Consider the following 130227-nt stretch of genomic DNA (forward strand, 5'->3'; position numbering starts at 1 on the left):
AATCAACTGGTTTAAGATCCCAAGTCTTAATTTCTTTGCCTACGACTTTCAGATAATAGGCTAATCCAAACTATATGTATGTACAAGGAACTCAGCCTAAGTAAGCAGGGGATGATACATCTTTTTACTAGATATTTTGATGATGGTCATGGATCCATGAGTTTTCCGAAGCAAGAAACTTGAGCTGAACAGCAAAATTTTCAGTATGGCGAAAATTTTGGTTTTAAAGGTTCAAGATTTCTTATAAATTTGCCACCAGAAAATAAAGAGAATTCAACGGGTTCAGGAATATCATAACTGTTTGCGTGTGCGTGTGCGTGTGTTTTTGTTTACTTTTTACAATTTGACTTCATTTAAATACGATAACAGAAGCATGCATTATTTAATATAAAATATTAGATGTGCCTTAACTCATGCTCTTAGAAGTTAATTCAGTTGCTATCAGAGGGAAGTTGCTTTCTACAAAAGAAGAGGGTTTGTTACTGGGTGCTTTGGTGGTAAAAGAAGCAAGGCTTGAATTGAACGGCCCTAATTGGCACATCATGGTGTTTTCCAAATAAGACATTCAAGGTTGAAATTGCCCTGCTATCAAATTATCAGAGAGAGAGAGAGTTTGGATTGAACCGGTTTCAGCATCCAAGGGGAAGCAAACCAATCAGCAAACACTTTAGCTAGGTATGCTCAGAATATTAAGAAATTTGTAGCTTGTATAGAGAACCTTCCTGAATTCCTACCGGAACAATTGAAAAATAATGTAGCTCGAGTGTTTTAATGGGAATGGAAGTCATCTGATTTTCAAAAAATAAAAAAGTTGAACACTCCAGCTTACAAAAATCCTAAAATTTATAATTCCCTATGGCCAGTCCCTGAATGTGCTTTTCACCTTCGAACACAACTATTGTCAAAAGCTGAGCAGACACACTTGAGATGGAATTTGAGCCGGGTATATTTGAAACTTGAAAACTTATAAAGCCAAGTTGGAACAGTACCTATAACGCAAATAAATTTCAGATTTAACAATATTAAGCCAAAAGACTCGCGCCATGGTGTTCAAATTTCAAATCTTTTGGCCTTAAAAATAAAAAGTAATGAATGATACGGGAACAGTAAAGGGGACTGGGCCTATTAAAGAATAAAAAATAAATAAAGGGGACTGGGGAGAGATGACTATAAGGCAAAGTGGACCCTGAAGAGAGTCAAAATGCCCATTGTTTATTGGTAAGAATAATAATACATAAACCCAGCCCATATGAAAGCCTCAACTTTAGCCCCAAAGAGAAAGAATTAAAAGCAAAAACCTTCATCATAAATACTAAAAAATTCAACCAAAACAAAAACAAAAAACAACCAACTCAGATTAATAATGTCACTCCAAGCTAAGTACTTCATAATTCATAATGTAACAAATAACTAGAAATAGATCAATAATAATCCCAATCTAGTCTTCTATATACCAAGCATCCTAAGACTTTCCATCCAAGAGAGTATAACTTGAAAATAAAAGGACCCTTAACCATTCCAAAATCATTTTTAACAAGTTTACCATACGGGACCTGTGCTTTATAGGTTTTTTTTTTTTAACTTGTAGACTCCACCAAGGTTCAGTCCTTAAGCAAATCTAAATCCAACTATGTAAACTTGCTATACACACCCCTAAGTGAGCAAATAATATAATCTAAGTCAAGAAACACAAGGATGGGATTCAGAGTAAAATGCAGGGAAAGTGAAGCATAAACAATTTCATAAAAATTTGTTGAAATATATAAAATAAAATAGCAAACTTTCTTGCAACCTAAAAAATGGTATTTAGCATTCATAGTATAGATGGCTGATTGAACATTCTTCAATCTTAGAACAAGAAACCAGTTACGGCCAGAAAAGAAAACTCAACCTGCTGTTTTACAGTCATGGAAAAATTGTGTAAGAGTTTAAAGACAATCAAAATTCAGCTAAGGGGGGTATAAATCTACTTTTCCTTTCGTTTCTCTTTGTGTGCTTTATGGTCCACATAAGGATATTCAGATGGGGCAGACCATAGACCCCATAGTATAACAAGATGGAGACAGAGAAGCAGTGCAGATGAATAAGCGTTTGAAGGATAGATATTCCAGCAAATTTCAACCCCTATAAACAAAAATATACTGCACAACGCAAAGATGGACAATAAGTGAATATGATTGAAGAAATAATCAATAAATAACTATAGCAGTAAGGCATGGATAATGTGAGCAACCTACCGTAGCAATGTGGGAAAGGGAGTTCGCCACAATAGGTAAGGTAAACTATAGAAATACCTGCAGCAGACACATAAAATGGGAGTTGAGACTTTTTTACTTCTAATAAAATGATATGTTTCGACTATCAATAGTTAATTTTATGAACACTATATTTTAAAACCATAATTGTAAACCATGATATCAGTATGCACTAATTATATGGGCTTTTACTCAGACTTATCCTAGCAGTTTCAACACAAAAGTGAAAGTGTATAGAATTATAGATTACTTCCTCCATTAAATGAAAGGCTCAACGAACCTCAGTAAAATCTAAAAAAGAAGGCAGACAGCTACTGCTTCAAGTGGCAAGAGAAGCAGCTCAGCAAGGAAGAAATTAAATTGTCAAGGTTGGCTTCATTGTCAGTAGACAAAAGGTTAAAAGGCACTAGTGATTCTGAACCAGCCTAGATTTCCAATTCTTCGGGAAATTGGTCAAGATAGATGACAGCACCTTTTAACTATTTTCTTTTTCCCAGAGAGAGCAACCTCCTCTTAGGGCCTCACATCCTAAAAACATACTTTCATTGATAAAAGTGTTAGTCTATAAATGAAAAACCTCATATTAATGCAAGGATAGATGTGGAATGCAAGGTTCCTGTTTTCAGTGCAACTGACTTGAAGCAAGTGTTCTATGCTATAATTCTGATCCTTGAGCACTTTAAAACTGGAAGTCGAATTTTCTCCAAATAGGGCAGGATGATGCAAGTATAGGTCCTAGTAGTTTTCTCAAAAAGAAAACTATTTTAATTTAGTCTTATTTTATTTTACAAGTCGAGGTCCTATTAGTTTATTAGGTTATTAATATTATAATTTCTATAAGGAAGGTTATTTTTGTAATAAGGCAATTAGGGCTTCCTACACCAATTAGAATTAGGGCTTAGTGTTCCTTTATAAGCAAATTATTGTACTCCTATCAAAGGGAAACTATTTTGATGAATTAAGTTTTTGTTGAATTTGTCTCTATAGTTTGATGCTGACTCCAACCAACCCTAGGTGCTAACCTCAAGCAGTTTTTCATCATTTGGTGTTGACTCCTAGGTTCTGTCTTTCTTTTTCCTGTTGAATTGTTCTGGTTTGTCCAGCATCATGCTGCCTGATAAGACAGTAATAATTTGGACCTTTGCTTAATACTTAGGGTGAGGACCTTTGGGGGAGGTTTTATCCAAAGGGAGTGATGCTAGGTAATTTTATAACAGAGGATCTCAAAGAAGCTTGCTGAACAGAAATTAAAATAGTAACCTCTACATGGTATAAAGCTACATGTACAGAAGACATTTATATAAAAACAGGTTATTGATAGAAAGAGTTTCCCCAGAAATCAGTCAACTTCATATCTCTTGACTTCTCCATCCTATACAGAGAGGTTTTGAGGGCCCATTAACAACTCACATGTCCTGACAGTGGCACCACAAACCAATCTTGGCAAATTTAAATGGATACACACCAGCAGCATTGATATCCTAAAACATAGTATAGATTATGACTTCCCTTCAAGACGGCCCCTTACTCAAATAAGCATATATTATTTAACGATGGAAAAAATTATGCAAAGAAATGCAGAGGAAGAAAGACCAGATGTTCAACGGGAAAAAATAATAATAATAATAATAATCTTGATATTGTAAAAACTAAACATAATAGCCATAAAAGGGGAGATGACCACTTGGTCAAATAGATGGTTCACAGCCCAGATAAGAAGCATCCACCCATTCAAGAGTAATGGAGGGACCAAGCAAATTAGTCTAGAGTAGGATATGAGAAAATTCCACAACCTATATCATGTCAGAATCAAAGAATATAAACAAAATCATTCACACAAAGCTTCATAATCATTTACCCTCTAATTTGAGATTACAACTTGATATATCTTGCTATAAAAAACAAATTAGATAAAAGTTAAGCAACTGCTTCAGCAACTAGCACTGCTGCTCAGCTACCAAATCAATGATATATAGAAAAGGTTTTCCTCCAGCAAAACTTACCATGAGTAGAACTGATAATGCAATGAACGGGCACATACAATGCCAATGAAGTTCCCAACAAACATAGTTGTCACAATATCTGATCCAATCAGGAAGAAATTTAGTATCCAATTGGAGGAAAAGAAGAAAGAGAGAAGGAAAGGGCAATGGGTTAGTGTCTGGGCAACAGAGATCAATATACAGAGACTGAAATCTAATATAAAGAGAGAATAATCAAAGATACAGAGTCAGACATCCTCCTAGATTCATTTGGGAGCGTCCACCACTTACGTTCTTTATTGAGTATCTTGAAGGATGAACCGCTACTGTCAGAGTTCTTCAAAGAGACAAATCTAGAATGCAAAAAGTTGAGAAGCCCCCCTTCATGCCTACAATCAATCATTAACCAAACACAATAATTCAGATGCCAATCTTCTATTGGGGGAAAAAAAACCCGCCTACATATTACTACTGCTTGACAAGAGGGTGTTCAGAACCTCAGATTTATAACTTCTCACTGAACTTTTACTACGTTGAAAGAAACAAAGTTTTTCCACAAATTTCATATCCACATCATCGTTGCAACTTCCAATTTATTACTTGAAATGGAAAATGTAAGCCCATGTACTTACTTGCACCATCTATAGTGAGTGAAAGCTGCAAGTAGTACAAGATGAGCAATCAGCAAAGAGACTGCAAGTTCCTTTGAAACAAAAAGTGGTTCAGGAATGAACTTGAAGTTAACAGACCTGGAAAAATTGAGGGCAGGTTATTCTTCAACAGAATGACAAATTTATCTTTGCTAATTCAAATAACAACTATAACAACAAAAATAGAATACTGGTCATGTAATCATAATGTTACATCAAAACAACGCTAACAAAAACCATGTTACAATGTAGGACAATTTCACTTCAAAAGGACTTCAGCAAATAGACCACTAGGCATGGTATCTACCCTTTTTTGATGCACTACAACTCATCCAGTTACTAATTCGATATGTATTGTATTATGATTCAGAATTCTTAGATTGAATAATTGTCACACTGGCCCATGATCCTTGAGAGTGTATCTGGTACCAACTTCAATAAAATTGACCTCTACTGGGCCCTAGAATGATTTCTAACAGCCTATTTGGGGCACGGATATATTCAAATACACAAAAGTATGAAAATAGACTTTCTTCATATATATATATATATATACATATAACAACAAATTTATTTTCCTTTGTCCATTTATTGCAGAACAAGCTAATAAGTTTGCATGGAGAAAAGTTGTCAGGAATCTGAAACACATGAAGTCAAAATCAAAGTACCAAAAGTGGATGAAGACACGCCCAAGATTGAAGGCTCTGGATATGTAAGCAATTGGATGTGATATGAGAAAAGGTAGCCCCAACAGGATCTGTAGAACCATTCACCAAGTAGGTGCAACAAATGAACACTGTACACAATGCCCTCTCTTATAACATAATGATAGTTGAACTCCAACTCACCTATGCACATTGGAAAAATAATCAAAAGAATAATACAAAACTTCCAGATTTAAAAGACTTGTAACCTCTGCAAAGAATTTAACATGAAAAAAATAATAAAGCATTTCTTATTAATCAAAGAAAAAATTCAAGCCTATGCTGACAACCCTAAGAATGAAGAAGACAGAGCAAGCACCTGCACCAATGCTGCACCAGCTAAAGCCGATATCACCCCAATAATATCCATACCCTATACAAGAAGTGTTTCAGGAACAAAAATCGTTACTTGAGCAAATTTAATGAAGAATTGAGAATAAAATTGAATAAATATACTCAAACAGAGATTAACATACTTTTAGCATGAGAAGAAATAGAGATGGAGCGTATAGTAGCACATTCATCTTTATTGAAACGGCACCACTGTAGAGATAAAAAAGATATCATCAACCAATTTCTTTTACCATTAAAAAAAAAAAAAAAAATATATATATATATATATATATATATATATACAAATATAAAAGGAAGAACAGAAGTGCAGTAAGAAAGCCAAGATGCTACCTGAATATGATCAACCCTAGATGCCACCTTTGGTAAAGAAGTGAAGCCATTGCAGCATGAAGGAGCGTCGTGGCAAAACAGTCATTAAAGAGACGGAGCACAAAAATAGAGTGCATTCTTTTTGACAGACAAAGCAAGCTAAGAGCCCACCATGGAAGCTACAACACATTTCAAGAACGGAAGCTTATTAAAGCATGGATAGAAGGAGAAAGGAGAGAGGAAGAAGCCCAGATTGAGACAAAGTTAAGAGATATGTAAACAGTAGAGGATAATTCTAAAGACTATACTTCTTAGAAAATTTAATTTCTCGTTAATTCCCAGAGAACACTTTCAATATAATATATAACATGGTCTTAAATTAAGTGAAATCGGTTTCAAAATTCACATATCAGACACTTGACTCTATTTCAAAGTTAATGTTGCGCACATATCATCAAAGATCAAGGCCAGTGGAGCAAGCACATGACACATTAGTTGATCTTGAAAATCTACTAACTTTCTAAGTGGCAGCAATAGCAATATCCAGGGTCTAAACTTATAAATGCTGACAGCTATAACACCTCAGTAACAGAATATTAGTAGATTTACTGCTGAAGGTGGATAAAGCTCATGATGCAATTTGATCGTATCATTGGATCCACCTAGGAGGCCTTAAACTAAATGTCAACAAAGATAAAGAAAGAAATTCAGGAAAACAAAAAACAAAAAAATAAATGCCCAATTCAGTGAACAAAGCAACTTTCGTATCAACAGTGGAAATAAGCACATGTTCATGCATAGGCTCAAGCAGAACACAAACTTTACCACTGCTCTAACTGAACATCACTGCCCATACTGACATGCAAACAGACCACTAGAAGCCAATTCAAGTCAAGAATAATAAAGTTCACCACACACATCTATGCAGAACCATCAACATGAAAGCCAAAAAATGATTAACAGAAGATAAAATAGAAACTGAATTTAGGCTTCATAGCAGCAGTGCCTGAAGAAACCTGAGAATCTCATCGACATTGAATTACTTGGTCATCCTATAAAAGCATCATTGAGGACAAAGGAGGAAGAATCTAATTATCCCGAAAGCTTTACCAGTACAAGCGTCATGCTAAATCAACCTAGGAGGAGAGCAGGTAAGCTTAAGGTCCATGGCAATGTCCTGACAAAAGACTACCTATCCTGCAATTAAAAGGTTGCCTGTATCTATGCATGCAAGATACTCTCTTATACTAAACCAAGGACATGTTCCACAAAAACTTTAGTCTTTAGACATCTAAAGGATTTCTGGAAAATCTGTGAAAAACCAGAAGTATGGAAGGACTTTAAAATTCTCTCACTTTCTTTCCATGCTCCAGAATCTCCATTCAATGGCCTAATAAAAGCAAGAACACTGCAAACAATCGACTAGGCTTAAATGAAGTCAATCATATTTTTCTCTACAGTGCACCTCTTGTATTTCTTCAGTGCCTCTTAACTCCATTTAGATCTCTCACCCTTTCACTCCCAGTCCATCTCCCTTCTAATTTGCAGATGTAATGAATACCCAGTAAGTACACAGCTAGGGCTCATGATACTACCTAGAACTTAATATCCTAGACCAGAAATGTTGCCAGTTGTAGCGAATTGATAGCCCAATCAGCAAAGCGTATAGTTGGTGTCAACTCATACTAGCCTTATAATACATTCACTAGTTTGACAATGAATATGAGATCTAACTACTGAATCTTTCAATAATACTCCACATATCAACTAAGATGTACCACACGTTTATGTAAAAATACTACCATGCACACATCAGTGACATACACATCTCTTAAAGCCAAAACTAGCAATTTATCTTCAACTAACTAAAGCACATTTCATACCGCATCAGTCTTCATGTAGATAAATAATACGATTCCCAGATTTATGATGTACAAAAGGCCGAACAAAATCTGCACCAACAAACCAGAATATAAACCATGAGGCAATCTGGAATCATGTATTAGTGTAAGCATATATAGAGTTCAGTAGTCAACAATAAAAGGGTATTGGCTTACAGCTACATAATACAACCAAAATAACTCCCCTTAACTTCAATGTCCATGGAAATCCACAATGCGTGACCATTCATTTTAATTTAGTATACATCAGCACTAGTCGTTTGTGCCAACTGAACCAACTAGGCAGTCAACATTCATTCAATGAAGCAAATACCAATAACTTGTTCCCAATTCAATATCACAAACAAGAACTTGTTCCACTAAGATAATTCCAACCAAGTTAAATCAAAATAATCTTCTAACTAAACCCATCAATCATATATACTAGTTATTTATCAAATTTTATAAGAAACCCCCCAAAAAAAATAGAAACAAGAGTGAAGTAAATTACCTGAGCTGGATAGACCTCTCCTCCTGTAACATACTGAATTGCAGAATAAACATAAAGAAAGCCAGCTGGATAGACCAAAGGCCCAGTGTCCCCTTTCAAGTTACTGTAATCTCTTTCTCCTCCAACAAACCCACTTACCTGTTTCACAATTATCAGACCAAATTGCACCAACCCATTTATCTAAACTAAAAATTACACCAACCCAGATAGCAAAAACACTTAATAAACTCATTTGGTAGCTTAGAGAATCCAAAGACAAAGAAAACAAACTGAAAATTCAACCCAACATTTTCATTTTTTTTTTTTTTATCTCTCTTTATTTAAACCAATTCAAACTAATATATGTAAAAAATTGAAAATTTAATATAGACTATTCATTTATTTCATTCAAAGAATGAGACTTTTTTGTTTCGTTTTCTTTATGAACACATACCTGAGACATGTAAGCGTCCCAGTCAATCTTCGTATCTGAAAACCAAAACGATCACATTGTAAACAAAACGACGTCGTTTTAAAACATAGCCCAAACAACAAACAGAGACAAACTTATTCAAAAATAAATGGAATTTACAAGGGACATAGGCGATGATGAGAGCGACGAGGATGGCATCGGCGAAAATCAAAGCGAGAGCGAAGGGTACTTTTGGGTTTCTAAAAATTTCGGAGGTCAGATCCGAGGTTTTGGGTTTGGGTTTTGCAGCACGAGGTGGTGCTGATCGGAGCGCCATGGTGGCTGTTGACCTTTGACCGATCTCAGTTGTGAGTCTGGTTCGTTCGTTGTAATCAAAGAGCAAACAATGTCGTAAGAAGTCATACGGCGTCGTTTTTCTTTTTGGTAGGGCTTCGAATTGGGGTAGAGTTTGGATTCAATTTCAAGCCCAAAATCTTAATTAGTTTAGGGCTTTTGATATCCGGGCCTAGGTCTTATTTGGAAAACCCTTTATCGTCAAATAAAGTATTAGGTTCAAGATGCAAAAAAAAAAAAAAAAAGTATTAAGTTCAAATTCTAAAGACAATTATTGATGTATTTGATCTTATGATTAAAAAAAAATTTAAACAAAATTTTATGTAGATTTTTTTTTTTTTTTGGATTAAACATAAGAGTACATTATTAGGGTGTTGTCTTTTTATCCATTTATAAGATCTAACGGCACTTAGAAGGGACAAAACTTCTTACATCTCCAAAAACATCACAAAACTTTTGAGGAAGCCTAAGTATTAGAGAAAAATAAAAACATCAGAGAATTAGGAGCAAAAGAGGAAATAATTAATAAGGCCTTACCAACATATTGTATTCATTATTATATAATAATCACCATTGCGTTACGTTAAAACATGTGTGGCAAATGAATTCTAGACCAGGGTGTAGGGATAAATATTAAGAATTTAAGACCTAAAACACTAACATTATTTTCTAACCGATTTATCTATTCTCACTTCTCAGTATATAATTATGGTCTTGATGAAGTAAGGAAAAACTAGTAATATTTGAAGAAGTACAATAAAATATTGCTCTGCATTTGGAATCAACTAGTGTTGGTATTGTTAGAAATAGTGTTGGTATTGTATATATAAAGGGGCAACGATCTCAAAACCATAAGAATATATATATTTGTGTATGGATAGAGGAACTAACCCCTGAATCCTTGCATGGCTATCTTACTGATGATGTAGTACATGAAAACAATCAATTAAATTTATCCATTTTCCCCTTTTTTATATAATAATAATAATAATAATAAAAACCTCAAAAATCCATTTCATTTGAATGATCACATATTCATAATAATTTTCAGAATATCCAAATCCTTAAACATGCAAGTGCAATACAATTTATTAAAAAATAAATAAAAAGTACCATATATTAAAGACAGCGACCATAGTGTGATCATAATATCATATACCAATACCCAATCAATTAACGTGTGAAAGTTCTCCTTTTTCTCATGTAAGCTGGTGAACCCCACTACAAAAAAAGGGGTTATCCCAACTGTGCACACCAAAGACAGGGTTACTGGGCTGAACCCCACTTGGGCTCACAACTTATTTGTATAGTGGGTTTGGGTATCCTACTTTGGGTTGTTCTAGATTTTGAGACTCAATGAGATCACTTTTCTCTCTTTCTCTGTGTTTCTTTTTCTTAGACTCTCTTTCTCTCTCTCTTTCTCTCCTCAAAATTCCATCCCCCATCCAGTCTTTAGCTCCTCCTATTTATAGCCAACTATTAGTGGGGGGATTATCATTACTTTTAAGCTAGTGCAATGAGAGGTCCAATGTTGTTAATCGTAAGTGGGTGTTTAGGTGTGAGTGGTTTTGGAAATGGTTCCCAGTGTAGCAAATGTGTTCGGCGACGAAGTTTCCCAAGGCACTGCCAGGCACACACAAGGCAGTGTGACTGAACATTCGCATATTGTTCGGGGACGTCTTGCTGAGCAATATGCGAGCTGGAATTGGCAATCTGCTTCTCCGGCATTTGAACAACACCCAGCTTGGCCTCATGGCTTTTGTGGGCTTGGGCCGAGATCCCGAGCAGAGTAAAGGTTGGGTCCCTGGGCCATACTATTGATCCATGGCCCAAGGCCCAAATGGACTTGGATATGGGGGGCCATACATTAGCCCCCCCTTGATTTGTTCTCGGCTTTCGGGGACGAATCAAGGAGCCAGAAGGGCAGTATTTGCTCGAGAAACTCAACGGGTGTGCTTTGGGCGGTTACAGAGATCCATTAATGAATTTCTCAAAAGGCGCGTTGCGTCTAACCTTCTGGTTCAGCCGCCATTATTACCTGTCGGTTCACAAACCGAGGTGCGCGTGTCGATTGCCCTGGGTATCTCTAAGGTCTCTCCTTTTGCTTCATTATTGCTAATTAACACTTATTGTTGCTCATTAACCGATGCTCACTTTCCCTGGTTCCTATAATAGTCCATCTCAATTCATTTTCTCACTTTTTCATTCATCATCCTCTGAAATTTCTCTTGGCCGAGCATTCACCTGTGTACTTGTTCACAAACCCAGAATCCTTCTCTCCCTTAGAGCCAAAAGTAAGTCTCTTTCCCCTTTCCTCTGCTTTAATTTCTTTTCCCCAAGCTATTTCTGATTCTTAGTCTTTAAGATGGGTTTTGCTTATCTTTTGAATGTCAGGGTGCCCTTAGCCACTTTTAGGCAAAACTATAGCGTTCTTGATGATGTGAAGGTGATGTATTGCCATGAAAGTGAAATTGCTCTCCACAGAGTGGCAAGCACTGCCTTTTTCTCGTTGATGTCTATTCTAGAGGGTGGGGTTAGGTTTCCTATAGACCCTATTTTGCTTAATGCCCTTAGATACTATGGATTGTGTTCCGATCAACTTCCCCCCAATTTTTACCAGGTAGTGAGTTATGTGAGTAGGTTAAATCAAACATTTGGTTTGCAATTAGATCATCATGACATAAACTACATGTACAGCCTGTGTGGAAAAAAGAAATCCAATTACTATTTAAAGGTAAGAGACATGAGGGTATGGCTAATTTCATGCCTGCCGGACTCTAATAGGAATTCTACCGGGGAATACGTTCGAGTGCGCGGCAATTGGTTTGCCGATGGTATCCCTCCCCCTTTATCACGGCGTGAAGGGGGTTCGTTCTAATCTTTAATTTGTTTTATCCCTTCTGTTCATAGCTATTTTATTTACCCTAACTCTGACTCACTATCTTTTGCTGCAAACGGTTCGATGTTTACCTAAGATATTAGAACAGTTCACGTACGAGACCTGAACTTTGTACTTAAGTCCAAGATTTTTGTTCATCGGGATGGGCAGCTCCGGGCGTCCCATCTCATTCTTGATGTGGACTCCATGTACTCCACTTGGCAACCCTTTGGCCAAGCTCTCATTGTGGACAGCCCTCTCCTCTCCTATATAGACGTTCGACATACGAACTTCCTGCCCCCAAATTTTACTGTAGGTGAAGCTCGGGATATCGGCCCGCGATATACCTGCTCGGATGAGCTCGCACCTATAAGGGACGAATCAGCCGAAGAAGCATCTCAATATCTCCGGGAACGTGCTCACGAGGCCGTCCAACGCGAAGTTGTACCTGTAGAGCCAAAGGCTCCTGCTCAGGAAGCCGAACAAGAAGTTGTAGAATCCAGTGACTCCTCCAGGATGCACTCTGTCCTTGAAGAGATGGTGACCCACAAGGCTTTAACAGTTAGCCATTTTATCCCCGACGCAAGTTAGACCATGCAGCAACAGTCGCCCCAGGGACATGGCCCAGCTCCTCCTGCTCATCCTCCACCTCCTCCTCCTTCCGAACGAACTCGTAAAAGACAACGGGTCGCTGAATTAACCTCCACCAGCTCAGGAGATGCTCAGATCCAAACTCCCCCCCAACCGTCGAGGGGTGTTACTATTCGGGAGCCCCCGACCTAGGTGTGGCTTCCTCCTCCCGACCAGCACAGTTGTGGCAGCCCACCTTCGAGCTGGATGACACGCCTCTCCCAGCTAGTGCTAGCATACGGGCGTGGGAGAAAGGAGAAGGGGGCCGCATTGCCCAAAGCTTGGTGCACGGTCTCCTTCTGACCGAGAACGTAAGCGCCTTTGCAGATGGGACTGATGAGTCCATGGGGAGGAGACTTCATTGGCACACTATCGCGGTAACCTTTCTTTCCTTGTATACTTGTCTTTTACACACATTCTCGTTATTGCCATATATGCTGTTTCTTTAAATTGTCGTGCATGATTAATGTCGTCTCAACAGGCCACTCAGCTAGTTCATATCCTGAACAAGAGGGTGAAGGATCTTTCTGAGGAGGTTGACTGGGAAAAGGCCAGTAAGGAGGAGGCTGTCAAAACAGCCAAGGAGAAAACAAAAACTGCTGATGCCGCCGAGAAGAGAACCGCTGCCACAGAAAAATCCCGAGCGTCGGCTGAGAAAAGGTAGGCGGAGCTAGTATCGAAACAAAATGAAACACACTTGAAGCTGGCCAAAGCAGCGAGCCTAAACGTCACCTTATCTAAGGAAGTAGCTGATTTACGAGCGGCCGTGGAAGCTTGTGAGAATAAATGGTATAACGAAGTATTTGCTAATGCGGAGAAGGGCGTGGAACCGGTTGTAATGCAAGCTCGGCAGCTGTCTTTTCAAGAAGGCTAGATGGCTACCCTACACGCCTTAGGAGTGCCTAAGGACTCCCCTCCAAGGGATCCTAGCCGGATTCCCTTTCCGGACTCTTCCCCAGCTACGCAGAACCCGGCGGGACCTACTGATGAGGAGGAGACAGACAGTTTAAGGGAGTTGGTGGAGCAGATTAATGCTCATGTGGAACTGATCGGGACAGAAGCCACCAGCAACCCCCCCACTGACGACCCTTCCGATGAAAATGTTCACCCCCAACCTTCTGAATCTAAGCATCAGTCTACCGAGATAGCATCCGAGACGTAGCCTGTGGATCTTACCGCTTAATTGCCGAACCTATTTTACATCATTTCTCATTTGCTTTACTTAAGTAACTTTTATTTTGAGTTGGTTTGCCTACGTCGTCGGGCTATGGCAACTAAACAATTATTTAATTTCTGGGTTTTTACTAAACAGTTATTTAATTTCTAGGTTTAAACTTAATGTCATCGGGTTTTGGTGATGAAGTAATTGATTTTTCATGTTTGATTTTGACAAAGGCTTATTTGCCAACCAGTTGCCTTAATTGTATTTATGATTATCCAGCTATATTCTAATCTCTTTGTAATACTTCTGCTTTTCCGTGCATGTATGATTTCCTAATGAACAGGGCATGTTTGCGCCCTAGAATATTTTTTGAATAAGGTTTTCACTTGCTCGGTGATAGGGATCTAACCGAGAAGCAGGCTTCAGCCCTTAGAATATTTTTTGAATAAGGTTTCCATCTGCTCGGTGATAGGGATCGAACCGAGAAGCAGGCTTCAGTCCTTAGAATGTTTTTTGAATAAGGTTTCCACCTGCTCAGTGATAGGGATCGAATCGAGAAACAGGCTTCTGTCCTTAGAATTTTTTTTTTGAACAAGGTTTCCACCTGCTCAGTGAAAGGGATCGAACTGAAAAGCAGGCTTCCGTCCTAAAAATATTTTTTTTTGAATAAGATTTCCACCTGCTCAGCGATAGGGATCAAACCGAGAAGCAGGCTTCTGTCCTTAGAATTTTTTTTTTTAATAAGGTTTCCATCTGCTCGGTGATAGGAATCGAACCGAGAAGCAGGCTTTTTTCCTTAGAATATATATATATATATATATATTTTTTTTAATAAGGTTTCCACCTGCTCAGTGATAGGGATCAAACCGAGAAGCAGGCTTCTGTCCTTAGAATATAACTGACTGCTTGAATCTCCTCACCTTCCTTCGTGTTTAACGACCGGATGTGCTAAATAAATAGAGTTGATTGAGCCTGCACAAACAAGTTACATTGTTATCATATTAGTTAGTACAAGGTACATTTTTCCGTGTATGGACGATCATTGATAAAACTTCTTGAGATTATAAAAATTCCATGGTCGAGGCAGCGGTATCTCGTCCATGTGTTCTAGATAATACACTCCTACGCCTGCAATGGCTGTAACTCTGTACGGTCCTTCCCAAGTCTGGGCCAGCTTCTCGACATTTGTATCTCGCATGCTTCCTACGGCTTTCCTCAGTACCAGATCTCCGACACTGAATTCCCTCACCCTTATATCTTGGTTATAGCGCTGGGCAAGCTTTTGCTGATATTCGACTAGTCGTATAGTCGTTGTATCCCGATATTCTTCAAGTAAATCAAGACGCTCTACTAGCAAACTATCATTCTAGGATATGTTGAATTCTGAAACTCACGCGCTACACAAATTGACCTCGGTTGGTATCACGGCTTCCGCCCCATACGTGAGAGAGAATAAGGTCTCCCCCGTATACCTCCGAGGAGTTATCCGGTATGCCCAAAACACATTGGGTAGTTCCTCGGCCCAATTACCCTCTGCACCTTCCAACCTCCTCTTCAGGCCATTCACGATTACCTTGTTCACGGCCTCAGCCTGGCCATTACTTTGGGGATACGCTGGAGAGGAATATCTGTTCTTGATGCCGAGGTTGCTGCAAAATTCACAAAAAGCTCGGCTGTCGAATTGCAGTCCATTATCCGATATAAGGGAGTCTGGCACCCCAAATCTAGTGATTATATTCTTTCATACGAATTTCTTCACATTTACGTCCCGGATATTAGCCAGAGCTTTCGCCTCCGCCCATTTGGTAAAGTAATCGACAGCCACCAAAACGAATCTTCGATTGCCCGTTGCTCGGGGAAATGGACCGAGGATATCCAGCCCCCATTATGCGAAGGGCCAAGGGCTACTGATCGGGTTCAAATGGCCTGCTAGTTGATGAATCAAGGGGGCATGTTTCTGACATTGCTCACACTTGCGAACGTATTCCGCGGCGTCCTTCTGCATTTGAGGCCACCAGAATCCCTGAGTCATTGCTCGGTGCGCCACTGATCATCCTCCCACATGGTTGCCGCACACCCCTTCATGCAGTTCGGCCAAGAGTTAGCCCACTTTTTCTGGGTGCAGGCATAAAAGGTACGGTCCCCCGAAGGACCTGCGATAGAGCTTCCGGTCTTTCAACAACCAATACCGAGCAGCTACCCTGCGGATCTTGTTGGCCTCCTTCTCATCGTCCGGGATTCGATCCTCGGCTAAGAAGTCAATGATGGGATTCATCCAACATGGTCCAAGTGTTGCGATCGCTGTGATTTCGACCCTTGCAGCCCCCGCATCTCCTGCCACCTTAATTCTAGGTTCTGGGACAAGCTCTACTTTGATTAGTCGGGGAATTTTCTCGGCTATTGATGATGCCAGCGTAGCGAGGGAGTCGACATGTCTGTTCTTCGCCCGAGCCACTTGGATCACCTTCACCGTACAAAAGTTACTCATGGCCTGCTTTGCCAACTATAAGTATGCTTTCATCCAGGGATCTCGAGTCTCAAAACTTCCCTGCACCTGATTAACTATCAGCCGTGAATCCAAATAAATTTCCACGTCCTGAGTTTCCAATCTTAAGACTGCCCTCAATCCGGCAAGCAAAGCTTCGTATTCTGCCTCGTTGTTGGAGGCATTAAACCCTAACCTGAATGAATGCTCCAACAATATACCTTCCGGAGTAATTATAATGATCCCGGCTCTGGCCCCTTTGGCGCTAGAAGCACCGTCCACATGCACCTTCCACGAACGATGCTCCAACTGATAGACCATTCCCCTTGGTTCTTAAGAGAGAATTCCGCCACAAAATCAGCTAATACCTGCCCTTTTATTGAACTTCTCGGCTTATACCTTACATCGAATGCCCCGAGCCGTGTCCCCCACTTAGCTATTCACCTCGTGAAGTTAGATCTTTTTAATAATGACTGTAGGGGGTATTCGGTCAACACATACACGGTATGAGCTTGAAAATACTGAGGCAACTTCCTGGTGGCATATACTAAGGCCAACACTAATTTTTCTAAAGGAAAATATATGGTCTCTACGTCGACTAGGGTCTTGCTGATATAATACACGGGTTGTTGTACTCCCCGGTCTCTTAAAAGTACGGCACTTACAGCATGGTCGCATACCGAGAGGTACATAAACAGCTCCTTTCCGGGCTCTGGTGCTGTCAATATCGATGCTTGCGTCAAGTATTCCTTGAGATCCTGGAAAGCCTTTTCATATTTATCATCCCACTGAAATCCCTTCCACTTCTTTAAAAGCTGATAAAATGGACGGTAGCGATCTGAAAATTTTGAGATGAATCGGTTAAGAGTGGCTAACATCCCAGTCAACACCTGTACTTCTTTCGGATTGCTCGGCGACCTGAGACGCTTCACAGCCTCGATCTAGTCGGGATTAACTTCTATCCCGCGGCTGGTGATTAAGTATCCCGAAAATTTGCCAACCCCCACTCCAAAGGCACATTTTTCTGCGTTAAGCCGCAACCTATGTTTCTGCAATATCTCAAACACCCCTTAAAGATCCTTTACATGTCGCGCTTCTTGCTTGCTCTTTACCACCATGTCGTCAATATACACTTCAGCTGTATGCCCAATTTTGTCCCGAAACATCCTCGTCATAATCCGCTGATATGTCGCCCCGGCATTCTTTAGCCCAAAGGGCATCACAGTGTAATGATAATTAGCGTTGGGAGATATGAATGTCGTCTTCTCCTGGTCTTTGGCAGCTAGAGCGATCTGATGGTACCCTTGAAAGGTATCCAGGAAACTCATCCTCGGGTGCCTGTAAGTGGCGTCCACCAATTGATCAATTTTTGGCATAGGAAACGGGTCATTTAGGCATGCTCGGTTTAAATCCGTGAAATCTACACAGACCCTCCATTTGTCGTTCTTCTTCCCGATAACCACGGTATTCGCCAGCGACTCCGGGAAAAAGATCTCCTTTATCGCTCCGGCCTCCTTCAGCCTCTTAACCTCCTGCCTTATCGCCTCAACATGGTCTTTGGCTGATCTCCTCGGCTTCTGCTTCTTCGAGGGATATGAAGGGTTTACATTAAACTTGTGAACGATAAACCTGGGATCAACCCTGAGAACTTCATAGGGGCTCCAAGCGAAGACATCTATGTTTTGAGTCAGAAACAACAACATTTGCACTCTACCCTCATCTTTCATACTTGCTCCAACCTGAAAATACTTATTAGTATCCGGTAATATCTTTACCTTTATTAACTCCTCAGCGCAGCCAACCTCCATTCCTTCTCGGGGCTCCTATGATTGCTATAAAGGGACCTTTCGGGATGGATCTTCCCGTCCAACCTGCTCTTGTTCGGACTGCCCTTTCCCCTTGTCTTTCACTAGTTGTTCGGTTGTTTCTCCTTGATTGACTTGATTCCCCCGCTTCCAATTAACTACTGCAATAAGGCACTGTCTTGCCACTTGCTGGTCTCCCCTTATCACGGCAATACCCTGCTCGGTTGGGAACTTGATCTTTATATGCAGGGTAGATGGGATAGCCCCCATTGAATGGATCCACGGTTTTCCCAGAATCGTCGTATACGAGAAAATGAAGTTACTATTGTAAATGTTACTACCACCTCCTTCCCCCCCATAATTACCAGAAGTGAAATTTACCCTTCAGGAATTACTACCTTACCGTCGAACCCAACCAAAGGCGAAGTGTGCTTCACAAGGTCCTCCTTCTTTAGTCAGAGGCCCCTGAATAGATCCAGGTACATTACGTCGGCCCCGCTTCCTTGGTCTACCATTACCCTTTTTACCAAGAAGCCACTTATCCGGGCCGTGACCACTAATGCATCATTATGTAGTTGGATTGTTCCCTCCAAATCGTCATCGTCGAATGCGATAGGCTTCCGTGCAAACTTCATTTTCTTTTCCAGCGGCTGTACGTCCAAGCAACTCTCTACTGGTACTACAGTTAGCACCCCTTTCCTTCTTCCTGCAATAAGCCCTTCCATGGCAGCATGGATAACTTCAATCACCCCTACAGGGGGTGGAAGAGGGTTCCCCCTGCCGAGTATCTTGCCCCGCAACTCTGTCCCCCGAGTCCAGCACAAATTCCTTTAAATGCCCGGCCTGGACCAATTGCCCGAGGTGATCTTTCAACACCCGGCACTCTTCAGTAGTGTGACCTTTGTCCCGGTGATAGGTGCAGTACAAATTCTGATTCCTCCTAGATGGGTCCCCTTCTATCTTTTTCGACCATCGAAAATACGGCTCGTGTTTGATCCGATCAAGAATCCTATGTACCGGTTCCTTAAATGTCACATTTACTTCTCCCATCTATGTTGTCGGTTCTTGAATCGTCAAGCCCCCCTCCCCCCCGAGATCTGAACGGAAAACCACTTTGCCGAGGACGATTCATCATCGGTGCTTTGCCTTTACTTTGCAGCCGGTCATCCTCTAGTCATTTATATTCCTCAATGCGTCTCATAAGCTGCCTCATGCCTTCGGGAGGCTTCTTAGTCAATGACTACCATAGTTCGAAGTCCTCGGGCAACCCCATCCTAAAAGTGCTTGCTGCGACCCTTTCATTATCCCCGCCTATCTCATTGTATAGTTCCTAGTACCGATTGGCATAACTACGGAAGGTCTCTCCTGCCCTCATTTTCATGGATAAAAGTGCATCTACCGGCTGTGGTACTTGACTGCAGGTCACAAACCGAACGCCAAACTCTTGAATTAGTTCGGAAAAACTATGTATGGATCCCTTCCGTAGCCCGTTAAACTACCTCAAAGCAGTTGGTCCTAGACTCGAAGGAAACACCTTCCACATCAACGCATCGTTATGAGTATGCAGAGACATCATCTGAATATAATGACTGACGTGCTTTACTGGGTCAGTTTTCCCGTCGTAGCAATTGAACGGTGGGTAGGTAAACCTGCTCGACATTTCGGCCCGTTCGATATCGTCTGAAAATGGTGACCGAGCCACTTTTCACAAAGCGCGACTCATAGCATCCATGGCAACATTACGAGGCTGCCTTTCCTTTGGGGAGACTGAATTCCTAACTTGATTCTCCCGAGAACATAAGCGATCTCGGCGTTGCCCTGACTCTCGGGAAAGTGACCGGTTCTAATATCGTCGAGATCCTCGCAAATGTGAACGGTCTCAGTACTGACGGGATTCCTAGGAATGTGAACGACTTCGCCATTGCCGAGATCCGAACTGATTAGACCCTGCCCCATATCTATTTCCCCCGTTGTCGACCTCCCTTTCTTGGTTATCTCTGTCTCTTCTCCAACGCCTGCCCCTTACCTCCAGCTCCAAGCCCCTGACTAGTCTGCGCAGTCGTTCAGGCTCTTCATCTCTCTCCTCCCTCTGCCTATGTCCCGTAGCACCAGAGACTGTCCGTTGGGTTTGGTACGCTCCTTCTCTCGTGCTAGACATTTCTTCTTGTTAACCGTGCTCCCTATCTTCTCATTCCTTTTGTCTACGCTCTCGCCAACTAGATCCCCGAGAAGATCTTATGGATCCACTTTCCGCGTGACTCTGTGAATGCCTTTCAGACATTTTTCCTGAACTCGAGTTCCTTTAGAACCACAGCATTGTAGGAGAGCCCCACGGTGGGCGCCAATTGTGCGCACCAAAGACAGGGTTACTGGGCTAAACCCCACTTGGGCTCATAACTTATTTGTATGGTGGGTTTGGTATCCTACTTTGGGTCGTTCTAGATTTTGAGACTCAATGAAATCACTTTTCTCTCTTTCTCTGTGTTTATTTTTCTTAGACTCTCTTTCTCTCTCTCTTTCTCTCCTCAAAATTCCATCCCCCATCCAATCTTTAGCTCCTCCTATTTATAGCCAATTATTAGTGGGGGGATTATCATTACTTTTAAGCTAGTGCAATGAGAGGTCCAATGTTGTTAATCGTAAATGGGTGTTTAGGTGTGAGTGGCTTTGGAAATGATTCCCAATGCAGCAAATGTGCTTAGCGGCGAAGTTTCCCAAGGCACTGCCGGGCACACACAAGGCGGTGTGACCGAACATCCACATATTGTTCAGGGACGTCTTGCCGAGCAATGTGCGAGCTGGAATCGGCAGTCTGCTTCTCCAACATTTGAACAACACCCAACTTGGCCTCGTGGCTTTTGTGGGCTTGGGCCGGGATCCCGAGCAAAGCAGAGGTTAGATCCCTGGACCACACTATTGATCCATGGCCCAAGGCCCAAATGGACTTGGATGTGGGGGGTCGTACACCAATGTTTTCAAAACCTCTAGGATAGCCCCAAAAAGCGCTGGGATAGGGTCAAAATTCCTATCTCGGTGTTTTTTTTCCTAGCGCTTCAAACCGCCGCGCTTTGAATATCGGTATAGGATCGTCAGACTTGTACCAGTGCTTTTCAAAAGCGTTGGGAAAGGCATACGCCTTATACCAGTGCTTTTGAAAGCGCTGGCATAGGTTGTACCTATTCTAACGTTCTCAAAAGCGCTGATATAAGTCTTGAATCAATATAATTTAAAAGGACCTATGCCAACGCTTTCAAAAGCGCTGGTATAAGTCCTTTTTTTTTTTAATTTTTTTAGCACCTGTAATGTACCTAAAATACATATTTTCCAATATCTATTTTATAGCAACTGTAATGAACTACAATTCATATTTTCCAATAGCAAATACCATACCACATTAAACCAAGAAACTAAATATATTTAATTACACCATATCAATAATTACATCCCAAATGTGTAGAATTTTATACACAAAATAATACATCCCAAGTGTCTAGAATGTTTTGAACAAAATAATACATTCTAAACAACTATGTGCAATGTCCTACACAAAAGAATACATTCTAACTATATAGAATGTCCTGTACAAAAGAATACATTCTAATTGTCTAGAATGTTATAACAAAGTTTCCAACTATGATGTGTACATATATATCAAAGTTTGAAACTTTATTATAAATATCAAAATATCATAATAACTACTCCAAAATAGGTGCCCAAAGTATCGCCTACTATATATCATCAAATGATAAGTGCTGAGCATCAGGAGACTAGATATCCACTACAGAATCACCATTACCATTACCATCCTACGAATTAAGAAACACACAATGTATTAGTGTACTAAACAACAGAGTTAGTAGCTGAATAACACAATATCACTAGTATTACTACCAAGTGCCACATTACCAATTAAAACACACTTAAAATGACTGATTTCAGTTAAGCATATCAATTGGGTATTAGTCTCAATAAATTTCTCAAAAAGTGATTAGTAAGCAATTTATGCAAAAGATTCAATAAGTGATTACTTACAAATAACCTCAAAACAACCATCAATACAAAGAAAAGGAAAATGTTTTCCAAGCTCCCAGTCATAAAACCACAATACAGTTAATAACTAAAATAAGTTAAAATGATGATTTAATAAACAACATAAAAAAATATTTACAAAAAAATACTTATAGGGTGACTTTAAATTCAAGATAACTTCTAAAAACCCATAAATTTATCTTATTTTATTAATAAGCCTGAGTCTAAACTCTAAACAAGCTTAATTTCATTTTTGGAATGAATGAGTTTACCTCACTTTGCTGCTTGCAATAATTCAGGGACAAATAATTTTGTTTTTCCTCTATTTGAGGTGGTTGTAATAATCAACGCTGTAAAACCGCTTGAATGATCAGTTGATTACTTGGCTGTTAAACATTTTTTTATTTTTTTTATTTTATACTTATAAACATGGGGTAATTACAAGAAAGTTTTGTTTTGGAATGATTTAAAGTGTCGGATAAAAGACTTAAACTTGGGACATTAGATCATATGAACCTAAAAATTACTAGATTAACTCAATGGGTAACTTAGTTGTTCCTATCTGCTACACATAGATATTTTCTCTTTACAAGTTCTTGTCAAATTCTGGGCCACTACTTGGGCATATTGTCCTCTCTCTGATTACTCATTTACTTACAACCTTGGTATATTCCTACACCTCGTTACAGCTCTTGATTCTCATCTTCAATCACACTACTAATCAGTCCAGAAAGTCATAACACATCAAGCAAAATAGACCTGACCTGACATGACACCCTACCACTAATAAATAAATAAACACTAATACAATCTAAATTAGACAGTAAAAGAAGTAATTATAATGATAAACAAAAAGAATCTTTATTACTATTATTTTTTGGTAAAATAATTAAAAAGAATCTTTATTTGGATAGAGCAGGTGACCAACAATATTTAGCAAACTGAAAAAGTTCTCCAAAGACATGGCCAACCAATTAACCCATTTCACAGCAAAATTCATCAGATCAAAACTCACTAATCACCTACACACACAGACACACACAAAAAAGCATCATATACTATCCAATAACCCATTAACTTTATAAATTATCCATAGACCATTTCCAAACAAAATTTCATCTGATTATTTTGCATCACAGAAACTTAATGACAACTCACCAATTACCATACAAACATGAACAAAAATGCACGTACTTTGTATTCAAACTTCTTACCATAGACATACTAGGAAACGATGGGCACAGTGAAGTCAACATCTTCCGCATTAACCTCATTTCAGCATCATAACGAGCGCATTTCTCCTTCATTGCTTCTACTTGAGGGGACAACTCGATAACCCTTTGATCGGTTGCAATAGATGTTGGAGGTGGCGTACTGTCATCCATTGACCTCGCACGATTGCCAGAGGGGGTTGGACCAAAGCCTACCCCTCTAACACGGCCACCTCTCTCTGCACCAATGACCTGTCCAAATGCATCATCGGGTTGCCAAAGTATGCCAGCCTCAATGTCGTTTACCCGCAATTGTGACCCCTCTGTCATAAGTTGTTTCATCTTTGTCTAGTAATCACAAATAAACAAAACAACATATTAACAACAAGGGCAATAATACACATGCCAACATGAGTAATATGCTTTTTTATATATATAAAAGTTAGGTTGGAGTTATTATAAAAGAAAAAAAAAGTTGGGTTAAAGTTATACCATGCGTACTTAGAATTCAAACCATATATATTGTGTCCTTAAGAGTTTCCATCAAATATCTAAGCATATCAGAAATTAAACCAACATGTGAAGAACTACAATGTTTTGAACCTAGAAGTTTCCTAGTTCATATACAAACACATTTAAGAAACAATTGTATAAACCCATAGACTTCATAAATTCATTTTGTTATTGTTCCTAAGTTTTGTAATTCTTTTAGGTTACAAAAGTGCTCATCATTGTGAGCTTGCGTAACCGTTTTACAAGCATAGCTTGAGATACCTGAACTCCACCCCAATCTGCTTGTAAATTAGGCTTGCATGGGGAGGATTATAAACAGGTAAAGTTCAAATAACACAATATTTGCCAAGACAATATTCACAATATCATTGAAGATGGACCAAAGTTGTCTAGTTTGATTCCTCAAACAAATCAGTATGAAAATCTGTTCAAATTACCACAACATTTTATTTCAGATATCATAAGATATTATATACCTAAACAATGGCGCAATTATAAAGTAATCTTTTCCCTAGATGAACCTATGTCATGTGCCCTTGCTATGCATTGCAATGTTAGAACTGTGCTCATTAATCATATAATCTCAAAACAACTAAATCTAACCGTCTTATTGCTCCAAAATGAGCACTATTAAAATATGTCAAAACAACACTATCCCAAAACATACAACCCTATCCTAAAACCAAAAATTTGTATATGTTTGGAGAATTTTTGGATATTTTCATTGGGTTTTTAGATGTTACAGATGTCATCCTCACTGATGTAATTAAATAAACTATAGGTGTGTACACTCAAATGCATAGGAAAACTACTAGTATAATTACTAGTTGGACCCTATCACGCAAACCACTAACGCATTCGACAACCTTCTTAGTTCTTTGAAATGGCCTCGAGAATATTCACAAAAATATCTACTGAAGACCTTTTGTATAAGGACACTCAATGCTTTTGATATCCCACTTAAGCTTTTACTTTCAAGCATTAATGTCTTCATAGATTAGGTTCAAGTAGAGGTAAATCAACATCGGAAAAAGAAGTTGGTGTTAAGTTGGACCACCTTGAACTTGTTGCTTTTACTTGCACTTAAGTAATCATTGAAATTAAACTAAAAGTAATAAAGCAACTTATGACTGAGAGCGCTTTGTCCAACACAACCAAGCAAATTCAAACAAACAGCAATATTTATAAAGGGGGATTAACAGACAGAAAAATTTTAAAATTGTAGTCATTATCATAGAAATGAAACTCATTATCAACCTTAAAGCCCCTTTTCACCATAATATCTAGAAATAATGAAGTATCAAGGCATCATATTATAAGTTTCAACAAAGTTAAACATGTGACTCTAGGCTTATTAAGCTTAGTAAGGCACTTCCCAAATCCAACAACATTAAATTATTGCCTCCAGTCTTCAAGATTGCTTACTGTAATCATTAAACTTTAAGTCAAAATTGCAGGACAAACTACATTTCCAATCCTAAAAAAATAATATAGCCGCACCATAAAACTATTCAAACATTAGGGACTAAGTCAAGAAATATTCACCATAAAAATGAAAACCTGCAATCTTAATCATAAAAAAGTAAAGTTAGGTAAAGTATTCAAACCTATGACCCTCTTTGCAATCTTAATCATAAAAGAGTAAAGGATCTTTTAATAATAAAAATAATAATGTTATAAAGAAAAGTTTCCTAATATTGTACGACTCTAATCTAATCTAATCTAATAATGCCAACAACCTAATCAAGGACAAGGTTGGGCAATGAGAAACCAGTCTCCCCTTTAATTGAAGTCCTTACCATGTGACGTTAATCAAAGAACTTCTTTCCAACTCAAAATACAATACATTCAAATTACTAATATAATTTGTTACAAACTTACAATGCTCACTCCCGCAGTGGCATTCACAGTAGCATCATCACAGTGAGAATACGCCACTTCATACATCTCACCTTTCTCTAGTTGTCTGCCTTTCTTTTTTGCCTACAACATGGTCAGTACATTCGGCATATTAAAGCGAGGGTGTCGATTCGATGGCGTCGAATCACATTTATTCCTATTTTAGAACGAAAAATAATATAAGCTTTGTTATTTTAAGCATGTTATTAATATATATATATATATATATATATATATAATATTGTTCTTACAATGCTATATGCAGTTTGGGCCATGCTTCTATATCCGAAAGTGTGCAGCTTCGTTTGCTTCCTACGCCGCTCTTTGTTATCTTTTGACAGCTCCTACAAACATTTCAAGAAAGTCACTACCAATTACATTAACAAGCTAATATATAATACTCTTAAGCATGGAACCTATAAAAGCAAAACATCTATACTACTGTAACTATTACTACCTTAAAATCTTCAGAGAACTAGTATTCCACCAAGCCATGAAATTGAGTGTCATCAACCTCCGGCAATGATAGCTGAAATAATTCTTCCTTAGTTGTGCCCGGGTTGCAATACTTCTCCTTCAACTCTGATTTGTGGCCCCTCCACAACTTCCCAATCCGTGAGAGTGCCCATTTCCCTTGCTTGGCAAGTGGGATGCAGGCTGTAGGAATTACCTATTGTGCCTACCATGTGTAAAGTTGAATTAACTTTAAAATGTCACATTTTTAACATAATAGCAAACTAACATAAAGCTTTAAACAAGTAATAAAGAGTGAAGAATTTGAAAGAGAGAGAATTTGATACCAAAATGTTGTAGTTTTGAAAGAGAGATAGAACTTATTCTTGTAATTTGCAAAAGAAAATAATATAAGACGTTTCAAATACTCAATAAGCCCAAATGAAGCACATACCTACAAATACATATATACAAATGGACTTGGTACTCTGGTTCTATCAAAGATCCAATACACCATTATCAAGCCATAAGTCACACAATTTTTCCACAAGCAATGACATTCATTATTAAAAAAATGGAATCACATAAATTCTTGCAAATTTGGACCATCCATATTTCCTAGACAATTTGACACTTGAACAAAATCATAATGCACTATTGAAATAAGAGTTCATATGCTTAATTGGCTATATTATAGTATAAAGTATGAACAAAAGTTTTGCAAAGTCAATGTACCTAGCAACAAAACAAACTCTACATAAGATTTATCAATTGAGATTAACATTAATTTGTAAGTGTCACGCCCCAAACCCAACTATAAAGATAAGCACGTGACAACCGCCGCACGCTTATATAGTAAGCACCCTACAAGTGTGTAAGGCCTTCTTAGCAACTAAAAATTTATTCTCAAAAATTAAATCAAATAAAACCAAAATACCTCAACAATTTCTTTATGAAATAGATCTCCAATAATTTAATAGGAACAAAATCCAAACCTCATGTACATAATGCTAATTGGCCAAAAAATATAAAACTATTAGAAAACCATCCAATCCCAAAATCACTAAGCTTCTTTTCCTGCTCACAACACAACATCAAAACTCCCAAGACTTGCTATTCTTCACAATCTGAAACTGGATGGGAAAAATGGGTGAGTTGAAAACTCAATAAGTAACCAAAATCCTAATAAGTGCTATCAAACAATAAATCTGTAAAGTAATAAGATGTAATATGAGTTTTCAAAAGTTATAATATACTATGGGTTTTCAAAAATAACTAAAGAAGTTTCATAGTCTTAAAATAATAAGTTACAAATAGATCACATACTTTAATCTTATAAATATATATCATAGATGGTTTAGAAAGCAGTCAGTTTTCCAGATATCAAAAGTTATAACTTACAATAGGTTCCGAAAATACATAACCAGTTTAAGTGACTCAAAATAGTTAAATACTCAAACATTTCCAAAATCACATATGTAGTTTTAAGGACTCAAAATGGTTCAAATACTTAAACGTAATTCATATTCTTAACAATCTTATGACTATGGTCACGCTATATCCCCGTGATTGGGTATCAAAGTACCAATGAATAATCCACATTGGTTGGGTATCAGAATACCAATGAATAACCCTCATTGGTTTGGGTATCGAAGTACTAATGCATAACCCACATTGGTTTGGGTATCAGAATATCAATGAATAACCCCCATTAGCTGGGTATCAGAGTACCAATGAATAACCCCCATTTGGTTTGGATATCAAAATACCAATGAATAACCCCCATTGGTTTGGGTATCAGAGTACCAATGAATAACCCACAGTGGTTGGGTATCAGAATCAATTCATAGTCAAATTGTTCATAATCATATAAATGAAATCATAGTTTCTAACAAAAATATATCTTATTCAGGCATGTATATAAAAATCAAATACTCAGTATTAAAATATATTTGTAATAATCCTTTACTTGAAATCAATAATACAATAGAAATAAAAATTCTATGTATCAAAGTTAAACATAGTCAAATTGTCTAAAATCATATATATCAAATCATAGTTCGAACAAAAACATGTCTCATTCAAATACATATATATAAAACTATATATTCAGTACTCAATATATTTGTGATAATTCTTTATTCTTTACTTTAAATCAATGTAGCTAAAACAATTAAATAAAATAGTAACAATTATAAACAAATTTCAGTAGTTAAAATACAGTAGTATAAGCAAAATAACACCAATTAGGATAAAGTTACTTACCTCCAAAAGCTATTTCAAAAGAAACTTTTCTTTAACAGTTCCTCTTAAATCTTTAGATATCACCTAGAACAATTTTCAAATATTCTTACTCAATAATCAAATAATTTAAGAAAGAATTATAATGGTACCCAGCCAGATAAAGAGACTACTAAAAATATCCAATAATTATCCATTGTTATCACACACCAAAATTCCTCCTATCCATAATATTTTTCTTTGTATATATATATATATATATATTTTTAATTACTGGTCAGACCTCATTGACTTTTCTATTCACTTCTACCAAGATCAATAAACAAATAATAATAATAAGCAGAAGAAAGAAAGAAGTTGAGCTTTGCTTTGTTAATGTTTTCTCGTTGATTTGTTTTTGTTACACACGTGACTCTATGTCAAATCTCCACATGCCTAGACTACTAGGCTTCTGATTTTCCCCCAATACCACTTCGGTTCTGCAATATACCCTAAGAAGTCCACATCAGGTACTATTTATCAAAGAAAACCGTGGAGAAACTTGACCATTAAGCCCAAAAGTTTACAGCCTCTATCTTCGCATAACTCAATAAAACTAAAAAAAAAAAGATTAAATCTCATCACCTAGAAAAATCTGCAGGCACATCGTTCAGTTTACCCAAAAAATAAAACTAAACTTCATTTGTATTATTCAAACTCTTGGATATTTAAATAGTTTCACTATTGACCACAATACTCACATAAAAGAAATACTCTAATTCTAAATAAAACTTATATTTGACAAGAAGGAAATTCTTAAGCTCTTACCTCAATTGTGCAATCAAACATTCTCTACTTGAGTAATTTGAGTAGTCTCCTCTCTCCAAAATATCTCCCCATGTACGTTGACATTATAAATTTATATATATTGCTAGGGTTTTAACTTTATTTTCTAAAAACTCCCTTATAATTATAAATTATAAAAATTGACCCCACAAAAGATTTACTTAATTCCCCTTCCTTTTATTTATTTATTTTTTTTTTTCCGGGTATTACAGTAAGATTTATATAGTATAATTTATTTGTATCTCTTCAAACATAAATATATGATATCCCCTTCTAAGTATACTTTTAACTCTTAACGAACTGGATACAAAAACTAGATATTAAATTGAAGCTGTGGTAATGATTATATGAAGTAAAATGACAACCTGTAATATTAAAGTAGAAGTTAACTTTTGAAGAGTCCAGCATGTCAAATCTCAAACTTAATATGTAAAGAAAACCCAAGTACCCAAATGGCAAGAAAAACTTTTGGGCTACAATTCATTTTCATTGTAAAGAAAAAACTGTTGATCTGCAATAATTAAACTTGAATAACTTACAAGTTCAAAGATATACTTCTGTTGTACTAACTTATCCACAATAAAAGCAGCAGCTGGGAATATTGGCAATTTAAGACTACAATAAAAGAAATATAAACAATAAAAGATAAGCTACTAAACATGCAAGTATAAAAAAATCATAGTGATCCATAAACCATCATTGTCCCACACAACTGGAGGTGTGGAATCTAAAAATGCAAACTATTTCTGAAGGCAGTTAATAGTGCACAAACATGAGGTCACTATTTTATACAATTAAGATAAAATTAAGATCCACATCATCGCAGTAGAGTACATGCACTTGATCAACTATACAGATGTATATATAGGTGATACTATATGATTGCTGCCATGGTTACAATCATAAGTGTATATCGGCCTTTGATTCCTATCCTTAGATTCAAATCTCGCAACTATTATAAGCCTAGGAGAGGTTGAACTTAAGAGCAAAATCTGGATGGTGAAGCAGGTTTAGGTTGCAAGGTTTGCCAAATAATATTTAAAAATGTATTATTAAGCAAAATAGGTCTATTCATTTTTTTTTCTTATGCAATCCAGTACATCAATCCGGTAAATCTTTTTCCACCCGCTCATCTCCCTCGTCTAATACCCTCAATAACCAACTTCCTAATCGTCCCAAGCCAGCTGTGTAACAACCTTGCCAGCTAAGCCCTCCAACATATCCTAACTATATTAACTAACTCTAATGCAAAACAAGTTTGATGTAGATACATCACCAATACAAGTGTAGCTATTTTAGAGTATACAATGCCAGCTAGGCAATTACAACAACATCTATAGCAAAATCTCATTGTACACTTTAGCAGCACTGACACATGCACACCTCATTAGCTACGCATGCATGCCCTATCAGCAACACACGCACCCCTCATCAGCAACTCATGCACACCCCTCAGCACCACACATATGCAACACCACATGCATGGCTCATCAGCCCCACACGCACTCATCATCAGCACCCCACACATGCAACATTATACACATACCCTCACACTCCTAACATTATGACTTTGTGTGTGTGTGTGTGTGTGTGTGTGTGTGTGTCTATTACTGTTACATTGAAGCAAATTAACACAATGCAGTGATTTATACATCCAAAATTCAAGAAAAAAGAAACTACTATAGGGTTTGATGAGACCTTACATGTTGTGGGCACTTGAATTTTTTCAGATTTAAGACCTGAAGCTTTTCCTTTGCACATTATATGTGGTAGAGTCCTTGACAACCACGAACAGAGCATAACACCCCCTCCTTAGGGTAGATATAATTATGACAAACAAGACATTCGATCTGAAAATGGATGACAACAAGAGAGGAACAAAATGGGTAAGTATCAAATGACAAGAATGCATTACGAAGCATCATGTTGGAGCCACAATTCTCACTAAAAATCACTAACAAGTCCATGAACAAAAAGTAGGAAAATACGCCTTTCAAACAAGTTCATTAAGTTGAAACCCTTTTGATAAAACATATGATGTAATACAATTAGTTAGTAAGGCACAAATTTAAACTGCAAAGAGTATAGCATAGCATTTTTTTTTTATATAGGTATATAATGTAAATGCCATGTGCTGTGTAATTTGAGTCATTTGACTAACTTTGGAATCAGGGAAAAAAACTAGTCTCAAATTAAGCCATCCCTACTCAAACTCACAAAATCCTTATCCTAACCAGAAACGCAATAATGCATCACTAAAACCTCAAATGATAGAAATGAAAAAATTGGACTTCAAAACTCAACAACAACAGAAACCCCATCTCCAATCACATGTTGAAAGCAACAGTACATAAGTTAAAGTGGTTTCTAATGATGATTAAAAAACAAAGTAACTATTACCCACATCAGAAACAAGTTCAGAACACGATTGGCCATGCATTTAGAACCATAACAATAAGTCAACCTCAATTTAGCTATTTCTTTAGAAAAGTACAAACTCCACTTACAATCTCACCTGCAAAGCAATAGTACGTATGCTAAAAATCATTTTTGTTTTATGGTAATGAAAGATATAAGCGGCCCACATTATAAAACATCAAAAATAAGATTAAAAACTACAACTTTAAGAACCAAATATCATCATTTCACATACAACAACAAAGGATATACAATCTATAATCCCCAATTCAAACTACTACTAGAAAAACAAAATAAAAAATAAACCCACATAACTTCTTATACTCTAGTGCATAACTAAAATGCAAACACACGACACAGTTCATCTAAATCTAAATCTAACACCACTAAATAAACCCTCGCTAATTGTATACAACAAAAGTTTCTTCTATGTAAGAAAATTCTGAATTCTAACAGAGTGGTTCATTTCAAAGATCAATGACATTTTTGAAAAAATCAATATTAAAAAGCATGGCAAATAAACTTCAAAGTTTTTCAGTTGGGTTTTGATAGTGTTATTTATGATTTTTATTTCCTTCAAATGTCTTTAAAATTAGAGCTTATTGGCAACAAAAAAAAAAAAAAAAAAAAATTACAACCACAATATCAGCCAACCAAAACAAAAGCTAATTCGTAAAGCAAATTATTTCCAAGCTATAAAAAGCTGAGTTCCAAATTCCACACCTTGACAAAAAAGGAATATTAATCTCTCCAAACAGAACCCACATAAACCCCCATTAGGACATAATTTTGATATCTATAAACAAGCCAAACAAACTGATTAGGTTTGGGTATAAACAATCCCACAAAGCCAAAGAAGAAACCCAATATCTAAACTTAACTTGAAGAGCTAAAAATGCTCCATCACAACAAAAAACACAATCAATAATATTATATAATATATTTAAAAAAAAAAATCAAATATCGGGGAACCTTGGACTTGGATTGAATTGCTCCTCCACATACAGTACCAAATTGGCATTTGAAACCACCATTGCCCGTTGCTATTACCAAATTGGCATACTCATAAAAAAATGCATCTTAAATCCTTAACCTAGGATTTTTTATGCAAGAATTTTAAAAATTCTATCATGAACAAGGTGTTTTGCTCTATAGTTGTTTGTGAATCCCTTTTTCTGTTCTTCTGAGTGTAAGGGTTGCTGGTGTATCTTTGGGCCTGCAGCTCATTGCAGCTGGTGAGTTTTTGGGTTGTATGTTGTGTAAATGAGTTGTTTGTGTCTTGTTTCTGTCTAATAACAATTTTCATTCATAAAATAATACTAATAATAATAAAAGAAAAAGAAGAAGAAGAAAAAGAAAAAACTGGAAATTTTATGGATGCAAACAGACAATACCATTTATTAAAAATGTAACTAGTCATCTAAGCAGCATCATTTACACAGAGTATTGAGTTTTCAAAATCATACCCCCCAGCTCCGATTACAACCTAACCAACCAAAATCCCACACAAAAATTTCAAATTTCAAAACCCCAAAACAAAAAAACCAAAAAAAAAAAAGACAAAAAATCCCACAATCCCAATATGAAAAATAAAATTTCACCTTCCGAAAATCCCTCAATTGCGACGAGTCGAAGATTGGCCACACCTTGTCGAAATCCTAAAAATCCCCAAAAAAACCAAATTACAGAAATAGGGAAAAAAAAGGGTAGAATGGGGTACTTTGGAGGATTGAATGGGTCCACGGTGAGAAAAGAGAATGAAGTAAAGAAGTTGTTCGCCCAATTTAGGGTTTGAGTGAGGCAATGAAGGTGGGTAAGCCGGCGGTGGGCTGGGCAGGCCGAGTAGCGAGGGAGTGAGAGGGACAGAGTTTGAGAATTTTGACTAAGTGTTTGATTTCAGTGAGAGAGTAAGTGAGAGACCCTAATTTTTGACTTAGTGTGCAAACCCATAATTTTTGGTGGGAACCCAAAGAGTTTTAGAGGGAATTTAGTATATTTTTATTGTGACAAAATTTTGAACTATTATAGCGGATTTAAAGCCACTGCAATAGAGAAAGAGCAGGCTAAGGTTTATTATGACGAGAATATGACTTGTTGGGGCGAAACTCAAGCCTGCCGTAATAGCTCTTTATGGATTTTTTTAATAAAATAATATTTAATACTTCAAATTAATAAAATATAATTTAATAATTAAAAAAATATAATTTAATCATACAAATTAACTGTAGGGAATTTAACCCGAAATTCCCAACTTGTGAGAAACAAAAATAGAGAAAAACACACGCCAAAGGAAAACAATCACACGCACAAGACAATATTTACATGGTTCGGCAATTTGCCTACGTCCATGGAGTTGCAGGGATTTCACTATTATCAGAGAAAAAAAAAAAAACAAAGTGTGGCTACAGTTTTTTCACACTCTCTCAAGATGACAACAATAACAAAACCCTAATCACCAAAAACGATTTCTATATCCTGCGCATAGGATTTACATCAGGGGTATTTTGGAATAGGTGTACCCTATTCCAGCACTTCAAAAAGCACAGGGATAGGATCACTCCATAATGGTAAGGGTTGGAAAGATTCTGAGGAAAAAATCTCAAGGGAGAATGCTTTCAAAAAAGAAAATGGTCATAGGACAGTCTTCCCCATTTACAATAGGAAAATCAGTAATAGGGATCTTACTATCTTCAGGTACGTGAGAGATTTCATACAAAAGAACTGTTTACCAAAGGCCTAACAGGACTGGCATAACAGTCCATTGGTAATGGTGGTCTGGGATGCAAAAAGTTGTCTTGTATCTCTCTTCTGGATGGATTCCTAATTGCCAAAATCCTGCTTTAAGGTCAAACTTTGAGAATACTTTTGCATTTGAAAGATGCTGAAAGAGAGCACTCTTGTTTGGCAAGGGAAATTTATCATCTGTAAGAAAATGGTTAAGATCCTGATAATTGATTACCAATCTGAGTTTTTCTCGGACTTGCTCAGAATGGTTGTTGACATAGAAAGCTTCACATGCCCATAGAGAGGTTGTAGGTTCAATAAGGCCTTCTAAAAGGAAGGTAGTTACTTCTTACTTTAAAAGGGTTTAGGTGGAATTGAATATGTAATGGCAGGAAAAATTCCACTTGGTTTAAAAGGGTTATAGTTAGGATGTATTATGGCTAATGGTTGGAGGTTTTGATAAGGAGAAATTGGTGAAAATGGAGAGGTCACCGGTATAGACAAGTCTTTGTATAATGATTGTCAAGGTTGACTTATTCACCCACTATAGATTCAAAGCATTTATTCACTCTCGATAATGTTCCGACCATCTGAGATTAGGTATTTGATGAAGAAGATCAAATCCTATGAGAAGATCTCTACCTGTGAGAGGGGATCTGTGATTTACAGTTGCCACAATACGTGGATCCTTTATATCAATCACATCAGAACATTGGATTTGATAATCAAGTAGAACACTAAGGAGTTTGCTCTCAAAATTCTTAAAGAACCTTGTTTTCCATTGTTACCTTGTGGACGTTTAAGCTTGTGTTGGCGTTGTAGTCCTATTAGGCCTTTGGTAAACAGTTCTTTCTAAAAGAAACTGTCATAGCAAGTTCATCTTCAGAAGTCACCGATACCACTAAACCTGCCTTTGATCTTTCCCTTCGTAAATCCATTGCAAATAGGTTAGATTATTTGTATGAAATCTCCCACGTACTTGAAGATAGTAAGATCTCTATTACTGATTTTCTTATTGTAAATCCTTATACTGTATTCGATAAACCCCATAAGAGAAATCAGTAACCCTATCCTAGCGCTTTCGGGCTTCCTATACTAACGTTTTTGAAAAACGCCGCTATAGACCTCCTATTCCAGCGATTTGTAAAGCACCGGTTTTGAGCCGCCATAATAAGATTTCCTATTCTAGCATTTTCAAAAAGCGCTAGTACAAGCTTATCTATTACGGCGGTTTGTAAAAATGCTAGGAAAAAAATGTTGGGACAGGACGGTTTTTTTGTAGTCACCCACTTGCTACTGAACAAAACCTAAAACTAGAAGTCCAATCAGTAATTGAAGAAATACCTATGCTTTACACGTATATATATATATATGATACATCCAACTCCATTTATTAATGTCCTTCACTATCCGATCACTGCCACCTATGCTAACATACATACGATTACTATATTTTCATTATGAGACAAGTAAAATGTCCCACACAGTTCTAATCTGCAGGGCTTTCAAAATCAAATAACAAAATGGCGAATGAATTTGGATGTATATACTATATACTATATAGAGCAATGCAACGCAGCAAAACTTGATTGCGCCATTTTTATCTCTCTTAATTTGCTGCATCAAAACTGAACACATACACTCAGCCATGCACACCCACGTGTGGCATTTCTGTCCACTTCTTATCACCTCCTAGCTACTCCCACATGTCACTCACTTGTAATATTTTCCACCGAGAAAAACACGGTCTTATCTATATATATTACCTCACCTACAATTCCTCCCAAGACACATGTATATACCTTTCTTCCTTGTATAGACGCACACGCATTCATGGCTTCCCAGAACAATAACCTTGATACCACAAACACTGCTTCCATGGCTTCCCAAACCCTCAAACATCGTTCTAGGGATGATCCCAACATCATCACCACCACCCGCAACAACAAGAGCACTAAAAACAGACGTGAAAACAACATGGCCATGGCCAAACGTGGCCTTAGGTCACTTGCCATAACAGTTTCAATCCCACTTTCTCTTACCCTTTTGACCATTTACCTCACCTCCACTCACAGCTACGTTATGGTATCGAAGCCCTCTTGGTTCCCACCCTTGTGGGCCATACATATCACAAGCTTGGCTTCGAGTTTCTTGTTGGGTCTTTCAGCTTGGCTTGTATGGGCTGTAGGTGGGTTTCATCAGAAACCAACGGCTTTGTCTCTTTATTTGGCCCAGCTCGGGTTGAGTTTGGTTTGGCATCCGATTGTTCTTGGATCCGGGGCTAGTTGGGTCGGGTTGGCGGTGTGTTTGGCTACATTTGGGGCTTTGGTTGGATGTTTTCGGATCTGTAAGGAGGTGAATCCGACTGCTGGTGATATAATTGCACCTTGTTCAGCTTGGACTGCGTTTTTGGCTATTGTAAATCTTACACTTATTTTTCTTTGAAGTTCTGTAGGGTTTCTTTTTTTCTTTTCTTTTTGGTTCTCTATAAAGTATAAATAAGAGTATATACTTTGATGTTATTATCTTTCTTGTGTTTTTAGGTATAGAATATAGTTTTTTGTAAACATTTAATAATAGGTTACTCTCTCTTTTTATTCCTGAATATTAATAGGTTACAACTGGTTGCATGGTTTACGTTGCTATGTATTGTGTGTGTTGAAAAGGAAGATAATAAATAAAGATCAAAGTTGTTTCGATGTTCTGAAGTTAAACTTTGGTTTTATCTAACTATGGTTCCTATCCTATGATATATATATATATATATATATATACACGTAACATATTCAATCAACCAACCAGCCGATCGATTAAAGTAATTTCATCCATTTGGAGGTGAAATTAGCATCAAATCTCGAAATGGGATCCCAATTGAGAAAAAGATTTTATATAAACTTAAGCTAAAGACCCTTGCAAGATTGCCACAAGCCACAGCACAACTCAGCACCTACAGCTGCACATATATATCACACCCCTTCACTTGCAAGGCCATCCTTAAGCCTTCAAGAGGTTAACACACACACATATATATTCAATGATTTTTATTTTTTATTTTTCAATCTCAATACTCATGTTTTGATCTTGGATTAATCTATTTTGGATCATCCCAACACAAGTGTTTATATGCCCAAATCAAAACACCAGCAAAATAAAACAGATGAGACTGAGTACACAAGTGTTTAGATGCTCAAATCAAAACACCAGCAAAATAAAACAGATGAGAAGTAATTGGCAGCGACATGACACATTGGAATATAATCTAATAAATAATGATAACAAAGGATGTTGATATCGACCGAAATAATAATAATAATAATAGATGTGTAAAAAATATAATAAGTGAAAATTTTGAAGTAGGAAAAAAGGTAATGCAAGCATATAACATTAGTTTTCATCAGGTGAAAATTGGATTGCCATATAAGTTTTTAGGAAATATAAGGTAAGGGTTAGTATGCATTGCAATACGTCATGTTCAAGTAATTGATTAATAATTTCACTAAAAATACTAATTGATTAATAATGATTTACTTTTTTTTTTTTTTTTTTGAGAACAAGGTAAGCGAAATTTTATTAAGGAAAAACAAACGAACTACAACGCAAAAACAAAAAACTAACTCAAGGAAGATCCGACTGGAAAACACCATCCACGTCATCGGGTAATTCTTCTACCCAAACCTCAAAATCTACAGATAGAACTACTTTTTTAGCTAAGCTATGAGCTAATCTATTCCCCTCCCACCTAACATGTTGAAACTCACAGCTTCTTAAGACAACTCCCAGACGCTTTGTCTCATCCACAATGTGACCAAATAGCAGAGGACAAAGACCACTACGACGCAAGGCCTGAATAACTGCCAGGCAATCACCTTCAACAATGACATTAAATAAACTCAGTTCCCCAGCGAAAACCACAGCCCTTCGCGCCACCGTAGCGCGGGATTTATGGACTGAAAAGTGGATTTTTTTTTTCTTTTTTTTGTTTTTTTAAGTCATAGGTTAAGGAATTGAGGATAAAATATGTGACTTTTATTTCTTGAATTATTAGTGTCAGTTCGTGTTTTGATCTTGGATTGATCTAGTTGGGTCATCCCAAGACAAACGTTTTAGAAGTCCAGCTCGAAGAAATACAAGCTAAAGTAAAAAAGAAAGAGTAACATATGGTTTAAAGTGTTTAATATTATCCTCTTTTCTTAGGATAAATATTATGTAATAAGTCATAGACAAAAGAATAATGATAATGTAACATTGGCTGGGCTAATGCAGAAATTAGATAGTCATACGGTTTTTTAAGAAGGGTTGTTGACGTCCTTAGCTTAAGGTATTAATTTGTTAATAAACTATTTTTTGAAGAAACCATTTGGAAACATTTTAATACCACTTTTCATGGAAAAAAAAAATGAAAAGTTGTAAAAAAAAGTGAGTTACTTTTTTTTTTCAAAAAATAGTTCCTAAATTAATGCACTTATCGTATTTGTTAACTTTTAAAAAAAAAAAAATTTCTTTTAAAAAATAAAGATTTAAAATGAAAAGTTGTAAAAAAAGAGTGAATTACCTTTTTTTTTTCAAAAAAATAGTTTCTAAACTAATGCACTTATGATATTCGTTAACCTTTTTTTCCTTTTAAAAAGTATTTAAAAATAAAAATAAAAGTTGAAACCGTTAACTCTTGTTTTTTTTTTAAATATTTTTCCTTTCAAAAAATAAAAGTTTAAAGTTTAAGGGGGATAAGGGTTACTGCTTTCAATATATTTTGTGTGTAAATAATACTAAGATTTACTTCTTTTTATCGAGAGTAAATACAAAGTGTCCAGGAATTGGGAAATGCATTCAGTGGAATACAACCTAAAGAAGAGGAAGATAAAGCCCAACTATCCAGCAAATGTGACATGGACACAATGAAGGAAGACCTGGTCAAGCAAAGTAGTACCAATGAAGTACAAAATGCCACTTGTTGATTAGTGAGCAACTTTTGGTAAAACCAGCTTTTAATGGCTGGTCCTAATCTCAAATCAACTCAAGCCTCTAATACCTCCAACGCCACCAAAAATAAGGAAACTTCGCCTCACGTTCATTCTTTGTGACAGTTTTTTTGCATTTGCACCTTCTCTCTCTTCCTCCTCATTTGGCAGCACATATTGTAAGGATGAAAAACCACCATCATAAACTTCTATACAGCAAGGAACCAAAAACCACCATGTTACACTATTCATGCATTTGCATTCATTGCTGAACTTTTTGATAGAACCCCATTTTGCAAAACTGTACAATTTGTTAAGAAGAGCAAAAAAAACTCAGCCAAGATGAACGACTTGTTCTCGAGCTCATTCAAGAAATACACAGACCTGAAGCAGCAGGTTTTTCTGGATGACATGGAAGCTGGCAAAGAGAGTGTCAACCTTGATAGGTTCTTTGGAGATGTAGAGAATGTCAAGGAAGACATGAGGCAAGTTGAGAAGCTGTATAAGCAATTGCAAGAAGCCAATGAAGAATGCAAAACTGTCCACAATGCTAAAACAATGAAGGACCTTCGAGCCCGGATGGACGCAAATGTTGGTCAAGTCCTCAAACGTGTTAAAGTTGTAAAGGGAAAGCTTGAAGGCTTAGAACGTTCCAATGCAGCTAATAGGAACCTTCCTGGTTGTGGTCCAGGTTCTTCTGCAGATAGAACAAGGACCTCAGTGGTTAGTGGCTTGGGAAAGAAACTCAAGGACATGATGGATGATTTTCAAGGATTAAGAACCAGAATGACAGCTGAGTATAAAGAAACAGTGGAAAGAAGGTATTTCACAATCACAGGAGAGAAGGCAAATGAAGAAACTATTGAGAATTTAATATCAAGTGGGGAAGGTGAAAGTTTTCTGCAGAAGGCAATTCAGGAACAAGGGAGAGGTCAAATATTGGATACCATATCAGAAATTCAAGAAAGACATGATGCAGTGAAGGAGATAGAGAAGAACTTGATTGAGCTTCATCAGGTATTTTTGGACATGGCTGCTCTGGTGGAGGCACAGGGTCATCAACTCAATGACATAGAGAGTCATGTAGCGCATGCTAATTCGTTTGTGAGACGAGGCACTGAGCAGCTTCAGGAGGCCAGGGTGCAACAGAAGAGCTCTCGGAAGTGGACAGTCATAGCCATTGTTGGTGGTGCAGTGCTCATGTTTATCATCCTATTTCCACTCTTAAAAACTGTTATGCCTAAAAAGTGATAGGAAGAAGGCAAAAGTAAATATTTTCTTCACACACATAGAGCATGTATTATGATTTTCATTCATCAGGAGAGAAGAAACAAAGAAGTTAGTTCTTACCACAAACCATGAAACGGTTTGGTTCCTTTCTGCATGTATAGAGATTTTTTAGTGTCTCAGGACTAATTTTCTGACATAGAGAGAACCAGAATTGGAATTGGGAGACATGGGAAACTCCTTGACTTTCAGGTATATATCTCTCTAATGAAATTTCCGATTCAGATCTAACAGAATAGCATACATGAAACTCTTCTGCAAACCCCACCTCGTAATGGCTATTTTGCATTTAATTTGTTTACATCAATTACCATAGCAAGGGAAATGGGGATGTATTATATTATATTTAAAATTGGGAAGGCATTGTAACTGCAACTTGATACCCATTTTATAACGAAATTGCATTCAATCAGTTTTTCCTCTCCTCTTTGGTCATTTTTTTATGTCTGTGTACAGAAATCATGATAACAGTGTAAAGTGTAAAGAGCTGTGTACTCAAATATCGTGATATGAGGGTAGAAAGTTCCCATTATTGCATAGAAATCTTGAACCAATTATGTTGTTAATGAACCATTAACCTACCCTGCTTCCACCAAAACAAGGAAAAAGGGAAATCCTAAACAAACAAAGATTAAAGCCCCCAAAAAAAAACAAATAAGGGGGACTGGTCCAACTCATTCACCATACATTCTCAAGCTCCAGTCTTCTTAGGAATCACCTGTCCGCAATAACTCATTCTTATGGGGGCTGTAGACTCATCCAACACATACAGATTAGTGTGGCACCGAAACTTACCTGCATGGAACCTATTACCCTCTTCACACTTTAAAATATTTCGCATGCGCTCCTCAACAATTTATGGTAGTCTTCCCCCTTCAAACTCATCAGCACACATCAAAGGACGGCTACTGCCAACAAAATCGTCGAAACAAGCTCAAAACACAGATTAGGCTTGAAAGAGAGAGATGTTGGGCTTCCAATGGTAACAGCAGCCATTGTTGACATGACAGAGACATAGGAAGGTATGCGTGTGTGTGTCTATATGCAAGGGCGTCGCAAAAGGGAGAATTACAATGCAACAACGAAGGTGGTGCGGTGGTGGCAAGCACTATTAACTGTGAGGAGCTACAACATTACTATGAAACTATCATTGTTTAATGAAGGTAAAAGAATCTCTAGCTAAGCCAACCATCAAGAGTACCCAAGCTCAAGATACTCCTGTGTCTAATTGGGCAAGTGTGAAACTTTCTTATCAATGATCTACATAACTAGCGACATGGGATAAAACGCAATACATTATACTCAGAATCACCAAACTTCCTAGTCCACCAAAGGCCATCTTCGCATGTTTAGTTTTGCAATGATCATGGTGAAAAAATTGTGAAGCTCTGGAAGTTCTGTAAAAAAATACTGCAAAAATAAAACGTACAACATTTGGAATAGATTCAAATTAAGGATCTCAGAAGTTTTTGTATAAGTCAGATTTGTCACCACACTCTTCAACATTCTAAATTGTATATTATTCTCAAGTCAACCCACATTTAAAGTACAAGTCCAAATAATCAAGAAGAATGAGAACTGCTCAAAAACAATAGAGCAGATGTATTTTGCAGCTCTAATGTGATGATTAACATGCTACTCAACCTTGCAGAGCTTCCTCAGTGTTACCGAGATTCTCCTCATCTGATTTAGCTCCTGCCCTTCCCATATTTGAAACCCTGGCTTGCGATTTATTTCATGTTTCCAACAGTAACGCGCTTCTTCAGACATGAGAACTAGAGATCCTGGTGTCAGATAAACAGGGATCTTTGTCATGGGTGGATCCATTTTGACGTCACAATCTGTTCGGTCAACTTGGGTGAAATGCATCACACATGATGACTCTAAGGAGACAATGGCAATTCCATCTTCAAAGCGCATAAGATCAACATGTGCACTGATACCCTGCACATACATGCTGAAATTGTCATCTCAATTTTATATTTGCATTGTGTGTGTGAGTGTGTTTATGAGCTGTGGTTCCCAACTGATTGTATTGTCCCATACACTAGTAACAGATAGTAACTAACAAGAAACAGTCTTTTGAACTACAAAATGAACAAAGAGCCAAAAGAAAATATAAACTGAAGAATGTTATACTACCCAAAGATGCAGAAACATTTTCTTTAATTAGTAATTACACACGCACACAATGGGTCTCGAACCCATTATCTCACCCTTCACCTTACTCTTACAATAGGAGGATGTGTCATTTGAATTAGAGATCGTTAACAACATTTTCATAACTATTCCAACCTTGTGTTACTATGATCAGACAAGTAATACACTACACAATTCTAAATTGCATTAAGATGAACTTATCTGCAGGGATTCATAAGAAATGGAGATATATTATTGATGTCTTAGTTGGGAACCTACAAAATGCCATGGAATTTTAAATGTATGCTGCAACCAAACTTGATTGCAGCATTTTCTTTCTCTTTGCTGCATCAAAATTGAATAAACCAAATGTATACAACCAATATTCTCCATTGGTGATCTTTGCATGTTTCTTTTTTGGTTTCATTAAATTATTTATTACCTAATACCTATAAAATAATAAAATTAAAAACGCTGGATACACCAGACTACCAACATGACAAATGCTAAGGCTGCATTTTGATTTAAATTTTGAAGAAAACCTTTTTCCACACCCTTGCTGGGATTCAAATTCCAAACTAAGCAAAAGAGGGGGAGAGAGAACTAAAGTATCATTTTATATGTAAATTAATAACAAGCATTTTGAAGGTTCTACTGAAACAATGCTGACTTTTATTCGTATATTAATATATATTTGAGATTAGGAATCTTCATTAAATCAAATTCACGTGATTCTGGTTATACTCCCCTTAAAAACAAAAACAAAACAGAACAGAAAGACCAACAACAAATACAACCATCAAAGCAAATTCTAGAAAATCCCATGGCACAAGGGGTGAAATTGAACACAGTAAAAAAATATAAACAGATAAGCTCAAGGTACCAACTCGCTAAGTTCAACAACTTCATGAATACTAACTCTGTACAGCATGGCCTACATAGAAGAAGTCACATCGCACCTCACCTGGTTGGTATACATTTACAATGAGTTGGTCAAAGAGTGGCTCTCTCCGCAATAAACCTGATGGAAATGGACAGGCTTCTTTAGCTTCATCATAAGTTCCCAAGTCCACAGGATCAGAAGCAGGATCACATAAAAGCACCAGCTCGCGGATAGAGTTTGAAATTTCACTTGACCAAGCTGGAAGATCTCCAAACCTCATAGCCTGTGGAGAAAGGAATCGATAAGCTTATCTGAAACAACCTAAAGGCACAAGTTTGACATGCAATTGTCTTCATGACTGTAATATGATCCCCAGTTTGCAAACAAAATTCTACAAGAAACCATAATCAAAATTCTTCATCATCTATATATATATATATATAGAGAGAGAGAGAGAGAGAGAGAGAGATAGATAGGCACAAGTTTGACATGCAATTGTCTTCATGACTGTAATTATGATCCCAAGTTTGCAAACAAAATTCTACAAGAAACCATAATCAAAATTCTTCATCATCTATATATATAGAGAGAGAGAAAGAGAGAGAGAGATGAAGAATATATATATATATATATATATATTCTTCATCATCTATCTTATTTCTTTCTTTTCTTTTTGCCTTTTCTTTTTCACTAATAAGTAAGCAAATATGCCAAGAGAGCACAAATTGATGCAACTCAAGTACACAAGAAATTTCCAAGAAAGACAACACTTAAGAGGAAGAAAAACAAAAGGACCAAAAAATCCTTCGAATGGAAGAAAGATTATAAGATCTTGAAATAGAAGTAAGGAGACTAGGAAAGGGACAAGATTAATAAACTTTGTCCAAACACATAAAAACAAGCACAAGGTAACTCCTCCCTTGCAGGGTTTTAGCTTGTCTCCTTGCATTGCCAGATCTACCTCCTCTTCATCCATCTCAATGTTTTCCATTTAATTTTAGTAACTTAAGAAACATTAAGAAAGGCAAGACTACACAATAAAGATGAATTCATAATGAAAATTCCAGGCAAGCTCAAAATTTATACCATGAAGAAATCTAAGAAAAACCATAACATAAACATCACAACACGTTCTTCAAAAAAAGTCCAAGTTGTGTGCTCTGTTGCTAGTGAACCAATCTGCCTTCAAATATCAAACGCTAGAAACCATTACAAGGTGCAAACAGTAGATACGTCAAACACCTCTAACGATAACATATCCTCAAGAACCACCAAACTAATTCCTAGCGTTCTAGATTAAATTTGTTGAGTACTCTCGCTCAATTAGTGAAAGAGTAAACAACAACCCCATCAACTTTAAAAGGAATTTATCACCCTTAAAGAATACCCACATATAGTTTGTGATTTTTTTTTTTTTTAATGACATGGAACCTCACCAAGGTAGGGCCTTTCAGACCCATTCTTGGGGAGTAAACTGCGAATAGTTTGCAATATTCCTAGCACCCAAAATGTTCAATGGATCAAACTCCTACAGGTAACTATCTTGGGCATTTGATTCAAGAGTGAAAGAACAATAATCAACCAACATGGCAAGACTACATACTTTACACATTCTACACTACCAAGAATTGAAATATAAAATGTATGATAATTACAAACTGGGCAATCCTAAAACTTTAATGAAAATAATAATAATTATAATCCCATAAGACCATACTAAAAACATTGTACCCTATCACAGCATTTCCAGTAGCCTAATTCAAGGTTAAGGAAAATAACAACCTGAAATTTAAGAAAATTTAAATGGTGGGAGCTATTGCAAATCACCATAGGAACTATCATAGGATCTGCTAGATGATCTCATTTTAACATTAACATTAAGATATGGTACGGACCTGGTTGTGTGAGGGTTCAGTGAACCATCCTTCTGCAAGTGCAAACACACACGTTAACAATAGTGTGTCAATGTGGGTGAGACCCAGTTGAGCAAAAACGTCGTACATAGCAAGAGTGAAACGCACGCACCGTTTAGAATAGCGGAGACGAGGGAAGATTGTTGTCGAGGAGAGAGGAAGTCTCTGCACAACCAAAGACCTTTGATCTCTTTGATTTGTTCCCAACTCGGGTTTTGATGATCTTCTTCTTCCTCCAATTCCAATTGAGGTTGCTGTGTTTGTTGTTCGTTGTCGTCGCTGTCCGATGAATCGCCGAACACTTCTTTGAAAAGTGCCTTGCTGTCGTTGTGATCATCCATTTCAATTTTTGATTAAAAATGATTCTGACAAGGCTGAGAGAGAGAGAGAGAGATAAGAGTCAAAGAGTGGAGGAGGATATCGTATCGTTCAGACGACGTCGTTTCCTTTACCATTTTTTTCCTGTTCATTTCGTTTTTAGATAGTTCTATGGAAAACGTATTTTGAAATATGGCTATTTTTTTTTAAAACATCATTGCTAAAATAAACATAGCGTAAATAAATAAAACTTCATTGTCTTTTCAATTCATGTCGTTTGCCATCTAAGTGCATCATTAATTTCTACTGTTTATCTTCCAAGGTCCTTTTCTTCGAAATTTCAATGTTTTACTTGAATAATAAGGCTCAAATTTTCTTCTTTCTTTTTTCCAATATATTTATTTGATTTTTAAATATTATCATATATTATTCTACATCTAAATAGAATTATTCAAGAAAAAAATCTTATCCCATACGTATGTGTATTTGGCATTGGCATGTCAGTTATATCTAGAGATGACAATTTTTTCCCACCCTACTTAACCCACCCCTTCTCACTTCGCCCCGCACAGGTTTTCCCATCTCGGAAAGGTGGTGAGGCAGGGATGAGGCAAGATTTTAGCCCCGTCCCACCCCACCCCGTCCTTGCCTTGCCCCACATTACTAAGGGTTATAATTGTAAATTTTTCATACCCTAAAACTCTACTATTTAAACAAACATATCAATATGAGCTTATTTTATTCTAACCCAATGTGATTTTCTACCTTTATTTTGTAATGTGTTATACTATGAGTTTTTTTTTTTTTTAATGATTGTCCTGTTAAACACTTAAATATATTATTCAATTTTTTCTAAAAATTGATTTGATTTTATGGGATAAATTTAGTTGTAATTTCAAGAATATTTTTATTAATGAAATATGTTTCATTAAAAAAATTGTACTAGTTGTAGGGTAAATTAACAAAAAGTAGAGTTTTACGGAGTGAGGCGGGGCAGGGATGGGTTTAAAATTTTTAGACTCACCCCGCCCCACCCCTCCCCGTCCTCGCCCCGCCCCACCCTTCCCCGCGTTGCTAAGGGTTACAATTGTAAATTTTTCATATCCTAAAACCCTACTATTTAAACAAACATATCAATATTAGTTTATTTTATTCTATCCAATGTGGTTCTCTACCTTTATTTTGTTATGTGTTATACTATGAGATATATATATATATATATTTTTTTTTTAATGATTGTCTTGTTAAACACTTAGATATATTATTCAATTTTTTCTAAAAATTGATTTGATTTGATGGGATAAATTTAGTTGTAATTTCAAGTATATTTTTATTAATGAAATTTGTTTCATTAAAAAAATTGTACTAGTTATAGGGCAAATCAACAAAAAGTAAAGTTTTAGGGGGTGGGGCGGGACTTCACGGGGCCCCAAGGGGCGGGGATGGGATGAGAAAGTTTTCCCCATCATGCAGGGCGAAACAAGGATGGGGCAAGACAAAACCACGCAAGATGGAGACAAAAACCCTATCCTTCGGCCTCACCCCGCCCCATTGCCATCCCTAGTTATATCTTGCACAACATGGATCCAATATTGGATTATCATGTTTTGGAAGTAGTGAATATGAGAAGCCCATCTATGTTTTTTTTATTAAAAATTTTTAAGTAATCATTGAGTCATTAACAAGTGGAGAAGGAATCAAAATTATTTTAAATCTCCTTATTTATGTTGTTGTAATAACAAAATATCTAATTTAACTCTCATTTATGTTTTTGTAACAACAAATATCTTATTTAACTCTCATTTATTTTTTTGTAATAACGAAATATCTTATACCAATTTGTTATAGAATAAAAAAGACAAAAAAAAAATTTTTAGTGAAACAAAATAAGAAATTGTGAGCAACATAAAGCATACACTTTAGCAACAAGAACGATTAATCAAACTTTAGCGGTCAATTATTATTTTTTTTTTTGAGAATTTTTTTGCGGTCAATTAAGAAAACAAATTTAACATAATCTAATACATTGTGTGTCCACGCCTTCAAATAATGCTAAAAATAAAAAATTCACAATTAAAAACCAATTGGTATCTTAGTAAAGTCTCTAATGGTTGAATAAGAGATCTGAGGTTTAATCCCCACCTATACTAAAAACCGATTAGTATCTTAATTTGATAATAAAGAGTTATCATTATAAGCAGACTTCATCAATTGAAACTATTTAAAACAAGAGTCCGAATTTGATAAGGACAGGGTGTAACGCACCAATCATAACATGCCACATAATCTTTACACAACTTTTCACAAAATTTGAAGAATAGGACTGACCACACACAATCATTCATCTTAGTATGAACCCTCTAATAAATAAATAAATAAATCCCATCCTCATTCCCTTGGAATCGAAGAATCACTAATGACCAAACATCCACCTGCCAGTTTGACAACCAGTACTGAAGACGTTGCTAGAGTTTGAAAAGGAAATATTTTTTTGGATCCTCTACACTTGCCTTTATGTGTGGCGGTGCTAAAGCACTTGCTTTTGACCATTTTGTTGCTGCGTTTTGTTCATTCTTACTGTGCGAGCTCTCAAGCAAAAATCCGTCAAATATGTTTTTGAATTTTGGTAAAGAATTTCTTTTCTTTGGTTACCAACACTTAACTTTGTGTTTGATGGTGCCCAAGCTCTTGTTTTTCGCCTTTTTTTTTTTTTTTTGTGTGTTGGGTCCTCTTCAATCTTCCACTGTGCAAGCTCTCAATGATATCAACTTTTTCGATGGTGTCTCTCAATCCAACGAGGTTTGTGGTGGGAGACTGAGGAGAGAGATGAGAATTTAGGGACTCTTTTTTACATTGGTTTGAAAACGTGAAATAGAGATTTTTTCTTTTTAAGATGTTATTAGGTGTGTTAGGTTGTATTGATTTTACAGTGAGTCTTAAGTAAAATATTGATGTAGCATGTCCTTATTAGTTGGTATGAACCAAGGGATTTACATCCCGTCCTTATCGAATTTATTCTCTTAAAACAAATACAAAAATTAAAAACAATCTCAAACCCTATACATCCATTAGCACTATCAAAACAACAAAATAAACATACTCTCAGCTAACACACGTAAGGATATTTTACTATCAGAAGAGCTACCAAATTTTGTTTTTTAACTCTCTAAAATGAACTTGGATGTTTAACATATGAATTTCACTCTATTTAATAAGCATATACACTTGACACAACTTTTACACTAATACACATAATCCTGATATAGTTATATTTAAGAACCAGATTACAATCCAATTTTTTAACTTACAAGTTCCTCACATTTATAAATCATATTGTCCAAACTATATAAAAAATAAAAACTGAATTTATTTTGTAAGAGCATTAGCATTGGAGAATACTAATGTCAAATGTAAGGGATATTTAGCATTTCAAGCCCCAAAATATATTGTATCAGGAAATGTTATTGCTAAGTATTGCAAATTTTTTTGTAATAATGCTACAGTGCAATTCTATCTTTAGAATTTCACTGCAGCACAATTCTAAAAAAAAAAAATCTAATATTTTATTGTGATATTGATTAACGGAAATATTATTTTATTGTGTAAATATATTATTTTAATAAGTATGACAGAAAAATAAAAGTTTGAGATGCTGAAAGTATTGTAAAACGGGATGGTATAATTGATAAAATAGTTTTTTGGGATAATAAAATATAATAGAGTAGCATTTCCTGATACTAATACTCTAATGAACCATTGTTTGTCGAACAATGCTATAAATACAAATTTTTTCACAATAATTAAGCCGATAATGAAACTATAAATTACTAAAGTTTTTGTTAAATAGAGAGTGTTTAAACTTGAACCAAAGCCTATTTCTTTATCTCTTATACTCTTTAGCTTTTATAGTTGTCACGTCACCACATGAAATTTTTTTTTTTTTTTTTTTTTAATATTTGACCATTGTTTTGCCTTCAACGTTTCCAATTGCACCATTGGAATACAGAAAAATCAGAAAGTGCAGGCAGCCGATTTTTCAAAAGCAAAAAAATTGCCGCGATGATGCGAAAAATTGATGGGTGCACACAAAACAAAACCTCGATTGTAGTGCCACATTGCCTTCTGTGCCATGCAGAGACAATATATATCTTCCTCAACACGTACCGATAACAGTGCCACCTGACATGTCCACTTGTCCACATCCCCCACACATCCTCGTCACTCATCACCCACCGTCCACGTGTCCTCTCACCCTTCCGCGCTTCACATTGGCCGGTTTTGATTTCCCAAGTCGAAGCAGCCACGTGGCAAACTCCTCACACCGTAGCCGTTCGATTCCCCCAAGGAAATCGACTTGGATCCCTATTAAAAGGGAATCGTTGCAACGCTTGGTCTTCACCGTTTTTGTATTGTGCTATTTCAAAAGATTCTCTCTCTCTCTCTCTCTCTCAAGACTCTCTCATTCTAGGGTTTCGTACTTTCTAGAAGAAATCGCATTAGCTTTTTTTCCAAAAAATGGCAGACTCTTCAGAACACAAACAGCCATCAGAGACTTCGGTACGATCACTCATCACTGATTCATTCTTGGCTCGTTGCTTTATTTTCTTTACAGCCAAACAGAATATACGTTGAAAATTTTTAGTAATATATTATACTGTAATGTGATTTTTGATTTGGATATTGAAGGTTGAGGAAAATAAGAAAGGGCTGAAGTATCTGGATTTCGTACAAGTGGCGGCGATCTACATCGTGGTATGCTTCTCGAGTCTCTACGAGTACGCGAAAGAGAACGCCGGTCCGCTTAAACCGGGGGTTCAGACCGTCGAAGACACCGTCAGAACCGTTATCGGACCGGTCTACGACAAGTTCCACGACGTTCCCTTCGAGCTCCTCAAGTTCGTCGATCGCAAGGTACGCCCTAAATCCTAATCACCACACTATTTACGATTTTAACACCCTGTTTTAATGCCTGTTCAATATTATATGTCTATTTTGTAAAGTATTGAATAGAAAAAGCGAGGCGTAAAAAACAATGGAAGCAAATTGGAGAAGCTTCGCAAATACGCCACTTCCATTAGTTTATTGATTACTTTTTGCTTAAAGCTGAAGCTAAAATAAACTTTATTGAAACTTTGAGCATTTTGTTAAATCTATTGTGCTATTTTTTTTTTTTTAATTACTATTTTCTTTTAATTTGAAAAGATGTATGAAAAGAATAAGCCTAATTATATTTTTAATATATATTTTTTCAAAATTATTTAAAAATGATATGTTAATAATGAGTTTATAAAATTTGTCGTTGCTTTTACAATGATATATGTTGCTTCAATTTAATTGTAAGGTCAGGGAATTGCGGAAAAAATTATAAATATTGTTGTACGTACAGTATTATATTTTTTAGAAACGAGCTTTCTTATTGAAGAATCCTAGGAACTGTAATATGAAAATGCAACTTTTGTATTGTTTTTTTCTTCCAACTTTTTTGTTTGCACTTTTTGTCTTGTTTGTTAACTTTTTTTTTTGTTTGTTGTGTAATCATCCAAAATTGTTAGTTTCCTCCGAAATTGCGAGAACAAACGGATGTGTAGCCTGTTTGTAAGACGTAATTCTCTTTCAAAATTAGTTAGATAATTCTAGTTTATAAAACTATGTATGTGTTCCCATCAAAAAAAAAAAAACTATGTATGTGTATTAATTTACATGATTTATTAAATCATTTAAATAAGTTACATTATTATTAAATTTAGCTATCTGGATTTTGGAGATTTGTGCTTCACCATTTTATATGGCAGAAACAGAATACTAAGGACCCGTTTGATAACGTTATTCTAATAATGTTGTTTGTATATTTTGGAATTATGTGTGGATGAAAAAGTGTATAAAAATATGTATAATATTGTTTAAATACTGAAAACTGTTGTTCTAATTACACTACCAAAAAGCCCATAAATGCTTTGAGGATTAATTCTTGAGATTAAAGTCTCTGTTCTTTCCTACTCTCCTTGAATAGAGTCTAGTTTTGTTATCTTGTTCTTTTTTTTGCTTTCTTGTTTTAATTGATCATTATAATCCGAGCTCTTAACTGTTTTAATAAAATTTGTTGCCTTGGATTACCATAGCACATTTCCAATATACTTGGATTAACTGTTTTAATAAAAATTTGTTGCCTTAAAAAATATATATATGTTAACAGGCATCTTAATGTGTTTGTTTAGAATAATTTATTGCGAGATCCATCTAATAAAAATTTAGTACTGTAAATATTATTAAAGCGAGTAGTGAAAGTCATGGACATTTTCACATATTGATGTTGACATGTGTTTGAAGTTAGACGAGTCCATGGGCGAGTTGGAGAAGCACGTACCGTCACTGGTGAAGCAAGCATCGAGCAAGGCCTTGATAGTGGTTCACAAGGCGCCAGAGGTGGCTCTAGCCGTGGCTTCGGAGGTGCAGCGAGCCGGCGTGGTTGACACAGCGAAGAGCGTCTCAAGGACCGTTTACACCAAGTACGAGCCAGTGGCTGAGCATTACGCTGTATTGGCTTGGCACTCGTTGAATCGGCTCCCGCTGTTCCCTCAAGTGGCTCACATAGTTATCCCCACGGCTTCTTACTGGTCCGACAAGTACAACCAGGTGGTTTGCCATTCGGCACAGAGTGGTTGTGCCGTGGCAACATATCTGCCGTTGGTTCCCAAGGAGAAGATAGCTAAGGTTTTTAAAGAGGCTGATAGTGGGCCCGCTGTTACAACCAATGGTGAAGCTGTTGCCATGTCACAGTGACTTCCGTTGATTGGTTTTGGGTTTAATCAATGGCATCATGATCATAAAATTCTTAAAAAGGGTTGCATAAGGGGTTTTGTCTGGTAGAATTGTAGTTACTCTTTTTTACGTCTGCTAAACCTTTTTTTTGAACTGTTGTAATTTTGGGGACTTGCAGATTCCTTTGAGCTATCAGCTGTGTGATTTTGGTCTGAACTGTGGAATTTAGCTATGGCCTATGTGATTTTGGTCTCTCTCTTTTTTTGTCAATTGTTTTTACGTTTGGTTCCCTTTAAAAAAAAAAAAAATTGTTTTCTTATATTTGGTTAAAAATACTTTAAAAAGAGAAATGTTTCATACAAAATATTTTCACAATATAAAATTTATTGTAAAAGTATTGAGAAAATATCATGAACATAGCATTTTTTTTCTTCTAAAGTATCACATTTTCTAAGAGATTAATTCTTATTATACTGCAAATGTGGCATTGCCACATATTTGCCTCCTAGAATTTTAAGCCACATCGTAACATTGATTAGCACCATGGATGTCAATACCGTACCGTACCGGCCGTACCGGCCGGAATATACCGTACCGGCCAGCAATCCGGTACACTCGACCCCCTTGTTTCGTACCGGAAAAAATACCGGCCGTACCGGCCTTGTACCGGTCGTACCGGCCAATTTCGGGCAATACCGGCCGGTACAGAAAAAAGATTTTTTTTTTTTTTTTTTAAGTTTTGTAATTTTTGAATTTTTGTTAGGACAAAATGGTAACTTATTTGTATTAACTTATTAGTATTATTTGTTTTCTTAGTATGCAATGGTAACTTTTAAGCTTTCTATTTTATTTTTTTATTTTTTTTCCCTTTTAATTGATACTAAAGTCTAAAACCATGAATAACTAGTTCTAAATTGAGGAAATGTTTTATGGTAAACTTTTATATTTATTATAATATATATATATACACAAACACATACATACATACACACACACACACACACACACACACACACATATATATATATATATATTTATATTTATAAATATAAAAAATAGCGGTAAATCCGAAACGGTACACCGGTATTGACCGGTATCCGAAATATATCGTACCGGTGGCCAAACCGGTACGGTCTCCGGTACGGTATTGACATCCTTGATTAGCACACACATTGTGCCCGTTTGTTTCAACTTTTTCAACCCGGCCAAAAAGCACGTTTTGAAAAAAACTAGCCCAAAAAGTCTGTTTGGTTAGGGTCCATTTGGATACAGCTGAAAACTAAAAACTGAAACTGAAAACTGAAAAACACTGTAGCAAAATAATTTTTAAATGTGTGAATAGTACCGTGGGACCCATTTTTAATGAAAAAGTTGCTGAAAAGTGTAGTTTGTGGAATCCATGAACAGTGCACGAGAGCACTCTTCACAGAAGAAAAGTCAAAAAGTTACAACTGGGAAAAAAAAATCTGAAACGCAAACGTGCGTCTGGGAAGCACAAAACACACTTCCCAAACGCACTCTTAGTATAAAACGCAACTTTTTGGAAAAAGCAAAAAGTTGCGTTTTATATTTGTTTTTCCAAAAAGTTGCGTTTTATATTTGTGAAGAGAATGCTCGAGGAATGAAATGAAATGAGCTCTTCAGGTCCATTTTGCCAAAAGTCCGTGCGCGTTTTGATATATCTGTTGGAGTGAGTTGGGCAATTACCAAATTACTATTCATCAATTCTCAGTTCTCATGCCGTTCCTCATTCCTCTCATCTCTTCTCTCTGCTCTGCCCTCACCGTGCTGCTACAAACACAGCACCACCCAACTATCACCGGTCTACCACCACAATCAACAAAACTCATTTCAACATTTGATAATCCAAACACAAAATCAACAAAACCAAACTAAAAATAACTCAAAATCAACACAAAACAACTTAAAATAAACTCAAACTCCATTGGAAAACCCATCCCAAACCCAACTCAAAATCAACTCAAAATCAAACCCAAAATCCACAGAAAATCAACTCAAAATTAAACCATCAACTGAAAACCCATAACCCAAACCCAAGATCAAAATCAAATACAAACCCAATGGTGGCAGAGACTTAAGGGATCTTCTCTCTTCCTTGTAGCCTTTGAACTGTCAAAAAAAAAAAAAAAAAGAGAGAGAGAGCTCTGCGGCAACTGGAATTTTCTGGAGGAAGTGGTAGGGAAAAAGGGGAAATAAGGAAGAAAAAAAAAAGTGGGAACGTTATGGAGGTGGTAGGGAAAAAAGAAAAAAAAAAAAAAGAAAGGGGAACGTTCTGGAGGAAGAAGGTAAGGGAAAAAGGGAAAGAAGGAAAAAAAAAAAAAAAAAAAAAAGTTGAATGTTCTAGAGTGCCCGAATAGGGAAAAAGGGGAAAGAAAGGGAAAAAAAAATTAGAAGGGTACGTGTGTGGAGGAGAAAAAAAGAGAGAGAGAAAAGAAGGAAATATGGATGAAAAAAAAGTAAAGAAATAAGGGAAAAATAAAATAAAGAATGAGAAATTAAAATTGAAAAATGTAATTACAATATTTTCACAATAAATCTTAAGTAATAGGTTATTATTAGTTAATATTGGTGAGAAAAAAATAATTTTTTTAGAAACTTTGAAAGTTCTTTTAAAAAAAAAATAGAAAGTTTTATAAAAAATAAAAAAAAAATAGAAAGTATTTTCACAATACTTTACATATACATTATCCTTTTTGGTAATTTACCACTCAAACCGCCTCTTTTATAAGTGCTAGTCAACTCAGTTTTTTCAAAAAGCATTTTTTAACAGTTTTTGCAAAATACTCAGTTTTTTGAAAAAACACTTTTTCATTATGCACTTTTTAAAAACTCAACTTTTTCAAAAAGCCCAACTTCAAAAAACTGAACCAAACTCACCCATTATCTCCATAGCTAAAACACCCACAATATGCTACTCGCCTCACTTAAACACCAACATCGACCAGGAGGGTGTAATCTAATGAAAATGTTATTAAGGTGGGGAATGAAATGGTTGGTTGTATTAATAAGTTTTAAAAGAAGCACTTAGAGAATCTAAAGACAATGGTGGAATGGGGAGGTTTCTTGGCTGTTTTTTTTTTTTACCCTCCAATGGATAAATATGGTTTTTTTTCTTTTTTCTGGATTAGGATAAGTATTATTTTTTACCACCAAAATAAAGCAAAAGAGATTGGCTATCGTCATAGTGCCATACCTATCTCTTTCTTCAACTACTGAAACAAATTCAAGAATGATGAAGAGGCGACATGCCCAATTGAAATACAATAAAAGCCCATTGAATAAAGTTGTGGGCCATTATCTAGGAAAAAGAGAAACATAACACCATGTACTATTGCTTAGAGCATCCACAATAGTGATGCTAAAAAGCTAAAAAGTTATTTTTAGCACCACTAAATACCAAAAAACAACAAAAAAAAAAAGTGTTGCAATAGTGGTGGTATAGGTAAATTTTTTACCTACGTTGCTGTGCATTGTAATTGAAAGCTTAAAAAAATTTATTATTTTTATTCTCTCTCCCTCCCTTTAAATTATTATTTGTTTGTTCTTTTTTTTTTTTTTCTATTTCTTTTTATCAGTCACCTCTCTCTCTCAACCCTCTCTCAATTGTCACCAGCCCATCCTCTGCCCCACGCTGCAGACCCATCTCGCCCACGCCGCCAACCCATCTCGCCCAGTCCTCCATCTCACCGCTCACCCAATGCCGACAAGCCTAGTCCTCCATCTCATTGCTAATCCAAGCTTCTTTGCATCTTCAACATGAAATCCATCACTTTGAATTTGTTTAAACACCCATATAAACTTAAAAGAGAGAGCAAGAACCAAATGGATTTTTTGTCTTGCAACAGTGAAAGCTGAGGAAAAAAAGGATTTTTAATGGAAAAAACTATGATCTGAGGGTGAAATATTGGATACCCAAATCAAGAAACATTGAGATTCGAATAGAATAAGGATTAGAATATAAGGCACATCATGTTGGCTCCTCTCAAATAAATTGTCCAAATAATGAAACAGAGAATGCTTCACAGAGAGAGAGATGAGAGCTGAAGAGATATTTGTTGGCTAATTTGGATTTTTGGCAGTGGTTGTGGGTGGTTGTTCTTGGTTGGCAGTGGTTGTGGTTTGTGCCATTAATAAGCCCAAAATATATTCCATAGACTGCACTAGAGCTAATGGTCCACTACATTCTTCAAAGGCCTAAGCATGGCACCTCCATCAAGTGTAACACTACAAGCCCTCCTCAACACCACACAAGGCTACAAACAAAGCATCTTCCAAAAAGGGTTTCCAACTTCCCATTATCCTTTTCCTTAACCCACCCACAATTTTAAGGGTTTGTTTGGTTTAAAAAATAGAAAAGTGAGAAAATAGAAAATATTTTATTTTCTATCATCTATATTTGGTTAGGGAAGTAGAAAAGTAGAAATATGAAAAATATGGTTTCTAAACTTACTCTTATACTAGTTATAGGCTCATACGTTGCATGGTTTTATTATAAACTTATAAAATATATATTTTATGTGGAAAACAATAACCAAATAAAAAATTATTATAATAACAAAATAAATAAATTGTATTGGTATAACAACCATCAAATATAAAATGATAACATCTCAATAGAAAATTATTACCTTTTAACATACCAATTGTGCTCTAATGAGACTTGTAGTTACATGTATCGAATTTTTTTCATCAAAATTGTGTGTTTACGATAATATTAAAGAGAAAAAAAAAGGTTAGAAGTTGTTTTTTACCTTTAGAAAATTGTTAAATACTTCTTTGTACACTATATTTTTAGTGTATCCTTATTCTTGTTTATCATTGTTCTTTATTAAAATATTCAGTTCTTCGAGGCTTGTTACTTGAGATAAAGTAACATACAATTAGCTGTGGCGGAATACTAGACTTAGCAAGTAGAGGCCAACATTGTTTAGAGTTTGTCCTTGACTTTTGTTGATTGTTAGCATAATAGATCTTTAAAGGAAATTGTCTTCCTTTTAGGATGAATAGCCACTTTGATTTTGTAGGAGATAGAACTATTCGAGTAATAAGAACCCTTGTTCCGATTTTTGAACCTATCTAAATAACTCTTGATTTCATCAAGATTAGTGATTTGTTTCAATTTGAATATTTCATTTCTTGTTACATTTTCTTGCACCAACATTATAGCCCTATTAGGGCCTTTGTTTATATATTTGAAGATATACTAATTGCTGTAATAGGTCATTTTAAAGAAGAAAAGGAGTTTTTAATGTTAAAACCTATAGCGGCAGTTTTAAAACCATCGTAATAGGTCTTCAATATGAGCAAACCTATAGTGGCAGTTCTAAAATGGCCATAATAGATTATTTAAAATAAAAATATTAATTTCAAACCTATAGCTACAGTTTTAAATCTGTCGTAATAGGTCCTCAACATGAGCCAAACCTATTGTAGGGGTATTGGGCCTAGGAGCTCATTACCTATGTATATATTGGACCTGAAGGCCCAAGTCGAGGATAAGGGGTCGTTCGAGGAAGGGTAAACATTATCAAGAAAGCCCATGGTAGTAAATGAAAAAGTTAGTTTTGATCATAATAACCCTGGAGGTTAGGCCGAGGATGAATGCCTCCTCAGCTAACCCAAGCCAAGGTTCGTAGAGGTGGTCTGCCGTCTGGGATAATGTTTCAGGAATTTATGTTGGCACGGATAAGCATTGCAAAAATAAAGGACACAGGGGAGTCCTAAAATATTTAAGGAGAAAGCTACTACCACCGCATTAAATGTTTTGCAACTAACTCCTTAGCCGCATTAACGTGGAGGTAATACCTAAATAGTGACTTTCAGCCTTACAACTACTATCTAAAGGCATTAGGAAGGGGCTGATGGGACAAGGATGAAGACCAACCATCTGGCCTACACGTGGAGGGTAGAGATGAAAAGGGAAAAGAGTATAAAAAAAGAAAGGAGTAATGAGAGAAGGGGATCGAGAAATCTAGAGAGAAATACTGTAGCAATTAGAAAACAAACTTATAATCAAATTTAAGAGAAATATACAAGAGTTGGTCTCCTCGGACAGTGCCGAGGACGATTTTCTTTAGTTGAAATCAATCTATCTTTTTGTTCTTGTCATTTTGAGCCCATTTTATCTATTGTCTAACTCATTTTAACCCAGTTTTCCAACTCATTCTCTACAAATTCATTGTTTTGGGCTTGCTAGACCCGAGTCCATCCACCCTTTGGGCTAGAGATTCAAATTAGGTCCTTCCACCTATAGCAACAGTTCTAAAACCACTGTAATAGGTCATTTAAAATGCAAAAAATAAAATATAAAAATTTTTAATTTCAAACCTATTGTGGCAGTTGGAAATTGTTGTAAGAGCTCTATCTATTATGGCAATTGGAAACTGTCATGATAGGTCAACCTATTGTGGCAATTTCTAAAAGCGCTATATTAAGTCTCCTATAGTGACGATTTTTAAAACCGCTGAAAAACTGGGCTGTAGAACTAGTTTTTTGTAGTGTTGATCTATTTTTACAACTATATGGCTAGCTGTATTAGTCCTCTCTGTTGGCATCATGGTCAACAAAGTTGTACTAAGTTCTAACTAAAACCTTTTCTGCTTTCTCATTGTGCAGCGAATGTAGCAGAATGAACAAAAAGATGCACAGCCAACCAAGAGTGGAAGAAAACAATTAATTTGTTTACTACTAGACATATAGGTTTTGGACAATTTTTAAGTTGATATCATGGATGATTTGCAAAATATACTATCCTGAAAATTTATTAAAGGGTGGAATGCCCAATGATGGGAGACCATCCTCTTCCATATATTTCCAATCCTTTAAAATATTAAGGTCTTGCTATACTCTCTAGTTCTTCAAACTTGCTTTTAGCCTTTTCCTCCAGAATCCACACACACAAATGGTGACTACGATATATAACACCAGTAAATCTACTCTTTAGTTTTATGACAAGGACCTATATGATGCGTAACATACATTAGCTTGTCTTAACATCTCTGAAATGTGATACATAATGTTTAATTGGAATAATGAGACTGAAATTACATAAAAATTGCCTGTTTAGTTAAATCATCTTTTAAAAACAAAAAATTAAACCCTCTGTAAATGCAGGTTGATATTAAACATTTCAGAAAGCCCACAATGTTACTAGAATGGATGGGGATGAACGCTCTCATTGTATATGCTTTGGCTGCTTGTGATCTCTTTCTAGCAGCTGTGAAAGGTTTCTATTGGCATTCACCTGAAAATAACTTGGTAATTCTCTTTCTTTTGTACTAGGGTATTACCTGTGAGTCATTATGCTTCTCCTTTACAATAAGCATGTGTCCATGTAACTTAGTTTGGACTAGGCTGGAATGTATTGATGTTATTTTGTACTATTTTTTAATAGATTTATGGAACTGTTGAACACAATTGATGTATTGGTTGACTTGGCACGTTATTTTATAGACAATTTTGAGCCAAATCTGGCGTGTAGGTTGATGGCACGGAATCCTTAGTGCAGGCCATGATTCATTCAAAAAAGTGGGGTACGTACCTGATGTTTGTAATGCTTGAAATTCTGTTTTGGAGTCTCGTAGCTGGTTTCCTCCACATGAAAGGCATATATTTAAAACTATATAAAATATAAAGACATGAAAATGTTCTATGCTGTATGTCCCCAGTGAATAACAAAATTTTTCCGTTTGTGTATATGATTAGCCATCTCTGTGTGTAAAAATTACTAGCCTAATTGAACCAAACGACTTCTACTTTTAGTTGGTTAAATGACTTGTAGTGTACTTCTAAACTAACTGTAGAATTAAAGAATTATTTGAAGCACAGCTGTACAAAGATAAAGTGAACAAATTGAGACTGTTCTTGGAGCTAGAGGATGATTTTGCGGCTGAGAAGTGACGCTTTGCCCTTATTAAAGCATAAAGTGGGAAATGAGCGGACGTTTCTTTTTGCAGCATGATGATTGGCACCCAAATTTCTAGAAATATGGGGCTTTAGAGTAGCACATGATACTGCAACTGTTACTTCAGCAAAGTTGTCGAGTGCAATTTTAAATGGCCAATAAAATTGGCGACTTGCTAGGTTAGATGACCTCTAGTTATGATTTAAAGAAAGTTGGCTGATGTTCTCACTGTCATTAGTGGTGAAGATCGTCTGGAATGGGGGCTGCTAGTAAAGCAGTTTAATTGTGAGGACTTGGAGGATGATGAGGGATATCAGGAGTTAATTGGTGTGTAAAGCTTGTTTGGTTTCCTAAAGTAGTGCCCAAAAATGCTTTTGCGAGCTGGTTGGTAGTGAAGAAAAACAAGCTTACTACCAAAGATTGGCAAATTGAGGGTATACAGGGACATGTTTTGTACCTTCTGCGGGAATTGAACTTAGACTCCGGATCATATAACAGGATCTACAATCTACATAGTGAACCTCAGGTATGTTTGATCAATTTGTAAGTAGGAGATTGACATGAAAAGTTTGAACGACGAGTCAAAAAGATAAAGGGGAAAGGATTTCAGCATGTCATGACTTATGACTCGTTTGAGGTAGCATTGCGGATTGATTCAAATGCTAGAATTTATGATGGAAAGATTTGAACTGAAGCTGAAGCTAAAGCTAAAATTATTCAAGTTATCCTGCAGATATAAACTGTGTAAAAACATAAGAAAATTTATTCAAAATAGCAATTTATGTAGCTTTGGTAAGACTCAATACTGTTTTTGATTGTTGATAAAGTGAGCTATTGTTTGCTGTTTGTTGCAATTTTGTTGCTTGTTTGTGTAACTTTAGTTATTTTGTCGTATGCAGTTGTACTTTTGGTTTGGTGAATAAAGTAGCTCATTCCTAAATCAGGGAGGGGAAAAAAAGAAAGAGAATAATTAAATAGGAACCAGCTTCATTCCTGCAAACTACACCCAACATGTATCTACGTCCCTTCACAATTGCATCAAAGTTCATTCTTGACCATTGTTGGGGAAGTGACGACCATCTTTTTTCTGGAGTTAGTTTCAGTTTCAGGTATTTCTCCAGCCATACTGTTTTACTTCCCTTTGCTTGCAATAACTCTATGCTCCATCTTTATCAAAGCATATAGCATCTCCTAGCCACAAGGAAGCCTCTTACACCTATTATGTGTAAATTTTGTTGGGCTGCCCTTGTGATGTCGTAATTCATTGGGTGTTCAGCTGTTGTTCTGCTTATCTTCTTGGTGAATGAAAGAAACTTTATCTTCTTTTGCTTTCGGGGAAATGAAATTCAGGGAAAGTGAGAATACATGGGGCAAGATTTTGAAGCAAAATCATGGAGAATTACATTATTACAGTGGCATGATCTTGGTGAAATCACTATGGAGATTATATACACATCTTATTTCTCAAAAAATGGCACTCAAAGTCTCAGACGAGAAAAAGGATGAGGGGGGCAATTGTTAATTTTATATCTTTCATACAAACACAAGTAGAGCCAATTTGAATAGACAGAAACGCAAACACTCTTGCTATTAGCCACGACAGAGTTCATGTAACAAGTACCGTGTGATGCATCCAAATACTTGGACGAATTTCTTGGGAAGCATTTTCATGTACTGAATGCCTTCTAGGGTGGTTGGTAATCCAGAATCGGTTGTCCACTGAAGAATGTTGTTGGGGGGTTTTCTGGTGATGCACACCATGTAATACGCAGAACTCAACTAGAAAACACCTTTTCTTCCTATGTCCCTTCTCAAGAAGGATCTGGAGAAGTGTTATGAATTGGGAGGATTCAATGGGATGAAATCATGGCTTGGGACGGAATGAGTTAAAATGCTTAAGTTTAAGATCAGTAATCTTCAGATTGGATCCTTGGTTTGTTATTACCATGATTGGCAACAGAGGAATGGACAATTCATCAAGGCAAAGTTTGTTCTAAGTATGTAGGGGTGGCAAAATTGGACACAACCCGCGAATCCGACACAACACAACACGACACGAAATTAGTAGGTCATGAATTGAGATTTAATGGGTTCGTGTCATATTTGGGTTGACACAACTGACCCATTTAATAAACAGGTTGGGTTAGTGTCCATCACATGGAACCCGCTCAACCTGTCTGACCCGTTTAATTAAATGACATTTTACCAATATGTCCTTCAAACCCTAGGTATATAAAATTATTAGTTATTGTGGTTTATTTTATTTGACATATTATGATTGATTATTTGTGATATTGAGATATACTTTAGTTTTGAATGATTATTAATTTGTGATGTAATTACTCGTTAGTTCTAAATATATTAAAAATGTTTATTTGTTTGGTTTTTCATAATTCATATCAATTTTGTTAATATTAAAATTAGTTTTTTTTTTTTATTAAATCTAATAAACAGATCGATACGACTGACCCGTTTAATAAATGAATTGTGTTAGGATTGAGAAATCCTGACCCATTTAATAAACATGTTGGGTTAGGGTTGAGTCAGTTGACCCATATAGTCGAATTCTCATAAATCAACACGACACGAACCCAACACGTGAATACGAATTACTACCCCAATGGGTATAGTATTATGAAGGAGATTAGATGGCAGATCAAGAAAAGGCTGGAGTGCAAAGGAAGATTCTGTAATTCTTTATTGTTAGACCTATTTGCTGTCTGTTAGTATTTCTTCTTCTGTTCTAATTAGCATTCACTAGTCCTATCTTTTGTAGCTTAGGAAGTTGACTCCCAGATATTTAGTTGGGAATGAGTTTTTGAGCTGGCTTGGTTGAAGCTCAGTGTATTTGGATTATTTGAACCTTTTGCATTTCAAAATTTTCTGTCTGTGATAATAAATTTGTTCATTAATCTAAAAATAGATTCATATACTGAATACTTCCAGTTGGACGATACCACAAACAAGAACAGGTTATCAAAAAATAAGGTGATGATTTATTTAATTTAATCTTAATGAGGGAAACAATGAAAGTGCAAGTGATATATTGTGCTCTTCAATTGGTGTTTGCAATCTCAAGAAAAAGAAGAAAGCTAAAGGACAAATGATATAACAAATTGATGAAATACTCTAGTTGTATGGTGTATATGTGTGAGCCTGCACACACAAGTGTCTTGTGCATGTGGGTTGGAGATAGAGAGAGAGAGAGAGAGATCCACTAGAGGAATTACCCTATGGCAGGATAGGCAGCTGTAGCGACCATCGGTCTTCCAAAAACAAATTATTAGTCCGTGGATCCAGGTCTGTTCAAAGTTGTGTTTCAAAGTCCACAAAAAGAAAAACCCATGAAGATTTTATTTTTTATTTTTAAAGAAAAAATAAAAAAAGGAAAAAGAAGAGTTACTTTAATGGGTTGATTCACAGAAAATATCAAAATGAATAAACAAGAGTACAAGTCATGAATATTCAGATATGTTGTTTCAACAAGCTACACCCCATTACAGCTTTATCAAGGGGGACGGAATGTGACAAAGAACCTTTGGTCTACTTATTCTCTACCTAGCTATAAAGGATTTCAATGCTAGCCAGTAGGTAACTTTTACATATAAGCAAACAGAGAACATGGTATCAACATCATACATAGTAACTTAATAAAGCTAATAAACAATGATATATTAGATTCCCTCTTGGTTCCATCTCATATTCGATACAATCAATTATGCAAAGAAAAATGTATCTGATAAAAAGTAGAGGTTCTGGAGCGAATAAAATAAGCATTATTCAGGAAAGTGATAAAGACAATAAGCAGATTATGCTTAATCTAGACCAACTTCGGGGTGACAAAAAAGTGCAAATAACTAGTAGATGGAGTAATTCTCACTTGCCCCAGGCCAGATGGTCTTATAGATAGACCTGACGATAGGAAGAATAGCCACCAGTGCAAGCTGAAGTTGCTCTGAGCTGCTTGTTCTAACAGATATCTGTCCACTGAGCTTGTTGTTCAGGCCTGCACGAACAGCTACCTTGTAACTCCTTCCAATTGAAATCTGGGACTGAAAATTGGCCCCTAGTGCCAGGTCGCCCCTCCACTTTACAAGAGATAGACCCAATGAAGATTGATCCTGGCCAATTGGAAAATCTGCTTCCCTGAGACGCACTTCCAAATTTGCTCCATATGCTGAATCACCCTGAGATCGAACAGTTCCAGTGCTGCCTACCAATACCAGGCGCTTTCCAAGTGCAATCTGATCCTCAACTTTAATTCCAGTGGAAACATTTTCACCTAAAAATGTCACAGATACCCCAGCAGTTGTCTTGTTCTTTTTGAAATTTTTGAATTTTGTCTCCCCTCTAACAATGTATGCAAGTTGCTTTCCAATATTTTGGATATCAAAGCCTGCCATGCTCGATCCATTCTCCCCATGCTTAGCAGAAATTGCAGAATCCAAATGGATATTGAACTCCTTCTTATCCTTTGTTATTTGGACAGCAACAGCACCTGGAAACCGACTAGCAATGGCTAGACTGTGTTCAAGATTGACACCATCATATCCATAATCATGGTCCCAACCATGGGTGTCTAAAACAGGTCTGGTCACAAATTGAGAAGTTGGCTCCAAGAACCGGTATCTATAAGCAGGATTATCACCATCAAAGGTGGGTGGCAAAACCATATCAGGTAATGCAACTGGAACAGCAGCAGGGCTTCCATTTTCTGGGTCATCTTCCCCTATGTAACCATAATCTTCTGCATTAACTTTACCTTTCTTCTTGATCTCTCTCATCCTTTTCAACTCCTCTCTCCACTGCTTCTTCTGGAGGAGCTTCACCCGATACTCATACTCCTCAAAATATGCCTTTTTCTGCTCTTTGCTGAGCTTAGCAATTTGAGATTTCCTGAGAGGCTTGAAGGGTGGTAGTTGGTCATACTCATCCTCCTCTTCCTCTTGATCAGAATCGGATAAGTCATCCACATCAATATCAGAATCACCATTGTCACCACCATTATCAGCAGGCAGCTTTGGGTGTGTACGAGACTGTAACAACCATGACAAAAGGTATGGAAGTGGGGGCGAACGGGTACGTAAACCAAAGAGCCTTCGGTGGTCGAACAAATCTTGAGGTTTTGACAGATTACTCACTTCAGAAAGGATCCTCATGGAGTAGCATAGGAGCAACAACTGGGGTCTCCAAGTTAAACCATTAGGGAGTACCTTTTGACCTTCTCTATTCTTTCGACAGGAGGGATGGTTCTCAACAAGAGAGACAGGAGTCATCATTAAACTGGGATTCATTAGACGCAGATCACCAACAGCTTGTCCAATGGTTTGCTGAACAACATGAGATCGTTGGGCAACAAATGCATCATAACGCAGAGGGGAACCTGATGGTCCATCTGGAGGAGCAGAGGCAGCATGAGTTAGAGTGATTATGGCACTTCTCCAGATTGAAGAGCCAAGAGAACTACTGATTGATCTTAATAACGGCAGATCATTAAGATCCCGAGTTTGAGCATCCAACCGATCAACATAGAGGACAATATCTGGAGGGCAGTTTTTTGTTAACTTCTTCACTGAAGATAAGATTCTGCGATTGATACCTTGTTCCAATGCAGAAGACTTCAGACCAGGGGTATCAAAAACCCTTATCTTAACTCCATCCACCATCCCAACAATTTCTTTCACAGTAGTCGTGGCAGGTCCAAATGCATCAATCAGGGTCTTCTCTTCACCAAAAATAGAATTTATGGTAGCACTCTTGCCCACACCAGATTTCCCAAGAACCAGTATGTTCAAGGAAAAGTCCAAATCATCTTTCCCCTCAGCTTCAAGCCGGAGTGCTGTCCTTTTTGCTGTATCAAGGCTAAAAAGTTGACCAGTTTGCCTCCCTGCAAGAAGTGCCATCCTGTACAGAACCTGTGCTGCTACTGACTCTTCTGGAGAAACACCTAGTCTCTGAACAAGCCTTAAGAATTTTACCCTTATCTGCTGTATCTTCTCCAGCTTCTTTTTCTCCTCATCACTCAAGTTGTTCTCAGAGTCTGCCCCCGTTGTGAGATCAGAAGGAGTAAAAAGGTTAGGACGGTTTTGTCGAGGAGTAGGTTTCACAGACCTAATAGAGGATCCCAAACCAGCAGGACGCTCAACTGAAAAAAGCCTGGATCCATCTTGAGAAGTTATCGTGATACTACCACCATCTGAGTCACCACCAGCTGCAGCTTTCAATAGAGCAGCTAATGCAGCAGAATCAAATAACTCCTTCCCATCCCCCTCCTCATCGGTGTCCACTTCTTCATCAGAGTCTGTGACAATCTGACCATCAATTCTCTGAGATTGATCGTGAGAACTCTCTGCACCAAAGTGAGAAAGAGCACCTGAACCTCGTTCCAACTCCTCCAAGAACTGTTTGGCAGCTTCAGAACTTCCAAAGATCATACCATCAGTCTCCCCATCGGTAACTTCACCTTCGATCTGGTCTTCCACATCTGAATGCTGCATTTCCTCATCTTCAGCTTCTAGCTTTATTTCTCGGGTCAAAATGGAACTTGATTCCATAGATTGAGGTGCTTCATTAACACCATTACCCAATGGCTTTGCCACATCATCTGATTCATTTTGAGCTAACGCAGGGTTATAGTACACTTCCTGAGTTTCAACTCCTTCCCCTCCATCTAGTTTGTCACTGACCACATTTTTACCTTTCTGTTCCGCTTCAGAATTATCTTCCGGCTCATTTTCTGCTGATGACTGCTTCCCATTATAAACAAGAGCCACACTTTGTCCCTCATCATCCTGCTTATTCTTTGCTGCCGTGTCAATATTAAACGGTTGGGTGTCTGAGCTTTCATCTTTCCTCACTTCTGCAGTTTCACCACCATTCTTTTTTAAGGGCTCAACAATTTGATCAGACTCAGCATCCATAACCACAGACTTCGAATCAACTAGTTCTTCTGCATCATCTCTAATTTGATTAAAACCATTATTCAAGCTCACACCTCCATCAACGGGGACCCCCATCCCTTCAAATTCAGTCAACTTAATTTCTTCCACATCCCCAGCAACATCTGCTCCTGACTCCAACAAATTGACATTCACAGCATCCACAACTAAATCTCCTCCACTGGTAAACTTCACACTATCTACTTCTACCAACTTCTCATCCACCGGTTCTACAACTCCACCCTCCAGAATTTTACTATCTTCAACTGCCACAGCAGCCTCCTCTGTATCTGTTACAACCACAGACTCCTTTTCACCAAAACCCTCACTTTTCAGCTTTTCCACAACCTCCTGTCCCTTCAATTCACTCCCTTCCACCTCCTCATCCGTTTTCAAGCCCCCTTCAACCACATAGCTCAAACCCTCATCCAATTTCTTATTCTCAAACACCTTATCCTCTCCACCGCCCACAAAAACCTCAACACTGCCCTTATGAGCATCACCAACACCACTTCCAATTCCCAATTCATCCGAATTCCCATTCTCACTCCAACCCTTTTGCACCAAAACCTCCTTCTCCTCCAAAACCCCACCCCCAACTCCCAAATTCTCAACATAACCCTCAACCCCACCAACCTCCAAACCCTTATCACCAACTCCCTCACCCCCCAAGACCCCAACTTCTTCACTTCCTACAACACCATTTTCATCATCATCCTCAGCCGATGCCTTTGCAACCGGCGCTACACCAACCTTATCAAACATCGAAAATTCCGAATAATCAAAAAAATGGACATCATTATCACCTCTTCCAATGGCTTTCTCTACGGTTCCTCCATCTGGGTCCCCAGAAGCTGATTCAAACCCATCTTCAACACTCCCAAACCCCTCATGTTCAGACCCAGCATTACTACCATGAACCCCACCAACACTACTATTCTTATCACTCTCAGCCTCTAAACCATAGTTATTCATTGAATTATCAAAACCAGAACCATGAGAATAAGAAGTAGGAGAAGAGAAATAAGAACCTGATGTTGAGTTGGAGAGAGGTGATGTGGTTTCTGGGGCAGAGGCCTTGGAGTCCATGGAACTGGAATGTGCTTCTCAAATTCAATAAACAAAACAAAACCCAAAAAGAGAGATTAGGAGAAGCAAAAGGGCATCAAAGGAGTGAGCTTTAGAAGGCTTTGTTTTGTGTTTTGGGCTAAAGGGTGTGTTTTTTGGATTGGGTTTTCTTCAGAGAACGAGGTTGTGAGGAGGTACACAGAGAAAAAAAAGAGTGAGAGATAAGGTTTAAGCAGGACTCTTCTATCTCTCTGTCTCTCTCTCTCTCTCTCTCTCTCGCGGTGCCGCACGGGTTGGTGTATGTGTGAATTTTGTCGATGTTTTTCATAGGATGGAGGAAATGACAATGTGGCCCTTGGGCCTTTCTGTGTTTAGATTTTATCTTTTTTGGCACTGAATCTGTAGCAGATTTTTTAGGAAATGTCTTTTTATTTTTGAGTTAAGAATGCTACTTTTTTTTTTTTCTTTCTTTTTATGAATAAGAATACTATTTCAAGAAAAGAGACTCATGAAATAATAATACTTTGTTGTATATTTGAGAAAAGAAAAATAATAAGTTTACTAAAAGTATACTCAATTATTATTAAGAGTTGGTGGCTCAATTAACTAAAATAATAATACTTTGTAAAATAGGAGTTCATTTAAATTAGAAAGCAACATAGGTCCTTGAGCATCACACGTGTAAGAACAAACCACAATAATCAGAATCAAAAATATCTCTTATGTCTACAGGCAGACGGTTAAATAAAACAAAATCCAAATTCTAGTGGGAGCACATTCTTTTTAGAGCATTTACATATCTATTAACTTCACGATAATGATGGTTAATCCAAATTTGAGAAATCTGAAAAACCAACTGTCTGTTGATTCGAGTTTGTTAGAATATCGACAATAACTTTATTATCAATATTTGCTTCAACGGTACAAATATTTAGAATTCAAATTATCCGACTTCCAATTATCAATGTATCCACGTAACAAGAAAACAAAAAAACAAAAAAAAATACACTCAATTAATGATGCACATGGCAACGGAGCAAAAATCCAACCTTAATAAAATACTTCCTATTTTTCATACATATTTGCAAGTTAAATCCTATATTTCCACCTTCATGGTTAGGTTATAAAATCACTAGTCAATTTGTACACAATTTTCTTATCAAAAAAATAAAAAATAAAAAAATTATACACAATTTCTCTAATGTCAACTGGACATACTTTTAACGTTTTTTATGTCCTATTGGGAAGCAATTGTAGATTACTAGTGAGATTATCTAATCAACTTCTCAACTCATTAGTATCACAAGTCACAATTTGAATATATGAATTATCCCTTATTTAATGAGGGAAGAAAAAAAAAATTGACAATTAAGGCAAGTGGTCGATGATGGAATCTTTATTTAGAGAATACTATGACACATCAATTTTATAAGTTTTTATCCATGAGTTCACTTTTGCCAAATTATTTTATACATCAATTGTGTTGGTTTACAAAATATGAAGTGAGAATTTATATTGAGTTTTAGTTAGCTTATAATAATAATAATTATTAAAGTCTTTTGTTTTGATTGAGTATCGAATTTTTTGTATCTCATTCTTTTTTTTCAATCTCATATTGAGTATCGAATTGAGCTTACATAAAAAATAAGAAATTCATCAGCCTCTACGCTCAATAAAATAATAATCATTAACTCACAAATCCTGTAAAAAACTGATTAAACCTCAAAGTTCTACCTTGTAAAGATTTAAAAAATTGAAAGTAGTATTGAAGTTGAAAAACATTGGTAACTTAAGCAATTGCCTAAGGCTTCTGTATTCTAATCATTATCAACATATAGAAGTACTAATTAAGCCCCAAATAATTACCAATAGATAAAAATATCACTCGTTCTCTCTCTCTTTCTCCCACAACAGAAACTAAAAAAATCACTCATTCTCTGTCTCTCCCTTTCCTCACAACAAAGAAAAACTAAAATCATAAGAACATTAAAAAAAAAATAAAAAAAAATAAAAAAATCCAATCTCAAACCTCTTTTTGTTTGTTTTATCCTTCGTGTTAATTGACTTTATTCATTGCCTTCTTGTTTTACAAGATTCACCCTATTCTGTCAAGCACAACATGTCGATAGATACACTAAAGACAAGAGTCACAAGATTACAAGAATTTTAATAAGTTGGTTTTGTGGCTTTACACGGTCCACGACCATTGTCCTTGTACTTTTTTTAATATTAAAAAAAAAATACCTATGTAATTTCTTGGTTGTTACAATACATATATATATATATAATATAATATAACATAATATAGCTTTTAAGGATAAATTATTAATTACACCGGAAGGGCCACTGATGTGGTCCTCCCTAACCAATGAGATAATGTTATCTATGCAAATATATATGTGAATTTCCTAATCAACACAAAAAATAAAAAATAAAAATTATCAAATGATGTTACATTTGAATAAATAACAACATTTTATTGGTTAGGAGGTTAGGAAGGACCATGTTAGCAGTCCTCCTGGTGAACCTAATAATTTATCGCTTTTAAGTTATGTGAAAAAAAAAGTATCAAATAAATATGTTATTAATGATTAGAAAATAATTTTATAACCAAATTTTATTTAGAAATGTCAAAATATAAATTATTATAATCTTTTAATAATTGGTTGCTTAACCCGATAGATAGTGTTTATTTTACTTGTATTGTGTTGTTTTATTGATTTGTTGAGTAATGTAAGGAATACATGTTTATTACTTTATTTATGAAAGTTGAGGCTATAAGATATTTTTAGAGAAGTGTTACGTTCACAACATTTTCAACAACAAATCATAGGTGGTTAGTTGTTATTGGTTTTAATTTAAACCTACCACTGAAATTACTTTTCTACCCTACCAATAACAACTTATCACATAGAATTTATTGTGAAAATGTTATGAACATAGCATTTTTCATATTTTTATGGTTAAATGAAATTGCAATAGTGCATCAAATAAATCAGGTTCTATCGCTCAACCGTTTTTTTTTTTTTTTTTTTTATCCTAGTTATTATAATTTAATAATATATATATATATATATATATATTTTGTTGTAACTAAGTTTACATCTAAAAAAGTGAGAATAGTATATTTTTAAGTAAACATAATTACGTAAGTAACTTTTTTTTGGAAAAAAAAAAAGGAAATTACTTAAATAACTTAAATATATAAAAAGTCTCATTTTAACTATCGGCTTAAGCGCATAAAGTCACTATCCAAGTTTAAAAATTTTATTTTGAAATTTTCCATCTTCCTATCAAAGTGGGTTAACTAACACAACCCCCACAATTTGTTTTTTAAAGACAAATTTTACTCCAAAATCCAAGGACTGAAAGTTTCTGATAATCAATACTAGCTAGGGTTTTCTTCGATCGGTTTTTTCCCATTATATGAAATTAGTTCTTTGTTTGATTTTACTTTCAAAGATAACGTATGGGATTGAATTCTTGTAAGTTTTGTATGTTTCTGCGTGTTTTGTTTATCTATTTTGTCAGCACGTGTATCCATCTACTCCCTCTTATTCCTCATCTCAAATGCATGGCCACTATTTGTTGCTCTTCTTCTCAATCCAACATTTGAATTATCTTCTATATCCAAAATTCCACACTGCTTTTTTTGCAAGGCACACTAAAATTATCATATACTTTTGTAATCATGTGGTAATTGATTGGTAATCATAGTGTTTGCCATATTTGACTAGTATGTGAAACTTGATAAAAACCTCCTTCCCCTGCTACATGAATCATGCTACTTTTGAAAGAAAATAAAATTAAAAACAAAGACAAAACAAATATACACAATTGCCTATACAGTTAGAGACTAAGTGTATGTTTGGATTGCATCTAAGTCTGCATTTATGCGTTTTGTTGAAAAAATGTGGATCTCATGGCATTGTTTACGAACTCACAAAAGTCATCCAAACAAAAATTTCAATATAAATTTGGGTTTCACAGCACTATTCATACATTTAAAAATTATTTTGCTATAGTGTTTTCAGTTTTTTGCAAATAAACGGTATCCAAACACATCCTAAAGATAAAACACTTAAAAACAATTTCATGGATTAAAATTAATGTTGTGTTTGGTTAATTAAAATCCAAATATCTTGTTTTGACTTTTGACAATTTATAAAGTGTCAAGAATTTGGATTTGACAAATCCGTCAAGATTTTATACTTTAAAATTTTTAAATTTGAAATAACTTTTTAACCTATAAAATTTTAGAAATTCATATGATGTACACTTAAATATTTATGGATTTCGAATTAAGGCATCTCAAATCCTTCAAATTCAAATTCAAATATTCTAACGCAAACTAAGAGTTTTAATAAAAGGTCACTGTACCCATTTGTAAAATGCTATGATTGTACAAGATTTACAGACTGTACGGCAAAAAACAAGAGGAAACTCGCTCTTCTTCTTCTTCTTCTTTTTTTTCTTTTTTTTTGGTCAAAGTCCTTCCTAACACCAACAAAAAATATTACAAATTTTATCACAATCGGTAACACGGTAAATTGTAATTTGAGCAATGTCAATTTTACATAAATTCATTATTAATATCACTTTTATTAATACCACATTATATCATCTCAATAATTGCTAACATTTTATGTCAACCAGTTTTATTTGCACCAATCCATTTGTTAATTAGGATTTTAAAGAAGTAAAGTAGGCCATTAGGTTGGGCTGCACATTCCTAGCCCACTAGGTTTCCTATTAAAAAAAAAAAAAAAAAAACCCAATCACTTTTATGAAGGAAAGGCCCAGATACTGTCCACTCTAAGTAGCCCACCAGGCCCGGTGACATACCACTCTGATCGTAGGCCTATCATAATTAATAGAGTTGGGTGTATTGATGACTAATGATTTTAGCCTCGTTTTAGGAGAGGATAATATCTATTTCGTTAAAAACTGAAAAAAAAAAAAAAAAAAAAAAAAAAAAGGATTATTGTTCACATAAAAAATACTGTTTATTTGCCTATTTTCACTGTTCATATCCCATGAACAGTGCAATAAGCGCTGGTAAAAAAAACAAAAACATAGATGTGAAGCGTCCCAAATGCTGAATCCAAACGCCTTCTTAATCAGTCTCATCAAATGATTCAAATCTCCCTCTCACCTCATATCATTGTTTTGAGTTATGAGTTAGGACGGATTTAGGTACATATTTTTTTTTCTAGTGAATTGACAGATTCAATATTTCAATTGTAAAATTTTATTTCCTCAGTAAAATAACTCGAACTAGTTCCACACATGTGACATATCATTTCAAATTATCTTACTTTTTGTAAATCTTTTTGCTCCAAAAGTTTCTTGGAGGTAGACAGAACCCTTCTTCTTATTATTATATTGTTGGTAGGTGCACATAGTTCATACTTTAAGTCGCTCTTACATGTCTTATAGCATTACTCTTGTGCCTCTGGAAACCTATTCATTGTTCTGTCATTTTATTCATTTCATTTTCCATTCTACTTTCATCTTTTGTCGTTCTTGTTCTTTTCTTTTTTTATTGTTGCCCTGTTCGACATGAAAGGCCCCCTTTTTTTTATTAATCATGACTAAACATGAAATGCCCTAATGATTAATAGTTCAAATGGGAAATATAAAGACTATGTTGGCAAGAGATAATAAATAAAATAAAATAAAAATCAGATACATTCAATAAAGTTGTTTGGGCGTAAAGATTCACAACCAGATTATGTTTTCTTGTGCTGCTAATTTCAAACACTTTGTGTTTACTGTTTCTTCTTTCTTGTTTCTTTTCTTTCCATATTGAACTACGAGGTCCATGATAATAGTTATATCGATCGATGGTGGCTAGTAATTAAACTTTCGTATTTGTGTTGCTCAATGTTGGAGCATAATACCTACGAACTCAATGTATTTTCTTTTGGTAGAAAAGAAACGTTAAAAAAAAAAAAAGAGAAGCGTCTCCTACAACATTGTGTAGGCGTCTCCACACATGAGTTAGATTCAAGAATGTTTTAAACATCAGACTTAGGTTTATCTCACTCCACCTGTTGGTGAGACTAAAACTCAAATGCTTATGTAAACATTGTAACAATCATATCAAATTGGATGATTAATCATGCACTTTTAAAATTTTGAGGGTAACATAAATCAAGTGAAAAATTAAGGTAAAAAAGTATAATTTATCTAGAGGATTATAGAGAAACAGAGAGAACAACAAAATTTATATGATTTGAATTTAATTCAAGCATAACTTTACAACATACTGATTGACACCTATTAATTGAATTAATTTAAAGATCATTTATTTATAAATGTAGTTGTATTGAGTTTGAATTGAATATTCAAGCATCCATTCAAGGAGCATGCTACAGCAATCATTGACTCACTGACAGGAACATACATAGCGCCGTTTGGTCAAAACTTCAAACTTCTTTGATCATCAATTTATTACTATTGTTTAGCCAACTCAAATCTCATATCCACGTAAACATGCTAATGATTAAACCTAATCAAAACCTATTCATAAAAATATTAAAAAAAAAAAAAAAAAAACACCTAATCAAAACCCATGCATAATTAAATCTGTGTGATTCCTTCGCCACTTTCTAAGGTGCATGTGATGTGATTACTATTTTGAAAAGACTTTGAAAAAAAGTATATACAAAACAAAAGTAAACTATTTATGAATTCCCTAATCCTCAATGTTTTTTGCTTGGTGGGTAAAGCTAATGGAACTGTTTAGAAAATCTAATTTAGGAAACTATGATATCACTTTGTGTGACTTTGAAGTTTCTCCGAAACCAAAGCTTATAAATATACATATAGTTTAGTACTACTTCGTAAACACTGAGGAGGACCTAATCCGAATATCAATACATATAGCTAAGCTTTTTGCGGCTCTGAGCTTTAAAGGACGAGTCTGCTACATCTTTTCACACACAGAAACATTCATAACAGTAAAAGAAAAGGTGGGTCATCATTAACTCAGAACTCTCACACCATAGCAGTTGGCATTTATAATCTTTATTTTACCGACATGAAAAAACTTGATGATACTTTCTGAGTAGTTGCACAAGATTTGGGGCATTATATTGTGTATATTCTTTGAATCCCCAACAAGTTGGACTGAACACTAACGAATATAAAACCCAGTGTCCTTTCTTTCATTTTTTTTTGGTTGAGAGAGGTAAGTGTCTTTTTCATTGTCCACTAAGCAGAGTTTGAATATTGAATTGCATGCAGACCACTAGATTGACCAGGTTAGGAAAAAATTGATGTTTTCAATAAAAATATTTTCCTTATGATGTTTCTTACTTCCTTTCAAAGTTCGATAATAACTAATAAGTCCCATCCGAGACTGCAAGTTGGACTACTTGTTTTCATTTGCATTTATAAAGGGAGTTAATTTGTTCAAGTTTGATGGCTAATTGCCATGGAAACGGAATTGCGGCAACTGCCCAAGTAGGAATTGCCATATGAGAATGGACTTTTATTCTCTCATCTCACCTTTTTCTTTTTTTCTTTTTTTACATTAATTGGTTATTTCACCATTTATACGGGTTAAAATGTAGACATTTCCGCATTAATTGTATATGTAAACTAGTATAAAATGATATTTCCCCTATGAAAATATTCATATCTAAACCATTTGTATTAGCTCATATAAAAATTTATGCATATTTTAGCATAAAAATCTAATTTTCCTATTTTACATGATCGTTTCTATTGTATTGTATTATCTATTCTATTGTATATTTTATTAAAATATCATTTTTAAATTGTTTTTATTTATTCACACATCACAATCACCTTTCACTTTCTTCTTTCATCATTGGAAAATGCAAACAATGAATAAAAATTATATATGCATAACTTCAATATTCATATAAATTTACACGGTTATTGTAACTAAAAAATGAACTAAAAATGCATTATTTTACACAAATTAATGTGGATGATTTTTAAAGTTGATCAGCCAAAATTTTGCATTTAGATCATTTAGCATAAACTAATGCAAGTGCTACGATGAAAATGCTATAAAAGTGAAATTGTAGCTAATGCAGGCAAGTGTGGCAAGATAAGGTCATTTAGCATGGACTAATGCAAATGCTACAAAATTTGAAATTGTAGCTAATGCAGCCAAGTGTGGCAACAAAAACGGTTGTTATCCCCTATTTTAAGGGATAAAATTTATGAGAATTCTAGACTAATAAACAACCTAATAGAAAAAAGTCACTAAAAATAATTTTTTTATTAATAACAACTTACTATGACAGCTTATTTAGGTATAAGAAAAGGACTAGTTTTTTTATTCTTTTAAACAAGTTAGAAATACTACTAAACAAATATCTCACCTCTTTTCCAGGGATTTGAACCGAGGCCCTCTATTCCCTTATGCACTTAGTGTATGGAGAAATACCATCCAGCCAAACTTGCCTTGTAACTACATTGGTAGTTGGTTCCTTGCATAAGGGGGAATGCACCGATGGACAAACATTGCAAAATAAATTCCAACAGCATATAGTACCAATATTAGTCAAGGTCGGCTATCTTGCCTAAGGTTGGAGTTGAAGAAATAATACTTTGATGGTTTGGATTCTTGTATTTCACGATGTCTAGGCACCGATTGCGATGTTGAACCATGCCTATACAATGCACAGACGCTTCTGGCTTAAAAGCAACTAGTTTTTTTTTCTTTTTCTTTTTCTTTTCTTTTTTGAATAGGAAGGCTTTAAAGCAACTTAATTCACATTGACGTACTTTGGCTGTTTATATACTATATTTATGCCTTAACAAACAGTAGGTAAATTTGCCTAGCAAAATTTCCAATGAAACATCATTAAGTGCATTCTCCTGAATACCAAAGTACTCTAATTTAAAGCTATACACAACTGAATACCCGACAATTTTGCTTTTTCTAAGATCCTAACCCAACAGAAAAGTTTTGAACATCATAAATTACTAAATTATTAAGCCAATCGTATGAAAGTTAGATATACAACATGTTCAATCTAATTCAGAATACAACAACAACCTTCCTTCATCAATTACTAAATTATACTTATGAGCTACTTTTCCACGCTTTGTAGAAATATAAACAAAATACAAATTCTTGGATAAGTGAGTGCCTTGTTTTTTCTTAAATACAATTGAAGACTTAGAGGAGAGAATGAATCTCATTAAACATAATTTAAAGTCCAACCTCGAAATAAACTGCTTCAAAATAAATGAGTTTGATACATGGTTAGTCATTTAAAAAAATTGGGTGTGACAAAATTCATTGGAAAAAAAGAAAAGAAAGAGTAGAGGTGAGATGTTACTATGTTAGAACTTAGAACTAAAGTGATTTTATTTATTTTTAGCTCAAGTTAGATCAAACATGACTTGAAGGCACTACAAAGAGGACAAGGCGTGCCTCGTAAAAGGAGGGAGAGAGAGAAGACCCTTTTTTTTTTCATAGACCTCTATCATTGTTTTCTAGTTTCATCTATAGGCTATAAGCATCAAATAATATAAGACATGAATCATACTCCAATATAGGTATCGTTCCATCTTCTTTTGGGCCAAAATTTAAGGTTTATGTACAATATTTGATTATTGTTATACAAATTTGGTGGTGGGTCTTAAAGGAAAAAGCAAACTTAAGTATAGTACTTTAAAAGCAGTATATTAGGTTTTTTAATTTATTTAAAAATATGATTGTATTACATTGAAGGATCATGTTAACAGGTGTTCTTAGAGCAATTGTTAATAAACCATATTAGAAAAGTTTTAAAATCACTTTCATGAGAAATATAAACAGTTGACAGAAAAATAAATTACTTTATCATTTTTTCATAAAAATATTTCTAAAAATAGTTCATAAATCAATGTTCTTAGGACATTCGTTAACTAGGGGTATGCATGGGTCGGGTTGAGGGCAAGGTTTTCAGACCCAGACCGTTCATTGAATTGGAGGTTCAAGGTTTTTGAGGTCAAACCGAGGTTGAACCGGGGTCGAACCGTGATGACGTCATAATTAATTTAATAATTAATTAAAGTCTAAATATAGATATTAAATTTATAAAACTAGCAAAATTGACAATATATTTATATATGTGAGAGAAATTTAATGATTTTCAATCATATATTTAATAATTAAATAAGAAAGTTAATAAAATAAAATAATAACCAAGAAAACATTAAAATCTATGATTAATTTTTGAAGTAAATTTGAATATCTTTGAAGGATTTTAATTATAATTTTTTTTATTCCTTGTAAGAGATGAATAATTTAATTAAGTAGAATAAAATTGTAAAAAAAAAAAAATTGCTAAGGGGTTGGACTGCACGGTTCTCACCAATTCGTGCGGTCCAACCCCGGTTTTAGCGGTTCACGGAATTAACAAAAAGTCCGGTTCTTTAAGGTTAAAAAACCGATTTTCATCACGGTTCCCGATTTTCACGGTCCGACCTCCTGGTCTAGTCCGGTTCTGAAAACTATGGTTGAGGGGATTTTTTGACCCAACCCACAATGGTGGGTCAAAAAAAATTCAACCAAACTCAACCCATCATATAAGTCAAACCCAACCCACATGGATTTGGTTGAACCCATGGGTTGGACAAATTTTTTTAATTATTATTATTAAATTGAGTAGAAAAAAATATAAATATTAATATATTAAAAAAAACTCAAAGATTAGTATCAATGTAACTCCTTAAAGGCAAACAACATTAATGACTAAACAACAATAGTAATTTACTAGGGTTTGTGTAAACTAATTGGTTTTTATATAGGATAGGAAGAATTAGTTATTTTAAAAATTTTATTAATTATATAATATATATATTAAATATATGGGTGGGTCAGGTTGGGTTTGGCGGGTTTGAAATTTTATGATCCAAACCCAACCCGATCCACTATCAAAAAATTTTTTGTAACCCAACCCAACCCACCAAGGCCTAAAAACCGACTCAACTCGACGGGTTAGATTAGGTCAAGTCGGTTTTAGCAGGTTGGCGGGTTGGTTGCACACCCCTATCGTTAACATTTCCCTACATTTAATTGTCTTTGTAAATGATAGCATTGTGTTTCATTGGTCAATACAATTAGGTATTTGAATTAATAAAATAACTTAATGTATTCCACCTAAGTTTTGATTTTAAGAATTAAAAGTCTTGTAACTCAATTGTTTTGGTGTTGCTATTAAAGTCATCCAATAATAAAATCCCCACACCCACTGTAGTGTAGCTATCAAATTATAGAACAAACAAAAAAAAAAAAAAAGTTTTATCTTTTAAGGAATTTAAACAATTGATATTTGATGGTGATTCAACCACTAGCTCGGTGTGTGTCAAAACTGCACCTTACTCCTACAAAATATCTTAACAACTCCCAAGGCCTAAGGCTAACTTTGATTTCATATTTAAAAAAAAAAAAAAAAAAAAAAAAAAAAAAAAAAAAAGGAATTACAAAATAAAAGGAAGAAGGTATCTTTGCAAAGTAAATTTTAAGGAAACCAAAAACAAAAGTATACTGTTGAAACCCTTTTTCTTAGTTTTTGTTTGGCTCAGATGACATTTTCACTTTCTATAAGTATTGGGCAAATATATCCCACAGGATGCATACATATTTTTTACCTAAAGTAAACAAGGATTTCAATTCTCCAACACAACCCCCCCCCCCCCCCCAAAAAAAACCCCAACAAATAATAGGGTTCAACTTTAATGGATTAACAGAAAAAAAAAAAAAAAAAAAAAAAAAATCAAACTACAGATTTCAACTTATTAATCAATCCAACTCAAAATGTATGATAGAGACTTCAATTTAATATTTTTATTATAATAATAAAAATATTTTCTTAACTTTAATGGATTATATAAAAATAATAATAATAAATTGAAAAAGTAGTGTTATATATCTACCCCACCCCGATATAATCTAATAATTTAATAGATTATAATAAATACATGTTTTTTTTAATAGAAAAAAAAAATTACATGTCGTTTAGTGGTGAACTTTAAAAACAGTTTTGGTGACTTTAAAAAAAAATGGTGGATCAACTCTAAACACAAGGTAGGTTCAAAACTCTATTCATATGAATTAAGCGAATCAAAGGCTAGTCCAATTAGGAAAATACATGAATAAATATGGAGCAGGTAGTCAACTCGACTATTCATGAACCCAACCAATGCCAAGTGCCAACGTTGGAAGCAAATAAATTAATAATTGTACTTTTATGATTCTCACCTACATTCCCCAAATTTATCAAACACAATACGGGAGGCAAAATGTATTTTCCAAAACATTACAAGTCACAACACAACACCACCCCTTTGTGAAGCAAACAAATCCTTAATATCTTATTATATATGGGCCATGGCCTTAGCAATATCATATCCTAATTTCAATCCTAGAACGTTCAACCTTTGTCTGTATGTGTTTTTACTTTCCCACTTACCTCCCCTGCTGTTTAATTATAGGCATTGGTACTTTAGCTGGTTTTGAAACTATTACTTGTCCTAAATGTAAACAAATATGGAATTAAAATTTTGAATAAGAAGAGAAAAAATTATATGGAGAAAATGGCAGAAATAATTTTTTTTTTTTTAATTTTATAAAGAACATGACATAATAAGAGAGTTTGTGTTTTATTATCTCTATTTGTGGGGCCCGAAATCTGAGGCCCCAGCCCACCTTATGTTAAAAGCCCAAAAGCCCAGGCCGAGGAGCCCTATTGATAAGAACGCGCAATGAAAACTCCTTGAAGGTCCAAGGATGTGGCCGAGGACGACTTTATGCCCAAAAAGCCTGAGGAAAAGGACAAAATCAGTACAAGAGCAGTATAAGGGAGAAGGCTACCGACACCTTAATGTGGAGCCCACTGCCTGACAAACCTATACTCATACCATGCTGTCCAACTTTTCCCAACCACTCTGATGTGAGGATTGACAAGACAAGTAACCACCCAGAACGAGGAGAAACGGACACGTAGGTGAAGAACGGGAAGGAAATACTAGTATAAAAGGGAAGCTTGCTGCATTAACAAGGGGAGGCCTAGAAGTGAGAGAAAAAGGGAGAAGAACGAACTCATAAAAAAGAAGGGTGGCTAGGACGAGACTCTCCTCGGACTAATTCCGAGGAGATAGATCTTCACGCCACACCCGTGTAAGGCTCAGTCATTCAGGCCAAACTCACCTTCGTATGGGCTCCCATGAAAAACCATGACTAAACCGCTGCCCGACGATTAAGGTCCAGCCTTTCTAAGCCCACTCTCTACAAATCGTATTGTTTGGACCCTTTTACATACGAGCCCATCCCTGGGTCGTTAGAAATAGTGTCCTTACAATTGGCGCCGTCTGTGGGAAGGCTTGCGCGTTGGCGCGGGCGGCGGTGGAGTTGACTCTCTAGCAAGCAGAGGTTCGTGAGGTTTCCTACGTCTCCGGCAACACACAGTGGTTGCTCCGACATAAACTTCTGCTAGGGGCTATGCCTTGCGGTGCCACCGGCAAAGGCAGCTCTAGGGGCTTTTGGCCACAAACCAGCTCTCCCCGCCCTGATCCAGGAGCTTACATTCGAAGCATAAACGAAAGTAAAAAAAAATCTCATAAGTTTTGGACAGAACCAAGGCCTTGCATGGTCCTCGGATTCAAGCCTATGGGGAAACCAAGTACAAAAAAGAAATCTCATAAGTTTTGGACAGAACCAAGGCCTTGCATGATCCTCGGACTCAAGCCTATGGGGAAACCAAGTACAAAAGAAAAAATCACAAGTTTTGGACAGAACCAAGGCCTTGCATGGTCCTCGGACTCAAGCCTATGGGGAAACCAAGTACAAAAAAGAAATATCACAAGTTTTGGACAGAACCAAGGCCTTACATGGTCCTCGGACTCAAGCCTATGGGGAAACCAAATACAAAAAATAAATCTCATAAGTTTTGGACAGAACCAAGGCCTTGCATGGTCCTCGGACTCAAGCCTATGGGGAAACCAAGTACAAAAGAAAAAATCACAAATTTTGGACAGAATCAAGGCCTTGCATGGTCCTCGGACTCAAGCCTATGGGGAAACCAAGTACAAAAAAGAAATCTCATAAGTTTTGGACAGAACCAAGGCCTTGCATGGTTCTCGGACTCAAGCCTATGGATAAACCAAGTACAAAAGAAAAAATCACAAATTTTGGACAGAACCAAGGCCTTGCATGGTCCTCGGACTCAAGCCTATGGGGAAACCAAGTACAAAAGTCCAACTCAAGCCTATGGGGAAACCAAGTACAAAAAAGAAATCTCACAAGTTTTGGACAGAACCAAGGCCTTGCATGGTCCTCGGACTCAAGCCTATGGGGAAACCAAGTACAAAAAAGAAATCTCACAAGTTTTGGACAGAACCAAGGCCTTGCATGGTCCTCGGACTCAAGCCTATGGGGAAACCAAGTACAAAAAGAAATATCACAAGTTTTGGACAGAACCAAGGCCTTGCATGGTCCTCGGACTCAAGCCTATGGGGAAACCAAGTACAAAAAAGAAATATCACAAGTTTTGGACAGAACCAAGGCCTTGCAAAGCCCTGACTCAAACTCAATGGGGAAACCAATACTTGGACAGAACCAAGGCTTGCAGACTCAAGCCTATGGGGAAACCAAAAAAAGAAATCTCATAAGTTTTGGACAGAACCAAGGCCTTGCATGGTCCTCGGACTCAAGCCTATGGGGAAACCAAGTACTAAAGAAAAAATCCAAAGTTTTGGACAGAACCAAGCCTTGTGGTCCTCGGACTCAAGCCTATGGGGAAACCAAGTACAAAAAAGAAATCTCATAAGTTTTGGACAGAACCAAGGCCTTGCATGGTCCTCGGACTCAAGCCTATGGGGAAACCAAGTACAAAAGAAAAAATCACAAATTTTGGACAGAACCAAGGCCTTGCATGGTCCTCGGACTCAAGCCTATGGGGAAACCAAGTACAAAAAAGAAATATCACAAGTTTTGGACAGAACCAAGGCCTTGCATGGTCCTCGGACTCAAGCCTATGGGGAAACCAAGTACAAAAAAGAAATATCACAAGTTTTGGACAGAACCAAGACCTTGCATGGTCCTCGAACTCAAGCCTATGGGGAAACCAAGTACAAAAAAGAAATATCACAAGTTTTGGACAGAACCAAGGCCTTGCATGGTCCTCGGACTCAAGCCTATGGGGAAACCAAGTACAAAAAAGAAATATCACAAGTTTGGACAGAACCAAGGCCTTGCATGGTCCTCGAACTCAAGCCTATGGGGAAACCAAGTACAAAAAAGAAATATCACAAGTTTTGGACAGAACCAAGGTCTTGCATGGTCTTCGGACTCAAGCTCATGTGGAAATCAATTACTTAAAAGCAAAATTACATTACATGAACCTTAGAATCTATCCGGGAACTACCCATTAACAGTTGGGAAAATCCCCATACTGAATGGATTCCCCAGTCTACCCTCGGATCCTCAGTACCAAAGGGATTGATGCAACATAGAGCAATATGCTACCAAAAACACGATTGAGGTCCCTCACTGCTGGACTATACTCTCGGATGAATTATTTAGAAGTTTATCGTTTTCGGACATTCGTCTGGCATGCATCGCACAGCGCTCGGCCATTATCCCGTTTAGTTCCAAGAGTTTAATTTATTGAGAATTACCATTGTTTAGTTTATTGAGAATTACCATTGTTATGCTTGATAATGTCAGTAAGTTTAAACTAGTAGGAATTTGTTTTAAGGCATTTTTTCTGCTCCAAGTATCATTAAAGGCAAACGTGTATTCAACATTCAGTCACAAAGTTATTGCTGCTAAAAGGAAAAATATTTAGAAGGAAATAAACTCATCTTTTATTAAGACAAAGAAGTAGTACAGTGTACAAAGAAAAGCTGGAATAAGCTTATACTAAGGCTAACTACGTAAGCGAAAAGAAAAGATACAAGAGAATAAAGAGAAAGCCGAGGAAGAAGCACAGAGGAGAGATTGGCTGCTATTCCAAGATGTCATCTAAGGAAACTATTCCTCGACACTTCTACATGCCCATAACTCAGGCAGCCAAAGAACCCAACTTGGGGCATGCACCGGTGAAGAAAAGGTGTAGGGAACCTGACCTCAGGCTAACACCATCTACAGAAACGGTGCTGAGAGCCGGAGGTGGAGGAGCCCCCGTAGAACCACGTCTGCGACAAAGCAGACAGCGCTGATGGCGGAAAACCCTACTTCTGACGCGTCGAGAATCTGACATGGCCAGTACCTGCTTCGGATTTTGGCTAAAAGAGAGGGGGATATCATTCCCACCTTACCAAAACGGAAGATCACCTTGAATCTGTGTCATCCTTGTCCGTACCATACCACCTTGAGGATTCGGTGCCTCTGAAGCGTGCGGAGACCTTTCACCTCCATCCACGCCTCAGACATCTTGCTTTGAGGCAGAGTGACACTAGAAATGAAGATCACGAATATGAAATAAGAAGTATGATTCTGAAGAAAACAGGAGAGTTCATGTGCAGATGGAGTGACCCCCTGCCCTATTTATACACAGAAGTAAATCGGTGGCATTTAATGCATGCAAATTTCCAAGGGATGCTACGAACAAAGCAGACTCAGCTCAATTTCCAACCTCATCCTCAGCCGTAGGATCGGAAGATCCTCGTGAAGGCGTGACTCGAGTACCGAAATGTTAGAGGATCCCGCGTGAGCGAAAAATAAAGGAGTGGCCCTTATCTTGACACGCCTCCTATGTAAATGAAAAAATGTAAGTAATAATGGGATACCGGATTTGAACAAGCCATAATGTGGGCCTAACGTCCCCAAAACCCTCCTCCCCAACTAAAAGTCGGGCAGCAGGATTTTGAGGGGCTATTGTGGGGCCCGAAATCTGAGGCCCTAGCCCACCTTATGTTAAAAGCCCAAAAGCCCAGGCCGAGGAGCCCTATTGCTAAGAACGCGCAATGAAAACTCCTTGAAGGTCCAAGGATGTGGCCGAGGACGACTTTATGCCCAAAAAGCCTGAGAAAAAGGACAAAATCAATACAAGAGCAGTATAAGGGAGAAGGCTGCCGACACCTTAATGTGGAGCCCACCGCCTGACAAACCTATACTCATACCATGCTGTCCAACTTTTCCCAACCACTCTGATGTGAGGATTGACAAGACAAGTAACCACCCAGAACGAGGAGAAACGGACACGTAGGTGAAGAACGGGAAGTAAATACTAGTATAAAAGGGAAGCTTGCTGCATTAACAAGGGGAGGCCTAGAAGTGAAAGAAAAAGGGAGAAGAACGAACTCATAAAAAAGAAGGGTGGCTAGGATGAGACTCTCCTCGGACTAATTCCGAGGAGGTAGATCTTCTCGCCACACCCGTGTAAGGCTCAGTCATTCAGGCCAAACTCACCTTCGTATGGGCTCCCATGAAAAACCATGACTAAACCGCTGCCCGACGACCAAGGTCCAGCCTTTCTAAGCCCACTCTCTACAAATCGTATTGTTTGGACCCCTTTACATACGAGCCCATCCCTGGGTCGTTAGAAATAGTGTCCTTACACTATTATTTATGGATTATGCTAATTAGTGTCCTTAGGATATTGGTTAGCAATCTAGTTAAAGAAAGTTGTTATGTGGGAAAAAAAAAACTAATATTTTAACAGTTTTTTTTTTCATTTTTTATAAAAGTGATGTTAAAATTTTTCTAAAATGGATTGTTAACCAATGCCCTAAAGATACTCATTAGCATTTTTCATTTTTTATTTATTAAGAGTTTTTCACAAACCTATGATAATGCTAAATTTAATAGATAATTGATTCCACTTTAAAATACATACATGTGTGTGTATATAAATATGCCAACACATATGTTGGTTTAGTGGTAAGAGCATTTGCAATAGTGGAGGTATAAAGCTATGATGCTAAATTTTAGCTCCACAAACATTAAAATGATGTTCCAACAGTGGAGCGAAGTCTTTTTTTTTTTTTAGCTCCATTGCTACAGTGCATATCTATAGATAGATGTGCACTATTCATGAAAGCTAAAAAAAATATATTATTTTATTTTGCTGGTGGATTAAAATATTAACCGTGCCTCTCCCTCTCTCTCATTCACTCTCATCTCATCTCTCTCAGACCGTGCCTCTCCCAGTTGATTAAAATATTGCTGGTTTCATGGGTTTCATCGTTTACCGTCGCCAGCCCGACCATCGTCAACGTTGCCGCTGCCTATCTCGTCGTGGGTTTCATCGTTTACCGCCGCCGGCCTGACCATCATCAACGTTGCCGCTGCCTTTCTCAGCGTGGGTTTCATCGTCGATCCAAGCTCTGGGTTTCATCGTCGAATCCGTCGCTGCCTTCCTCGTCTTGGGTTTCATGGGTTTTTCCATCAATCCAAGCTTTGGGTTTTTATTTTCTTTTTTCTTTTTTCTTTCCCTGCTGTGGATTGCTGCTGCTGCTGCTGCTGGCGGTGGTTGTTGTGCCTGTGTTTGTGGTTGTGGCTGAGGAAAAAGATTGGAGATTTGGGTTTTTTTTTTTTTCCCTGCTGTGGACTGGTGGTGGTGGTTGTGGCTGATGGTAAAGGTGGTTGTGGTTCGTGCTGTGGGTTTTTTGGGTATTGGGATATATTATTTTATTGTAGTGGTTATAATATTTTATTGTGATGTTTATATTATTTTATTGTGTTGAAAGCTAAAGTAGATCCACTGCTGCTGCAGTATGTGTGTAAGTAAAATAGATAAAGTAACTTTTATTGATGTTAAATAGCTAAAATTATAGATCCACTACTGTGGATGCTCTAAGGAGTTTCTGGCTCTGCTTTTCAGGCTTGGGTTCGAATCACCTCCATAGCCGTTTGTTGGTGGGCATGCACACCTGTGCGCCTTGCCTTGGGGACTTGCGTAGCCTAGCTACCCCCTTTTTTTGTTTACCAAAAAAAAAAAGTGAATATATAAATATATATTACATTGCATTCATACAATATCAAAACAAAAATACTTGGGAGTGTAACCATGCCCATATTTAGTTTGATAAGAGGTTTAATAATTATCGAGAATGTGAGATGTCCACATGTTTGGTTTGTTCCTAGGAATCCCAAATAATTTGTTATTATTTTCATAATATCCTTGGATTTATAAATGAAATGTTAAACATGCTACCCATCAATTTTATGAGGCTTCTTTAAATAAAAAAAATAATGTGTATATATATATATATATATATATATATATGAACAATGAATCAAGTCAAGTTTCCTAACATAGTGGTATACCAATTTCGAATAACACATGCAAAACCAGAGTAGCTATTTGACTTATTTCATTTTTTAAACATCATGTATTGTCATTTAAAATTATTTTTTTATTTTTTTGTGTATCTTTGGATGATTTTTTTTTTTCATTAGCTCATTTTGTGTATTGTGTAAAATTATGATCAATGGAGAAGGTCATCATCATTTATTTATAAAATAATTTGAACAATTCTTTTATTTTTATTTATTTCTTCACTTTTTTTTAGATGCAAAACAAAATTATATAATTGTGTGTATAAATATGTATATTCTCAAATCACGTGTTATGTGCTAAATGATTTGTAAGCCATTTGAATATTATACCAAACAATTATTTTACAAATTTATTGAGAGTATATTTGAATAAAAGTTGTGATTATATCATTGTGGGGCCCAATAATTTATGGGCTAGGCCCACTTGCTCATGGGGAGTTCAAAGGCTCAAGCCGAAAAAGGTAATGGCCCGGAGATGCAGCCGAGGACAGTTTCGTCCTCGGCAGACCCAAAGCTCCATTGAGGGGAGGGGTAAAAAAGAGATAAAGGAACAAATGTGGAAGGAAATCTAAAATATCTTGGGAGAGTTATCCTTACTACCCTTCCTAGATAAGACTCTGCACCTAACATAGCCGTATTCTCCAGCTTTATCAACCATCCCCAACAATTCTGGGATTAGACTGATGGGACAAATATCAGTCTTGTAAAGATTGACCCTACACGTGGACGAAGGACAGCTAACGCAGGCTAGTATAAAAGAAAAAGTAGGTGAATCTGGATGGGAGGCCCATTCCACCTCCAAAAAAAGGGACTCCATGGGGGAAAACATCAGGAGAACACCTGCACATCACAGAAAAACCCACCGTTGGGTAATCGGGGTAAGACCTTAATAATCCTCGGATCAAGTCCGAGGAGTCCAACCCCATAGGATGCGACACTGTAGGGCTTAAATGTTCAAACCTAACTCCTCTTTCTATATGAATTCCTCTAAAATCAAAACCGGAACATCGCCCCGTGCCCAACGGCTAGCTTTTCAAGCCCACTCTCTACAAATCATATTGTGAGGGATCTTTCATGTGCGAGCCCAACATCATTATTGGGCCGCAAAAGAATCGTGTCTTTACAATCATTATAAATCCTAGACACATTGTCGAAATAAAAATTTTAAATTGCATTACAAAAAAAGAAAAGGTTTGCAAAACCACGTACTAAACCATTTAAGACAAAGATTTTGAAAAAAAATCAAAGTTAACAATAATAATTAAAGACAGGTATAAAGAAGATATATTGAAATAAAAGAAAAATGTTTTATACATAGAATAAGCATTTGATTATAAAATTTTATAGGAAAAATCTCTAGACACTTAAAGTTTCATTGATTTTTTCACATCATCCATGTGTTTTTGTGTTATGGTGGGCTCAATTGGATTGCAAATGCTATGTGAGTGACTTTGTAGCAGGTTTGAAATTTATGTTTTTAGTTTGGCATGGTATTAAGCTGGTGGTATAAAAATAATAATCACTTTTTTTTTGCTGAATAAAAATAATAATCACTTATAAGAAAATATAAATTTCCCAAACATTGGAATTTGGACACACCTTTTTACACATAAATGTACATTCGTTATATGGCGAGGTTCGAGTGTGAATTCATCTACTTGAAAGCAAAATACTTAGAATTTGGATTCTACATAAGATCAATGAGAGGATTTCATAGATTAGATCGAGAATTGTAATATTCTGCTTTTTGTTGAAAAAAAGCTCCATGAAAAATTAACAATAGCAAATAATACATGTTAAAGAAACATAAGAAATAAGCTAATGTGACACAAATTACTCATAAAATGTAACAATTACTTAGTACTAAATTACCAATACATGAATAAAGATGACCTTCAAAATTTAAACTTACATGTTTCGAGTTCCAACACTAATAATATACATAAAGTTCCAAAGTTCCAGAGATTTTGCAAAATTTTCAATTATTTTAAGATAACGAAAAATGTCAAGCCCTTCAAAACCCAATACAGCTTAATCGATAGGGTTGGATAATCCTAATCTCATCATAGATATACATAATTACAACTAATTATAATAAGAATGAATGTCAATTTTGTTACTTGTATGTTATATGAATGATCCTACACTGATCCAAATTGATTCACAAGGTAGGATTGTAAGGATTCTATGGCATAAGGTCGTAAGATCTTACATTTTCTTATCCATTATCGTGATCCCATGTAGATCCTACTCCATGAAAGATTCTACACCAATTTGAATCATTTTTACGGGGAAGAATCATTGGATCTTAGGGTTTTCAAATCCAAGATAGAGATTTTGACAACCCATGCTTATAGGTACATAGATTCCATGGGCTACTCGCAACACAAAATATAAAAACTTGAAAACTCAAATATCATAAGAGGACTCTTGGGAATCCTAAAAATTACCTTGAACTAAACGACCAATATATATTAAATTTATGCACATGACTATATCCAATACGAACAATATTATCTTTTTCACTAACAAATAAATATAACCATGTCATTTACTTACGAATGCAACCACAGAGTTAATTTTTATTGGGAAAATCAAAATACAACATCTAAAGACTTATGCCTAAAATTTTCCCCTTCAAATTACACTACTACTATAATTGTTTTGAAATTTTTACTAATAAGTTTCTTTGTTACGAAACTTTTCAACGTAGAGGAATAACACACAAAATAAGACAACAAAGTGTGAATTTTTAGCAATATATATATTTTTTCGTTTTATTTAGGTATAAGAATAGGAAAATTCATGAATGTTAATTTTAGTGTTTCACAATACGTTTGACTCTTTTTTTTTTAGCAGTACTTTTGACTCTTATTATGATTTTTTTTTTTTTTTTAAGAAAGGTTAAACTTATGGCATCTATTTTTGATGATAACTTTTTATCATTAGACCAAGATACTAATCGATTTTTAATGTAAGCGGATATTAAATTCTAGATCTCTAATTCAATCATCAAAAATTTTACCAGTTAAGTTAACTGAAACCCACCTCTCATTATGATATTTAAATGCATAAATCTTTCCAAATAAAATCACCATCAGATTTATCACATAACCAAATCTATTGTAAAAAGCTTGCCATGTGACATATTCCCATTGGTCCCAAATTTTATAGGTTACTATAAATTGAAATCTGTGACCACCACACTCACCATAAAAGGCAAAAAAAACCTCTAATAATAATCACATACATACACACACAACAGTCTCCGTTTCTCTTATTTGCTTTTCTCTCACAGCCCCACATATATTTAAAAAATATCCTCAAATTTTTTTTAATTTAATTTAATTTAAATTATTTTTTTTCACTCCAAACCAAACCATCCTTTTCCTACTTCCCACCGCTTCACAACCTCCTCCTTTCTCTTCTCATCAATAGTAGAAACTAGAAAAAAAAAGAAAAAAAAAAAAGAAAAAAAAGAGAGAAAAATTTATAAAAACCAAACAAACTTTTACAGAAACTCTCTCTCTCTTTAACTGATCTTCCGCAATCATTTACACCTTCTCTCTTTCTCTCTCTCTCTCTCTCTCTCTGTGATTCTCTCTGGCTTAAGACCCTGTTTGGATCAGAGACCAAGAACGCCAACTACAAACCAACAAACACCATGGTTGAAACAAGGCGTAGCTCCTCTGCTTCCAAACGTGGCCTCTCATCTCCTCCTCCACCTAACCCAAAACGATCCAAGGTACAATCTTTTTTTATTTTTATTTTTTTGGGTAATTTTTTTTTGATTTTGTACATGTGGGTCTGATGAAAGATTTCTAATCTGGGTTTTGTGCAAGTTTGGATTTTGTTACGTGCATGCGTTTTTTGGTCAAGATTTGCATCTGGGTTTGGGATTTTTAAGGTTTTTATTTTTGAATTTAATTTTTGGTGGGGAAATAATTTTTTCTTTTGAAATTTTTTAGGCTTCTGAGGCGTCTTCTTCGACCAACGATGGTCGGAGCTCTCCACCGGTTGAGAACTCGGGTCCGGGTAAGGAATCCGGGTCTGGACCTCAAGACTTGGAGCTGCAATCCCCTGATCCGTTGAGCACTGGTTCTCCTAAGCCCGTCGACGCATGCGATTCAGATAAATGTGTGGATTTCGGCGGAGATGGCGAGGTCTTGGTGTCTCCTCTGTCTCTAGGTGAATAAATTTTCAAGCTTTTGGCTTTTGCATGTGGTTTTGGAATCTGGGTTTTTGTTGAATTTTGAATTTTGAATTTTTTGTTTTGTTTTGTTTTTGGGGTTTCGGGTTTGATTGTGCCTTTTTTCTAATTTCAGGTGGAGCTGCTGTGGATGCAGAGAAATCTAAAGCGGCCGGGGTGGAGGCTCTTCGGGCAAAGAAGCGCCTTACCAAGCTGACAAAATCCAGCCAGAAAGTCGCTTGGGGAAAGCTTCTTTCCCAGTGTTCTCAGGTGGGTTTTATGTTTAATTCGGTTCTGAAATCTTGGTGTTGTGATTAGATTGTTGCTACGTTTAGTTGTTTGGAAGAGAAAAGGAGTTGCCTTTTTATGTTTTTGTGCTTGTTTGTCACTTAAGCATTGCTAATTATGATAAACAATTTGGTTTGTTTGTTTTGTCATTCGTTTTCTAGGCAGTTGAGCAAAGAGTTGTGGTTTGGTTGAATTGTTTATCTGTGGCTTGTTAATTCTTTTATTGGGAGCTTCGTGAGCATTGACTCCCTTATTGGGCTTGCATGTGTTAAATCGGTTAGGTCTGCTTACTATCCATGAGTAGCTTTTTGGGTACTTAAGGTTGATTTGTCAGTGCAAGTTTATTGGATTGATGGAGGGAAAAGAGGGCATTGATCAAGTACCTCCATTTGGAATTTGATTTTATTTATGTTCCTTATCAGGGGAGTGTATTTTGGGGCTTGTAAGTATTAGATGAACAGAAGATTAGAATTCTGTGAAAGTGTGTTTGTTCTTATGTGATGTTAGATCTGAGTCATTTTTTTTCTTTTGGCATTTAATAGTTTATTACTACATCTTGTTTTTTTGATAGATTTATATACCACTAGTTATTAGATTTTGATGGATGGAAGAGATAGGGGGGAAGGCGTGGGTTGGCTTGGTATATTCTCGAAGGTGGAGTGGATGCAATGTCGCTAGCTTAGAAGAGTGAGTAATGGAAAGTGTCTTGGAAAAACAACTTCCTTTACATGAGTTTGGACCTACTCTTTTCTCATAATTAGAGTGTTTGGCTGATGCAGGTCGAGGATTCCTGTGTTTGCTTGAGACTTGATTTTGAGTCATGTTTCAGTCTGAAGAATTTATGGGAAAATTGCTTGAAGCTTGTCATAAGAGGCTTTAGGTGTTTTGTAGTGAGACCTTAACATGCCAATAAAAAAAGAAACTTGTCTCCGCACCTGTGGTTGTTTGTTTTTAAATCAATTATTATTATCAATTGTGATTCCTTACTATTGGTTTTTTGTTTTATACATTTTTCTAAGAAGGTTTGTGATAAGTTTCTTTTTAATATTTCCATCTTGAATCACTTCTTATCTTTTGTTGATTTCCCCCCTTAAATCTACTAAAATTTGTATATTTTATACTAACCCTTCCCCTCTCCTCTCCCCCAATCCAAACGTAGGACTAGGGTCTTGGCTGACTAAATTAGGGATTGTTGATGAAACATGGATTCTGTTCATCTGTCTCTTCTAGGAACAGAGTTAGAGTCCTTACCTTGGTCTGCTAATCTGTTGTTTGTTCCTTATGTTTTTCCAGAATCCTCACCTGTCAATGTATGGTACTACTTTCTCTGTTGGTCAAGGCCGTCAATGCAATTTATGGCTTAAAGATCCATCCATTAGCAATACATTGTGTAAATTGAGGCACATAGAGGTATAGCTCTCTACAGTATCCTTTTGCAACTAAAAAAGAGACATTTTCAATATGTAAATAACATGGTGCAATGACATTGCTTATTATTCATTCTCAGGTGGCTTGTGATTGTACTGACATTTTTCTTTTGGTGTTTATTTTAATTCTGGATAGCGTGAAGGTTCATCTGTTACATTACTGGAAATCACAGGGGGTAAAGGTGCTGTCCAAGTGAACGGGAAGTACTATAGAAAAAATTCTAGTGTAATTCTAAGCGGAGGCGATGAGGTGGTCTTCACTTCTTCTGGAAAGCATGCTTATGTATCCTTTTTTCCTTCTTTATTTCTTCAGTATAGCCAATTCAGTATTTTGAAGGGTGGCTGGTGGCCTTTTATTTTTAAATACCTCATCATTCAAAAGGAAAACAAATCCTCATGTCTTTTTGTTGCAGCTGTTTTATAGTTTTTACTGTGATTGTAATATTTTTACTTCCCCTTATGGATGTTCTATAAATATATTCCTTGACATGAAATCAGATCTTTCAGCAACTCACCAATGATAATTTAACTGCTCCTGGCATACCTTCTGTGAGCATATTAGAAGCTCAGAGTGCTCCAATAAAGGGGATACATATTGAGGCAAGATCTGGGGACCCTTCAGCTGTTGCTGGAGCATCAATATTAGCATCTTTGTCTAATATGCCAAAAGACTTGACCATACTTCAGGCACCTGGTAAAACTAGTGAGGATGTGGACCAGAATACTGAAATGTCCATTCTACCTTCTGGCTGTGGAGGGTCAGATGATCATACTCCTGACATTGACATGAAGGATAGTGCTGATAATGATCTTGCTGGTGTTTCTTCAAGAGAGAAAACCGTTGTTCCTTCTCCTGATGCTGCCAATGACCACCCCAATCTTGGTAGCCTTGGATTGGATCCTTGTATGGATGCAGACATTGGAAAGGTCCCTGCGTCAAATTATGAATTAAGGCCACTCTTGCGAATGCTTGCTGGTTCATCTTCAGACTTTGACTTAAGTGGCAGTATCACTAAAATGCTTGATGGGCACAGGGAAATTAGAGAACTCAAGGATTTTGATCCTCCAATTTCAGTATCAACTAGAAGGCAAGCATATAAGGATAATTTACAACAAGGAATTCTCAATCCTGACAACATTGAAGTCTCTTTTGAAAGTTTCCCATATTACTTAAGGTACAAAAATTTGACTGCATATGCTTTCTTTATACCATGTGTTGCATGTGTACGAAATACACAGGAAAAACGGGTCTTTTTTTTCTGTATTTGCTTGTTGGATCTAGGCATATACTGTCTGTATGGCTGTACTTGTTACATATTCTGTTGCAAATGAATTCTTTTGACCATGTGTTGGCTTTCCATATATAAGGAACTACTCAAAAATACCTTTTATTTATTTTTATAACTCTTTCCCCTTTATTTCCTTGTTGTATCTAGTTATATTGTCTTTATGGCTGTACTTGTTACATATTCTGCTGGCTACTGGAAATTTATGCTATTTGTACATTGTGCATTGTTGCAGTGATACAACAAAGGATGTTTTGATTGCTTCAACATATGTTCATTTGAAGTGTTACAAATTCACAAAGTATGCCTCGGACCTACCTACTGTGTCCCCGCGTATATTATTATCCGGTCCTGCAGGTGGTTCTGCTTTTCTATGTTGACGAGCTATGTATATTTGTGTGTTTTTCATTTTCCCCTTAATCCCTAATGAGACATCATATTCCAATTGATTTTTTTTAGGTTCGGAGATATATCAGGAAACTTTGGCAAAGGCACTTGCCAAACACTTTGGTGCTAGATTGCTAATTGTTGATTCTCTTTTGTTGCCTGGTGTAAGCTTCTTTGATGTCTGTATCATTTACACTTTCAAAGTAAAAAAAATTATCTACATTGTTTTCTAGGAATTATATTACTGTCCTTTTACAAACTTCTTCGAATAACAGCTGCTTCCTTATTTTATCAACACAAGCTCTAAGTAACTTCAGAGCCTGCAATTTAGCTGGCATCTTACATTTGTCTTGTGCGCTTGAAAATAATTTTAGGGACCAACACCCAAAGATTCTGATTCTGTGAAGGAAGCTTCAGCTTCAAGGCCAGAACGAGCATCGGCTTTTGTTAAACGAGCTGCACAGGCTGCTGGCTTACAGCATAAGAAACCGGCTTCTAGTGTTGAGGCTGATATTACAGGTGGATCCGCATTAAGCTCTCAGGCTATGCCAAAGCAGGAGGCATCAACTGCATCATCAAAAAGTGCTACACTCAAAGCAGGTATGCTATTGCTTCCCTAGTTTCTGTAATTATTACTTGGATGGTTGATTATCGGTCTTGGTAAAAGTGCGGGGTGCACTTAAGCGCCAAGTCCTCCTGAAGACTTGGTGCAAAGCACAAGTGGTGCATGCTTGATTGAAATGAAGCACACATTTGATTTGTTTTTTTAAAGAAAACAATTTAATCAATTTGAAAATAACTATTAATGGACAAAGATATAATTATTAAGTGATAACTAGAATGTCAAGTAATGATTTCTATGCCTATCAAAAGCAATGCAACAATCTTAAAGTATATAATCATCATCCTCATTAAGTATAGGATCATCATCATTGTCATCACAAGATCTGTAACCCTTATCATCTTCCTCATCTACTTCATTAAAATTAGTAGTCTCTCCCTCATGAGGGGTATGTTGTGAATTGGAATTTGAGCCTGTTGCCCTCCCTAATGACCTCATTTTTTATCTCATGTTGAATATTTCTTCTTCAACACCTTTAACCTTGGAAACATTAACCTATGTCAAATAATCATCATTTTACACAAGATCATCTTTAGCACATTCATCGAGTTCTATTATTTTGCTCTACAACACATTGATTTCTTTGGGTAGTGTATCCGTGGTGTACTCTCCAGGAGTGGGTCCAAAGGGCCTTGCCTTGGTGAGGTTTCTGGTCATTAAAAAAAAAAAGGATGAACTACATCACCTACAAAAGGGTATGTTTGTCTTGGCCCAGTATCCTTTTGGCGAGGAGTGTCTTATGGGGTATGGTCCCAAATGGAGTTTTACATATCCTCAAATTTGTAAAGGGGTGGAGGGTGGGCTTAGGTATATATATCATACCATAAACTTGACTTTTGTGTAACAAATTAATGATGTATATCAACAACATTAAGATTTGACTGCTACATTTCACATTCAGTTTGCCAAGGCCCTTGTAGTTCAATTGGCACCTCCTGGTTTCCAATGGAGACATCTAGGGTTTATTTCACATTTGTGTTTTTATTATTTTTTTTTATAATTTAAAAATAAAAAGGTTCTTAATGCATACTTTTGCAACTGCTCCGTGCTTTAGAATAAAAAAGTGCCGAGCTTTGTGCATAAGTGTGCTTTTAACAGCAATGTTGATTATCCAAGTGCTTGATTAGTATGTTTATGCATGATTTACTCATCATTTATTTATTCACAATGTTCATAAGCTCAAGCTGCAATATGAAAAAAATTTACAGGTGATAGAGTAAAATTTGTGGCTACTGTACCTTCTGGAGTGGCACCACTACAAAGTTGTCCTCTAAGGTATTGTTTTACTGTGCCATTATAATAAAATTGCATGCTTAAATTTACTGTTGCTGAATTTATCACGGTATTAGAGTAGGTGGTCTCTATAGTTCGAAACCTATCTCTACTATCTTCCATTTTTTTTAAAAGATTAAAAGTCCCCTGTTTGGGCCTCACTAATTAAGAGGGAGTTGAGCCCACCTGAGGGGTAGTGCTAGAATAATGGTTAAATGATTAAATTCACAATTTTTTAAACTAAATCATCTGAGGAATTTCCAACACAACCCAAGATAGCTCTAACAACCAACTTGTACAGATTGGTTGGGTTGGGTCGTTGAGTTGGAGCCATTTTATTAGGCCTAATTAAAAAAATGGGCTTTAATGAAGTTATTTAAATTCATTATTAAAAATGGGCTTTAATGAAGTTACTCAATTAGGCTTAATATTCCAACTTTGTTAAAACTATCAAAATACTAAAATAAATAAAACTAACAAATTTAAAACAAATATATTTTGTAAACTATTATTAGCGTGGGTTGGTTTATTTTGTTGAAAATTTAGCCAACCAAAGGTGAGAGCCTAAGCTGTAAACCCAGACAGGTTTGATCCCCTAACTGTTGCATCTGAGTTGCAATTACCTGATGTGCAATCTTAAGGGGGGTACCCACATCCCGAGTTTGCTCTGGCCACCATGATTCCAAAGGGCATGTGTTGTGGGCAGGTCTCGGTTATCAAAAGAAGAAGAAGAAGAAGAAGAAAATTTAGCCAATCAACCCAACCCAAGCTTTTTAAGAAATATTCAAGCCCATTTTGAGGCATTGGGTTGGGTCACGTGGTGGGTTGAATGCACACCCTTGGCCTTTACTGACAGCTTAACCTTTTGGGGCAATAAGTTTATTATCACCTGCTATCAAGTATATCTAATTGGAATTAATCCGTTGAATGGATACCATTTATTTGCATGTAAGTATTGACGTAGGAAATTGAGGTTGTGCTTTGTGTCTATAATCATATGCTTTTGAAAAGATTTTGTTGGATGGATGCTGCGCTGGAGTGTGCCCTTTGCTCAATTATCTTTTAGAATTTCTTTACAAAAAAGAAGAAAAAGAAAGAGAGTATCTCTTAGAATTGTCAAAATTTATTTTCTTCCTTTTTCATGTTGAGCAGGGGACCAACAACTGGTTGTCGAGGTAGAGTTCTCCTTGCTTTTGAAGAAAATGGTAATTCAAAAATTGGGGTTAGATTTGATAAATCAATTCCAGATGGCAACAATCTTGGTGGCCTTTGTGAAGATGATCATGGTTTCTTTTGTTCTGGTGATTCCTTTGATGCAATTGTCCTCACTTCCTTTAATTTATATACCGGATTTTCTTTTGTTGTGCTTCTATCATCTTGTTTTACTCATTGATGCTTTACTCTGCAGCCAATAATTTACACCGCTTAGATAGTTTTGGTGGTGATGATATAGAGAAGCTTGCTATTAATGAGCTCTTTGAGGTACTTGACAGTCTTTACTGCTCCAAGAAATTGTTGCTGTTGTCTGGGAACCAATATTGAAAGTGTGTCATTTTTGTAGGTTGCATCAAAAGAAAGTAAAAGCAGTCCATTAATATTGTTTGTGAAAGACATAGAAAAGGCTATGGCGGGTAGCACAGAATCATATACGGTCTTAAAGGGTAAGCTTGAAAATTTGCCGGAGAATGTTGTTATAATTGGTTCCCATACCCAGATGGACAATCGTAAGGAGAAGGTAAGTAGTTATTTATTTTTTTCTGTTAGCTTGTTTGAAATTTTATGGTACCAATTTAATCATCTATGTTCTGTATGTTGCTTAGTTAATTTTTGTGTTGGAATTTTTGTGTTTCCAGTCTCATCCTGGTGGTCTTTTATTTACGAAGTTTGGAAGCAACCAGACAGCGTTACTTGATCTTGCCTTTCCGGTATGCTAACCTATGCCCTTATTTCCCCTCCTGTCCCCTAAACCAATACACACAAACACGCTTTTGAAGTAATTGTTTGGGTGTATAAGTTGTTGTCTTTTGCTAATGACTTTTATGTTTCTAACTTCTCATATCTAGAAGATATATTTTAAGTCAAAGTCCTTGTTGTTTGTTGTTTTATCATTTTCATTTTGCAATGCATTTGTATATTCCTAATTCTTATATTGTTGTAAATTGTTTTCATGTATTATGCAATACCTAGCATTTCTTATCCTAGTTTTTGCACTTTGTTGTACTCCATTGATTAATATTTCAATCATACGATTTAGAATGAGAAGTTCTGTTAAGATGTAAAAATGTTTTTCAGATAAATGGTTCATATAACCTTAAAAAGAAGTGAGTCAAGGTTTCTGAACAATTGGCTCCATGAAATTTGTTTAAGTAGAGTATTTCCAGATTTCCTCCTGCTGAAAGTAAGAAATAAAAGGTACACCTTCCCTGCTTGTGTTGTTAAGTTGGTAATGCATGGGCATTTGTAGACCATGACTATTCAGGACCTTGAATCTTGGCAAGGTTCTCTTCATCATCTTTAAGTTGAATCATTCAGCTGCATTTTGGGGTTTCTCGGCGGTAGTCAAAGTTCATCTTTTAAAGCTAGCATGATTGCTCTGGAATTTAAAATCCCTCCCAGCCTAAATTCATTTATACCACTTCGCCCCTCTTCTTTAGTCGCCCCCGCCATCACCCCTCTTCTTAAGCCACCCTCTCACGAATCTACCTCCTGTGCTGATGCTTCCTGTGGCCAATGTAGTGGTGCCGACTCCCACACTTGTTCCTGGAGTTTTTCTCTTGCTAAATGCTAAATTTTTTTTTTTTTTTTTGGGTTTTCTAGGCATCGTGATGTGGTATTTGTGTAGATCTAGTTTGATCAAGGCTTGTAGATATATATTATTTTGGATGGTAGCTCTAGTTGAAAATGTAAACTAACCTATCTACCCCAACAGCCAACATAATCACTCTGCCATTATTTCTATTGGTTCAGCTCGGGGTCTCCCTCCCTTGTGTGAGAAAACCGATAGCTAGGATTTGGTGCAAAATTTCTCCGTCCACCAAGTCACCAACCTATAGCTGGTTACTAGTCTATGGGATGGTAACCTTGTTTTTGTGTTTATTATTTGCTATTTTGATAATAAAGTTCTATTTGTGATATGTTTGATGCATAATCTCTCTCTCTCTCTCTCTCTCTCTCTCTCTCTCATGTGCGCATGCGCACACACATGCAAACAGTGATAGCTGCCCACTCATACATAGACATGCATATATTTGTGAAACTTACATGTTAGTGGGAATCTGGAGCTATCATTACTCTGATTCTTCAATTGCAGTTGTTTAAGCATTGTCGTTGGTGGTTTCTCTTCCCTGTAAGATCAAAATAATGTGACTATTGCTTCATGTTCAGGATAACTTTGGTAGACTGCATGATAGGAGTAAAGAAATCCCAAAAGCAATGAAGCAACTTTCTCGGCTTTTCCCAAACAAAGTGACAATACAGCTGCCTCAGGTATTGCACCCGCAATTCATTTATAGTGCAATATTAATGCTGTTTTTGTCTGAGTCATCTCATATTTGTATTGTTCCTGATAGGATGAAGCTGTACTTTCGGACTGGAAGCAGCAGTTGGAACGTGATATTGAAACTTTGAAAGCTCAATCAAATATTGTCAGCATTCGCTCAGTGAGTATCACCTGATTGTGTTGTTTGGCTATCTTCTGTTCTATTTCTGTGTTTCAAGTGCTTGTAGCATTCTGCCTAGAAAGAATTTAGTTATTGTTGTTATGGTGAGTTCTGCCAGGCCTGGGTAGAATTGTGGACATTCTTGCAGTTGTAGTACATAAACTACATATATATTCATCCCATAATTTGGTTTAAGTGGGAATTAGATATCTGTTTATGAATAATATCTTAGGTTGAATAGTATGACAAGCTCTCTCTCTCTCTCTCTCTCTCACACACACACACACACACACACAAGCACCAATTCAATATGGGTAAGCCCCTGGTGGTCAGAGGTACCTTCTTACTTTCATAGTCTCCTGTTAAACCATAGACTATTGCCTCATCAGCATTGAAAATCCTCAGTGCAGGATTTTTAATTTTTTATAAATATTTCAATCAGATTGTTATATATATATACACACACTAGTTTTTATGTGGATATATAGATGATATTTTTCTCATTGACGTGGTGCTATTCTGGGATATTTACAAAATATCTTATGGTTTCAGGTTCTGAACAGAATTGGCTTGGATTGTCCTGACCTTGAAACTCTGTGTGTTAAAGATCAAGCCCTTACTACTGAAAGTATGCCTTGTGAACTTGGATTACTCCTGGATTTTTATGCAGTGACCTTTTCTGTAATATTAATTGGTGCCATCATCTTTCCTTTAATTGTTATTATGAAAGGTGTGGAGAAAATGGTAGGATGGGCTCTAAGTTACCAGTTTATGAATCACTCTGAAGTATCAGTCAAAGATGCTAAACTTGTGATCTCTGCTGAAAGGTATAGCCTTAATTCTTTACAATTACTGTTATCATTGTTTTAACAATTTATAAAAAATTATATAGAAATGGTTCACCTCTCTATGTCCTCTGTTGATGTCATTAATGATGGTTTATATTGCAGCATTATGTACGGTCTGAACATTCTGCAGAGCATTCAAAATGAAAACAAGAGCTTGAAGAAATCACTGAAGGTAAAGTTTACATCTTCCTCTTGGGTACTGTCAAAGGTTCATGGTTCCCTCCTTTGGGAATGAATCTACAGTTTTGATTTTTTGAAATTTATATTCAGTTCAAGTTCAAATGTTTCCAGGATGTGGTCACTGAGAATGAATTTGAGAAGAAACTTCTTGCTGATGTCATTCCACCGACCGATATTGGGGTTTCTTTTGATGATATTGGGGCATTAGAAAATGTAAAGGATACCTTGAAGGAATTGGTGATGCTTCCACTTCAGAGGCCTGACCTGTTTTGTAAAGGACAGCTGACTAAGGTGGTTTGCTTTACCTTTTGGATCTCTTCCAAAGTCTGTGTTAGATCTTTTCTATTTTGGTGGAGATCATTTTCATTTGGTTTATATCTTGTGTATACCATCTAAATATTGCTACTTATTTGACAGCCTTGCAAGGGTATATTGCTCTTTGGACCTCCTGGTACTGGGAAAACAATGCTTGCAAAGGCAGTTGCAACTGAGGCCGGTGCAAACTTTATCAATATATCAATGTCAAGCATTACTTCAAAGGTATGCACAAGTCACAAATATCAGCTCCGTCTCCTTTTCATCTTTCTTTTCAATTTTAATGACTTTTTCAGCTTTCTTTTAAATTTTAATGGCGTTCTCTCTATTGCTTGCAGTGGTTTGGTGAAGGGGAAAAGTATGTCAAAGCAGTTTTCTCACTAGCTAGTAAAATAGCTCCTAGTGTTGTTTTTGTTGATGAGGTTTGTTTATGGCATTTACAATTATGTTAATTAATTTTATTACATTTTTTGTTGTGTTTCTGCCTTTAACTAAACCCCCATAGTTTTATCCGCATAAACCTCTTGGGACTGCTTCTCTCTCTCTCTTGTAGAATAATTTTTTTCAAAAAATTATTTTTGCAGGTTGATAGCATGTTAGGAAGACGTGAAAATCCTGGAGAGCATGAGGCTATGCGTAAAATGAAGAATGAGTTTATGGTAAATTGGGATGGTCTGCGTACAAAGGATAAGGAGCGTGTACTGGTACTTGCTGCTACTAATAGGCCTTTTGACCTTGATGAGGCTGTTATTAGGAGGCTTCCCCGGAGGTAAACATATTCTGCCTGTCATCACTTGGTTCCCATCCTTTTCCAGTTAAAGCAAGTATCATTGACTACTACATACAATCATTTTGTGCAGATTGATGGTCAATTTGCCAGATGCCCCAAACAGAGAAAAAATTCTAAAAGTTATATTAGCCAAAGAAGAGCTGGCATCTGATATTGAATTGGAAGCAATTGCAAATATGACTGATGGCTACTCTGGGAGTGACCTAAAGGTTGATATATATATATATATATATATACATATTTTATTTGTTATTTGCTTTTCTGCCTGCTACAGAATTGAACTTTTTCCCGTTCTGGGTTCCTCTGATTACATTCTTGGTTGCAGAATCTGTGTGTGACTGCGGCTCACTGTCCCATTAGGGAAATTTTGGAGAAGGAAAAGAAGGTTAGATACTTTTAGTACCAGCATTTGTTATTTTATTTTGATGGTTACCCTTTCTGTTTTTGTGTATTCTTAAAGTATATGAACCCTCCATTATCTTTAATGAGTGCATAATAAACTCAAGTTGACATACCAAAGTATTCTGGTGATTGGCCAATTTTGATTTTTCTGGCTGAAACTACTGTAAATTTATTCTGAGCTTAGCCTAGCTCTTAAATAGGACCTGCTTCTCTCCTTAGCCTATTTGTGGGTTAAGAAGACCAGATTCCTGTGCTTCCCTGTGGAGTGGGCAACTGGATACCAAAGTTGTGAAATTTTATTTCATTTTGGCCAGATCAACCACAACTTCAATGAGTCAATCAAATGGTACACCCCCCCGGCCCCATGTTCTGTCTTGTTTTAAATCTCAGCCATTTTGGTCCTGGTTGATCAAATGGCATGGGACCAGATCCTTGCTTGTACGATTTGTACTGCAGGTAGTGAAATTGAATTTTGCACTATTCTCAGTTCTATTTTTTTTTTTTTTTTAAGATCCTTTTTCTTTCTAGGCTTATAAGTCGTGATTTCTAATTATTGCAAATATTGTGGCTGATATAATGGTCTTATTGCATCTAAGCGCAATTTGTTTTGTCCTTGTATTTTGTTTGTCCTGTTCTCATAGAGTTCATTTAGCAAATGCACCTTAATTCTCCTAATCACTATGCATCTTCACCACTCACCTCTTTAGACCTCTATGGTAGCTAGTTAGACTTCTTAGAGGTTCTATTTTTGGTTGAGAAGAATTGTTTAATCTTTCTCTGTTAGGTGTTTTGTTGATTTTCATTTTTGTATACTTTTTTGGAGGGTATGCTTCTATTCATTATTCTGTTGTATATATTCCAGGAGAAGAATGTGGCGTTGGCTGAGAATAGGCCTTTACCTGCATTGTATAGCAGTGCTGACGTTCGTCCTCTAAAGTTGGAGGATTTCAAATATGCACATGAGCAGGTATGGTGATGGATACTTTCTATATTTTGAATCAGTGACTTTCAGTATTTCATTTCGACTCCTTGAGAATATTAGTGAAGTGGTAAGAAATATCAGGTTATTGTTTTATCTTTAAATAAATTTTCTGACTAGAAAAGTACACTGGAAAAAGTATCCTGTTGGCAGCTGTGCCAATGTTTGTGTTGGAGTGGTTTGGCATGGTTGGGCTGTTGTCAATGAAAAAAATTGAAGTACTTACAAAATTTTAAAAGCAAGGTGGAGTTTTGATCCAAGATAATATGAATACATAATTTCTCTTTTTAAAAAGTATATTGAATTTTCAAGCAGAATAACAATTAACAAGTCGAAAAGAAAAATTAAAAATAAAAATTGCCAAGCTAGGTAATCATGACTTTTTATAAACTTGTTATCAATATGTATATGTATTTGATTTGTTTCTTTGGGTGTCCATTAAGGATTTTTCCTTTCAAAATTTTCTCTTACTTTTTTTTGGGGTAAGGTTTTATATCAAAGCTGGTCTTTTAGCATGGCTAAAAACATGTACTTAATACAATGTGTTATGGTATAACTGGGATAGAACCACCTTTATTGTTGGGAAGTTCCCCAAAAAATGTTTATATTCAAGGACAGTCTTTGGCCAAGTATATATGTGATGCATTCTATGGCTTTATCTATTTTTTGTGGCCCCCCCTAAATCCTATGTAGTCTTATCCCTGACTTGGTGTCCCAATGCTAAAATCCTGGCTGGATAGAACTGTTTTATTTCATCAAAGCTGTAAGAGAGTTTAGCTTCAGAAAGCTGATGTGGGGATCTGAGGTAAACCTGAATAAATAGGAGTGAATTAATAGGGATGTGGTCTTTTATTTTAATGGGGCTCAAGTTGCATGTATTGTTTACTGAAGTAGGCAAATAGTTCCCCCCACCTTCTATTGGTGTCATCTTTTCTATGATAATTGTCCATACTTATGGGGCTAGAAGACATCTACTTCATTGATACTATTCATTTCAATGCAGGTGTGTGCTAGTGTGTCATCAGAGTCTACAAATATGAACGAACTCCTCCAGTGGAATGACCTATATGGAGAAGGTGGATCAAGGAAGAAGAATTCTCTAAGCTACTTCATGTAGAGGAGGTATCTTTGTGTATAGCATTTCTTTAGATTATTCTTTGTCACCTTAAATAGTGGCAAGATTAGGGACTTGTATGGAAATTCCATTGCAGGTCCTTCCACCCCCCCCCCCCAACTCCCCCATTGTATTATATATAGGTTTTTTTCTCTCTTTTTTTTTTTTTTTTTCAACTTCAATTTTCTGTTTCAATCTTTTTTACCTTTTTTGTTAGGAATGTTACTTTCAAAGCAGTAAAATTAACTGTAGCATCTTTTTGGTTACTTCAGGCCTTCCAGCCTGTACATGCTTAATTAATAAGCAATTTTTTTCCCCTAAATCTTATTTTTACCAGCAGTCAATTTATTCTCTGAAACAAATTGTAAGTGTAGCGGAATAAATTGCAGGAAAAGTGTATATTGATCATGATTCATGTCAATGATCTTTTGTTCAGTCTCTCATCTCTCTCTCTCTCTCTCTCTCTCTCAGCTGCACATTTTTTTTTCTCATGCAATCATAGGAAGACAATTGTGTTATAGACTAGTTGAATATTAATCTCTTTTTCTTGAAAGGAAAAAAACTGTGACATTTATATTATTTGTAATTTTGATTAATTAGCATAAGAGGATGACATTAGTCCTAACTTAGGTATAGGTCAGGAGTTGGATGATGATTTTGTAAGTGTTACTGCTAGTTATTCTGGAATCAAAGGAAGTGAATGATCTTGGGTTGGCATTCCATCTCCATGAGATATATCCTCCATTTTGGGGGATAATGTTTGAGGTGTAGGCTTATGAAGTTCTCATATGCTTTTCTTTTTTCAAAAATTTATCTTCTGTAAAATGTTTGATTTTATACTTTGGTGTAACTTTGTTTAAAGTTATGTCACTCAATATTTTTTAATTAGATATGAATTTTGACAAGTCCACTGTTAAATTAGATTATTTCTGTATATTTTTTATGCTTGCAAAATTTCAAAATGATCAAAGATTAATAGCTATGTTATTAATTAATTGTTTAAATTTAAGTTTGTGTAATTCAAAATAATGTATAAAAGATGAGTTTATGGATCGATTGGTAAATAACATTTAATTGATATGAAAATTGGTATAAATGTTAAGAACATATCGAACATGAAATTCAATTGTGAGTTTTTCAAAATATGAATTTTATAACAAGTTATGAGGTGGTATAATATTATTTAAAGTAACTTTAACCCAACTTTAAGTTATACATGACTTGAGTTCAAGTTAGTATGACTTTAAGTAGTGGTACCTAATGACTTTCTATTATATGAATGTTTTCTATGTTCACAACATGCCTAACAAATTTTGTACCAATTAGGTGATGTTCATTATTAGATCAATAAACTGATCTTCTATTTATAGTTTAAAAATATTAAAGTTTGAAACTTAAACATTTAATAGATGACATGATAATTAATTTTTGATGATCTTAAAGTTTGACATGTATGTTAAGAACGTAGAAAACATCTAATCTCATCAAATGGTGAATCTAATGGTGGGTTTTTTAAAAAAAAATATTAATTCATAAAAAAAATTATTTAGTGGAGTAATATTAGTTTTTATTTATTTATTATAAGTGATGTAATATTAGTTAAAGTTACCATTGGTTTAACCTGAACCAAACTCTCTCTCTCTCTCTCTATATATATATATATATATATTAATTTTTGATAATCTTAAAATTTGACATGTATGTTAAGAACGTAGAAAACATCTAATCTTATCAAATGGTGAATCTAATGGTGGGTCTTTTTAAAAATATTAATCCATAAAAAAAATTTATTTAGTGGAGTAATATTAGTTTTTATTTATTTATTATAAGTGGTGTAATATTAGTTAAGGTTACCATTGGTGAAACCTGGACCAAACTTCTATCTCTCTCTATATATATATATAAGCGTAATTTTAGCAATTTTATATTGTTTAATAATTTTTTTTATTGAATTAATATTTTGAAATCTTTCCTTTCAATTGCATGTTCGTAATATGTATGTCAAATTTCATACAAATTAGATGTTATTTACTATCAGTACATAAACTTATTTTTAAGACATTTTTTTGAGAAACTTATACATAATTTTAAAATACAAAATTTGAAATTTAAACACTTTATAAATGAGATTATTAATGATATGAGATCATCTTGAAATTTAACAAGCATGAAATGTAAGAAGAAAATGTAATTTAACGGTGGATTTGCTAGATTTTGGGTTTAATAAAAAAAAAAAACAGTGGATTTGCTAGATTTTGGGTTTAATAAAAAAAAAAAAAAAAATTTTGAGTAGTGTAACATTACTTAGAGGGTGACATAACATAATTTAAAGTTACAACTTGGCCCATAACATAATTTAAAGTTACAACTTGGCCTGTTTGTGTGAAGTCATGGCTTGCAAGTTGATTCAATCATGTGGCAAAGCTGACGATGGAGGGAAACATTTATGAAATTGACCAAAAATGTGGCTCACATTTGTTGTTGGTTGGAACTTGGAAGCAAGCGAATCTCTCATTATATCTCACGGTGTTCTCCACCTAATTGACACCTAATACATATAAGGGTTATAATTGATAAAATCTATCTCGAGTATTATACTGTGAAGGTGAAGCAAGTTCATCACATTATTCAACCTAACATGTGAAACTTTGGTTCCATTTTATATGTCCATCTTTATACCTCAAAGATTCAATCCCAATCAAATAGTTTAGTCATGCATAAATCTGTTTTGTAATGTGGCCAATTCCTTCGGAAGATCATCTGGTTTTAACAGTAAGTGTCCGTTTGAAAATTACATAAGAACTACATATTTTCAGTAGCTTATTTGCATGATATTTATAAAATAAAATAGTTTTTGAAAACTTTTATGTTAAATGTGTGACCAAAAAAAAATTAGTTTATTTGAATAAAAAAAACCAAGAATTAAAAAAAATTGCAACAAAATGCAAAAAGCTTTTAGCAAATAATCAATTGCCAAACAGAAAGAATCAAGGTACATGTGCTTATTGGATTGGAAAATAAAGAACACAGGTTATGTTCCTCGTATGTTTTTCTGAACATTAGAAAAAGTTACGAAGTTCTTTTATTATGACAGAACAATGATGCTTGATTTTGGAATTAAGTATAAAATTTATACCTAAAAGTCCTAAACCGAATATTTTCTGTGCAGTACCTTCCTGTCTTTTTTCTTTATTGGTTAAGTAATGAGTAATGTTTTTCTCTTAATTTGTCAGCATATTTATTAAAAAGGAAATGAATTTCTCATCGTAAATAACTTTTGGTTCTTGAAAATGATTGTGGTGGGCCTTTCCAAGATTGTGGGTGGGGCTGCCTCTTGCCACACTACGGCCCAAAGGTTCTGGGTAGGAGAGTCAGGACCGGTCCCATTGCAATTCACCTCAGACCTGCTTATGCGCAAACTAAAGCTCCTTTGTTGAAACTTTGGTCACATGCCCATAGCAGATGAGATTGTTATACAAGAGTTATGGTAGACAAATACAATATGACAACAATAAAAGAAATATACTTGCTGTTAGACAGAATAAGTAAAGGATTCTCAATTAAAATAAAGAAAGAGAACGGCACAACACCAAGAAATACATTACAAGTGAAATGGCAAAGGCAAAAGAGAAGTAATACTGGTACTTAATTAATAAAAGCAAGGAAGGAATGACTAGTATGCCGTGCTCAGTTGCATTATAGGACTATGTCCAAGGAGGGAACCACTCCCTCAATGTGAATAACTTTTCAGGAAAATCCTGCTGTAGAAATTAACCACTTTGAGAGAACGAGCCTAAATAGCTTATGCCCAAAAATCCTTAATCCTTAACAGAGGATAGGCTTTTAGAGGAAGAGAAGGGGTTAGCCTATTAGTGCATGTCTGCCATTCTATTCTCTCTCTGTTTTTCCTTCCCAACTTTTTTTTTCCCACTCTTTTCTTTCTAACTCTTACTCGTGTGTTATAGTGGTGATTGTTGTTGTTGTTGTGAATCTCTCGTTATGATTGTTGCTGTGTTGATGATCCCACTGTGCATGGCGGAGGCTCCTTATATACTGCTTACCATGACTGGTTTTTACCATTTTACCCTTTAACCACTTTTTTCTAGGTATGGATGTCCTTCCAGATCACCCATTGGTTTGCCAGCTGCCCAGCCATCACCACTTACCTGTGCTGGCTGTGTCACTCCTTATTACCAGACAAAGAAAATTATTTTTTTTGCTTGTTCACCGTGGCATTCCTATCCGCAACAATGCAGGTATTCTCTCTTACTATCCCATATAGCATGCATCTAGTGGTTCCAACTCATCCTTTCCTATTTTGGGTGGTATGTCATCCCAGCAAGACATCTCCCCAAAAGAGTTTGAGCGAGAACCCTAGAATAGGCTCCCCCTTTCTCCCTATCGCCAGACCATACCCTTACTTACTTTTGATCCATGACCTACCACTCTTGTATTGGCTGGGTATAGGTTGGTAGTGCTTGGGGCTTACGCGTGCTCCACTTCTGTGTATGTCCAAAGCTTGTCTGCTGCTCGTGCGTTTGTCATGGTTTGAAGGCTCATCTGTGCATTCTACCATTCATCCTTAACCTTTTGTGGCGTGAACTGTTTTCTAATCTTTTATTCTTTATGGCTTGCTTCCTTCAAGAGCTGTGCCTTGCTTGATTGTGGGCTTTTCTCTTTTTAGCCCACTCTTTGCTTCTTTCGTAAACTTGCTACCATTCCTGCTATGCTACTCTGTTATTCCTGCTATGCTGTTATTTGACTCGTGCTTGCTAGGCCTCTTTTGGGCTGATTATAGTGACCCAGCATTGTCATTGGGTTTGCATTCATGCTACTAGGGTTTCCTTGACTCATTCCATTACTTACGAGCTTTCTTGGCCCATTTCTTCCTCCTTGGGCATCCTCGGCCCACTTTCTTTCCTTGGGCATCCTTGGCCCATTCCAACTTTGCATTCACATGGGCTTTTGCTAACTCTTTTGGGCTTTCCTGGCCCAATTACCATATCCTTTGGGGTTCATGGGCTTTCCATCAGCCTCTTACTCACTTACTTCATCACTTTGGGCCTTCCTCGGCCCATTTTTGCATTCATACTGCCCATGGGTTTACTACTTCTTTCTCTGGGCTCCTTAGGCCTGCTTACTTCCTTCAAGGCCCATTTATCATTTTATGGGCCTTTGATCCATCATTCCTGCCATTCGGGCTTAATGATTTTTCTCTCAATTTACTAACTCTTTTTTGCCCATATTATTGGGCTTCTTCCTGCTATTGGGCTCTTCCAAAATGAGCATCAACAATGATAAGCATGTGTTGTACAAATAAATAAATATATATATATATATATATATATATATATATATATTATGTAGTGAGACAAGATACTGAAATACAACCCAAGTCATCGAAATAAAAGGACAACACGACAAAAAGTTCCTAGACTTTAAAATTAGTGTTAGAATTAATGTATAAGACCTATAAGTTTGGTGCATTTTCAATTTAATTCATTAAGTTTAAATTATGTCATTTTAGTCCGTTCACTTTGACAATATTGTCATTCTAATTGTTTCATCCATTGCAATTTTTTTAAAAAAAATTTTAACTATCTTAAAACGACATTGTTTTATGTTTGTAACATTAAAAATTGATTTTAAACAATGTCGTATTAAGAAAGTTAATGGTGTTTTTTAAATGGCAATGGACAAAAGGACTAAAATGACAATATTGTTGAAGTTAACGGACTAAAATGACAAAATTTAAATTTAGTGAACTAAAATGACAATTCACCAAACTTATTGAGTATAAATTGTATTTATGCCCAATCTATATTATACTGCAAGATCTTATGGTTACTTTTATAAAGTTTCACTTGTGTAATGTGGTTTAATGCGCTGGATGTGATATGGACACGATATATAATGAGGTGATACTTATGTATTCCATTCAGTACATTGAGAATGAAAGCTTTAATCCCATTTGTATGGCATTTGGCATATTGGTGAGAACTACAAGTTTAAATTCAAGAAAAACTAGTTGAGCTTGGCACAATATAGGTTATGTATCATAGGCTCAATGGTTATTCTTCAAATGCATATTTTTAACCTTAATCCATTTAAGAGAGCACTTGCAGCTTCCTTAATCCTTATCATTTAGAACTCTCACATTACCTTTTTGTGGGTAAAAAGATATTATGATTACATTCAGATTGGTTTATCATTGCAAAAAACTCTGCTTGTCCTTTTTATTATAAATAAAAAGGTAATTTTTAACCAAAATTGAGTTTATTTAATGGGTTCATTCAGAATTCAAAGAGTATGATACTTGTGGAGGGCCTTTTTGTGCTATTGTGCTGGGCTAAGGCCTGTTCTGCTGTGGGTTGGAGGGTTGGGCTTGGGCCACTATTCTAGCAGGACCTTACTAAAGGGCTAGTCTTTGCACAAACCCAGCATCCAAAAACAAAGACAACAACCTTTAACAAATGCGTGTATATTAATTCACAAATGTTAGCTCGTGTTTATAGATTCAAGAGCAAATATCTTGTGGTAGGAAGATAAGTTACATCGGGAAAAATTAATCAGGGGCATAATTAACATAACCAGTATAGCAAAACACTAAAATGATGCAACAGGATGTGAAAATAATACAGCAGAATGTAAGAATGACACAACATAATATAAAATGATAAGTCTTTCTGTAAGAAATGAACCAAAGAGAACCCGAACCCCAACTTGGACAACCTTACAATAGGCTAAGCCATCAAATTTTGCATTCTGGGAAATGGGCATAGATGGCTACTTGTTGCTGCTTTGTGATTTCAAAGAGTAGATTTGTTGTAAGAGGGAGGGAAAAGGTAGCCTATTGATGCATGCCTTTATGCTGCGTCTACTATCTTTTCTTTTTACTTTGCTCTTTTTCTCTTTTCTCTGTTATTTCTCTTTCAGTTCTCTCCATTTTCTTGTCTTAGTCGCTATCCTCCTTCCATTTATGGCTACTGTTTCTATTTATATTGGGCTAATCCTATAAGATTTCTCTGTTTTACTCCTATGGCTCACCAACCATTTTTGTATGTTGTGAACACCTCTTCAAAGCTGTCCATTATCCTATTGGTTGTTCGGCTGCCACTACATCAGGGCATGCCGAGTACATTCTCTTTCTTCCACTGCCCATTCCATTATAGGTCCCAATTTGTTTGGTCTTGCCATGAGCCTTTTCCCCTTGCTTGAACGGATAAGGCTTTGGGTCTCTCTCTCCACTCACCTCTCTGACATGCATCAAGTGTTCCCACCTGTTTACCACCCATTTTGGGTAAAGATGCCATCCTAACAAAGTATCTTCCAAAAGAGGTCCTGGCAACTGGAAATAAGTCATTTTCCCCCTTCCACCAAACCACACCCTTTGTAAATCCCTTGATCATGGGCCCGCCTCCCTTGCATTAGTTAGGTATAGGTAGGTGATGCTCTGGCCATAACGTGGTTGTTCTACTACTCTCTGTTTTCGTTTTCTTTCTTTTCCACGCTGTTTCTACCGTTGCTGTTCAACTTCGTCTTGTTCTGTTCCTGCATCCTTTCTACCCGTGCTTATCCTTTTATGGAGGATGGCAAAGGCTTGTTGGGTTTGCCCCACTTTACCTCTTCTTGGGCCTGTAGGCCTTCCTGTTGTTATTTCTTGCCAGATTGGCCCGTTGGGCCTTATGTCTTTCTCTCCTTTATTTTAGGCTTTTATGGTCATTTGTTTCTGCCATTACTTACTAATCTCTTTTTTTTATCTCTCTTTGTTGATTACTAGGCTTTTCTGTTGTTAGGCCACTTTATAAAAAAAAATGGGTATAAACAATACTTATATAAATTTTTTTTACTATTGTTAATTGATTTTACTTATAATTACTTAATTAAGAGAAAACTTTTGGATTGTGAATGCTCTCTCTAGGAGGAAGAGCAATGAGAATGAATTGAATGATGAATCCTACGTCACTAAGGTTGTAGGATGAAAGATGGTTTATAAATATCTAAGATACTATTCTCAAAAAATAATAATAAGATACTCCATCATATAATATAAGTTTAAAGTGTAATTTTATGATGATTTTTGGGAGTTCATTAATAAAGCCCAACCTTCCCCTTTAGAAACTGGCCGACAACTGAAGATTAAACTCATTAAATTTAATACATTATTGTGAAACAAGAGACAGCTAATTTGACTTTTATAAAAGTACAACAATAATCAAAATATATTTCTTCTATGGTCAGTTTGTGATTACTTTTGTCTTACAAATACTCATTTATCTCATGACCATCACATGCGCAATTGAACATTGGTTCACATAGACTTATACGTCTTTTTCTTCTTCTTCTTCTTTTTTTTCTTTTTTTTTTCTTTTAATTTATTTTATGAAATAATGGATTGTGGATCGTAGTCATCCATAATATTTATTTAGTTTATTTGGTAAGTAAACTAATATAAATATTTTTTTTTTTCCAAAAACATCTTAATTTTGTTTATAATTATATTCCCAAATATTCAAAATCAGAACTTACCCACACAGCTACCCAAATTATTGATGATTGAACCATTATGGGTCCCATTTAAGATGCACTCATGCATTAAATTCATAAACTAATCATTTTTATTTTTTATAAAAAAACCAAAACAACAAAAGTTTGTTTGAGGAGAATTCATAAACTAATCCTGTTGATAGACAGTGGCAAACCCAATCACTTTGGCAAATGATGATTGGCTCCCTAATTTCTTGAATCTCTCACACGTTATGCCATTATTTATCTCAGACTCTCAGTCTGATAACATTAACATAAACTATTCCGACATTTGTTCTATCAAAATCCAATCAATCCAATCAATAAGTGGGTTCCAGTTAGCTCAATTGATAAAATCTCTAATGGTTGAATAAGAGATCTGGGGTTCAATCCCCACCTACACCAAAAGCTAATTGGTGTCTTGGTTTGATGATAAATAGCTATCATCAAGAGCGGACGTCATAAGTTGAAACTCACTCAATAAAAAAAAAAAAAAAAAATCCAATCAATAATAATGTAATATATTGAATAATAATAATGTATATATCTTAATTATAAAATCCAACGAGGTGGGCTTTTTTTTTTTAATTACTCCTGTACTCTTCTTAAAACGTTAAAAACAAGTGATTGACTTGATTCAAATTTAAAGTACAAGATTCTAATTTGTTTTTCTTGTGCTACTAAAAAATTTAAAGTATAAGATTAATAGTGGTAGAACCGGATTGTTTTTAATGCATAACTTGTTCACATTGTATTACAAAGTCCATGTACTATTTTCATGTTCACTATTGTAACAATTATAATTTTCTATAAAAATTAAAATAGACTTTGCTTACAAAATTAAAGCATACAAGTTTGTGCAAATAAGAGCATTCTCATCAGCTCTTCTATAAAAAATGTCATTTTGACATACCAAAAGTCTACTTTATTATTTTATCATATCATTTTACAATATTCCATTTATTAGATGTTTTATTCTTCTCTTCTATACATTAAAATAATATTTACACCACATTAAAATAATATATTAAACTCCTCCAACAACAACAACAACTCCTCCACCATTGCCGCAACAACAGTCACCAACAACCATCGGCACAAACCCACATCCACCAACGGCACCTTAAAAAAAGAAAAAAATCCATAACAACCCAAAAAATAACCACCACAACTACCCAATAATCACTACCACAACCACCAAATTGCCGCCATAACCACAGTACCACTGCCACAACTAACCCACAACCCACCACATTCACAAACCTCAAAACCCGTCCCAAATCAAACAAACCCACAGCTCAAGCGGCGAGATCAGCTTTAGGCAGCTTCAGGCGAGATCAATTTCAGCGGCTTGAGGTGGCTTTAGGCGAGATCGGCTTCATGCGGCTTGAGGATGAGAGAGGAAGAGAATGAGAGTGAAGAGGGAGCTGTGGAGGACGACTATGGGTCCGGTGAGATCGGCGGCTTCAGCGAGATCAGCGGCAAGATTAGTGGCTTCGGCGAGATTGGCAAGAGAGAACTCAGATAGAGAGAAAAGAGAGAGAGAGAGAGAGAGAGAGAGAGAGAGAGAGAGAGAGAGAGAGAGAGAGAGAGAAAGTCGAAGTGAATATATGAGAGAGAAAACCCTATGAATAAACAAATAATAAAAATTTTTGGCATTGATGTCCGTACCATCTCATATTTGAGATGGTACTGTAGCATGTTGCAAAATTTTGACGCATTTGAAACACCTCAAGAGGCTTGAATAGTAGTGTTTGGTGTGTCAAATGCCAAATATTTGGAATTTGATACACCTGATGAGAATGCTCTAACAACATTCTTACATATTTAGCAAAAAACAAAAATCTTAAGTATGTAGTAGGGGGAGGGGCTTCATAGCTACTTTCATAATATTTTCAACTTTCAAGGCATTAATAAAATTAATGTTTGAAATAGCATAAATCATAAAACTCAGTGGTGAAAAATGTATTGTAACTGTTGTGGGGGCCTTTTTGCATTGTTGGACCTCAACCCTTTCTGCTGCACTATGGCCTGTTAGTCTGGGGTAAGAAAGTTGAGATTGGCCTTATTGGGACTATGCTTTAGGCCAGCTTGTGCACAAGTTAGGCTGCCCCAATGTAGACACGTCCTGGCATGAATGCTGTGGGCTGAACGTATGGTGTGGTCACAGCAAGAATAACTGTTACATGTGTTACGGTAGAAATACAATATAGCAAGATAACTATGATAATAAGGGTCTGTTTAGATACCGCTTATTGTTGAAAATTGAAAACATTATAGCAAAATAACTTTTAAATGTGTGAATAATGTCGTAGGACCCAGTTTTAAAGTTGATTTTGCCAGATTTCGTACTTGTGGGTCCAATGAATAGTATACGAGACCTAGGAAAAAAAACGCAAATGCACAAACGTGACCATCTGCTGCTATCCAAACTCACACTAAACGTAATAAATAAAACTAACACCAAAAAGATAGTTAACAGAGTTACGACAGAATAATACAGCAAGTGGAAATAACACTACAACAAAAAAAGAGTAAATGACTTAGTGATTTTGAACCAATTAGTGGGTAAATCACCCAATAAACATGACTAATGAAATAATTTGTTTGTTAGGTGATAGGCTGAACTTTTTAGTAGAAGCAAAACCAAGAAGGGAACCAATCTCCAATGCGGGTAACCTCAAGAGAAAGTTCCTGCCATAGAAGTTACATGTTTTGGAGAAAGGGCCTAAATGATTTGAGCTTCGATTCTCGATCTTCAAAGAGTGGGTCTATCAAAAGGGAAAGAAAATGTGATCTATGCATGCCTCTATTCCTAATGTTTACTTTCTCTCTTGTTTTCTTTCTAATCTTTCTTCTTCTTTTTTCTTTTGTTTTTTCGTGTATTCCTTTGTTTTCTATTCTCTCTTTTCTACCTCTTGCATTCCTCCCCCTTTACTATTTATGGCTATCCCTTTTTATACCATCTGCCATTATGGGATTTACCCCTTTTGTCCCTTAACCGTTTTTGTCTCCTTATGGGCATCCCTCCAGGACTGCCCATTAGCCTGCCAGCTGTCCAGCCATTACCTCTATCCAGAGTGTGCTAGTTGCACTACTCTCCATTTTCAGACAAAATTACTTGTCTTGTTTCTTATCTCTCTCTGTTCTTGTTTTACCCATATGGATAAGGATTAAACTACCTCATCACCTACCTCTATGGCATGCATCTAGTGGCCCAACCCATACTTATCTCTTTTGGGTGAAATGTCATTCCAGTAGGACATTTCCCCAAAGAAACTTGAGCGGGAACCCCAGAATAGACCCCACTTTCTCCCCACCGCCAAACCATACCATTTGAATACCTTGACCCATGACCCACCTCCTATGTATTGGCTGGGTACAAGTAGGTGGTGCCCTGGCCCTTTGTGCATGCTCCACTTCGTCTGAATTTGTTTCTTTTTGGCCTTTACACCATTTCCGCTACCCTTGCATTGTCTGGTTCTGCTGTACATACTAGTTGGTGTTTATCCTTTGTGGTGTGAAGGATGCGTGGGCTTTTGGGCTCATTTTTTCTCCATTTCATTCCTTCCTGGGCTGGGTATTGCTCAAGTGAGAGCCTTCATCTTTATAGCTCGCAAAGCCCATGTTTTCTTCTTTATGGCCGTGGGCCTTTTGGCTATTAATCCTGTCGTACTGCTTCATTGTGTCTGCTACAATTTTGTCTTTCCTTTTACTTCTTATTACCCTGTGGGCTTGCGGGCTGATGTTCTTGCTGTATCAGCCCATTGCTTCATTAATCACTGGCTTAGGGCTTCTTTGGCCCACTTACCACATATTTACCTCTTATGGGCTTATTGGCCATCATTCCTGCCTTGTCAACCTGTTTTACCACTTTATCCCTTGGGCTTCCTCAGCCCATTTACTTCTTCTTTACCTCCTTTTACTCCCATGGGCTTGTTACTAAATTCCTTGGGCCTCCCCAGCTTTTTTTACTCCATCTTTACCTCTTATTACTCTTATGAGCTTATTGACCATTATTCCTGTCATGTCAACCCTTTGAGTTTACTAATTTATTCCTAGGCTTCCCCGGCCTATTTACTTCTTCTTTACCTCTTATTATTCCCATGGGTTTACTACTTCATTCCTTGGGCATCCTCGGCCCGTTTATTTCTTCTTTACCTTTTGTTATTTTCATGGGCCTACTGGCATTCAATCCCGCCACTCCAGCCCACTGGGCTTGTTTCCTTATTTCTTTACCATTTTCCCCCTCATTTTCTTCTCATCTTCTTTATTGTTGGGCTTCTTTTGCTCTTGGGCCCTTGTCAAAAATGGACATCAACAATTGTTTTATATAATTGCATTAGAACTTAAAAGTTCTTCCTGTTTACCATGAAATGAGGGTTTAAAGAAGAGGTTAGGTAATATTGTAATAAGACTACTTTGTAGTACTCTAAACAAGCGAGACAAGTATTAAAAGTTAGCAAGACCATTAATTTAATTATATTTAGAATAAGAGTTGAGCCCAAGCTTATCAACAAAGTAAATTACATGTTCTTCTAAAAAAAAGAGTAAATTACATGTTTTAGCTTGACTCATTTATATTTAAACAAGTAGGAGTTTGTTTGCAAGCTACTTGATTAACTTATTATTTTCCCATATATGGTAAACACAACACAATGGCTGCATTTTTTTTATCCCTTCACAAAACTATGCTAATAACTAACAAATAAATTATATTGAAAAAAATTATTTGAGTTACTTAGTATTTTAGAAACCTTGTATTGTTTAAAAATTGTACTTTTCACTACCAAGTTGACTATTTATATCATCAATACATTGCAAGTACTCACTTGATATCTTAAAAACTTATTTACAATCTTACATGATCCAGTATTGAGTTTGTATAAGTATATTTCTATATGTGTATAGGGCTAAAATTATCCATATGTATTAAATTACCCAACTCATTAAAATTATTTAAATACATCATATGACTCATTTAATAGGTAATATGGGTAAAAGTACATGTGTATGGTCATTTGAACTGCCATGTGGTGGGTGTTGATGCCCATTTTTGGCAAAAGGGCCTATTGGCAGAAAAAACCCAACAATATGAAAAATTAGAGAAAGAAAACAGCAAAAGTAAAGACCATTGGGCCAGAATGGCAGGAGTAATGGTCCACAAGCCTACAAAATAATAAAGTGGCCCCAGAGACAGTAAACGGGCTCAAGGAAGCCCTAGAGGATGAAGTAGCAAGCCTAAGGGAATCGTAAGAAATAGAAAGAAAGCAAAAATAGGCTGGAGGAGCCCAAAGAAAGGAATTAGTAAATGAGATTGGTTTGAAAGCCAATAAACCCAAAGGTAAAGGATGTGGTAATTGGACCAGGGAAGCCCAAAAGATTTAGCAAAAGCCCATGGGAATGTAAGAAGTAGGAAAGAATGAAATGGGACAAGAATGCCCAAAGAATGAAATGGGCTGAGGATGCCTAAGGAATAAAATGGGTTGGGGAAGCCCGAGATGTTGTATGAACTGGCCCAGGAAAAATGCTGGATAGTAGAAACTAAATGAAGGAATAATATATGAAACTGGCATGGTAGGCACTTCAGCCCGCAAGCCTAGAAGTAATAAGGTAAACAAGGGTAAGTGGTATCATAGTAGGAATAATGCAGTGGCGTGGCAGGAGCATTAGCCAGCCCATGGACAAGGAATGAAAGGAGACATGGGCCGAATTAAAAAAAGAAAAAGAAAAAGAAAACCCACACCCAAGCAATGTCTAGCCTGAAGAAGGAATAAGATGCAAAGAATGAGGACTCAAGAACCCATCCATGCCATAAGAGTTAAACAAGCACCAGAACGTGTAGCAGAGTCAGACAAACCTGTAGGCAATGGCAAACGCATGAACGCTAGAAAATCAATAGACTCATATGGAAGTAGAGCACGCACACAAGGCTCAGGTATCACCTACCTGTACCCAGCCAATACAAGGGAGGTGGGCCATGAGTCAGAGGTAAGAGGGGGTGTGGTCTGGTGGTGGGGAGAAAGGGGAGCCTATTTTGGGGTTCCTGCTCAAGCTCTTTTGGGAGAAATGTCTTGCTAGGATGACATCCCACCCAAAAGTGGCAAATATGAGCTGGAATCATGAGGTGCATGTTATAGAGGTTGGTAAGAGAGAAGCCCAACCCTTATCCGGATGAGAGTGTCAAGGGAAGTAAAAAACAAAACAAAATCACTTTTGTCTGGGAATGAGGCATGGCACGGCCAACACAGTGTAGTGGTGGTGGTTGGGTAACCAACAGACCATTAGGCAATCCTGGTAGGACACCCATAACAGGCCAAAAGTAGTTAAAGAGTAAAAATGGTAAATCCCGTCATGGCAGGCAGTGTAAAGGGCCATAGTCGTGTATAGTAAAAAAAAAAAAGGAAAAAGGAAAACGGAAAGGGAAAGGGAACAACAACGCAAAAGAAAGAAAACAAGGAAAACAAATAAGAAAACAAAGAAAATAAGGAAACCGAGAGTGAGGGAGAAAAATATGAGTGATAGGAGTAGAAGCATGCACCAATAGGCTACCCACTTCTCTCCCTCTCAATAGCCCACTCTCTAGCAAGTCAAGAATCTGAGATCAAGCCACTTAGTTTCATTTTCCAAAGTGAGTAACTTCTACTGCAGGATTACCCTCTTAAATTACCCACATTGGAGATTGGTTCCTTTCTTGGACTTGAATCTGCCGAAGAGTCAAGTCTATTCCTTTAGTAGACCAATCTCCTTTTCTTTTGCCACGGTTGATCAAGGATTAACATAACTTTTTTGTTATTAATCTATTCCTGCTATAATCACGTTATCATACTTCTCCTTTGTGGAATTATTTAAGTATTATCGTTGTCAATAGAAAATATTTTAGTTAAAGCGTTTTAGTCATCTTGCTGTATTATGTTTTTCCTGCTATAACGTTTTGTAACAATATTTCCTGCCGTGGGCACATGATACGCCAGGGCTCTAACTTGCGCACAAGCTAGCCTAAGGTGTGTTTCAATTAGGCCAGTCCTGACTCTCCTACCCTATAATTATAGGGCCGTAGTACGGCAGGAGCAATCCAACCCAAGAGGCAAAAAAGGCCCACCACAGTTGTCAAATTACTTACATTTAAATCAAGCCTCATATTGACATACTTGTTCACGAGCAACATGCATAATTCATTTAAAAGTCGAGCCTAAACTTGGGCTTCTCCTCAAAATTCAAGGGAAATACCACTTCATCCCTTGAGGTTTGGAGGAAATCAACACATTGATCTATCCATTGAATCCAATAACATAATTGACCAAGCCCTAACTATGGTTTTTTTTTTTTGGGAAACCCTAACCATGGTTGATGAAAGCTTTTTAGGTTAAATTTACCGTTCTTTGTCACCAAACTTCCAAAACAACACTTCCAACAACAACTCCAAGTAGGTCTGCAGATCTAATTATCCCTAATAATTCTCTCTTTTCTTCTACAATTCTTACAATACTACACATACACCTTGCCAACTTTTAAAAATTTGAAAAAATTATGTAACTGTTATTAATGGAATAACTAATGTGTTGATTTTCTTCAAACCTCAAAAGAGGGGAGTGTTACTCTCTTTAAGTTTTGGGGTATTTATCATTTCCTCAAACTTCAAGAAATGTTTGGTGCGCATGACAAACTTGTAGACTATTAAGTATTACATCCGGAGGTTATTTGCTTGTAAATATAATCTTGTAAAGTTTAAGATTATATTTGCACGTATAAAGGACAGTAAATTATGTGTCAAAGCAAATCTATCAACAATGTTTTTGATATCACGGATCAGCACTGGCAATGATGTACAACAGCTGCATACGGATGCATAATTGAGTTTTTGTGCATCGTTGGATCTATTGTCGATGTCCAGGAATGGAACTTTTGTGGGCCCTCGCCATTTTTAATATTTAATTCTCTTTGTCGTTTTTTTTTTTTTTTTTTTTTTTTTGTAATTGGCAAATTACATGGGTCAAGTTCTAGAGAGAGGGTATATTATGTTTCCGTTGCTCTCCCTCACGTGAGGGTGGACCCCTGTAAGAGTAGATTTTCTTTAAGTTTTGGCATTTTTTAATTGCCACTCACGGTTTAAAAGGCTTTAGGTCTACTGTTTTGTTTTATTTTGTTTTTAATAGGATCTTATTTGATTTGACATATTGTTTATTTTCGGTAATTTATTTGTATAATATTTATTAAAAGAGACAAATTTTAGTAATTCTTATGTTAAATGTGTTAAAAAGGAGAGGCAAGAAACAAAAATTAAAACATTTTTTTAACAATTATCAAATGCACAATTAGACGTGCTTACATTGTATTGGATTCAGTGTCCTGAAGGATTTGACTCAAACCGTGTCCCTAATTAAATTCATTGGTAAATGTTGCTTACACAAGTTCTTCTGTTCACACACCCATGACTTTATATATATATATATATATATAATTCTTTTATTTGAGAATTGAGAGAGTTGAGATTTGAAGCGTAGATATTTTAATTGAAAATACTAGAAAGTATCAATTAAATTAGAAGGCTTTTGGCCTCTGATGGGCTGTTATGATCAGATAAAGTTAGCTTCACCTAAATTCGTTTATTACAATTTTGTTGGGATTTTTAAAATATGGTGTTTGCTAGATGATTATTATTCTTACCATTTGATTAAGACATCAATTGATTTGTGATGTAGGTGAGAATAAAATCCAAATGCCTTATTTGATGACAAAAATTGTTGTTCTTTTTCTTTAGATAGGTAGATGGTAGGAGAAGGAGAAAGAGAAGGAGAAGTGAGGTTCAAACCACAATCATGTGACAACACAAAAAATGTCATTAGACCCATTATCACTAGGCTATCACTTTGAATCTCGAGACTTTACTAGTTGAGCTACCTAAAATCTACACTACTTTTATTATGCAAAAATCACAACCACCCTATATATCAAATCAATAATTGTAAAAAATATTATGTCCCAAACATTATTAAATTAATTTTATTTTATAGTTATATAATCTTTTTTGGATAAGTATACACTAGACCGTACATAATACTAATAGCATTCTTTTTTTTTTTTTTGGTTAAATACTAATAGCATTCTTTAAGCTATCTCGGACTATTATAATCAAACAATAACTTTGACAATTCAAAAAAGGAAACAAAAAAATTGACCATTCAAACTTTTATCATAAAAACTAAAAACTTAAGGGCCTGTTTGGTCATAGTTTTTAAAAATTGTTGTTTAAAAAGATGTGAAAATTATGGTTTAAAAAGTATTGTTGAACAACGTGTTTTTAGTGTTAATAAAACAAAAAAATGTGTTTGGTATTATAGTTTAAACAATATTTTTCAGTATTAAAAAAATGTAAAATATATGTTTGGTATGTATGTTTTTAATGGTAAAAAAAAGCTGACAACGTATTAAAAAATAATTTTTAAATCCGTTTTTTATCCCTTCTTATTCCTTTTCTTCTGTCTTTATCCCTTTTTCTTCACTCTTCAGTCTTCCCTCAGTCTTCCCTCCGAGCAGAAAAAAGAAAGCCAAACCCACGCATGTCCTCATCTCCATCGACGCTTTCTCTCTCTACAAATATCTCCCTCTCGATCGATCATTCTCCATCGATGGCGTCCGAATCGTCGGGTCGGGGCAACCCGGGTTCAAAGGGGTTCGATTTCGGATCCGATGACATTCTCTGCTCCTACGAAGACTACACCAACCAGGACTCTTCGAATGGGAAGCATGGCGACCCAGTCATCAGCTCCAATTCGGGAAAGGTACTTCGCTGTTAGTCTCTAGGGTTTCACTGAAAATTGGTGTTCAATGTAATTTAGTATGTTTTCTGAGGGCATCTTTGGAATCTGGGTTTGGCTTTACGTTCGTCGGAGCTCTCCGCCGATCAGCACCTTCAGCCCGAGATATACACAGCTCCGTTCACCGATCTTCAGGCGTAGTTCTTCCCTCTGCTTCTTCTTCTTCTTCTTCTTTATTTCTTTTCCGTTTCTTTCTTTCTTTCTTTAAATCTTGATTTGCCGCGAGACCGATTTGTCTCTTCGCGTGACCGATTTTCTGTGAGACCGATCCAGGAAGAAGCATTTTGGCGGTGGAGAGGAAGAATTGAAAACAAAATTTCTGCCGTGACTATTTGTGAGTTGTGTATTTGTGGGTTCCAATTTGTGTTGTTGAGATCTTGTAGGTTGTAATTGGTGTTTTTGAGGGTTGTGATTGCTGGTTTGTGGTGTTCTGTGTGTTGTTGAGAAAAAAAAAAAAAAAACTAAAGAATAAATTAAATCAAAGAAAAGGAAGATGGGTTTGTGGTCACTCTGTCTGAAGTGTTGCCAACGATGGGTCTGCCATGGGAACTTGCTGGAGGTATGGTGGGTTTGTCAAGGGAGGTGAATTGATAATTTTTATGGGTTCGGGTGCAGTGAAAATTGAATTTCATTTTTATTACCGTTGTGCCATCAGAAACGCAATTTCATTGTTTAAAATGTGGTCCGGGCATGTTTCAAAAACTATGTTTCAAACAGAGGTTTTTGAGCAACTATTTTCAAACAACCCCATTTTAAACACTATCACCAAACATATTGTTTCAAATTTTGGACACTAGTGTTCAGTGTTTAAACACTGAACAATATGTTTTCAGTTGACAAACCAAACAGCCTCTAAGTTTGCGTCAGAATTGCGTTTATCTTCCTGCGTCAGCAGTTTTTTTTTTTTTAACCAGCCCCTCTCTTGCACTGTGCATGAGACATAAACAGTATTTGAAGAGTGAATAGTAACAATTTTTTTTTTTATTATTTTCAATAATAAATTTTTAGTTTCCAGTAAAATAAATAATATCTAAACACATCCTTAGAAAAAAAAGTTTCCAGATTAAAAAGAAAAAATTGACCACTTTTGACTCAAATTTTCTCTATTGCCTTCTCTTTCGTGACCAGTTTAACAAATTATGGTAAAAATTATAACAAATAATGAGGCAAAAGTTGTGAAAAATGGCAACATAAAAATAAATAAATAAATACTCATTTGGGTTGAAAATTAATAAAATAGGTAAATTTTGACCAATGTATCATCACACGTCATCATCTTCCCGATGATAATTTTAATCCCCAAACGGACCCATAATATTTTGTTCCAAAAGTCTCTAAAACTAAACAAAAAGAACTGAAAACAGAAGCTTCCTCTCTCTCTCTTTCTCTCTTGTCTCTTATTCTCTGTGTGTGTGTGTGGAACTGGTTGTGTACCGCACGTTAGCGATGGAGGTTATGTCCCATTCTTCGGCTTTCCTTTTACCGACAATCCCGGCCGACCACCGACATCCTCAAACGTACTACGCACTCGTCGTGCTCAACCAAAAGCTCCCCAGATTCACTCCTCTGCTTTGGAACCACGGTACTTATCCTGCACCCTCTCTGTGTGTGTGTGTGTGTGTTCTTTTTTTTAATTTTCTGAGAAATGATCCGGTGCGTGCGTACTTGCAATTTAGAGCAGCTCAACTTCATCTCTGTGCTGATGGAGGCGCCAACCGTGTGTATGATGAAATGCCTCTGCTCTTTCCACATGAAGACCCCTCCCATGTTCGAACCAGGTCCTTTTCTTCTTTGATATATATATATATATATATATTTTTTCCATTGTTTTAATTTCTGGGTTTTAATTTAGTGCTATGTGCTTGTTCAATTTTTTTATATTGAGCTTTTTTAAAAAAAAAAAAAAATTTAAATGGGTTCTTGCAATTTGTGACCCTAGAATTTATACTGTTGTAGAACAAAAGCTAGAGTACCAGTTGATAAAAAAAGTTGTCGGAAAAGGTTGTTCTTATTTATCCCAAATAATAATAAATAAATAAATAAGGTTTGTTCTTTAAGATTTAATTTCCTGGTTAAAATGTATTTGTTAAAAAAGTTAGTTAGTTTGCGTGTCTTTTGAGACATGTGGAGCTCATGGGGGGAAGGTAGAAAGTGGAAACGCAAAGTGCATCAGAAAACTTTTATTTTTTGGATTTCTTGTCTTTGTTTTTAACATTGAAAGATATTTGTTGTTGTATACGTGTGGGGACATATAGTTTTTAGTATGGAAATTATGTGTTTGTAAGACCCTTTAAACTTTAGAAATAGTTAAAGTTGATCTTAGTCCACATAAGTTAAAAAGTTTTTGGTGGCTATTGTTATAAAATTTTAGCCTATATAAATGGATCAAAATTGAGAAGAAAGGCTGAGAGCCACATGTTCTGTGGAAACAAAATAAATAAAATGGCTTCATATTAAGCATTAGGAATTACTATGAATTTGAATTCATTGGAAACTGCTGAAATGTGTGCAAGGATAGGATACATCCTACAATTACTACCTTGATGAAAGATCTACACTTGAATGTGTTGAAGGATTTGTGACTTCCTTTGCTTCATCAGATGCTCTTAGTATAATTTTGCCAATCATTTGGGATAGAGTGATACGAAACTCAAGAATGCTTCGTATTTTAGTTTCAGATCAAAGCATAATGAAGCCTCCTATCTATAATAACTGAATTTGCTGCATATAAGCTTGAATAGTCTCGTGGGGTATTCCCTGTTTCAGTAAATATGTTTCTCAATCATTTGGAATATTCTTATGTGGTGTTACCTGTTTTAGTACGTATATTTCATGCTGGGAATGAGATCTATTTTAAGCGTTTCCCCAATTCTCTTGATGATGGGATGGTCAAATTCTGTTCTTTAGTGTTGTGTGCTGTTTTGGATGAGCTATATCAATTTTGCTCCTCAAGCCTCAAATCTGCCCAGTGGCACTCAAGGAACCAGATTAGACTGCACCATATAGAATTTTGAGTATTTTGTTATTTTGGGGTTTATTATCTTGTTTTGAAAGTTGTAGAGATGTTTGTGTGTCTACATAATGCTGGTTTGTCAAACAACACTGACTTCCGGATTTGAGCCAGGTACAAGCCTGATGTTATTAAAGGTGACATGGATTCAATCCGAAAAGAAGTACTGGACTTTTATGCAAACCTGGTGACTATCTTTCTTTCCTCGTGCACAAACCCTTCAATTGATCCTGTCATTCCTGCATGATTTTGAAACTTGTGACCTTGGTTAAACCTTTACAAATATGTTGTCATTCCTGGAATTGGCATCTAAAGATCCATGATATGTGTATCCTATCTGACAAGTCTTTTTGTGCATTTTATGTTATTATGGTGTTACTGCTCTCTGGTTTCTGCATAATGCATATGCAGTGTTCTGGAGCCATTCTTAGGATGTCTATGTTTGTTTATTGTATTCAGGGAACCAAGATATTGGATGAATCTCAAGATCAGGACACCACTGATCTACATAAATGTGTGGCATATATACGTGACTTTACACCAAACCTTGATAAGCCAAATGTAAGTTAAATACAGTCATCATAGAAGCTCTTTTTTATAAAATCTGCTCTGCTTGTGTGAGCTTGAATCTGTCTGGTTGCTTATATTAAAATTGCAATTTTAAAATTCTTTTATGGAACCATTTGCCTTAGTTCTTGCACATTGTGATTAGGGACTCGTTAGTACTAATTTATTGTGCCAGATGCATTGCAAATCTGCTGAATTATTACTGGCATGCATGCTTTGTTTGGCCTGTAATTCTTGTTATTCTTGATTTGATGCCAGCTATGCATTCTTGTTGCTGGAGCACTTGGTGGGCGGTTTGATCACACGTTAGGAAACCTCAATGTTCTGCTTGTCTTTTCAAGCTTGAGAATAATTCTTATAACTGACGAATCACTTGTTCGCCTTCTTCCAAGAACTCATCGTCATGAGATCCATATTCAATCCTCTGTTGAGGGTCCGCATTGTGGACTCATTCCTTTTCCATTATCCAAAAGCACTACAACGACTGGACTTCAATGGGATCTCAGTGAGTGTATCACAATCACATAATAATTTTTTGAGTTTTCGCTTTTAGTTACCAAGCTTTAGTGGGAAGAACTCCTTTCTTGGCTTTGATGTTCTTGTCGCACTCCACATCCTATCATGTATAAAAAATTATTCTTTTTTTCTCAATAAAATATTAATTATATTGTTAAAAAATGTGTGTTCATTTTTATGTATTATTTTTTAACTACCTCCGTGGCTATGCAATTTGCTATTGTCTAATGTCCTGTAAATCTGTGTTCTGTCTATTCCAGCTAATACAGAGATGAGGTTTGGTGGTTTAATAAGCACATCAAATGTTGTAAAAGGAGAAAAAATAACAGTGGAATCTGATGCAGATCTTATTTGGACAATCTCCGTGAAATAGTTGCTTTTGAGAGGCGTACAAGCAGAAGTTTTCACAAGTTCTTTTAACCTACAAAAATTGCGAAAGATCATCTTCAATTATTGTAGTCAAGGTGAATTTCTGTAGGTAGAATGCAAAGCTCAAAGAAATGGAATAAATTGTGTATTCATATTGACTTTTTATGTTTATAAATTGTGTACAAAGTCTCTTAAACTGATATAGACTATAGAGCTTGCGTTGTTAGTTGTTGCCTACCTTAAGAAAACCGTTTTACATGTTTCTTGTGTTACATAATGCAACAAAACAGTTCCGACTTCGTATGAGTTGTTGATTAAGACTTGTATAAATTAGGAGAAAGAAATTATCTACCTGAATAATGCTTTAGTCTATAAAGAAAAGAGTCGTTTATTTGAAGATGAAATCACATACCAACACAATCATCAACCTGAACTATTTAAGAATCATGACCATTAATCATGGGTATCAAATTGTTGGTCTAATTTTTTTTTTTTTTTTTTTTTGGCTTGTCATCATTAAACTCAACGTTCTCTAGGACCAAACCACGAGGTTGGATCCCCTTCACTCTATTCTTGAATCTTATTTGGGGTCCCCTATGTTATGGCATATTCCCTGTCTAATTCAGCAACGAACCTTTTCTTGTATTTTTTCTTTGGATCATCGTCGGAGGATAATCATGCAGTCAACGCCAACAACCTCACCCCATAAAATAATGTCCGTTATTCAACTGTTTCAACACCTAAATCCTAAACTATTATAAAGAAAAATCGGGTTTTAGTTTTTCACACCATCATATTAATTTAAATGCAGTTTTATTTCATTCTAAAAAAAATTGCAGTTTTATTTGTTGAAAATTGGTTAAAATACTTAAAGAGATGAAATTTTAAAAAGTTATACATAACCAAAATTTAAAGATCTTAAAAAAAACAAAAAAACAAAAAAAAGATAAAGAAAGAAAACTGTTCCACAAACTTGCAAAATGGTTTTGAGACAAATATATAAGTAAATAAGCTATGTATTCTTATTTTGGTCCAATTTGGCCTACTTCAGTCAGTTCAGTCCATGTTGATCTACTTCAATCTTTTCAATCTACTTCGGTCCACTTTCGAAATTTTGGTAGACTCTTGATAACATTACATTTTTTTTTTTCTCTAATATAAGTTATAGATTTACTTATCTATACTTCACCTTTAGGCTAGATGTATAAATGATGTATAGTTTATAAGGAGTACTATAAACAAATTTCAACCAACTACGTTATTTTGTAAAATATCTCACCTTATAATGTAAAATGCATTATGTTCTTTAAAAAAATTACAAAATTTAAAACACTTTCAAATAACAAATGTAGATAGCTTAATTTAAAAAACTAATATATTGTTTTAACTATACTTTGTTAGAAAATAATCCATCACTTTAAAAATGGTTTAGGACTAACACTTATAAGTTTCAGTTACAATTTTCATTTTTTCACTTAACAAAAGAAAGCAAATCATCAAAATTTTCTGTACGTTGCACATGTTTACGATTAGTAATGTCCAAAAGTTGAAG

The 130227-nt window shown here is 35.9% G+C and overlaps 9 protein-coding genes across 13 annotated transcripts; 5 read left to right on the forward strand and 4 right to left on the reverse strand.

The window, feature by feature from the left end:
- Positions 1 to 1797: 1797 nt before the first annotated feature.
- LOC115972020 (dol-P-Man:Man(5)GlcNAc(2)-PP-Dol alpha-1,3-mannosyltransferase) lies at positions 1798 to 9480 on the reverse strand. Of its 3 annotated transcripts, none has more exons than XR_004087380.1 (14): positions 9217 to 9480; positions 9079 to 9113; positions 8646 to 8783; positions 8138 to 8206; positions 6276 to 6433; positions 6068 to 6134; positions 5911 to 5964; positions 5556 to 5644; positions 4870 to 4986; positions 4529 to 4626; positions 4259 to 4337; positions 2536 to 2794; positions 2238 to 2294; positions 2109 to 2141 (listed from the first exon to the last, which is right to left on the reverse strand). XR_004087380.1 is itself a non-coding variant. In XM_031092157.1 (13 exons), the coding sequence occupies exons 1-13, from the start codon at positions 9371 to 9373 to the stop codon at positions 1967 to 1969; spliced, it is 1293 nt and encodes a 430-aa protein (XP_030948017.1). In that variant the 5' UTR covers positions 9374 to 9478; the 3' UTR covers positions 1798 to 1966. The 3 variants fall into 3 exon arrangements, 1 of the variants encoding a protein (XP_030948017.1); XR_004087381.1 differs by having other exon boundaries at positions 2536 to 2783; positions 9217 to 9479; XM_031092157.1 differs by lacking the exon at positions 2536 to 2794 and having other exon boundaries at positions 1798 to 2141; positions 9217 to 9478.
- Positions 9481 to 23383: 13903 nt separating this feature from the next.
- LOC115970468 lies at positions 23384 to 26688 on the reverse strand. The gene is made up of 5 exons (XM_031090098.1): positions 26572 to 26688; positions 26254 to 26346; positions 25985 to 26086; positions 23594 to 23938; positions 23384 to 23401 (listed from the first exon to the last, which is right to left on the reverse strand). The coding sequence occupies exons 1-5, from the start codon at positions 26686 to 26688 to the stop codon at positions 23384 to 23386; spliced, it is 675 nt and encodes a 224-aa protein (XP_030945958.1).
- A 9783-nt stretch (positions 26689 to 36471) lies between these two features.
- Positions 36472 to 37312, forward strand: LOC115969939 (translocator protein homolog). Its single transcript, XM_031089581.1, has one exon. The coding sequence runs from the start codon at positions 36497 to 36499 to the stop codon at positions 37106 to 37108; it is 612 nt and encodes a 203-aa protein (XP_030945441.1). The 5' UTR covers positions 36472 to 36496; the 3' UTR covers positions 37109 to 37312.
- Positions 37313 to 39770: 2458 nt separating this feature from the next.
- LOC115972285 (syntaxin-124-like) lies at positions 39771 to 41315 on the forward strand. Its single transcript, XM_031092510.1, has one exon. It carries the CDS (start codon positions 39964 to 39966, stop codon positions 40870 to 40872), a length of 909 nt encoding a protein of 302 aa, XP_030948370.1. The 5' UTR covers positions 39771 to 39963; the 3' UTR covers positions 40873 to 41315.
- A 1012-nt stretch (positions 41316 to 42327) lies between these two features.
- Positions 42328 to 46281, reverse strand: LOC115969921 (alkylated DNA repair protein alkB homolog 8). 2 transcript variants are annotated; one of them, XM_031089561.1, is made up of 4 exons: positions 45956 to 46281; positions 45826 to 45857; positions 44012 to 44213; positions 42328 to 42852 (listed from the first exon to the last, which is right to left on the reverse strand). In XM_031089561.1, exons 1-4 carry the CDS (start codon positions 46182 to 46184, stop codon positions 42833 to 42835), a joined length of 483 nt encoding a protein of 160 aa, XP_030945421.1. In that variant the 5' UTR covers positions 46185 to 46281; the 3' UTR covers positions 42328 to 42832. The 2 variants fall into 2 exon arrangements, with proteins under 2 accessions (XP_030945421.1, XP_030945420.1); XM_031089560.1 differs by having other exon boundaries at positions 44007 to 44213; positions 45956 to 46277.
- A 4297-nt stretch (positions 46282 to 50578) lies between these two features.
- On the forward strand, positions 50579 to 53190 carry LOC115971727 (stress-related protein). Its single transcript, XM_031091744.1, has 3 exons — positions 50579 to 50718; positions 50848 to 51072; positions 52489 to 53190. The coding sequence occupies exons 1-3, from the start codon at positions 50677 to 50679 to the stop codon at positions 52939 to 52941; spliced, it is 720 nt and encodes a 239-aa protein (XP_030947604.1). The 5' UTR covers positions 50579 to 50676; the 3' UTR covers positions 52942 to 53190.
- Positions 53191 to 64449: 11259 nt separating this feature from the next.
- LOC115972375 (translocase of chloroplast 159, chloroplastic) lies at positions 64450 to 69140 on the reverse strand. Its single transcript, XM_031092646.1, has one exon. The coding sequence runs from the start codon at positions 68869 to 68871 to the stop codon at positions 64702 to 64704; it is 4170 nt and encodes a 1389-aa protein (XP_030948506.1). The 5' UTR covers positions 68872 to 69140; the 3' UTR covers positions 64450 to 64701.
- Positions 69141 to 91586: 22446 nt separating this feature from the next.
- On the forward strand, positions 91587 to 106304 carry LOC115970819. The gene is made up of 27 exons (XM_031090438.1): positions 91587 to 91856; positions 92080 to 92299; positions 92437 to 92570; positions 93882 to 93998; positions 94152 to 94298; positions 94514 to 95190; positions 95537 to 95658; positions 95761 to 95852; positions 96063 to 96288; positions 97519 to 97585; positions 98735 to 98883; positions 98991 to 99064; positions 99144 to 99317; positions 99436 to 99507; positions 100967 to 101068; positions 101152 to 101241; positions 101794 to 101869; positions 101972 to 102068; positions 102192 to 102261; positions 102381 to 102560; positions 102687 to 102809; positions 102923 to 103006; positions 103169 to 103353; positions 103445 to 103583; positions 103700 to 103759; positions 104639 to 104743; positions 105759 to 106304. Exons 1-27 carry the CDS (start codon positions 91776 to 91778, stop codon positions 105870 to 105872), a joined length of 3777 nt encoding a protein of 1258 aa, XP_030946298.1. The 5' UTR covers positions 91587 to 91775; the 3' UTR covers positions 105873 to 106304.
- A 19254-nt stretch (positions 106305 to 125558) lies between these two features.
- On the forward strand, positions 125559 to 128968 carry LOC115969954 (thiamine pyrophosphokinase 1-like). 2 transcript variants are annotated; one of them, XM_031089594.1, is made up of 6 exons: positions 125559 to 125795; positions 125895 to 125991; positions 127338 to 127410; positions 127683 to 127784; positions 128049 to 128295; positions 128567 to 128968. In XM_031089594.1, the coding sequence occupies exons 1-6, from the start codon at positions 125660 to 125662 to the stop codon at positions 128677 to 128679; spliced, it is 768 nt and encodes a 255-aa protein (XP_030945454.1). In that variant the 5' UTR covers positions 125559 to 125659; the 3' UTR covers positions 128680 to 128968. The 2 variants fall into 2 exon arrangements, with proteins under 2 accessions (XP_030945454.1, XP_030945455.1); XM_031089595.1 differs by having other exon boundaries at positions 125712 to 125795; positions 125890 to 125991.
- The last annotated feature ends 1259 nt before the right edge of the window (positions 128969 to 130227 follow it).

This window comes from Quercus lobata, chromosome 12 (assembly GCF_001633185.2).
Source record: "Quercus lobata isolate SW786 chromosome 12, ValleyOak3.0 Primary Assembly, whole genome shotgun sequence".
Taxonomy (NCBI): Eukaryota; Viridiplantae; Streptophyta; class Magnoliopsida; order Fagales; family Fagaceae; genus Quercus; species Quercus lobata.

What these genes read in the sequence shown, in the direction of transcription:
- LOC115972020 (XM_031092157.1), bottom strand. Translation starts at nt 9,373, where the DNA reads ATGGCGCTCCGATCAGCACCACCTCGTGCTGCAAAACCCAAACCCAAA. An exon ending in GAGAGGTCTATCCAGCTCAG is followed by an intron (nt 8,207 to 8,645) that starts GTAATTTACTTC and finishes TTGTTGGTGCAG; the next exon opens with ATTTTGTTCGGCCTTTTGTA. An exon ending in CTAGGGTTGATCATATTCAG is followed by an intron (nt 6,135 to 6,275) that starts GTAGCATCTTGG and finishes TTATCTCTACAG; the next exon opens with TGGTGCCGTTTCAATAAAGA.
- LOC115970819 (XM_031090438.1), top strand. Translation starts at nt 91,776, where the DNA reads ATGGTTGAAACAAGGCGTAGCTCCTCTGCTTCCAAACGTGGCCTCTCA. An exon ending in GTAAATTGAGGCACATAGAG is followed by an intron (nt 93,999 to 94,151) that starts GTATAGCTCTCT and finishes AATTCTGGATAG; the next exon opens with CGTGAAGGTTCATCTGTTAC. An exon ending in CTTGTGATCTCTGCTGAAAG is followed by an intron (nt 102,069 to 102,191) that starts GTATAGCCTTAA and finishes TTTATATTGCAG; the next exon opens with CATTATGTACGGTCTGAACA.
- LOC115969939 (XM_031089581.1), top strand. Translation starts at nt 36,497, where the DNA reads ATGGCTTCCCAGAACAATAACCTTGATACCACAAACACTGCTTCCATG.
- LOC115969921 (XM_031089560.1), bottom strand. Translation starts at nt 46,184, where the DNA reads ATGGATGATCACAACGACAGCAAGGCACTTTTCAAAGAAGTGTTCGGC. An exon ending in CGTCTCCGCTATTCTAAACG is followed by an intron (nt 45,858 to 45,955) that starts GTGCGTGCGTTT and finishes TTGCACTTGCAG; the next exon opens with AAGGATGGTTCACTGAACCC. An exon ending in ATGTATACCAACCAGGTGAG is followed by an intron (nt 42,853 to 44,006) that starts GTGCGATGTGAC and finishes ATGTATGTGCAG; the next exon opens with GGTATCAGTGCACATGTTGA.
- LOC115972375 (XM_031092646.1), bottom strand. Translation starts at nt 68,871, where the DNA reads ATGGACTCCAAGGCCTCTGCCCCAGAAACCACATCACCTCTCTCCAAC.
- LOC115972285 (XM_031092510.1), top strand. Translation starts at nt 39,964, where the DNA reads ATGAACGACTTGTTCTCGAGCTCATTCAAGAAATACACAGACCTGAAG.
- LOC115970468 (XM_031090098.1), bottom strand. Translation starts at nt 26,688, where the DNA reads ATGGTAGGCACAATAGGTAATTCCTACAGCCTGCATCCCACTTGCCAA. An exon ending in CCCAAACTGCATATAGCATT is followed by an intron (nt 26,087 to 26,253) that starts GTAAGAACAATA and finishes ACCATGTTGTAG; the next exon opens with GCAAAAAAGAAAGGCAGACA. An exon ending in CCACTGCGGGAGTGAGCATT is followed by an intron (nt 23,939 to 25,984) that starts GTAAGTTTGTAA and finishes TGTGATTACTAG; the next exon opens with ACAAAGATGAAACAACTTAT.
- LOC115969954 (XM_031089594.1), top strand. Translation starts at nt 125,660, where the DNA reads ATGGAGGTTATGTCCCATTCTTCGGCTTTCCTTTTACCGACAATCCCG. An exon ending in TCCTCTGCTTTGGAACCACG is followed by an intron (nt 125,796 to 125,894) that starts GTACTTATCCTG and finishes AATTTAGAGCAG; the next exon opens with CTCAACTTCATCTCTGTGCT. An exon ending in TGGACTTTTATGCAAACCTG is followed by an intron (nt 127,411 to 127,682) that starts GTGACTATCTTT and finishes TATTGTATTCAG; the next exon opens with GGAACCAAGATATTGGATGA.
- LOC115971727 (XM_031091744.1), top strand. Translation starts at nt 50,677, where the DNA reads ATGGCAGACTCTTCAGAACACAAACAGCCATCAGAGACTTCG. An exon ending in AACAGCCATCAGAGACTTCG is followed by an intron (nt 50,719 to 50,847) that starts GTACGATCACTC and finishes TGGATATTGAAG; the next exon opens with GTTGAGGAAAATAAGAAAGG. An exon ending in TCAAGTTCGTCGATCGCAAG is followed by an intron (nt 51,073 to 52,488) that starts GTACGCCCTAAA and finishes ATGTGTTTGAAG; the next exon opens with TTAGACGAGTCCATGGGCGA.